This window comes from Anas platyrhynchos, chromosome W (assembly GCF_047663525.1).
Source record: "Anas platyrhynchos isolate ZD024472 breed Pekin duck chromosome W, IASCAAS_PekinDuck_T2T, whole genome shotgun sequence".
NCBI classification, from domain to species: domain Eukaryota; kingdom Metazoa; phylum Chordata; class Aves; order Anseriformes; family Anatidae; genus Anas; species Anas platyrhynchos.
Genome location: NC_092620.1, coordinates 11147030 through 11291208, shown reverse-complemented (window position 1 = coordinate 11291208; position 144179 = coordinate 11147030).

The following is a 144179-nucleotide window of genomic DNA, read 5'->3' as shown; positions in this document are numbered from 1 at the left end:
GGGCAAATCGTGCATGACAAATCCAGCGGCCTTCTATGATGGAGTGACTGCATCAGTTGACAAGGGAAAACTGACCAATGTCATCTACCTGGACTTCTGAAAGGCCTTTGAAATGGTCCCACATGACATCCTGATCTCTAAATTAGAGAGATATGGATTTGTTAGAAATGGTTCAGTATTCAAATTAGGATTAAATAAAAAATAGGATTTATTAAAAGAATATAAAAGAATAGAGGTAAGCAAACAGCGCTGGGTGCACCGGGAGTCTCCGCTCCACCAGGACGCACACCAGTTACATCAAGCAGCTGATTTTTATGCTCCTAGACTAATACATATTCATTACTACTTCTAAAAAAACAGGTTATTATAATTAGCTTCCGGGGTCCAGTCCCTCCTACTGGAGCATGCGCATCAGTCTCCTCTGGGGGTCTCTAGGGGTCTTTCATGCTGAAGGCTCGTAGTCTTCCTCTCCAAGTTTTTTTCTCGTCCTTCCCCTTTGTACTCCTTTGGCACCGTATGAAGTTTATAGAACATTTCCTGCAGGTCTTGTCTCCCAGCCGTCCTTCAGCTTCTTTTTTCTTCTTCTTAATCTCTTGGCCACCTGGCCAGATACCAGAGGCTTGCATAGTATCCCATAACAGTCACTAGTTGTTATCAGTTGTTCTGAAACCCCCAGACATCAAAGACTTCATACAAACACAAATAACTTTCTTATTGACACTTCACCAGTAAATAAAACATTCTTCACCAGCCATTCACAGGGACAGTCACACCGATAGCAGTGTTAAGTTAATCTCGAAGAAGACAAAAAAAAAGGCTGTAACTGTTAGAAATAGAAGTCTGGAATAACAAAAAGCAAACAGGTTCATAAATTTGAGGAGTATTTTCTGAAGACTTGATAAATTGACTAGAATGAGGGGGAGACTGGGACACACTGCATCTGTGGTTCAAGAATTAAATTGCCAGTGCAGGGCCCAGAGGCAGACAGGACTGTTCTTTATGGACATGAATTGTTAAAACATTCCTCACAGATTTGATGGGTGGACCATTCAGTGTATAAGAAATTGGCTTGAAGTTCGCACCCAGAGAGTGATGGTCAATGGCTCTATGTCCAGGTGGAGAATGTTGACAAGTGGTGTCCCTCAGGGGTCTGTCCTGGGACTGGTGCTTTTCAATATCTTAATCAATGACATAGACAGTGGGATTGAGTGCACCCTCAGCAAATTTTCAGATGACACCATGCTGAGTGGTGTAGTCATATAAAAGAAGGAAGGGATGCCATCCAAAGGAACATGGACAGGCTGGAGAAGTGGGCCCACATGAAGCTAATGAGGTTCAACAAGTCCAAGTTCAAGGTGCTGCACCTAGGTCAGGGCAATCCCAGACATGAGTACAGACTGGGAGAAGTCATTGAGACCAGCCCTGAAGAGAAGGATTTGGGAGTTCTAGTGGATGAAAAGCTCAACATGAGCCAGCAGTGGGCGCTTGCAGCCCAGAAGACCAACTGTGTACTGGGCTGCATCAACAGAGGAGTGGCCAGCAAGTTGAAGGAGGTGACTGTCCCCCTCTACTCTGCCCTTGTGAGGCCCTACCTGGAGTACTGTGTCCATGTCTGGGGTCCCCAGCACAAGAAGGAAATTAATCTGTTAGAACGGGTCAAGAGGAGGGCCACAAAGAAGATCAAGGGACTGGAGTACCTGTCCTATGAAGAAAGGCTGAGAGAGCTGGGAATGTTCAGCCTACAGAAGAGAAGGCTCTGGGATGAACTTGTTGCATCTGTTCAGTACTTAAAGGTGCCTTATAAAGAAGATGCAGAGTGGCTCTTTGCTCAATCAGATAATGACAGGACAAGGGGGAATGTTTTAAACTGAAAGAGGGGAGATTCAGATCAGTGGTTGGGAGGAAATTCTTCACTCAGAGGGTGGTGAGGCTCTGGAACTGGTTGCCCAGAGATGTTGTGGATGCCCCATCCCATAACCTGGATGCCCCAGGTTAGATGAGGCCCTGAGAAACCTGATCTAGTGGGTGGTGTCCCTGCCTATGGCAGGGGGGGTTGGAACTAGATGATCCTTAAGGTTTTTTCCAACCCGAGCCATTCTATGATTCATTCAATGATCTAGGTATAAATAATGACCTCTTAGTTTAGGTAAGAAAGAACCTATTTTACTAGTTTAAATAGACATTGCTTTACATCCCAAAGTCTTTGGCGTAGATTGGTATTAAGAAATTATTTGAGCATAGCAGCCCCATCTAGCATTGCTGCAAATAATTTATCAGGTAAGTCACTTTGATTCCCATGAGGAAATATGCAAGTCTATTTTTATTTCATATTCAGTAAGGTCTTTTGATGAATCTGTTTAAACACAGGAAATAATGCTAGCAATCTTTTTATTGTGAAAACTTCATTTATATAATTCATATGCTTGAAATCTGAAAGCATGCTGGGAAAATGTTTTTTGTTTCTTGGTAGTAGTATACAGAAATGCCATTAGGTTCAGTGTTTTTAGAAAAGCAAGAAAATGGTTATAAAATCCAGTTTGGGGGGTTGTCTTACCATTTAACAGCACTATGTAACAAACCAATAGCTAGAATGTCTCAAGATGAAATGGCTGCAATCCTAACCGTTCAATTTTACCACTTACTACCCTGTTGAAAGTACCTTTGGGAAGGGCATTGAAAAACTAATTCTCAGGTTATGACTGGGTAGATCACTTCTTTAGCACTCACAGAAACAGTTGAGTTTTAAAAATAGTGTTTATGCCCACGCAACCTTCTTAGCCTACAAAAGTGGCATTTAATATCCAATTTTACAGCCATGGATGAGAATTGGATCCTGAATCTGGGTAAATTATTTTCTTAGTTTCTGAAGCAATTATTTGGAGGTGTAGGATTACTCTTGATTTCAATTTTTGTTTTTAAAATTATTGCTACTTGGACACCCTGGAAAGATAGCTTTTCTGGAAAATAAATCTCTAACCTGCCATTCTCCTCACAGTGCAGTATCACATGACCAATATTTTAAACACTGGGAAAAAAATGAAATTCAAGCAGAAACCATAGAACCTAAAGACTACAACTGATTTGTTTCTCATTAGAGTGTCTTCAGAGCAGGGTTGATTATGCATGGTAATTCATTTGTAACCTGAACAGCAACTGTAAAATTGGTCCTGAAATCTCCTTGTGCAGCTGCATCAGGACCAAGGGTAACTGAAACTGGATGGCAAAAGAATCCTTCAATATATCAGAAAAAAAATTCCAAAGCTTTTTAAAAGAAGGAGAGAACTCAGTAATTTATGTCTTTTCCAAAAATACACAGAGGTTAAAAATAAGGACCATACAATCTTAGCAAAGACAACCCAAGTTTAAATGTTTTATGTCTATAGAGCTAAAGAATTCATAGAATCATAGAATGGTTTGAGTTGGAAGGGACATTAAAGATCATCTAGTTCCAACTCCCCTGCCACGGGGAGATACCTTCCACTAGATCAAGTTGCTTAAAAATTGTTTTTAAATGCAGTTTGGTGGAAACACCTTTTTCATCAAATACTTCGTAGTTTATGAAGCAGATTATGATGTGGTTGCTTGAAACAATAGGGAAGGGGATTTGATGGCCCTCAGGTCTTTCCAGTCCCAATCCTAAATAATTTTTTTTCTCTTTTTTATTGCAGTCCCGAAGATGGTGAAATTCATCCTGAAAACTGTAGACTATACATCCAGTTGCAGTGTTGCTTAGAAATGTACACAACAGAAATGCTTAAATCCATATGTCTGCTAGGATCACTGCAGTTTCATCGGAAAGGTATTGAATTGCAAAAATATGTAGATGCTGATTTAAACAAAAGAACAGTCTTCTGGGGCATATTTGGGTATTCATGAAAGACAAAGCACCAAAACATAAAATGAACTATGCCACTGAAGAAAGCTGTATTTCTATTTCATTATCATCATTCTTACAGAAGTGTGTCATATCAGGCATGTATCACTACTGTCCCCATAGTTTTGGTCTGATTTTTTTTTTTAAAGACTGGCCCCAGAACAAAAGTTTTCACTGTTAATAGATCAGTGACCCAAGCTATTTTAGTCATTAGAGTAACTACTGCAAAATGAAAGGTTTTGAAAAATTTCAATTCATGAATATCACAATGTTTTGTTTCAGGTCAGATTTCAACACTTACATGTTTACTTTGTTATGAGCTTTATAGGAGTTATAGCCAGAATGTCTTGTGTTCATGTTTTTCTTCACAGGAAAATCTTTCTAGCCAGACTGCAAGTTCTTGTTTTATAATAAACCTTATACATTACCTGTCATGCTGAAAGATCCTGTGATGCATTTTTTTTTTTTTTTACATCTAGTTATAGGATACAGCTAAAGCCAGTGTTACTATGAAAATAATTAGAGATTTATTACTGCTGAATTGAGCTTCTTAGTGATTTTCTCAAGTCAAAAAGAGATCTATAAAATTTAAAGAGGCAGAATTAACAGCCATCATATACCAGCTGCTAAAATTTTTTTCATTTTTTCATCATTTTTTTCATCATTTTTTAAAGACAGACTGTACTACATTTCCTTGCATTGGCTACATTTGTCAAGGCACCTTCTGTAATTGCAGAAAGTAGCTTGAGGTGACCTGAGCAACCCAGGTGTGTCTGTGTCCCCTTTGTCTCTGGATGGAATCTACATGATTAACCTGAACTAAATTTCTATTGCATGTCTAAAGTTGGATAAGATGAATTACAGCATTACAGTATGGGCCAACTGATTTCCTATCTAGCACTACTTTTGATATGCATCGTTTCCTCATCTCACCATAGAGAAAGTTATGGTATCTGTTCTGCCATTGCTAAATAGAGTAATTTTTATCCTGTATCAATGTAGAGATAACCACAGTAAGTTATCTCCAAGTTTCTGTGACATTCTTTGAGATAAACTCATACTAGGCAAAATTCAAATAATCACAGAAATTTAAATGCATTGAATTTTGGAACGTAGCCAACATAAAAACATTGTTCTTATATATGAAATATTTGGATAATTACAATGCCTAGAAGTATTGTAAAGGCATCATGCAATAAGGGAAATTCCAGTTACATGTTAAGTATTTTTTCATTGTGACAGTAGTCAAACATTGGAACAGGCACCCAAAGAAGCTGTGAAATCTCCATTCTTGGAGATATTCATAACTCAAATAGACAAGGCCCAGAGCAACATGATGCAAGTTGGCATCAGTTTCAGTAGGTTTCAGTAGGAAGTAAGACCAGATGGCCCTGCAGTCTATTTTATTCTGTGACATAGAATGTCTACCAAAACATAATATTTTTCAAGGAACAGAATCAACCATTTGTTTAATTTATTTACTTCTCAAGAATGGTACTGCAGTGTAGGCAAAGTGCATAAATTTATCTCTAGGAATGAAAAAGCCAATAATTTCATCATTATAAAATATGTTGTTCTAATTGCTAGTATACAGCTTTTTTACTTTTTTACCTTTTCAGTTTGTCACCAGCTTTTCACCATTTGAGTGGCAATACTAAAAAAAGCACCATTTGTTTCTCTTGTTTATGAATAGTACTACCCTTAGAAACAGTGAACATTTCCAATGTGTTAACTTTGCTTAATTCATAAATGCACACATCTGATGTTACTCCCTACATGTGATTTCTTGCTGTATCTTGAAACTCATTTTTGAAGGTAATATTTTCCATTTGGATGTAATATTTTCCATTTTCTAGTCCTCTCAACTGCTGGATAAGTGGTTTGTTGGGTTTTTAAATCTTCCTTAAGATTTCATCAATTTATGCTCTTATTTTAGAGCCAGCAGACATGAGATAACATGCAGGTTGTTCTCATCAACCTGAAGCTGAAAAATAACAATATGGGTACTGGTATCTTGACCAGACATTATCAAATAAACTACAGAACTGCTAAAGCTAAAGCAGTGATCTGATGCTGATGCTCTTTTCCCAAGATGATCCCAGTCAATGCTCCCTACTGGGAAATAATGCTCTTTTATGAAATACCACACTACAAAGTGAAAGGCTAAACTCTGGGTATTTTCATTGTCTTCTCAGCACTGTCCTTCTCAGCTCTCCTTATCTTTCTTTTCTACTGAACAAACATTCCTGTATTTATACTGTATAGTATATATCAAGCTTCCTGTACAAAAAAATCTTGAATATTTATAGTACTGCATATAAACTTGCTACTGTCATACAAACTCTACTACAAAAGCCATTGTTGTGGTTTAACCAGGAATGTAGCTAAGCAATATCCGCCCCTTATGACATACCGCCTACATCATGCTCAGGTTCCACACTTTCCAATACATCCCAATTAATCATCACCTTTCTTGTCCTTTGATATATACACACAGAAACCATTCCACACCTCTAAAATGCCTGTTGAGTTTGTTTAGTCCATGACTTTGGGCTCCACCTGTCATAACAGTCCTTCAGGGCAGGACAGATGGTGTGTGGTGTAAAACTGTTGCATGCTGAAGGCAGTTCTGAATCCATCGCAGCTGCTTTTGTCCAGTTCTATCACTGCTGCACTTTGTTCAGTTCCATCAAAATTCATTCATCATTATTTGAGAGATTCTTACTGTAAAACCATTAATATGGCATATAGCAATCATAGTAGTAATGACATACAGAATTACATGGCAATTAACATAAGACAATTCAAATCATGGGCTATTCTCATCCCAAATAAAATCCCCTTGAGGTAATCACTGGACTTCCCCATCACCAAGTACACTCAGGTCCTTGAGCAAAAGTAATCCCACAGATGGGTTTGCCTTTTCCTGAGGCAGGAATAGCCCAGACTGTCTTCCACAGTATGCTTCTTACGTGCACTACAGGAACTTTGTCCCCTTTGTCCTACAGTACATAACAGATTTGATTGGGCAGGTCCAGCTCGGTTGGCAGATCCCCTAGTATTGACTAACCAGGTGGCCTTTGCCAAATGCGTATCCCAATTTTTGAATGTTCCAGCACCCATTGCTTTCAGTGTAGTCTTTAACAATCCATTATATCACTCAATTTTCCCGGAGGCTGGTGCATGATAGGGGATGTGATACACCCACTCAATGCCATGTTCTTTGGCCCAGATGTCTATGAGGTTGTTTCAAAAAGAGTCCTGTTGTCTGACTCAGTTCTTTCTGGGGTGCCATGACACTATAAGAACTGCTTTTTAAGGCCCAGGATAGTGTTCTGGGCAGTGTCATGGGGCACAGGATACATTTCCAGCCATCTGGTGGTTGCTTCCACCATTGTAAGTACATGGTGAGTATGAGGGAGTATAATATAATCAACCTGCCAGGCCTCTCCATATTTATATTTCAGCCATCGTCCTCCATACCAAAGAGGCTTTGACCGTTTGGCTCGCTTGATTGCAGCACATGTTTCACAGTCATGAATAACCTGTGCTATAGTGTCCATGGTCAGGTCCACCCCTCGATCACGAGCCCATCTGTATGTTGCATCTCTACCTTGATGGCTTGAGGTGTCATGGGCCCATTGAGCTATAAATAATTCACCCTTATGTTGCCAGTCCAGGTCCACCTGAGCCACTTCAATCTTAGCAGCCTGATCCACCTGCTGGTTGTTTTGATGTTCTTCAGTGGTCTGATTCTTGGGCATGTGAGCATCTACATGGCGTACCTTTACAACCAGGTTCTCTACCTGGGTGCCAATATCTTGCCACAATGCAACTGCCTATCTCTGTTTGCCTCTGTGCTGCCAGTTGCTCTGCTTCCATTGCTGTAATTTCCCCCACAGGGCATTTGCTACCATCCATGAATCAGTGTAGAGATAGAGAACTTGCCACTTTTCTCGTTCAGTAATATCTAAAGCCAGCTGGATGGCTTTCACTTCTGCAAATTGGCTTGATTCAACTTCTCTTTCAGCAGCTTCTGCAACTCATTGTGTAGGACTCCATACAGCAGCCTTCCATCTCCGATGCTTCCCCACAATACGACAGGACCCATCAGTGAAAAGGGCATATTTCTTCTCATTCTCTGGTAGCTTGTTGTACAGTGGGGCTTCTTCAGCACGACCTACCTCCTCCTCTGATGATATCCCAAAATATTTGCCTTCTGGCCTGTCCACAATCACTTACAGTATTCCTGGGCGACTGGGGTTTCCTATTCGAGCCCCTTGAGTAATCATTGCAACCCACTTACTCCATATGGTATCAGCTGCATGATGTGTAGAGGGGACCCTTCCTTTGAACATCCAGACCAGTACTGGCATCGGGGTGCCAGGAGGAGCTGTGCTTCAGTACCAACCACTTCCAGTGCATCTCAAACTCCTTCATATGCTGCCAGTATCTCATTTTTGACTGGAATGTAGCGGGCTTCAGATGCTCTTTACATCTGGTCCAGTTCAGACTGGCCCAAGGGCTACTGCATGAATTATTTTCTCTTTAATTTGTTCAAAGGCTAGTCATTTCACAGGGTCCCATTTGAAATCATTCTTCTTATGGGTTACTTGATAGAGCAGGCTTACAATTGGACTGTAATTTGCAACATGCATTTTCCAAAAAAAACATGACACCTGGGAATGTTTGTGTTTCTTTTATGTTAGTTGGTAGAGATATAGCTGTTATTTTGTTGATCACATCCATTGGGATGTGACGGAGTCCATCTTGCCATTTTACTCCTAAAAACTGGATCACTTGTGCAGGTCATAGAGTCACAGAATCATAGAATCATAGAATCATAGAATATCCCGAGTTGGAAGAGACCCACATGGACCATCGAGTCCAACTCCTGGCACCGCACAGGTCTACCCAAAAGTTCAGACCATGTGACTGAGTGTACAGTCCAAAGACTTTTTAAATTAAGACAGGCTTGGTGCAGTGACTACTTCACTGGGGAGCCTGTTCCAGTGTGCGACAACCCTTTCAGTGAAGAACCTTTTCCTGATGTCTAGTCTAAACTTCCCCTGCCTCATCTTAACACCAATCTCACGGGTTCTATCATGGGTGGCTAAGGAGAATAAATTGGCGCCTGCCCCTCCACTCCCCCTCGTGAAGAAGCTGGAGACTGCGATGAGGTCTCCCCTCAGCCTCCTCTTCCCCAGGCTGAACAGGCCCAGTACCCTCAGCCGCTCCTCATACGTCTTCCCCTCTAGGCCCTTCACCATCTTTGTTGCCCTCCCCTGGACACTCTCCAACAGTTTAATGTCCTTCTTGTACTGTGGTGCCCAGAACAGCACACAGTACTCGAGGTGAGGCCGCATCAGTTCAGAGTAGAGCGGGACAATCACTTTCCTTGACTGACTAGCAGTGCCGTGCTTGATGCACCCCAGGATATGGTTGGCCTTCCTGGCTGCCAGGGCACACTGCTGGCTCATATTCAGCTTGCTATCAACCACAACCCCCAGATCCCTCTCTGCAGGGCTGCTCTCCAGCGTCTCATCGCCCAGTCTGTACATATAGCCAAGGTTTCCCCATCCCAGGTGCAGCACCCAGAACTTCCCCTTGTTAAACTTCATGCAGTTGGTGATCGCCCAGCTCTCCAATCTGTCCAGATCTCTCTGCAAGGCCTTTCCACCCTCAAGGAAGTCAACAACTCCTCCAGGTTTGGTGTCATCGGTAACTTTGCTCAGAACACCTTCTAGTCCTACATCCAAATCATTTATAAAAGCATTGAAGAGGACTGGCACTAAAATGGATCCTTGGGGGACACCACTGGTGACTGGACGCCAGCCTCATGTGGCCCCATTTACCATAACCCTTTGAGCCCTACCCATCAGCTAATTTCTCACCCATCGTATGATGTTTTTGTCAAGTTGTATGCTGGACATTTTGTCCAGTAGGATCCTATGGGAAACCGTGTCAAAAGTTTTGATGAAGTCCAAAAAGATTACATCTGCTGGTTTTTCTTTATCGACTAGATGGGTGTTCTTATGACAAATTTGTTAAACAGGACCTACCCCTAGTGAACTCATGTTGGCTGGGACCAATGACTGCATTGTCCCCCAGGTGCGCTTCAGTAACTTCATGGATCATCTTCTCCATAATTTTACCAGGCACTGACATGAGACTGACAGGCCTGTATTTGGTAGGGTCTTCTTTCTTACCCTTCTTGAAAATTGGTGCAACATTTTCCAGCTTCCAGTCTACTGGGACCTCTCCAGATTCTCAAGACTGTTGGAAAATAATTGAAAGAGGTCCTGCAATGACATCAGCCAGCTCTCTAAGCATCCTGGGATGAATCCCATCTGGACCCATGGACTTGTATGGATCCAGGTGGAGCAGCAAATCCCGCACACATTCAGGGTCGGTTGGGAGTTTATCATTCCCACCGTCATGGTCCTCCAGCTCAGGGTACCCGGGGTCCCAAAGCCCATCATCAGTGTTGAAGACGGAGGCAAAGAATGCATTAAACATCTCTGCTTTGCTTATGTCCTTGTCTGTGAGGTGACCTTCCCCATCAAGTAGCAGACCTATGTTTTCTTTGGTCCTCCTTTTTCTGTTTGCATGTCTAAAAAAAAAACCTTTTTTATTGTCTCCCACAGACCTGGCCAGCTTCAACTCTAATTGGGCTTTGGCCACATGCATTTTCTCCCTACAAATGTGTACAGTGTCCCTGTATTCCTTCCACATTGCCTGACCCTGCTTCTGAGAGACGGAGTTAGGAGAATCTTATCAAATAGAGACAGAGCACTGATGGTATTAAACTAGGATGCTACTTAGTGTCTTTGCTAACTATGGTGCATTGTGCAAGTTAACTAAAGCAAGAAACCTTGGACCCCTTACCAAGGTCAGTGTCCTAATAAGAGTGTGAGTCTATCTTAAGAAACTGGTAGAAACTGGTCCTGCAGATGGACAAGAGCCAAGGAGCAACTGAGTCTGTGCAAAGACAAGAGGTCAGCTAGCGGTGACGAGGAAGAGTCATCAGTCTTCATCCCCACGACCCCTGAAAACCACCACCAGGATATACTGTGCAAGCGCAGATGGGAGGAGTTTATGGAAATGACTCCTTGAAACTAATTTTAATATGAAGCAGGGACAGGTTATGAATATGTATAGGCGCATTGTGAAACTTCATGCATATATAACTCTTAACTCTTTGCTGCATACATGTATAACTATGGCAAGTTGCTGCGTCAGGTGCACACAGCTTTGGCGGGACTACCCCCGTGCTGCCCAGTGCTGAATAAACATAACTACTTTACAATCTTACTGATTGTGGAGTCCATTTTCCGCAAGTCACTTCCAGCAGCCGTACATTTTCTTTTTCTGCCTAAGTTCCAGTAGAAGGTTCCTGGTCAGCCAGGCCGGCCTTCTGCCCCACCTGCTTGACTTCCAATATATTCAAATTGCCTGATCGTGTGCTTTTAGGAAGCAGTGCTTAAAGGCTGACCAGCACTGATGTACGCCAATGCCTTCAAAAGCAGTTTCCCAGGGGACCTTGCTAACTAGTTCCCTGAGCAGCCTGAAGTCTGCTCTCCCCATATCCAGGGCTGAAGTTTTGGTGGCAGTTTTCCTTCTGTCAACAAAAATTTGTTAACTTAACCATTTCATGGTCACTATGACCAAGACGGCCGCTAGTTGCCACATCCCCCACAAGACCCTCTCTGTTCTCCAGCAACAGATCTAGGAGGGCACCTTTCCTAGTTGGCTCCCTTAGCACCTGAACCAAGAAATTATCATCTAGGTGCTTTGTGAACCTCCTGGACTTGCTCGTGTTGGCCATATGGTAATCCCAGTTGAAGTCTGGCAAGTAGAAATCTCCCATAAGGACAAGGGGCGTTGATCTCAAGGCATCTCTTAGTTCCACAAAGAATAATTCACTTATCGAGGAAGACTAAAGCCCACCTAGAGATGAGGCTTGCGAAAGAGATAAAGGATAATAAGTTTTTGTTTTGTTTTGTTTTGTTTTTTAAGTATGTAAACACTAAAAGGAAGACTCTGGATAATGTGGGTCCCTTGCTGAACAAGGAGGGTGTCCTGGTAACGGGAGATGCCGAGGAGGCAGAGATATTGAATGCTTTCTCTGCTTCAGTCTTTGCTTCAAGGACACTCCCCCACGACTCCTGGATCCTGGAGGGAGGAGAAAGGGTCTGGGAAATGGAGGGCTCCCCCCTGGTTGAGGAGGGAGTGGTTCGGTAACGTCTGAGTGGGATCAGGGAACACAAATCTATGGGCCCTGATGGGATGCATCCACGTGTGCTAAGGGAGCTGGCAGAGGCGATCACCGAACTGCTCTCTATCATCTTTGAAAGGTCCTGGAGAACGGGTGAGGTGCCTGAAGACTGGAGGATAGACAATGTCACTCCGGTCTTCAAGAAGGGCAGGAAGGAGGATCTGGGATACTACAGGCCAGTCAGTCTCACCTCTGTCCCTGGAAAGGTATTGGAGCAGCTCGTTCTGGATGCCATCTCCAAGTAATTGGAAGAGAAGAAGGTTATCAGGAGTAGTCAGCATGGATTCACCAAGGGGAAGTCGTGCTCGACCAACCTCGTTACCTTCTATGATGGCATCACCAGCTGAGTAGGTGGGGGGAGAGCAGAGCATGTCATCTTCCTTGACCTTAGCAAGGCTTTTGATACTGTCTCCCATGACATCCTACTAGCAAAGCTGAGAAAGTGTGGGATAGATGAGTGGACGGCAAGGTGGGTTGAGAACTGGCTGAGTGGCCGAGTTCAGAGGGTGGTGATCGGCGGAGCAGAATCTGGCTGGAGGCCTGTGACTAGCAGTGTTCCCCAGGGGTTGGTGCTGGGTCAGGTCTTGTTCAACATCTTCATCGACGACCTTGATGAGGGAATAGTGTCTGCCCCCAGCTCTCCCTGGGTAATATGGAGTAAAAGGTTATGATTTGTTTACTAAATGCGCTCCTGATTGACAGAATGCCCGCCATTGCAATCGCGAATAAAATAGCTTCACAGAAGATTCTGTCTGAAGAAAATTATTTGATATTTTTCTCACAACCTTATTGCAGGTTTTTGATACTTAAAGTGGTCTTATAAAAAAGAGCAACTTTTTGCTCAGTCAGATAAAGACAGGACAAGGGAGAATGGTTTTAAACTAATAGACGGGAGGTACAGATTAGAGGTTAGGAGAAAAGTCTTCACTCAGAGGGTGGTGAGGCTCTGGAACTGGTTGCCCAGAGAAAGTGTGGAAGTTGGGTTGGCCACTGGAGGTGTTCAAGACCAGGCTGGATGAGGCCCTAGGCAACCTGATCTAGTGGGTGGCATCCCTGCCTATGGCGGGGGCATTGGAGTTAAATGATCTTTAAGGTCCCTTCCAACCCAAGCTGTTCTGTGATTCTATGATTCTATGATTTATTCTAGAGAAAACTAAATTGCAGAACTAACATATTTATCTCAAATGTGATTATGTTATAAACTAGACATTTATGTTGTAAGCTTGATGGATTCTAGATAGAAGATGAACAAATATGTTCATCAAATATTGCTGATGACACCAAACTTGGAGGAGTTGTGGACTCGAATGAGGGTGGAAAGGCCTTGCAGAGGGATCTGGATAGGTTGGAGAGCTGGGCGATCACCAACCGCATGAAGTTCAATAAGAGCAAGTGCCGGGTCCTGCACCTGGGACGGGGAAACCCTGGCTGCACGTACAGACTGGGCGATGAGACGCTGGAGAGCAGCCTAGAAGAGAGGGATCTGGGGGTCGTGGTAGACAGCAAGTTGAATATGAGCCAGCAGTGTGCCCTGGCAGCCAGGAGGGCCAACCGTGTCCTGGGGTGCATCAAGCACGGCATCGCTAGTAGGTCAAGGGAGGTGATTGATACTCTGCGCTGGTGCGGCCTCACCTCGAGTACTGTGTGCAGTTCTGGGCACCACAGTATAAAAAGGACATGAAACTGTTGGAGAGTGTCCAGAGGAGGGCTACGAAGATGGTGAAAGGCCTGGAGGGGAAGACGTACGAGGAACGGCTGAGGGCACTGGGCCTGTTCAGCCTGGAGAAGAGGAGGCTCAGGGGAGACCTCATCGCAGTCTACAACTTCCTCGTAAGGGGGTGTCGAGAGGCAGGAGACCTTTTCTCCATTAACGCCAGCGACAGGACCCGCAGGAACGGGGTTAAGCTGAGGCAGGGGAAATTTAGGCTTGACATCAGGAGGGGGTTCTTCACAGAGAGGGTGGTTGCACACTGGAACAGGCTCCCCAGGGAAGTGGTCACTGCACCGAGCCTGTCTGAATTTAAGAAGAGATTGGACTGTGCACTTAGTCACATGGTCTGAACTTTTGGGTAGACCTGTGCGGTGTCAAGAGTTGGACTTGATGATCCTTAAGGGTCCCTTCCAACTCAGGATATTCTATGATTCTATGATTCTATGTAGAACTTTGGCTTAAAAGATCAGCAACAAAATTCAACTATCATAATAGTAGAAGCACGATTTTCTGATTCTGTAAACAATGAAATCAAAGTTATTTTATCTTTGAATTCAATGAAAACAGGATTGGCTTCTTTCTTTTTATTAACCTATTATTTATTTGTAGGAGTCTAACTATATCTAGTTTCCATGATTCCTACAAACCCTTTTTATGGTGAGACAAGATGGAATGACCCATTAAAACATCTTAAAGCCACTCTTAGTATGTATACTAACGTGGAAACGAATGTATACTAACTTAATAGAAAAAGAAAATTGTATGTTAGATGTTCAGAATCCTTATGCATATCCCTTAAATTAAATAGAAATTAAAGAGAGATTTTACCACTGTGTTTTTAGACTGACATGTATGACATTCATATTCTAATGTCTACCCCCTGTTAAGTCTAAATATAATGAAGCAACAGAGCCAATATTATTTGCAATGTTTCTTAAATAAAATAATGGTTTAGCAGAATACCGTCTTTATCTGAGCCAAACAATTTTCAGGTTGTACTGCTGTGGTGGTTTTACCTTCCTGGGCAGCTGAACTTTACCACAACCGCTTTCTCACTCCTCCTCCTCAGAAAAAGAGGGGGAGAAGAAAGTATGCTGGAAACAAAACAAAACAAAACAAAAAAAAAAAAAAAAAACCAAACACCTCACAGGTTGAGAAAAGGATAATTTAATTAAAGAGAAAAGGAAGAGAGAAAAAACAAACAACACACAACAAATAAGCAAAGGCCACACAGAAGCACAGATGAAAAGGAAAAAAAATATTCTCTGCTTCCCATCAACAAGTGATGTTTGGCCACATCCCAGAAGCAGGGCCTCAATATGTGTAGTGGTTGTTTGGGAGGACAGAAGTCTTCATAACGAGAGCACCCCCGCTCCTTCCCCTCCCCCACCTTTTATTGCTGAGTGTGACATCATATGGTGTGGGATATGTAATCATATAGAAAATGTAGGCTTAATTAGCAATATATATGGATAAATTGTGGGAAATGTAGAGAAAGTAGGTTTAATTAGAAATGTGGATAAGACTCATGAGAATCCAGGAAGGGAGTTCTGGAAGACAAGAGAAATGTGGAAGATGAGAGTCACCATGGAGCCTGAGGCATACATAAATAACAAGAGGAGATAAGAGCAAGGACTGCTACAAGGCTCAGAAAAGAGAAAAGTAATGAAGTGTGACTAGAACCTGGCATGGGAACAGGAGGTTGCGATAAGGTACCTACCAGCCTGATAAATACAAGGACCAAAGGACTGTAAAGGGAGGCTGGAGGGTTTTGTGAAAGGAAAATATCTGGAAGGAAAGTGTATAAAAGGAGCATAGTCAGATTGCAATAAAGACTCTTATTTGATCACAATAACAGTCCGTGCATTCAGTTGCCGCAATATGGTATGGAATATCCCTTTGGTTGGTTTAGGTCAGCTGCCCTGGTGATGTACCCTCCCCATCTCTTGCCCACACAGCGCCTACTGGCTCTTGGGGTGGGTTTGGAGGGAATCCAGATGCTGTACAAGCACTGCTCAGCAATAGACAAAACACTGGTGTGATAACAATGCTGTTCTATCTACAAGTGCAGAGCACAGCACTGTATGGGCCACTGCAAGGAAAGTTAACATCCCAACCAGACCCAGTACACCCTCCACCCCTTATTTCATAACATTCCTGTCACACTCAGGTTCCACATACTTTAGTATATAGGTATTCTCATCACCACTGTTCCCTGTCCGTTAACATTTTTATAGATAAGTACTTCTTTTCATTTTATAAGCCTCTTCCCAAAATGTTCATAAGAACTGTTGATGATTTAGGCTTCATCTGCCCAAGTGGACACTCAGGACAGGTGGAGCAGGATTTCTGGACGCTGCAGTAAGTTTACATGGCAAGGTTTTGGTAGCAGGGGGACATAGGACTGACTTCTGTGAGAAGAATCTAGAAGCTGCCCCATGCTGACCAGTTGCTCATCTGACCAGAGCTGAGCTAATAAGTGATGTTGTTTTGGTTTCTTTCCCTTGTTTCTTACTTCTCTAGCTTGTTAGTAATAAGCATTAAATTTTACCATCTCCCTATGCTGAGTCTGTTTTGCCTGTCACAATAATTACTGTGTGATCTCCTCATCCTTATCTCAACCCTTGAGCCCTTTTCATCATATTTTCTCCCCATTCCTCTTTGAGGAGGGGGAGTGAGAGTGTGGTTGTGGTGAATGTCGGCCACCCACCTGTGTAAAACCACCACAGACGCCAGCACCACCTTAGCTCGAGTCAGTGTTGCGCTTGCCCGGTTCCTTGTGAAGTTGACCAGTCATTGGTACTGCAGTGTCTTACAACAACATATAACTTAGATTATAGATTATTTCCCTCCCAGGGTTAAATCTCCTTGAGGCACGCACCTGATATCCCCATCCTTTTGCATCACCCACCAGGTATACCCAGGTCCTTGGGTGAAGACAATCCCATGAGTGGGTTTTCCTTTTCCCGAGGCAGGAGCAACCCACACCACCTTCCCCAGACAATTCCCTGCATGCACTATGAGGACTTTAGCTCCTCCCACAGTGTGCAGGGGTTTTGTTTCAGCAGGACCAGGATGCTTGTCAGATCCTCTGGTATTAATTAGCCAAGTGGCTTCTGGTAGGTTTATGTCCCAGTGTTTCCATGTCACAGCATCCAATGCTCATAACACAGTCTTTAATAGTTCATTGTACCTCTCAACCTTCCCAGAGGCTTGTGGGTGATAGGGGATGTGATATACCCACTCAGTTCTATGCCTCTTGGCCCAGGAGGTGACAAGATTGTTTCGGAAGTAACTCCCATTGTTGGACTTCATTCTCTCTGGTGTACCATGATGCCACAACACTTGCCTTTCCAGGACCAAGATAGTGTTTCGGGCAATGGCATGGTTTATGGGGTATGTTTCCAGCCACCCAGTAGTTGCTTCTACCATGGTGAGTATGTACCGTTTGTATGTGCCTTGGCGGGTTTGTGGGAAAAGTCCGATGTAGTCAATCTGCCAGGCCTCACCATATCGAAATCCCAGCCATCTCCCCCTATTCCAGGGAGACTTTACCCTTGTGGCTCACTTGTTCACAGCACAGGTCTCACACTCATGGGTAACCTGTGTGATGGCCTCAATGGTCAAGTCCACCCCTCGATCACGAGCCCATCTGTATGTGGCATCCCTCCCCAGATGTCCTGATGTTTCATGGGCCCATCGAGCTACAAACAGCTCACCCTTATGTCCCCAGTCCAGGTCCACCTAAGCCACTTCAATTTTTGAAGCTCAGTCTACCTCTTTGTTATTCTGATGTTCTTCAGTGGTGTGACTCTTGAGCATGTATCTACATGACGTGCATTTACAGCCAGGTTCTCCCCAGGAAGAAATATCTTGCCACAGTGTAGGAATACAAAACACTGGTGTGATACCAGTGCTGTTCTAGCTAGAAGTGCAGAGCACAGCACTGTATGGACCACTGCAGGGAAAGTTAACTCCATCCCAGCCAGACTGTGAGAAACTAAGTTGTGTTTTTGCAGTAGAGAACTAATTTTCTGTATTCCAAAGTAGCTGTGTAGTCATAATAAGAAGAAAGACTAAGTAGATAAGTGGACAGTAGAAGGCCTCACTGTTCCAAAATAAGGTGGAAACTTGAGAAAAACAGGATGAGCAGTGTGACAACAGTAAAACAAAGATCACAAGTTCTCAAAACAAAAGAAAGGGTGAAAAAAAAGGGGAAAAAAGAGAAATTAAAGGGTTGAAAAAAAATAAAAAAGAAAAATTGTACATATATGATACAGAGGAGAGTCGAATAGCTTGTGAACCAGTAGTACTCAGCCAATGAGGAAACAGGGGAGGTGATCAGGTGTTGGGTAATAGGGAAGAAAAGGTTATGATTTGTTTACTAAAATGCGCTCCTAATTGACAGGATGCCTGCCATTGCAATTGCGAATAAAATAGCTTCACAGAAGATCCTGTCTGAAGAAAATCATTGAGATTTTTCTCAAAAGACCCAGTACACCTTCATGTATTTTAAGATTACTTGTTGAGTACCACTTCATCTTTGGTAGCTTTAGAAGTCATCAACTCACATTCAGAAAAAAAATAATAATTAAACAGAATTACATTATAACAGTGTCATAGCTCCTTCTGTTTCTAAAATAACTTCCCATCTTTGAAATAAATCTAAGTTTATTTTTGCTACATAAGTCATACTTCTAAGCTCACTCTTATATCCTTCTTTAGGAATTTTCTGCAATTTCTCCCAGACTGAGAATCTTGACTATTTCTCCCCATGCACTCCATTCTGGAATTTGCAGTCACCAGCCTGTTTTCTTCTCAGCTGATGAATGAGGTTCATGACTTGACAAGATTTGACTATTTATCCTCCATTAAAACTGTATCATTAGAACACCTTCCCTAACAACTGATCAAAACATCTTTCTTTGTCTAGCAGTATTGGTACTTAGTGTATGGGGTTTACATGGAAAGGGATTGGTAGCAGGGGGGCTTCAGGGGTGGCCTATGTGAGAAGATTACAGAAGCTAACCCATGTTAGATAAGAGCCAGTTCCAGTCATCTCCAAAAGGGACCCACCGCTGGCAATAGCTGAGCCAATAAGACATGTTGTTTGCACCTCTGTGAAAGCATATTTAAGAAAGGAGAAAAAAAAACAAAACTGTGCACAGCAGCTGGGAGAGTGAGGTGTGAGAAACAGCCTTGCAGACAGCAAGGTCAGTGAAGAAGTAGGGGGAGGAGGGACTCCAGGTGCCAGAGCTGAAGTTTTCCTGAAGCCTGTGGAGAGCATCATTTTGGAGCATATTTCCATGCTGCAGCCTGTGAAGGAGCCCACAGTGGAGCAGGTGGATCTGGCCTGAAGGAGGCTGCAGCTCATGGAGAGCCCCTGCTGGAGCAAACTCCAGGCTGGACTTGTAACCCATGGAGAGGAGCCCACACAGGAGCAGGGGATCTAATGGGAGTTGCCGCCTGTGGGGGACGTGTGTTGGAGCAGTTTGGTCCTTACGGATGGACCCTTTGGTACTGACCCATATTTGGAGCAGTTCTTGAAGAAGCCTGAGCCTGTGGTAAGCCCATACAGTACCAGTTCGGGAGGTACTGCATCACGTGGGAGGGACCCCATGTTGGAGCAGGCGAAGAGAATGACCATGAAGGAGTGGCAGAAATAAAATGCTGTGGACTGACCACAACCCCCATTCCCCGTTCCACTTCTTGGGGGGGGAGGAGGACGTAGAAGAGGGTGGATGGGGGGAAGGTGTTTTTACTTTGCTTTTAGTTTCTCACTGCTCTAGCTTGTTAGTAATAGGTAATTACACTAATCTTCCTATGCTGAGTCTGTTTTGCCCGTCACGATAATTGGTGAGTGATCTCCCTGTCCTTATCTCAACCCTTGAGCCCTTTTCACCAAATTTTCTCCCCTTTTCCCTTTGAGGAGGGGGAGTGAGAGAGCAGTTGTGGTGGAGTTCAGCTGCCCACCTGAGTAAAACCACCACAGATCCCTCTCACTCACAGATGGATTCTGCCCCTTTATAGCTCAATGGTATTACAGTACAATGTGTACCATTTTCCATTAGAGCCTTATACCCCTCTGGGTGTGATGTAGGCCACTGAATTCACACATTACAGTCAACCCTGGTGTAGTGTGTTTGCGTGGCAAGGTTTTGGTAACAGGGGGTTGCAGGGGTGGGAAATAGATTCACCAATAACGTAGCATGCCCTCACTCTAGTCACGTTCAATGAGAACTATCATGGCTAAGAATAATGCAATTAAGTGCAATTTATTACAGCAAGAGATACACAGGTTCTTTGGATTGCTGGTGATAAATTCACTGTCTGCAAAAGCAAGCTAGCATGCATACAATACACAGGTACACAGCCTGGCTATTAAAGTGATAAAAGACACAAAGACTCTATAGAGATTTCTAAGTTTCCCAGGGAGGTGCTCAGTATAATCAAGTGTTCAAATCTTACCCCATGGCATCCAAATGGGGGGGAAGAGAGACTCAGCCCATCGATCGATCCCAGAAGTCACGATGGTGTCTTCCCTCACATTCCTTCTCTCTTAAGACAATTTATATTATTTTCTATCTTTTAGGTGGAGCTTGAGTGACTCTAGTCAAGCATGTCTTGGTTATGATTGGTGAAAAGTTTTCTTGCTTTCGTTTAAAGGTATAGGCTCTGAGAAATTCAGAGCACATACTCAGTGAGGGGTGGTCGCACCTTGGAGGCAGGTAGATTTTGGGATCAAGGTGTGTTTTAGTATTATAATGATATTATAATGAGCAAAAGTACACTAGAGTACAGCATTTTGTCAAAAACATGACAGGTCATTGGCTCAGGGTAGCAAAAGTGCAGCTTATTGGTCTTGGTGTGCACAAGAACAATAGACTCCCCATCTTGCACAGAGCCTAGCTGTGGTGTCTCCGCTCTGCTCTACACTCTGTACTGTTCCTTAGAATCAGAACACCATTTTCCCCCCGTGTGATAGCATCTAAGGTTGGAGGCCTAGGGAACACTTAGGTAGTGCAGCTGCATTCCACCCTGGAAGCTTCTTCAATGCTATACATTTTCTTTAAAATGTGAATATTAGTTTAATTTTCCTAGTCACCTTAGGCAATTACTACACATAATCCACCCTGTGACTATAGTCATTCAAGCTTCACAACATTTGGAATGTATTGGGTATATCACATACATTCTCGGGATGAGGATTATCAAGTGTATGTACATCATGTAGGGATGCTAAACGTTTAATCATAATCCAGAGTTTAACATACAAAGTACTTGTTAGTATAAAACACAGTACAGTGAGTATTAACAAAACAACATGGTGAAGCATCTTGTTGAAGATTCCTGTGGCAGTTGGCAACCGTCCAAACAAAGTGTCCCACCAGCAGTGTTTTTCATCTTTCTTTACTCTTTCCATCACTTGATGTATTTCTCCTATATCATTGTCGTGGTTTAACCCGGCCGGCAGCTAAACACCACGCAGCCGTTCGCTCACCCTCCCCCCTCCCTCTCTGGGACGGGGGAGAGAAATGGAAAGTGAAGCCCGTGAGTTGAGATAAAGACAGTTTAATAAGACAGGAAAATAATAATAATAATAATAATAATAATAATAATAATAATAATAATAATGATACAATAGTGATAATACGAAAGTAATAATAGTATGTACAAACAAGTGATGCACAATGCAATTGCTCACCACTCACTGACCGATGCCCAGCCTAACCCCGAGCAGTCCGGCCCCCTCCCCCCGGCTAGCCACCCCTATATATTGTTTAGCATGACGTCAGATGGTATGGAATACCCCTTTGGCTAGTTTGGGTCACCTGTCCTGGGTCTGTCCCCTCCCAGCTCTTACTGCACCCCCAGCCTGCCCATTGGCAGGACAGAGCAAAAGGCTGAGATGTCCTTGGCTTAGTATAAGCACTGCTCTGCAACAATTAAAGCATTGGGGTGTTATCAGCACTCTTCTCATCCTAAGCCAAAACACAGCATTCCACCAGCTACTAGGAAGAAAATTAATTCTGTTCTAACTGAAACCAGGACATCTATCCACGCCTTATTCCATACCATTTATGTCATGCTCAGGTTACACTCTTTTCCATACATTCTAATTAGTCACCTATAGTAATCATGGTAGTGATAACATACAGTATTATATAGTAATTAACATGGTACAATTCAGTTCATGGGCTATTCTCACCCAGTATGAAATCTCCTTAAGGTACACACCGGACCTCTCTGTTCTTTTGCATCACCCACCAAGTGTATCCAGGTCCCTGAGCAAAAACAATTCCACGAATAGGTTTGCCTTTTCCTGAGGCAGGAGTAGCCCAGACTGTTTTACCCAGCATATTTTTTACATGCACTACAGGAACTTTATCCCCATCTACAGTACGTAACAGGTTTGATTGGGCAGGTCCAGCTCAGTTGGCAGATCCCCTAGTATTGACTAACCAGGTGGCCTTTGCCAAATGCGTATCCCAATTTTTGAACGTCCCAGCGCCCATTGCTTTCAATGTAGTCTTTAACAGTCCATTGTATCGTTCAACTTTCCCGGAGGCTGGTGCATGATAGGGGATGTGATACACCCATTCAATACCATGTTCTTTGGCCCAAGTGTCGATAAGGTTGTTTCGGAAATGAGTTCCATTGTCTGATTCTATTCTTTCTGGGGTGCCATGTCGCCATAGGACTTGCTTTTCAAGGCCCAGGATGGTGTTCCGGGCGGTGGCATGAGGCACAGGATATGTTTCCAGCCATCCGGTGGTTGCTTCCACCATTGTAAGTACGTGGCGCTTGCCATTGCGAGTTTGAGGGAGTGTGATGTAATCAATCTGCCAGGCCTCTCCATATTTATATTTCAGCCATCGTCCTCCATACCAAAGAGGCTTTGACCGTTTGGCTCGCTTGATTGCAGCACATGTTTCACAGTCATGAATAACCTGTGCTATAGCGTCCATGGTCAAGTCCACCCCTCGATCACGAGCCCATCTGTATGTTGCGTCTCTACCTTGATGGCCTGAGGTGTCATGGGCCCATCGGGCTACAAATAATTCACCTTTATGCTGCCAATCCAGGTCCACCTGAGCTACTTCAATCTTAGCAGCCTGATCCACCTGCTGGTTGTTTTGATGTTCTTCAGTAGCCCGATTCTTGGGCACATGAGCATCTACGTGGCGTACTTTCACAGCCAGGTTCTCTACCCGAGCAGCAATATCTTGCCACAATGCAGCAGCCCAGATGGGTTTGCCCCTACGCTGCCAGCTGTTTTGCTTCCATTGCTGTAACCATCCCCACAGGGCATTTGCTACCATCCATGAATCGGTGTAGAGATAGAGAACTGGCCATTTTTCTCGTTCATCAATGTCTAAAGCCAGCTGAATGGCTTTCACTTCTGCAAACTGACTCGATTCACCTTCTCCCTCAGCAGCTTCTGCAAATCGTCGCGTAGGACTCCATACAGCAGCCTTCCATCTCCAATGCTTCCCCACAATACGACAGGACCCATCAGTGAACAGGGCATATTTCTTTTCATTCTCTGGTAACTGGTTGTACAGCGGGGCTTCTTCAGCACGACCCACCTCCTCCTCTGATGATATCCCAAAGTATTTGCCTTCTGGCCAGTCCATAATCACTTCCAATATTCCTGGGCGACTGGGGTTTCCTATTCGAGCCCGCTGAGTAATCAGTGCAACCCACTTGCTCCATGTAGCATCAGTTGCATGATGCGTAGAGGGGACCCTTCCCTTGAACATCCAGCCTAGTACCGGCAATCGGGGTGCTAGGAGGAGCTGCGCTTCAGTACCGACCACCTCCGAAGCAGATCAAACTCCTTCATATGCTGCCAATATCTCCTTTTCAGTTGGAGTATAGTGGGCCTCAGATCCTCTGTATCCCTAACTCCAAAACCCCAGAGGCCGACCTCGAGTTTCCCCAGGTTCTTTCTGCCAGAGGCTCCAGGTGGGGCCCTTCTCCCCGGCTGCAGTGTAGAGCACATTCTTTACATCTGGTCCTGTTCGAACTGGCCCAAGGGCTACTGCATGGACTATTTCCTGCTTGATTTGTTCAAAGGCTTGTCGTTGTTCAGGGCCCCATTCAAACTCATTCTTCTTACGGGTTACTTGGTAGAGTGGGTTTACAATCAGACTGTAATTTGGGATGTGCATTCTCCAAAACCCCACAACACCTAGGAAAGTCTGTGTTTCTTTTTTGTTAGTTGGTGGAGACATAGCTGTTATTTTGTTGATCACATCCATTGGGATTTGACGGCATCCATCTTGCCATTTTATTCCTAAAAACTGGATCTCTCGTGCAGGTCCTTTGACTTTATTTTGTTTTATGGCAAAACCGGCTTTCAGAAGGATTTGGACTATTTTCTTCCCTTTCTCGAAAACTTCCTCTGCTGTGTCACCCCACACAATAATGTCGTCGATGTACTGCAGGTGTTCAGGAGCTTCCCCCTGCTCCAGCGCAGACTGGATCAGTCCATGGCAAATGGTAGGGCTGTGTTTCTACCCCCTGGGGCATTCAATTCCAGGTGTATTGGATGCCCCTTCAAGTAAAAGCAATTGGTGGCTTGCACTCTGCTGCTAGAGGGATGGAGAAAAATGCATTAGCGATATCAATTGTGGTGTACCACTTGTCTGCCTTCGATTCAAGTTCATACTGGAGTTCTAGCATGTCTGGCCCTGCAGCACTCAGTGGTGGTGTGACTTCGTTCAGGCCACAATAGTCCACTGTTAGTCTCCACTCGCCTTTAGACTTTCACAGTGGCCATATGGGACTATTAAAGGGTGAGTGAGTCTTGCTGATCACTCCTTGGCTCTCCAATTGATGAATTAGCTTATGGATGGGAATCGGGGAGTCTTGGTTGGTGCAATATTGCTGCTGGTGCACAGTTGTGGTAGCGATTGTCACCTGCTGTTCTTCGACCCTCAGCAACCCCACAACAGAGGGGTCCTCTGAGAGACCAGGCAAGGTAGATAATTGTTTAATGCCCTCTGTCTCTAAGGCAGCTATACCAAAAGCCCACCGGAACCCTTTTGGGTCCTTGCAATATCCTCTTCTAAGGTAGTCTATGCCAAGGATACATGGAGCATCCGGGCCAGTCACAATGCGGTGCTTTTCCCACTCATTCCCAGTCAGACTCACTTCAGCCTCCAATACAGTCAACTGCTGAGATCCCCCTGTCACTCCACAAATATAGATGGGCTCTGATCCTTTATAGCTCGATGGCATTATAGTACATTGTGCACCGGTGTCTACTAAAGCCTTATACTTCTGTGCGTGTGACGTGCCAGGCCATCGAATCCACACAGTCCAATAAACTCGATTGTCCCTTTCCTCCCCCTGGCTGGAGGCAGGGCCCCCCTAATCCTGGTCAGAATCTTCTTCGTTTCTGTGTTTGAAGGACTGTCTGCTGGAAGTTGGAGCAGCAAACTTTTCAGAGAATCCCTTTTTCCTGATTGTTTTCTTTTGCAACTCACGTACCCGTGCCTCTAGGGTCGCGGTAGATTTTCCATCCCATTTTCTCATGTCCTCTCCATGGTCTCGTAAGTAAAACCACAGGGTGGCACGGGGTGAGTACCCACCATATCGTCTTCCTTGTGTGGGTGAACGCCTACCCCTGACAGCTGAGACACTGCTTTGTACAGGTACGGAGGAGAATAATCTCTCTTCAAGTTGGTGAACCTTTTCAGAAAGTTTCTCCCAAGTGTTCTCTTTTGGTCGTTGGACACTGGTTGGTTCAGGTTGGGGGGAAGATAGATTCTCTTTAAGTTGGTGGACCTCTTCAGAAAGTTTCTCCACAGCTGAGACGCAGGCCTGTAAGGAAGAGGAAAGACTTTCTTCGTACTGCCGGAGTTGTTTAGCCGCTTCATCCACTGTGGGTTCCTCATCCTCTTTCCAGGCCATTATTGCCAATGAGCTGGCATATGATGATGGTGCACTCCGTACAAACTTCCGCCACATGGGTCATGTACACTTGACTTCATCTGGGTCTTTGGATGTTTGTCCGAGGTCTGGGTCCTCATAAATCACCTCCCATATGGCTAATTCCCTCAGGTACTGGATTCCCTTCTCCATAGTGGTCCACTTGCCTGGTAGACATAAAAGTTCTTCCTTGAAGGGATACCTTTCCCTCACAGCTGAGAGGAGACGTCTCCAGAGGCTGGTGGATTGTGCTCCATCTGCAATTGCTTTGTCAATGCCGGCGTCTCGAGCAAGGGATCCCAGCCGCTTGGCTTCCCTGCCGTCTAATTCCACACAATTGGCTCCAGAGTCCCAGCACCGGAGCAGCCAGGTGACAAGCTGCTCACCTATACAGCGACCAAAATCTTTTCGCACATCTCGTGGCTCACGTTCGTTTAGGCTTCGGGTAGTTACTGTTGCTTTTTCGGCATCCTCATCTTCCTCCTCCTGAATCCTTGATGGCCCAGCGTCGTCGTCATCTTCGTCATCTCTATACCTAGTTTTGGCAGAAGCCTTACCTGGATTGGCAGAAGACTCTCTGCGTTCTAAACGACCTGAATCTCTATACCATTTTTTCACCTTCTCTACAGGGGCAGCTTGCACTGCTACAGCTCGTTTCTCTGACTTTGTTACAGGGTCTGCCACAGGGGTTGGAATACCCTCTGCAGGGGCAGCTTGCACTGCTACTGCTCGTTTCTCTGACTTTTTTACAGGGTCTGCCACAGGGATTGGAATACCCTCTGCAGGGTCAACTTGCACTGCTACAGCTCGTTTCTCTGACACAGCCACAGGAGTTGGAGCGGCTGCAGGAGCTGGAGCAGTTGCAGGAACCGGAGCTGGAGCGGCTGCAGGAGCTGGAGCTGGAGCAGTTGCAGGAGCTGGGACTGGAGCAGCGGCAGGAGCTGGGACTGGAGCGGCTGCAGGAGCTGGGACTGGAGCGGCTGCAGGAGCTGGAGCTGGAGCGGCTGCAGGAGCTGGGACTGGAGCGGCTGCAGGAGCTGGGACTGGAGCGGCTGCAGGAACCGGATCTGGAGCAGCTGCAGAATCCACCGTAGGGGTCACAGTGGCCGTTGGATTTGTCACAGGGCTTGGAGTGGCCGCAGGGTCTGTCACTAAGTTGATAGCAGTATCAATGGCAGCTCGATAGGCATGAGCCAGGCCCCAGCACGTTACAATGATTTGTGTTACTTTGGAACTGCCAGCATCATGACACCTTTTTTTCAAGCATTCTGCCAGTTTTTGAGGGTTTTGCCATTGTTCAGGGGTGAATTTCCAACACACTGGGGGTGCCAACTGCTCTAGATGCCTGCCCATATCCACCCATACTCCCTGCCACCCACAACTATACTGCCTCCGGGCAGATCTCCGGATGAGCTTCCTAAGTAGTTGTTTAACTTTAAGCAGAATCTGAAGTGCATTCATGAGGCAGAACAACAAGACTATGGTATTCTGAGTATCCCAAAAATATTCAATATCTTGGAGAGCTATTGTGACAAGCTCAGGGGATAGGAGGGTGGTGAAGGAGGAAGGCAGAGTGATCAAGGAGGATACAGGGGTAGTGAAGGATAAAGGGAGAGTAATCAAGTAAGAAAAAATATCTTCCCCTTTCCCCTCCACAGATTGACTCTCTAATGGAGAAAAACAATAGGTATAATTGCTAATAGTTCCCAAGATACTGTTTCCAAAGTACAGAGTCCACGATGTTACTGAGTATAAATACCAAGTTAGAGTCATGACCAGATATCTTATTGTCTCATAAACCATTGCTATAACGCTCAGTACCATAATGATCTGAAACCAGGGCCCAGAGAGGATAAACAACACGACAGAGAGCAAATACGGAAAATAATGTACTATAATACTCAATTTGGAAAACAGGCGCAGCAGAGTTGAGATTAAAGCAATCAGCATCATGACAAGTGACTATAAAGCAGGTCTAATCCTTACACCAATTTTAGTTTAACACACTCTGATCAGATCTGCCGTTATCTCAACCTTTCGGGCCCCACGTTGGGCGCCAAAAGGACTGTCGTGGTTTAACCCGGCCGGCAGCTAAACACCACGCAGCCGTTCGCTCACCCTCCCCCCTCCCTCTCTGGGACGGGGGAGAGAAATGGAAAGTGAAGCCCGTGAGTTGAGATAAAGACAGTTTAATAAGACAGGAAAATAATAATAACAACAATAATAATAACAATAATAATAATAATGATACAATAGTGATAATACGAAAGTAATAATAGTATGTACAAACAAGTGATGCACAATGCAATTGCTCACCACCCGCTGACCGATGCCCAGCCTAACTCCGAGCAGTCCGGCCCCCTCCCCCGGCTAGCCACCCCTATATATTGTTTAGCATGACGTCAGATGGTATGGAATACCCCTTTGGCTAGTTTGGGTCACCTGTCCTGGGTCTGTCCCCTCCCAGCTCTTACTGCACCCCCAGCCTGCCCATTGGCAGGACAGAGCAAAAGGCTGAGATGTCCTTGGCTTAGTATAAGCACTGCTCTGCAACAATTAAAGCATCGGGGTGTTATCAGCACTCTTCTCATCCTAAGCCAAAACACAGCATTCCACCAGCTACTAGGAAGAAAATTAATTCTGTTCTAACTGAAACCAGGACAATCATGATGGACAGTAATCAGTCTTTTGTCCATTTTCTCGAACTTGTTTCATTAACTGCTTCAAATCTTCATGTAATAGTAATTTCTTCACCAAGGTAAGGTTCATTCCAATAGGAGTAGGCAGCAGATCATGAAGCAGAATATAATTGGATATAAGAGGTGACAGGAGCTGAGTATCTAAAATCACATCCTAGAATTTTGGTAAAATTACAAACACAAACATTAGAGTGATTACAGTAGTATTATCTACATGTGTGACTATAGAATCACAATGGGTTCTCATGCAAACACGGCCTTTCCCAATATATACAAGTACAGATTCAGGGGTTTCATTGGGATATATCTCGAAGTGACAAATATTTTGTTCAGTGTCAAGAAAAATGTCTTGGGCTTCCAACGTGTTACTCTCAGAGATGAAGCCTTTTTGTTTGCACACAATACATGCATTCACATCAGTTGTTTGCCACTTTCCTCCCTTTTGATGCGCCCATACTTTATGCTCCTTAGGATAAAGCACAGTTCCATTATGATTGAGTCCTAATGCAATGATTGGATATACACTGTATACTGTGGCATTACTTATGATAAGTATAAGGGTGTTATAAATGGCTCAGGATTCAAATTAGGATTAAATAAAAAAATAGGATTTATTAGAAGAATATAAAGGAATAGAGGTAAGCAAACAGTGCTGGGTGCACCGGGAGTCTCTGCTCCACCAGGACGCACACCAGTTACATCAAGCAGCTGATTTTTATGCACCTAGACTAATACATATTCATTACTACTTCTAAAAAAATAGATTATTATAATTAGCTTCCGGGGTCCAGTTCCTCCTACTGGAGCATGCGCATCAGTCTCCTCTGGGGGTCTCTAGGGGTCTTTCATGCTGAAGGCTCGTAGTCTTCCTCTCACCCTTTGTACTCACTTGGCACTATTCCAAGTTTATGGAACACTCTCTGTACACTCTCCGCAGGTCTTGTCTCCCAACCTTCCTTCAGCTTCTTTTTTCTTCCTCTTAATCTCTTGGCCCCCTGGCCAGATACCAAGGATCCTCATAGCATCCCATAACAGTCACTAGTTGTTATCAGTTGTTCTGAAACTCCCAGACATCAAACACAAACAGCTTTCTTATTTGACGCTTCATGAGTAATTAAAACATTCTTCACCAGCCATTCACAGACACATCTATAGCAGTGTTAAGTTAATCTCGAAGAAGACAGGAAAAAAGGCTGTAACTGTTAGAAATAGAAGTCCGGAATAACAAAAGCAAACAGGTTCATAAATTTAAGGAGTGTTTTCTGAAGACGTGATAAATTGACTAGAATGAGGGGGAGACTGGGACACACTGCATCTGTGTTCCAGAATTAAATTGCCAGTGCAGGGCCCAGGCAGACAGGATTCAAACAGAATTGTTCTTTATGGACATGAATTGTTAACACATTCCTCACAATCCCTTATCTTCTTTTTAATATCAACAATTCGTGTCTCTTCTGTTGTTAACTGGATTTCATCATTTTATTCTTGGAGGGTCCAATTCTTAAGCATCATAGTTGACATATTCCCTTCCTTTTTTAATGAAGTTATTACCAATGTACTATTTATCACCCGGTGTATTAATAATGTAAGACAAGGTATCATACAAGGTATAAATAATAACGTTATTACACCACATCACAATAAAAATAACACTCTTTTAACCCATGGCCCACCAGGCAGCCATGAAAATAAATCCCATTCCATATCCTTCCAGGTTTGTGTTTGCTCGCTCACCTCCCCCCCCTCCTTCTCTGGGATGGGAGAGAGAAATGGGAAAGTGAAGCCTGTGAGTTGAGATAAAAACAAGAAGATAATAACAATAATAATAATAACAATAATGATGATAATAGTACTACTAGTAATAATGTGTACGAAACAAGTGATGCACAATGCAATTGCTCACCACCTGCTGTCCGATGCCCAACCTAACCCCGAGCAGTCCGGCCCTCCTCCCAGCCTGCCTGCTGGCAGGACAGTGAGAAGCTGAATTTGTCTTGGTCCTTGGCCTGGTGTAAGCACTGCTCTGTAACAATTAAAAACAATTAAAACATCAGCATATTATTAACATTCTTCTCATCCTAAACCAGAACATAACATTCTAACAGCTACTAGGAAGAAACACCCTTTTTATCAATCTTTAAACAGCAATTACTAAAGCTAAATTTTCCACAGACTTCTCCTTCTTGTGCTAGTAAATAATCCAAAGCTAGGCAATTTTGATACAAATTTTGATACAAAGCAGTTCTCATCATTTATAACTATTTCTATTACAGCTAATAACCTAATTATTCTATTAAGTATATATACTGGGGTCCTATAGTCCCACGATCTGTCTTCTGCCCACGTATCTGGATCATAATAGGCAAACACCTTCAGGGTCGATTCAGGCTTGTGTTACCGTTCGGCCTGTCAGGGTGATCCAGCTCCTGGAAAACGAATCACAATTTTATATAGTTTAAAAAAAAGGTTCTTATGTTATTTTCTCAGGACAACCTGACCTTAGTGTGGGAGAAGTCCAGTCGAGGCCCTCTCACTCGGCAGTCAATACCCATAGGGGTTGCCTCCCTCGGTAGACCATACACACCACAGTGGAGGGTCCTGCCCTGGTCTTGCCTTCTCCCTTTCCTCACTTCAAGCTTGTCCCCTTTATTTGGCATCCTTAATTCATGCAAAGCCTCGTTGCCAGAATATTAGTTCTTCCTTAGCTTGAGTTTCAGTTTCCCAGGAGCGGACTCAACCCTCCAAGTTTCAGTAGTTACTGGTCCTTTTATTCTGGATGCATGGGTCCCTTTCTGCAGTTCTCACAGCTGTTTCAGTAGTCAGTAAAACAAGGTACAGTCCCTCACAAGTCCCTCACATCGAGGGTTCAGTGATTCTTCCCTCCCGTGGCTGCTTGTTGAAACACTCTTTTTTATCTTCTGACAAGTTAAATAACAGTTATCTAATTTGCTTTGCCGTATGGCCCTTTCCAGGATCCTGTAGCAGGATTCATATGATAGCCTTTCAGGTTGATACAGATTTGACTACAGATACCAGGGTTTTGGCATTCATCACTATCTCCACAGTTTCCCAGCTGGACAGTCACATTCATTTATGTTGCATTCTTTCAGGGGCTCATCACCCCAGTCCTTGCAGTCTCTCTGCTGGTTACACACTTTATTGATATCTATGCATTCTCCACTTCTGCACTTGAATTTGCCAGGTCCAGAGCACTGAATAACATTGTTACAGTTTGCTTCATCAGTGCCATCCAGACAGTCTCTCACACCACTGCACTGCCTTACTCCCATGGACACAGTTCCCATCTTCACATCTGAACTGGTCCAGGAAGGGCAGTTAATTTCATCACTTCCATCCTTGCAATAAGGATCTCTGTCACATCACCACTTCTTGTGGATACATTCACCTGAGCCGCACTGCACCTCACTCACAGAACACTTCACCGGAGGTACAGGCTGGCGGCCACACTGCTCCAAAGATTAATCCGAGTGGTCGGAGCAGTCACCTTGACCATTGCAGACAAAGTTTTGGAAATACATTGTCCACTACTGCATGTGAACTCTGCTGCACTACAAGTCACATTGCCACAATTCTCTTCATCTTCTCCACTGTCACAGTCTCTTTCACCATCACATTTCCATGACACTGTTCTCATATGACACAGCTCAGCACTTTCGTCAGACCCATCTTCACAATCCAGATCCCTATCACACTGCCATCTGTTTGGCACACACTGACCACTGTTGCACACACAGTCAGATTCAGCACACATCTTCTTCACACAAGCACTCTCATCACTGCCATCTGAGCAGTCTTCACATTTTACTCTAGCACCGTCGGCAGCAGTGCACAGTCAGGCGAGGGCAAGCAGCAGGCAGAGTGCCCTGCACCGTCACCTGTGTCACTTATACTACTCCTATTACCCATGCTGTTAGTGTCAGTGGCATCCTCCTTGTACCGTTTCTGTCTTTGTCTCCCCCCTTCTCTTTTTGTCACTGGCCATTCACCACAAATGGATAAGACACATGATTACTAGTTAGGAAAGAGACTGTAACGTCTGCTATACGGCTGCAGGCAGTGCCAGCTGCAACCTTAGGTTTGTGAAAGAGCCTGCCGGTGGTCATTTGGCAGTGTAATCTGCGTCTCTGCACTCCTGCCCTGCAACAGAGCTAAGTCGTCATTAGCAATGGTTATAACACCAATCTGGGGACTAATAGTCTTTTTTTGCATTGCAAGATAAACCTTTTATAAAAAAAAATGCCAGAGTGAAGCAGCACAGCCGCTGCTGCCGCTGCCTCCATGGTTCCGTCAGACAGGCTGCAGGGTCCTGATGTCCGTCCCTCTGCTATGTGCCAACTCGCCTCACGGTGAGGATCAGCTACCGGTGTCCACTGACGCCTCTGGTCTCCCGTAGCAACTCGATCTCGGATGTCCCGCGTCGCACCGCAATTACTTCAATTTCCCCGTGTTTTGCAGCTTCTGTCAGGTCTATTCTGTGTCTCTCAGAGCCGTGCGTAGCTCTGCAGCGTCTCTCAGGGCTCCCTCCGTCCAGCAGTAGTCCCTCCGTAGTGTCTCGGGTCTCTCGGCGCCGCTCCGGTCTCTCGGCCTGTTCAGGTCTCAGCAAGTCCAGGTCTCTGCCTGTGCGGGCCTCATATGTTGCAGGAAGCATGTCATATCATGCTCCTGCCTTTTTCTCGTCACAGTCAAAACATTTAAGAGCAAAAATAGGATACACAAGATACACAAGATACACCGGGCCCATATATTAGGCACCACCAGTCAAAACTTGGATAAAACAGCACTTCTTTTCAGTCTGTCAAGCACTTCGTTCGTCTCTGCCCACTCCCCTTGCAGAGAGTACGGAACAACGGATCGCAACTCTGCACTCGCTTTGCAGCAACGCTGCGTCTCACTCACACAGCACCATCGCACACGGAGGCCTCCAGCACATCTCATTCATACCACAGGAATATAATTTAGAATGATAACCAACCAAATAAGTATTGTCTCTGACTGTGTTCTTCGTGAAGTGACTTGTAACACTTTGTTTCAAACCCTTACACTTACACAAATAATTTCAACACAAAATACATACATAAAAACACATACAATTATTAACACTCCAGTTAGTAGCCCTCCAGCAGCCAAAAACATACCGTTTGTCTGCAGTTTCAGGAGATTTTTGCTCCTGCGGTGAGCAGCTGAGAGTGGAGTCCCCTCCGAGCAAAAACACTCAGGGTGCACCTAGGGGCGTCCACGCTGCAGCCGATCCTGCAGCCGAGCAGAGTGTCTCCTGCCTGGCTCACCAAAATGACTCACAGAAAGCTCAGAAAGCTGACTCCACAATCAGTAAGATTGTAAAGTAGGTATGTTTACTCAGTTCCGTGCAGCACGGGGTGGGTAGTCCCACCAAAGTCGTGCACGCCTAATGTGGCAAATTGCTTTAGTAAAGAGTTACATATACATGAACATTCCTATACATATGCATAACCTGTCCCTTTGTGAACACTCCTCCTTATTTTAGACCCCTTGATTAAAGTCTGAACCATGAGGTTGTTTTTGATCTGGTTCTCGGGGCCCGAGAGGCTCCTGTTATCTGGAGATATAAGCGCAGCACAGCACAGTAGCACATATTCATTCTTAATCAATTGCTCTCTAATTTCTAATTCCAATGTTTCAGCTTGCTCTTTTCCAGATCCACAGGTATTCTACTATTAATGTTCAAAGCCTGACAGACCCCGTCCTCCGTGGATCAAAATACAGGGGGTCTTAAGGGTTCTTTTGGTCATTCTGTCAAATAATACTGGATCATTTTCAATTTACTCTTTAATTTTCTGGGGCCCCTATTGTTCCAATTTCTAATCATTATTCATAATGGACTTTTTGGTCATATATCTGGTAATTTGCTCCCTTTCTGGTCCTTGGTCTTCAATTTTATCTGACCCATCCGGGAATTTTACTAGTGGCAATTCCCACAGCCCTTGGTTGCCCAGTGAGAGTGTCTTGCAGGGGGTTTAGGACCTATCACCCACCCACGTATCCCTCTTCTCACCAGTCCAGCCCCCCCGACAGGAGATTAGAACGGTGAGAAAACAAAAAGACCTCCACGCTGACTTTAGAAGTCTCAGTTACACTCTCACACACAAAAACTGGCAACCGTACCTTTACCCAACCGGACGGTATCTTACGAATCAGTCGTCTTCGTCCAGAATCCAATCGGACGGTATCCACCAGCGTCTCTGCTGTCTTCGTCTGGGATCGAACCAGACGGTATCCAAACGACTGTCGTCTTCATCCGGTTCGATTCCGGACACCGGAATCCAACCGAACGGTATCCAAACGACTCTGTCGTCTTCATCCGGATCTTCGCGCGCAGAATTACGGGCAAAAAACAGCCAGCAACAAGGGAGCTCAAAAAAATCAAATTCTTTGCTTACCTTTATTCAGGTTCAGGATGGCATTAGTCCCGATCTGACTCAAACAGGAGCCACCAAATGGTGGGGCACCTCTCCTAGATTAAATCAGAATTCAGGAACTATAGCCATCCCGGACGAGCCCCCAAATTGTTATAAATGGCTCAGGATTCAAATTAGGATTAAATAAAAAAATAGGATTTATTAAAAGAATATAAAGGAATAGAGGTAAGCAAACAGCGCTGGGTGCGTCCTGGTGGAGCGGAGACTCCTGGTGCACCCAGCGCTGTTTGCTTACCTCTATTCCTTTATATTCTTTTAATAAATCCTATTTTTTTATTTAATCCTAATTTGAATCCTGAGCCATTTATAACAAGGGCAGTAATTTTATCATTTAATCATTTAATAATTATCTGCATAATAGGTAGAGTTGACTAATTGCCACCATGCTTGAAACTCCTTTTCAAATTCTGAAGCATTATCCCAAATCAGTTTTCGAATTTCAGTGGGTAAGGTTCCTCTTTCTCCAGCTCTAATAATAGCTGCTGCTACAGGCTGTATCCATAAATGCACTTGGATGCAGCTCAAGGCAAGGGAAGTATCACCTTGAGTTTTTCCAAGGGCATTTACAATTCATTGATTATCATTTTCATCAGTTTGTTCCCAATGGGGTAAAATGTCTAATAGAAGCCATTGACTTGCTCCTAAGGCTGATAAAGATGATTTTATTGGTCGTTCCAATTTCCTTAGTTCGTCTGTAGTAGCAGTTACTCTACTCAATAGGACCTCGGCATCAATGCTATTTAATATACCTAATCCTGTTCCCAATAACCCAGTTGCATCCTATGGCATGCACTGAGATTGTTTCAGAGAATGTCCATGTAACCCTGCTAACCAGATGGTGTAGGCAGTTCTCAGAAAGGCGGTACATTTTGAGTTGATTTCTGAGCTATTAATGCGCAGCACTAGCTCTACCCTTTATAGAGACCTTTATAGGGTTAAAGAGAACTTACCCTTTATAGGGTTAAAGAGAACTTGTTGTTGTCCCACATTTTTGATTATGTAAGGACCTGTGTTGAAGATGGAGGGAGTTAGACTAATGGGAGGCCAAGCTGGTACATTTTCAAATATCTTTTGGGGCAGAGGCTTCTTATCCTTTGCAGTTGACACAGATGTTGCTGTATCAATCATAAATTCAAATAGTAATTCTGTGCTTTTTTTTTTGCCTGTGTACTGCCCAAAGACAGTACACAGTTATAGGCTTGCTGAAAGAAAAATTGTGCCAGCAATCAGAATTTGGTTCAGTTATTTTGCTACAATCAGTACTATAAGTTTGTGGTCTGGATGAATCAGTATAAATTTTCTTCATTTCAGTCAGCCTATTGTAAGTAGACCCATTAGTTATTTGGCAACTGATTTGTATTGTCTGGCCTGAAGTGGCTTGAAGTTCAGCCATTTGAAGAGAATCATTCCAACTGCATTCATCTTTTGAAAATATTTTGTTTTCATGTAAAACTAAAGTAGAGGTCCTTTTTGTTTTGAGAAGTTCTAACACTTGCACTATATTGTGACAATGCATGGTTCCAAGGGTCATTATGAGGTGTCATGGTGATGATAGGTACATTTCTAGCTCCTTATTGCAATATGTCAAATGCAGTGGATGGAGTTAGGCCAGGTGGTGTAGTCAGATTGGGTTCAATCATATCTATTTTGAATCTGAATGACAGCCCTGTACAGTGTGGTTGTGACAGGCCCTAGCCTGTACAGTGCTGTTGTCACATACAAGTTATAATAGGAGGTTCCACCAGGGTAAAATTATACCAACAATCCCATTCATTGGTGCTACAGGACTTTGTTGTCATTGGGTTTCTAGATATTGTCATTAATATGGCCTTTTCATGAATTGAACCGTTGATCATTCTACACCCTACCTGAATTTCTTCTTCTGTCCTTCCTTTTAGGAGTAGAAGCCATCTGTTATCCTAGCTCCACTCATGACTTAGAAACACCTCAGCTTCATGCATAACCATGGTATGAACCAAAGGGATTGCATTAAGGTCAGGGTAAAGCATAGCATTATCAGTTCAAACTGCTGATTTGTGATTCTCCAGCTGTCCACATGCAGTTCTCTCAGGATTCCTGTGAACACAAAAGGAAATAAAATATGCTCAGCTGTATTTAACTGACAAGGTTAGAAGGAGGGTGAAATAACAGTGCTTGACTTCCCATGTGTAGGGATATTTGGGAGTAGTTAGTACCATTGCTACTGTTCCAATATGAGGCATTTTCACCAGCACAGGTTGTCTGGTGTAAAATCCTGTAGGATATTCACATGGTTTATAATAAACCTTTGGGGTGATTGTATTGGTAGATGCACAGAAGGCTTTCGCTATCTCTGCCATGTTTGGAACTGTGGCAGTCAAAGGTGTGGTGTTAGCATTTAACTGTCTGTAATCCACTGTAAAAGGCCACTGCCCGGTCGGTATCTTTACCGGCCACACCAGTGAACTGTAAGGTGGATGGGTCCTTTTAATAATGCCTCTTTCTTCCAATTCTGTTACCACCCCCTCAATCCCCATAAGTGTTGCTGCTGGCAACAGATGTTGCCAAACATCAATGATTTTAAAGGGGGGTAAGGGTATAGATGCTTGTAACAGACTCAGTCTCACTGTGCCTGAATCCCTTTGATGTGTCGCGAAACTCCACACAGTTCCATCAGGGAGTTTCCACATACGACCATGCAGTATGTCAAATCCTAAAATATTTGTATATGCAGCACCGACTAATACTTCTGCTCTGGTTAATTTCCGTTCCTCTGGCAGCCAGAGTGAAAATTTTGAGGTGGGTCATTCTTTTTCCACACCATTGATTCCTGTGAATTTAACCCTGCATTGACCAGGTGTTATTCTCAAGGTTTGTGCTTTCTCATGTGCTTACTGACATTTGGGCCCTGGTATCAATGAGAAAGTTTACCAATATTTTTCGGGGTCCAACCTGAAGGGAAATGGTAGGGTCAGAGTATTCATCAGAGAGCCATTGAATTGCTAATTATTGCAATTATTGCTAATAATTGCTAATAAATTTTTTCTCTTAAGACAATTTATATTATTTTCAATATTTTAGGTGGAGCTTGAGTGACTCTGGTCATGCTGTTGTGGTTTAACCTGGCCAGCAGCTAAGCACCATACAGTTATTCGCTCACCCTCCCCCCTTCCTCTCTGGGAAGGGGAACAGAATCAGAAAGAAATTAAAGCCTGTGGGTTGAGATAAAGGCAGTTTATTAGAACAGAAAAGAAAGGATAATAATAATAATAATAATAATAATAATAATAATAATAATAATAATAATAATAATAATAATAATAATAATGGTAATAGTACTACTACTGTGTACAAAACAAGTGGTTCCCCCCACTACTACTACTAATGTGTGCAAAACAAGGGCCGGTTCTCCCCACCCTGGCCAGCCACTTCCTGTTGTGTAATGACCACACAGACATGAGGGTTCTTTTAGGATCAGTAACTTCAACTTCTTTATTGATGACAATAACTTCAACTACTTTATTGAGGACATAACATCATCTCCTTTATTGATGACAGGCTCCCTTCTTATACCATTTTCTCTACAGCAGTACTTTTCCACTAACTATTCATTGGTCAACAACTTTGCCTGGCAACAGCAAACACCCAGCAACTTCCATGCCTTAACGGCTGGAGAACAAATAATTTGAGACTATTTTGAGACGTTTAGATGTAGAGCTTAGTGATATGGTTTAGTGGAGGACTTGTTAGTGTTAGGTCAGAGGTTGGACTCGATGATCTTGAGGTCTCTTCCAACCTAGAAATTCTGTGATTCTGTGAGACAGTAAGGCATCTCCTGAATCACTCTTCTTTGTTCCTTCTAAGCTCTTTATGTTCCTCATGGCCATTAATTGTTAAGCATAATGTCATATGGTATGGAATACTCCTTTGGCCAGTTTGGTTCAGCTGTCCTGGCTCTGTCCTGTGAGAAACAAAGTTTTATTTTTGCAATAGAATGTGTTTTTTTGCAGTGGAAAATTCCACTGACCTTGCATATTCAAAACTGATCATGCAGGTGTGACAGTAGCATAGAAGTGGGGAGTATGTTAAGCAGATAAGGGGAAGGTCCCACTGTTCCAAAATAAGGAGGATAGTTAAGAAAAACAGGATGAGCAGTGCAAAATCAGTAAAAACAAAAAATATGGGACCTCTAATCACGAGAAAAAAAAAAAGAAAAAAAATGAAAAGGAGAAATTAATGGTTGGTCAAATAAAATTGTACATATATGGTATAGTGGGAAGCCCACGCAGGATCAGTTTAGGAAGGACTGTACCCTCTGGGAGGAACCCTACATTGGAGCAGGAGAATCTGTTTTGCCTGTCACAATAATTGTTGAGTAATCTCCCTGTCCTTATCTCAATTTTTGAGCCCTTTTCATTGTATTTTCTCCCCTTTCCTTTTGAGGAGGGGGAGTGAGAGAGCAGTTGTGGTGGAGTTCGTCTGCCTAGCTGGGGAAAAACCACCATGACTGGTTTCATTTTTCTCCACCTGGCTGGATACAGGGCCCATCTATTCCTGGCCAATGTATTTGTTACTCAGTTCTTGTAAACGCAAATCAGAAGTCCCTTCATTAAGATCAGACATTCCACTCTGTGTAGGGAACTGCCAATTGGAAAGTGGAGTAGCAATTTTCCCAGAAGAATGCCTTTTTGCTTTTCATTGCAATTCATGTACCTGTGCCTCTAGGGTTGATGTAGGTTTCCCATCCCATTTCCTCATGTCCTCTCCATGGTCACACATGTAAAACTACAGGGTGGCTGTGGTGTGTGCCCACTATATCATCTCTTTTTAGCAGAGGAAGGCTTACTTGTATTATCTGAGATAGTGGTCCCTACAGCTGGGGAGAAGGAATATGAGTTGGTGGACTGTGGGAACAAAAATGTTGTTTTTGCACAGAGTTACATTGTTTAGAGGGAAGGAATTTGGTATTGAGATATGCTTGCAGTGATAAGAAAGCTTACCCATCAACCTTGTAAAATGCAGACAACCAAGACTCCTTGGTGCAATTAGACAGAAATCACGGTGTCAAGTCAAGTCAGATAAATGAAGAAACATTACCACTTCAAACAGCAAAAAAGTCAAAAGAAAATTGAAATTTAACAGGCCGGCAACTGAAAGCCATGTATTGTTTATGATGCATGGGATAGGTTGTGAACCTGGATTACCCAGTCAATAGGGAAACGGGAGGGTCCCGGTCGTGGAGAAAGAAAGTATACAAACTGTACTGTGTGACTAGTAGGTACACTCCTGCTTGTGGGACACTCGCCATTGCAATCATGAATAAAAATGCAACTTCACTGAGAACCTCGCCTGAGCATAAGTTATTGGCTACAGAATGTTTCTTACAATTTGGGGGCTCGTCCAGGATCCAGTCACCTACCAGGGAGCCCCAGCGCCACAGCAGCAGAAAGGCATGCCCCGCTGATTTCAGCAGTCCTGTGCATTGATGGTGGCGGTTCTGCGGAGAGCTGACAGAGGTGCACAGACCAAGGTAAAAAATATTAAATATTGCCTTGGGGGTCGGGTGAAACTCTGTGTAACATGTGATTAAGACGTACTTTTGTACGAAGAGAGTGTGGAGTTCTGATTCGCAGTTCCGTCTTCCCTGATACTAACAGTACTAACACTAACTGTGCATCCTCTTAGGTGAACTACCCCCCCTCCTTACCAGCAGAGAGGTTAGGAGTTTTAAGAAGGAGATGAAGTCTTTATTTGAGGACCCCAACAGGCTAGCTGAACTATTAGACCAGTACCTATGACCTAACTTATACTATTGGGGGAGGGAATTATGTCTATAAGTATGTTGTTTACAGGGGAAGAAAGGGGAATGATCAGGAGGAGAGCTGCTATACAAAAATGGGAAAGAGCTCATCCTCCAGGACCAGGGGTAATACTGGCAGAGCAGAAATACCCACTTGCCGATCCTGGCTGGAATACTAATAGTGTGCAACACAGAAATCATATGAGAGACTTGGGGTCAGAATGAGAAAGTACTTGGGGATGAATCCCTAGGACCCGGTATCCCAAGGGCTCTTGAAAGTTCATTTTGTGATTAAACCCTGACCAGATACACAGAAAAAGCTCCACAAGGTGGGGGGATGTAGTGAACAGTCACTGGGGGGCCCTCCTGAGGGAGGCCCTGAAGGTGTATGTCAGGAGGGGAGATGAGAAGGAAAAGCAGAGAGTGAAACTAATGGTATTGACAGTGTAGCAGGTAGTGAGGCAGAGGGTTGGAGAAAGAGGAAGAAAATCTTCAGGGGGAGTCAGGGCCAGGATGGAAAGGAGAGGAAGAGAGATGAAGGAATGGCAGGCAAGGAAAGCTACCTGTGTTGCGGCCTGAATCCTAGCAGGGACAGGCTTTGATAAGAAGTTTTAAGTGTGGCCAAGCTGGCCACTTCAAATAGGAATATCCGGAGTGGAAGAAGGAGGATAGAAGGAAAATGGGATCAAATATGGTATATTGATATGTTGTTTCAGCATCCTGGAGGGAAAAAGGTATGGAATTAATTTGGCCCTTGACTGAGACTTTGGTGAAAGTACAGGCTGCAGAAAGATGAAAAAAAGTGTTAAAAGGGTTATTGAAGGTGTTAAAGGTGTGGTACTTAGTGTTGGACAGAGCTGTTTGAATTTGAATGAGCAGGGAAAGAGGATGTAGGCATCATCTAAGTAACAGTCTACAAGTTTTGGTATGTTTGCTGTTGTGTTTGGTCAGTTTCCCAAGTATCAGTGAGGGGGCTGGGGTGGTGGGGGGCAGCCTGCTCCACCAGGGGCCTCTCCACAGGCTTTGGCTCCGGTGCCTGGAGTTCCTTCTTCCAACTCCTTCTGGGCTGACTTTGGTGTCTGCAGGGAGGTTTCTCACTCCTCACTCTCCTAGCTGCTGTTGAGCAGCAGGTTTTTATTTGTTTATTTTCATTTTCTTGGATGTGCTTTCACAGAGGCATGGACTGTGTTGCTCATGGCTTGGCTCTGGCCAGCTGAAACTGGCCCTTATCTGCCACAGGGAGGCTTCTGGATTTTTCTTGGGGGGTCTGCCATGCAGCCCCACCCCCCACCCCCCCCGGAACCTTGCCATCAAACCCAATACACTGGGGCAGCTAGGTCATTACTGGCCTGTAAAGTATCACGGATTAAATTAACTAATGAAACCCTAAATAGCGATGGGGGTAGAAGGGGCTGGAATAACAGTGCCACTTTTGGGGTACACCAAGCTGAGACTAGAGGATAAAATGATCACTGGGCAATTATTGCATGTACCCGAGGCAGGGACTAACTTGTTAGGAAGAGATTTGATGATGAAATTGGGTATTCAAATAGTAAATTGTTAGGCTGGAATAACAGTGTTATTAATAATAGAGTGCTCTCAGGCCCTGAGAGCAAAGATGTATTCACCTCTGACTGGAAAGACCCTGAAAGACGGCAGAAGCAACAATACAGATGGACAGTTTTACCTCAGGGGTTTACAGGGCCACCAATTTATTTGGGCAAGTTCTAGAACAGATTTTGGAGCAATTGCAACCTCCCAAGGAGGTGTTACTGTTACAATATGTGGATGATCTTTTATCGTTAGGACAGGAGAAAACAGTTGTGGAGGAAGCTACTAACAAGCTATTCAACTTTCTGGGAAAGAAGGGCATGGGCATATTGAAAAATAAATTACAATATTTAGAAAGAGAAGTCAGGTATTTAAGGCATCTAATGTCTGAGGGAAAACAAAGAATAAATCCAGAGAAGATCCAAGGAATTGTTAAAAATGAAGAAAGAACTAGAAAGGTTTTAAGGAATCAGGAGCCATGAAGTCTGAAGGAAAATGGATACTCCCTGATGGGAGAGAAATGCTGAATAAAGCACCAAAGAGGCAAATATTAACTGTTTTACATCAAGAAAGCCATTGGGAGGTGCAAGCAATGTGTGATGTTGTGCTAAGAAAGTATGTCTGTGTAGGAATATACACTTTAGTGAAGCAAATATGCAGAACATGTACCATATGTCAAAAGGTAAATAATAAGGTCATCCGTAACCCACCTAGAGGGGGATGGGAGCCAGGGATTCGACCTTTCCAAAGTATACAGACTTTACTGAGTTACCTAAAGTAGGGAGATTTAAGTACTTGTTTTTCCTAATTGGCCACCTGACTGGATGGGTGTAAGCTTTCCCCTCGGTGTCTGCCACTGCGAACACGGTGGCTAAGGTATCACTGGAACAAATAGTCCCTAGATATGGGATAATTGAAAACACTGATTCAGATCAAGGAAGTCATTTCACTTCACAAGTACTGCAAGGGGTAATGCAGGCCTTAGAGATTGAGTGGGATTTTCACATCCCCTGGCACCCCTCCTCTTCTGGGAAGGTGGAGAGAATGAACCAGACATTAATGAAGCAATTAACTAGATTAGTGTTAGAAACCCAACTTCTTTGGGTTACCTTTAGCACTCCTCCAGGTTCAAACAGCACCAAGAAAGGATATAGGAATTTCACCATATGAGATGCTGTTCGGATTACCCTATCTGGGCAGAAGGAATGAAATACAACAATTCAAAGAAAGAGAGAGTTTTCTTAAGAACTATGTTCTGGGCCTGTCCTCTTCCTTGTCATCTCTCAGGACCCGTGGGTTGTTGGCTCAAACCCCCACCACCATCAACCAGGAAACTGGGTCCTGATTTGGACCTGGAAAGAGTCATGGAGCAGATTATCTTGAGAGTCATCACGCAGCACTTGCAGGGCAAGCAGGCGATCAGGCCCAGTCAGCATTGGTTTATGAAAGGCAGGTCCTGCTTGACGAACCTGATCTCCTTCTATGACAAAGTGACGCACTTGGTGGATGAGGGAAAGGCTGTGGATGTGGTCTACCTTGACTTCAGCAAGGCTTTTGACACCATTTCCCACAGCATTCTCCTCAAGAAACTGGCTGCTCTTGACTTGGACTGGCGCACGCTTCATTGGGTTATAAACTGGCTGGATAGCCGGGCCCAAAGAGTTGTGGTGAATGGAGTCAAGTCCAGTTGGAGGCTGTCGTGGTTTAACCCGGCCGGCAGCTAAACACCACGCAGCCGTTCGCTCACCCTCCCCCCTCCCCTCTCTGGGACGGGGGAGAGAAATGGAAAGTGAAGCCCGTGAGTTGAGATAAACACAGTTTAATAAGACAGGAAAATAATAATAACAATAATAATAATAATAATAATAATAATAATAATAATAATAATACTATGGTGATAATAGGTAAGTAATAATAGTATGTACAAACAAGTGATGCACAATGCAATTGCTCACCACCCACTGACCGATGCCCAGCCTCACCCCGAGCAGTCCGGCCCCCTCCCCCCGGCTAACCACCCCTATATATTGTTTAGCATGACGTCAGATGGTATGGAATACCCCTTTGGCTAGTTTGGGTCACCTGTCCTGGGTCTGTCCCCTCCCAGCTCTTACTGCACCCCCAGCCTGCCTGTTGGCAGGACAGAGCAAAAGGCTGAGATGTCCTTGGCTTGGTATAAGCACTGCTCTGCAACAATTAAAACTTCGGGGTGTTATCAGCACTCTTCTCATCCTAAGCCAAAACACAGCATTCCACCAGCTACTAGGAAGAAAATTAATTCTCTTCTAACTGAAACCAGGACAGAGGTCGGTCACTAGTGGCGTTCCCCAGGGCTCGGTGCTGGGGCCGGTTCTCTTTAATATCTTCATCGATGATCTGGACAAGGACATTGAGTGCACCCTCAATAAGTTCGCAGATGACACCAAGCTAGGTGCGTGTGTCGATCTGCCCCAGGGTAGGAAGGCTCTGCAGGAGGATCTGGATAGGCTGGACCGATGGGCTGAGGTCAACTGCATGAAGTTCAACAAGGCCAAGTGCCAGGTCCTGCACCTGGGGCGCAATAACCCCAAGCAGAGCTACAGGCTGGGAGATGAGTGGTTGGAGAGCTGCCAGGCAGAGAAGGACCTGGGAGTGATGGTGGACAGTCAGCCAGCAGTGTGCTCAGGTGGCCAAGAAGGCCAACAGCATCCTGGCTTGCATAAGAAGCAGTGTGACCAGCAGGGCTAGGGAGGTGATCGTCCCCCTGTACTCGGCTCTGGTGAGGCCGCACCTCGAGTACTGTGTTCAGTTTTGGGCCCCTCGCTACAAGAAGGACATCGAGGTGCTCGAGCGAGTCCAGAGAAGGGCGACGAAGCTGGTGAGGGGCCTGGAGAACAAGTCCTATGAGGAGTGGCTGAGGGAGCTGGGCTTGTTCAGCCTGGAGAAGAGGAGGCTCAGGGGCGACCTTATCGCTCTCTACAGATACCAAAAGGAGGCTGTAGTGAGGTGGGGGTTGGTCTGTTCTCCCACGTGCCTGGTGACAGGACGAGGGTGAATGGGCTAAAGTTGCGCCAGGGGAGTTTTAGGTTGGATATTAGGAAGAACTTCTTTACCGAAAGGGTTGTTAGACATTGGAACAGGCTGCCCAGGGAAGTGGTGGAGTCACCATCCCTGGAAGTCTTTAAAAGTCGTTTAGATGTAGAGCTTAGGGATATGGTTTAGTGGGGACTGTTAGTTTTAGGTGAGAGGTTGGACTCGTTGATCTTGAGGTCTCTTCCAACCTAGACAATTCTGTGATTCTGTGATTCTGTGATTCTGTGAATCAAAACACCGGCCTGAACGGGAAGGACTATTCCAAGTACTACTAACCACTGAAACAGACATAAGAACTGCCAAAAAAGGTTGAACTCACTATACTCCAGTGAAAGCACCCGTCGACCCCAGTACCTGGGAAGTTGTTTCTACAGAAGACTTTTTGAAAGTTAAAATCAAAAAGAAAAATCTTATAATAGACTCTGAGCAGGATAAAACCTTAGAATTGTAAACTAACCTTTTATTTTCACAGGTAACCAATGAGTGTGACTTGCGATTGAGAGAAAAGATTGGCCTATAGCGAATTGAAGTGCTCCCAAGGGGTTTTTGTTCTAGTAGTACATATATATTATTCTTTGTATTGATAATTATTTGGAAAACTAATGGAGACCCAGCAGCCAGACTGAGAATAGCTGTATGGAAACGATCTTCTATTGCCACCAAAGATAGGGAGAAATTCAAGGAGAAAACAGGAGGCCCTCTTCGAAATATGGCAGTTCTCACAGTTAAAGAAATAAAAGATCTTAGGCAAACATTTGATACTGAAACAGGGTATGGGGATGTGAATGCCTGGACAGAATGGGTCAAATATACTGTCTAGAGTCTCAACCGTAGCTACTGCTATGCTTGTGCCTCAGGACGACCGATTGCCCAGATAGTGCCCTTCCCATTGGGATGGACCAAGGACTCCCAGGGGATGTGATGTATGATTGCATTATACCAAGAAAAGATTGCCTGGGGAAATGAGGCCTGTAAGTCTCTCTTTTTGCTATTCCCTTCCTTGCATGATAGTGAGAGGAGGCTGAAAGAATTTTAGTAGATAAGATAGGCTAATGAGCGTGTGAAAGGAAGACAAAAGGATTTCAGTAGATAAGATAGGATAATGGGTATGTGCAAGGAAGCCAAAATAATTTTAGTAAATAAGACAGGCTAAGGGACATGTACTACATCTTCCGCTACTTATCATGCAAAGAAACTGAGGCAGGAAATTTTGGGATTCCTCAGGAAAACAGTTCCTGGTAGAAAACATGAAACACATTTCAAGAACCAACTGAAACTGAATCTGCAGTTTAAGCAGAAGCTGAGAAGCTTATGAGTCTGCGCTGAGACAAGAGGTCAACCAGCGGTGACAAGAAAGACTCACTCATCTTCATCCCCACGACCCTCGGCAACCACTACCAGAAAACACTGTGCAAGTGTGGATAGGAGGAATCTATGAAAATGACTCCCTGGAACTAATTTTAATACAAAGTGGGGATAGGTCATGCGTATTTATAGGCGTCTCGAGAAACTTCATGAATATGCAACTCTTCATCACATATAACCAAGGCAAGTGCCGCGCTGGGGTCTGCACGACTTTGGTGGGACTACCTCCTTGCCGCCCAGTGCTGAATAAACATACCTACTTTACAAACTTACTGATTGTGGAGTTTGCTTTCCACACATCAATAGCAATATCAGGGTTCCCCCTGTATTCTCCACAGCTATAGGTAACCATACAGCTTGCCTATCATGGCAGGGTGTGAGTGCTACCTGGCATCTGGGAGAATTTGTCTTGTGCACAAGGACCTTTGCTACTGAGAAAACAATGCTACCAAGAAAACAATGCTACCGAGGACTTGATGGGAAACTGCTCAAGACTTGAGATCCCCAGGGCAGATCTCTGGTGGTACTGTGGAGGAAAGATCTTACGGTCCACCCTACCATCTAATTGGGGAGGCACTTGTGCACATGTTCAATTATCTATACCCTTCACCCCGGCATTTGAAAGAGAAACATCACATGTATTCAGAAGAAGTAAAAGAAACTTAGGAGTATCGTTTGACTATAGAGTCTACATAGATTCTATTGGGGTGCCTAGAGGAGTTCCCGATAAAAATAAAGCCAGGAATCAAATTGATGCAGGGTTTGAGTCACTGTTCTGGTGGGTAGCAATCAATAAGAATGTGGATTGGATTGATTATATCTATTATAATCAGCAGAGATTCATCAATTATACCAAGGATGTGATGAGAGGAATCTCTGAACAACTAGATGCCATCAGCAAAATGGCTTAGGAAAACAGAATATCTTTAGATATGATGCTCACAGAGAAAGGAGGTGTGTGTGTGATACTCAGCAACCATTGTTGCACTTTTATACTCAACAATACTGCCCTGGATGGCACAGTAACTAGAGCATTGCAAGGGCTTACCACACTTGCCAGTGAATTTGCAAAAAAATCGGGAACAGACACTTCCATCACCAGATGTTTGGAATCTTGGTTTTGTAAATGGAAAGGGATGGTAATGTTGGTTGTTGCATTATCCCCTGTGTAAGAGGACTAGTACAGTGGTTAACAGAAACAGCACTATCAAAACAAATGACCATGGAGGGGACAGGCTAGCAGAACAGCTCAAACAAAAAACAATGTATGGGAGGGTTCCGCTGGCATACGCAGGACCCACAAACAAGGACTCCAGGAGTTGGAGGGGCAGCCAGAGCCCCCCCTGATGGGCAGCACTCAGTGCCTGCCTCTCCAAGGAATGTGGTTACAAAGTTTGTTAAAGATAAAAATAGTATGCCTGGTAGTTTTTCTCTGTGTTTTAATTTGTGTTAATTGTGCTTTCTTACTTTCTGTTAATTGTAAAAAATAATTTAATTAAAAGAATCTCATACTTAAAGTTGCTGGAACTAGGCACACAGAAGCTGGAAAGAAGCTCGTACTGAAAGTTGCTGGAAATAGGCTCACCAGAGCTGGAACGAAGCTTGTACTGAAAGATTCTGGAAATACGCGCACCAGAGCTGGAAAGAAGCTTGTAGTGAAAGTCACTGGAAATAGGCGGACAGAAACTGGAAAGAAGCTGATAGTGAAAGTCGCTGAATGTTAGAGGACGCACGGCCAAAAGCACGACAGACACCAGCAGAGTCGGATCATGCTGCTCCATTTTATTGCCCGAATAGCCTAACTTTTACAGTGAACTTAACAGGGATGGACAATGTTTCACACGAGATTATTGGTCAAAAGCACTCAGACAAACAACTAGAAGAAAACAACCCCACCTGCAAGAAAACAACTCCCCTTGTGATTAGCAGTCAAGAAAACAACCCCCTTGTGATTAGCAGTCACATAGACCTTGTCCTTGAAGCCAGCTGCTGGTAACTATATTTTTCTGAATTCCTCAATTGGGCGATGTGGGAATCATTGTCGTGGGAGCTTCTCATAGTTATTCTGGTAGCTTGGTTTGCTCAGCTACAGCAGGCCATGAGATTTTCTAAGGCCTACTCCTGGTTGCTTAAGGCAAGCTCAGATCGAACAACTGTTCCACGGACTCATGTCCAGGCCCTGTATGCCAATTCCCAACAGCTGAAGAGAAGCACACAGGAGCTCGAAAGAAGCTCGTACTGAAACCCGCTTGAAATAGGTGCACTGGAGCTGGAAAGAAGCTCGTAGTGAAAGTTGCTGGAAAGAGGTGCACCTGAGGTGAAAGGTAGCTCAAGCTGAGAAAAGCTGACCCGTGCATACAACTGCCCCTCACTGGCCAAAGGTAAGCAGTTGCGCGCTGTGGCGTATCATATGTCCTTAGAAACAAAAAATGTCCTGGTAATCTTACAGCTTATTCCCTTTATTATGAATCAGACAGTTTATGATCCTGAAACATGGGTCCAAATTGAGGCCAAGATGTGTGACTCTGCTACTAAAACGACGAGGTTGAGTCAGGATTGCTCGGCACCTGTCGAGCAGTCTCTGAGGCCTTAAAGAGCCATGTGGGACCAAAATCTGAAACGTGTGGTTTGCCAGACAGTGAGGGAGCTGCAGGCTCGTTTACTGATCCTCCTGCTATGCCATCTGCCCCTCCGCTGTTACAGCCAATGCAGGCCTTTGCTGTTACGCCCCCTGGTGAACTGAACGTTCCTTTTGATCCAGGCCCTAAAGGCCCTGAAAAGGAGCCAGATGTGTTTCCCTTCGATCTGAGAGGAATAGGATACATAGGGCCCAAAGGTCGAGTTTCTTAGCAACTTAAAGTGAGTCGTGTTCCCACAACTAGCCCTGGAACTCTCTGGTGTTTGTAATCAAGAAAAGGAATGGAAAATGGAGACTGTTTTATGATCTGAGAAAAATTAATGAAGTCATGGAAGATATGGGAGCACTTCAACCAGGATTACCATCTCCAACTATGCTCCCCCAGTCATGGACAATAATAGTAATAGACTTAAAGGATTGTTTGTTAAATACTTGCCACAATTTGGAAAACTTTGCTATGTTTATGTTTCAATTGATACCTTTTCTGATTGTATTGCTGCATCTGTTCATGCAGGAGAAAAGGCAAAGGATGTGTGTAAACATCTTCTGTCAGCTTTTGCGAAATTAGGAGTTCCAAAAATGATTAAATGGGCCAGGATATGGGGCCCATGCAACCCACTTTTTTTTTCAACAGTGGGGTATTCAACATCTGATGGGTATACCTCATTCTCCTCACGGGTCAAACAATTATTGAACAGGCCCACAGTACCCTAAAAGCTATGCTTCTAAAACAAAAAAAGGGGGAATAGGTGTGTGACCCCAGGAAAAGATAGCTAAAGCATGCTATGTTCTTAAATTTTTAAATCGATGGACAGAGGAAGGTCCTTGCATCTGTCCATGCAGGAGAAAAGGAGACAGACAGATCTGGGAGACAGATCTGGGAGAAACTCAGTTAAAGAAAGGGCACAAGACATGGTAAAAAATTAAAGCACCAATCATTGGGAAGGGCCCTAATAACTTGGGGCCCAGGTTGTGCCTGTGTTTTAACAGGAACCGGTCCTAGATGGGTGTCAGATCAATGGGTCCGTCCCGCTGTCTCATCATCTGCATTAACATGATCATAACACTCTACTCCGCGGTTTGGATTCCCGCTCAAACAAAAAGCAATGTATGGGAGGGTTCCGCTGGCATACGCAGGATCCACAAACAAGGACTCCAGGAGTTGGAGGGGCAGCCAGAGCCCCCCCGGATGGGCAGCACTCAGTGCCTGCCTCTCCAAGGAATGTGGTTACAAAGTTTGTTAAAGATAAAAATAGTATGCCTGGTAGTTTTCCTCTGTGTTTTAATTTGTGTTAATCATGCTTTTTTATGTTAATAAAGAAGCAGGAGATGTGTGAGTATGACCATGAGGATCGACAAGCCACATGGTTGGTGATAACATTGGACTCTTAATGATGAGGCCATCAGGAAAGTAAAGAGTTTAGAGGGAAAAAGAAAAGAGAGAGTCAGGAGAAGCCTTGCTGTCTCGAGTTGCTTGTCCTCCAGCTGTTAAGGCATAAAAGTTGCTGGGTGTTTGATGAAGCTCGTACTGAAAGTCGCTGGAAATAGGCGCACCAGATCTGGGAAGAAGCTCGTAGTGAAAGTAGCAGGAAATAGGCGCACTGAAGCTGGAAAGAAGCTCTTACTGAACGTTGCTGGAAATAGGTGCACTGGAGCTGTAAAGTAGATCGTACTGCAAGGTGCTGTAAATAAGCACACCAGAGTTGGAAAGAAGCTCGAACTGAAAGTCGCTGGAAATACGTGCATTGGAGCTAGAAAGAAGCTCATAATGAGAGTCCCTGGAAATAAGGGCATGGAAGCTGGAAAGAAGCTTGTACTGAAAGTCACTAGAAATAGGCACAAACGAGCTGGAAAGAAACTCGTAGTGAAAGTCATGGAAACAGGCTCACCGATGCTGGAAAGAAGCTTGTAGTGAAAGTCGCTGGAAATAGGCGCACAGAACCTGGAAATAAGCTGATATTTATAGTCACTGAAAATAGGTGCACCAGAGATGGAAAGAAGGTCATAGTGAAAGTTACTGGAAACAGGCGCACCAGAGCTGGAAAGAAGCTCACAATGACAGTCCCTGGAAATAAGGGCATGGAAGCTGGAAAGAAGCTTGTACTGAAAGTCACTGGAAATAGGCGCACCAGAGCTGGAAAGAAGCTCGTACTAAAATTAGCTGGAAACAGGCACACTGGAGCTGGAAAGAATCTCGTAGTGAAAGTCACTGGAAATAGGCGCACCGGACATGGAAAGAAGTTTATACTGAAAATTGCTGGAAATAGGCGCACCTGTCGCGTTAAAGGGGTGTAGCTGATTAACCGTTACGGGCCCGGTTGGATTCAGAGTACTGGACCAGTCGGACATTCACCAAAAACGTATTAACCGTCTGGGGGTCCGTTCAGACATTCACCAAAACGTATTAACCACCTGGGGGTCCGTTCAGACATTCACCAAAAATACATTAACCGTCTGGGGGTCTGGTTGGATTCAGAACACTGAACTATCACGGATAACCACCCTCACCCTAGTTGCATTTAATGAGAGCTATCACAATGCAATCAAGTATGGTTTATTACAGCAACAGATAATCAGGTTCTTTTCGATTGCCGGCGATAGTGACTGTCTGCAAAAGCAAGCTAGTATGCATGAAATACATAGGTGTTATAGGTGTTGTAGGTGTTATAGGTGCGCAGCCTAGAAATAAACGCGTTAAAGATTATAAGCAAGTATTCAGATCTCACCCAAAGGCATCCCAATGGGGGGGAGGAAGAGAGGCTCAGGCCGTCGACTGATCCCAGGAGTCAGGAGGTCCTAAGGATGTTGGATTTCCTCGGGATGGTATCTCCCCTGACGATGGTATCTTCCCTAACATCCCCTCTATCTTGGGCCAATTTATATTATTTTCTATCTTCTAGGTGGAGCTTGAGTGGCTCTAGTCAAGCATATCTTAGTTATGATTGGTGTAAAGTTTTTCCGTCTCCGTTTAAAGTAATAGGCTCCGAGAAATTCAGAGCGCATGCTCAGTGAGGGGTGGTCGCACCTTGGAGGCGGGTAGCTTTTGGGATGGAGGTGTGTTTTGGTATTATAACGATATTATAATGAGCAAAAAGTACACTAGGGTACAGCATTTGTCAAAACATGACAGGTCTTTGGCTCAGGGTGGCAAAAAGTGCAGCTTTGTGCACAAGAACAATCGAGGCCCCACCTGATTACAGAGCCTAGCCGTGGTGTCTCCACTCCACTCCACGCTCCGTGGTGTTCCTTAGAGCTAGCACACCAAGTTTCCCCAGCGCGATAGCATCTAAGGTTGGGAGCCTAGGGAACGCTCAGGTAATGCAGTTATGCCCTACCCTGAAAGCCTCTTCAATGCTTTACCTTTTCCTTAAAAGTGTGAATGTTAGTTTTATTTTCCTAGTTACTTCAGGCATTTACACCACAGCACCAGACATGGAAAGAAGCTCGCACTGAAATTCACTGGAAGTAGGCGAATGGAAGCAGGAAAGAAGCTCGTACTGAATGTCCCGGGAAAATATACGCACCAGAGCTGAAAAGAAGATCGTAGTGATAGGCGCTGGAAATAGGCGCACCGGAGCTAGAAAGATGCTTGTAGTGAAAGTCGCAGGAAATAGGCACACCGGAGCTGTAAAGAAGTTAGTACTGAAAGTTGCTGGAAACAGGCTCACCGGAAATGGAATGAAACACGTACTGAAATTTTCTGAAAATAGGCTTACCGGAGCTGGAAGAATCTTGCACTCAAAGTTGCTGGAAATAAGTGCATTGGAGCTGGAAAGAAGCTCATGCTGAAAGTCGCTGGAAATAGGCATGTCAGGGCTGGAAAGGAGCTCGTAGTGAAAGGCACTGGAAATAGGCGCGTCAGAGCTGGAACGAAGCTTCTACGTAAAGTCGTTGGAAATAGGTGCACCAGAACTGGAAAAAACTCACACTGAAAGTTGAAGTAAATAGGTGCACCAGTATTGGAGGAAAGCTCATATTCATAGTGGCTGGAAATAGGTGCACTGGAGCTGGAGAGAAGCTCGTACTGAAAGTTGCTGGAAAGAGGCTCATGGAAGCGGGAAAGAAGCTCGTACTGAAATGTTGCAGGAAGAATGGCTGAAAGCACGACAGACACCAGTATGGTCAGATCATGCTCCCTTTTATTACCCGAATAGCCTGACTTTTATAGTGAACTTAACAGGGGCGGATAGTGTCTCACACATGATTATTGGTCAAAAGCACTCAGACAAACAACTGCATGAAAACAACCCCACTTGCAAGAAAACAACCCCCTTGTGATTAGCAGTCACGTACATGTAGATCCTGTCCTTGAAGCCAGCTGCTGGTAACAATATTTTTCTAAATTCCTCAATTGGGCGATGTGGGAACACTGTCATGGGAGCTTCTCATAGTTGTCCTGGTACCTTGGTTTGCTCAGCTGCAGCAAGCCATGGGATCTTTGCTGTTTCAAAAAGCCCTCAACATTTCCCCCTTTTTCTTTTTGAGCAAACCAAGCCCAATGCAACAGTTTTGCAAGTAAACTTTTAACCACATTTATTACAATACAACACGCAATGATGATTAACACCACAACAAACAGAATCATTAATCCCTCTTTAATTAATCCCAGTAACTACCTATGCGTCTTTTCAAACAAATCAGTGAGCCATTGATCGAAAGGATTGATATCATATTGAATCTTTCTCGTGTGCTCTTTCAGGAAAGTAATGGATTTGTGAATTGACTCACTTTGATCAGAAAGTTTCATACAGCACATTCCCTCAAAGTCCTCACACCCATGCCCTTGAGCCAAGAGCAAGAAGTCAATAGTAGCTCAACCCTCTAAGAGCGCACGTCACAGACTATTTTGATCTGGTAACATCTCCTCAAGTATCTCTGTCGTGGCATGGGCTTGCTTCTCAGCCCAGCATACCAATGTTTCTAAGATGTTAAGTGCGGCTGCAGAGGTCACTCCTGGCACTAAAACTGGCAATGCCGCTCTAGTTGCAACACTAAGCAATTCAACATTATCATTGCAACCCGCTGTGAGCAATGCCCATTTATGTCTGGTGATCTCACCCAACTGCGACAAGCTAGGAGCAAATATAGTGAGTTTATCTAAGTAACATGGACCTCCAAAAGCATTTGCAGGGATACCTTGCCAGGCCCTATCCCTGCAAATCAGAAAAAACATCAGGAGGTAAGGCCATAGCTATATGATCGTTCCAAGTGCTATAGCTGTTACCCCTTGTCTCCGTGCCATAAACCCCTAAACCCTGCCTAGCAGTGTCATTTTAATCACAGGTGTTATTTGTATTTCTGTACCCGTATGGCCCTTCCCAAGTTCCTGTAGCAGGATCTTGGTAATTCATTCTTATTTGTGGTAACACATTTGGTGCTGCTCTATTTATTGTTTGAAAATGAATACTCGCAGGAGGGTCTTCTTGGTTACTAGTCAAACATAAGTGATTCAAGACACCCAATGCCTCGGACAATCGCTCGTTGATGTTCTTGATCTCTTTTAATTTCACTATTCCTTTAAAACCTGATGTGATCGTTCAACCATCACTTGCCCGTGGGAGAATATGGAACACTCGTTTTTGGCTGAATCTGTAGGAAAATCCATTCCAGAACTCGAAAATGCTGCCCTATCATTCCACCTTTGCCATCACCTGTGTCACTTATACTACTCCTATTACCCGTGCTATTAGTGTCAGTGGCATCCTCCTGATACTGTTTATGTCTTTGTCTCCCCTTACTCTCCCCCTTTTCTTTTTGCCACTGACCAAGCACCGCAAATGGATGAGACACATGATTGCTAATTAGGAAAGAGAGTGCAACGTCTGCTATACATCTGCAAGCAGTGCCGGCTGCAAACTTAGAAGCTATTTGTGAAAGAGCCTGCCGGTGGTCATTTGTTAGTGTAATCTGCTGCTCTGCAATCCTGCCCCGCAATAAAGGTAGTAATATAGCTAAGTCGTCATTAGTAATCCCTACAGTGTGGCAACCCCACTGAATGTTATCCAGGAACATTTGTACATTTATCAAATTATGTAACACCATAGTTATATCACCTATCTGGGGACGAATAGTAGAGTCTGATATTTGCCATCCCAAGTATAGCCATGGCTGTTTCTGCTGAACCTTCCGTGGGGCTATCTTCAACCCTTTTGCTTCCAAAGTATCCCAAATAAACTTTAAATCTGAGTCCTGGAAGCATTCTGGCCTACCAAACCCAATGTTATCCATATAATGGTAAATAATTACGTCACACCACGCTGTCTGAATTGGTTGTAATGCCCAGGCCACATACAATTGACATAATGTAGGGGAATTCCTCATCACCTGCGGAAGCACTAGCCATTCATAGCGCTTTTCCAGGGCCTGTTTGTTAATGGAGGGTACCGTAAAAGGAAATCTCTGACAGTCCTCTGCCACCACATCTGGTTGCCTGGACTGACCGATAAATTTAGCATATGGTTCCCCAGGGGCCTGTTTTACAGATGCGAATGGAGGTGCTTTCTTTTCCACTGGGAGACTAAAAGCCGTCAGTGCGAGCTGCAGAGCTGTTTGGTGAAAAAATCTGAAAAGTCGCACCAGAAAAAAATAAGTTGCACCAGAAAAAAAAAGTCGCACCAGAGCTGGAAAGAAGCTTGAACTTAAAGTCACTGGAAATAGGTGCACCGGAGCTGTAAATAAGATGGTGTTGTAAGTTTCTGGAAATAGTCGAACCAGCGCTGGAAAGAAGCTCATACTGAAAGTTTTTACAAATAGTCACACATGAGCTGGAAAGAAGCTCATACTGAAAGTGGCTGGAAATAGGCGCACCAGATGCAGAAAAATCTCATAACGAAAGTATTTGGGAATAAACGCACGAGATCTGGAAAGAAGCTCATACTAAATGTCACTGGAAATAGATGCATCGGAGCTGAAAAGAAGGTCGTAGTGATATTCCCGGGAAATAGCTTGAAATAAACGCACGGAAGCCAGAAAGAAGCTCGTACAGAAAGTCACTGGAAATAGGCACACCGGAGCTGGAAAGAAGCTCTTGCTGAAAGTCACTGGAAATAGTCACACCGGAGCTGGAAACCAGCTCATACTGAAACTAGCTTGAAATATGCGCACGGAAGCCAGAAAGAAGCTCGTACTGAAAGTCAAAGGAAATAGGCATACTGGAGATGGAAAGAAGTTCGCACTCAAATTTGCTGGAAATAAGCGCACCGGAGCTGGAAAGAAGCTCGTTGTCGAAGTCACTGGAAGTAAGTGAACCAGATCTTAAAAGAAGCTTGTTGTGAAACTTGATGGAAATAGGCACACTGGAGCTGAAAAGAAGCTCGCACTAAAAGGTGCTGGCAATAGGCGAATGGGTACTGGAAAGAAGCTCATACTGAAAGTCGCAGGAAATAGGTGCATTGGAGATGGAAATAAGCTTGTAGAGAAAGTCGCTGGAAACAGGCGCACCTGAGCTGGAAAGAAGCTCATCCTGAGAATCGCTGGAAGTTGGCACTCCAGAGCTGGAAAGAAGGTCGTACTGAAAGTCAATGGAAATAGGCGCTCCAGAGCTGGAGAGAAGCTCCTACTGAGAGTCTCTGGAAATATCTGCACTTGAGCTGGAAAGAAGCTCGTCCTGAGAGTCACTGGAAATAGGTGCACTGGAGCTGGAAAAAGCTTATATTGAAGCTTTTTGGAAATATTTGCACAGGATCAATAAGCTTGACCTGAAAGTAGCTGGAAATACGCGTGTTGGAGCTGGAAAGAAGCTCGTACTTAAAGTCACTGGAAATAGGCACTCCGGAGCTGGAAAGAAGCTCGTAGTGAAAGTCGCTGGAAATAGGCGCACCGGAGCTAGAAAATCTTGTACTGAAAGTTTCTGGAAATAGGCACACCAGAGCTCGGAAAAATCTTGCACTCAAAGGTGCTGGCAATAGGCGCATGGGAACTGGAAAGAAGCTCGTACTGAAAGTCACCGGAAACAGGTGACAGGAAGCTGGAAAGAAGCTCGTATTGAAAGTCGCTGGAAATTGGCACTCCGGAGCTGAAAAGAAGCTCATACTGAAACTAGCTTGAAATAAGCACAGGGAAGCCAGAATGAAGCTCGTAGTGAACGTCGCAGGAAATACGCGCACCGGAAATAGGTGTCGCTGGAAATAGGTGAACCAGAGTTAGAAAGAAGCTGCTACTGAAAGTCGCTGGAAATAGTCGCAGCGGATTTTGAAACAAGCTCATACTGGAAGTCGCTCGAAATAGGTATTCCAGAGCTGGAAAGAAGCTGAAACTATCTTGAAATAAGCGCATGGAAGCCAGAAAGAAGCTCATACTTAAAGTTGCTCGATATAAGAACACCGGAGCTGGAAAGAAGCTCGCACTCAAAGGTGCTGGCAATAGGCACATGGGAACTGGAATGAAGCTCGTACTGAAAGTCCGAATAGATGCATTGGATCTAAAAAGAATCTCGTAGTTTAAGTCCCTGGAAATAGGCACACCGGAGCTGGAAAAAAGCTCATTGTGAAAGTCACTGGAAATAGGCTCAACGGAGCTGGAAAGAAGCTCGTACTGAATGTCATTGGAAATACGCGCTCCGGAGCTGATAATAAGCTCTTACTGAAAGACGCTGGTAATAGGCACACTTGAGGTGGAAAGAAGGTCATAGTGAAAGTTGCAGGAAATCGGCTCAGTGGAGCTGGAAAGAAGGTCGTATTGAAAATCACTGGAAATAGGCGCACTGGAGCTAGACTGAAGCGCGTAATGAAAGTAGATGGAAATAGGCTCACCGGAGATGGAAAGAAGGTCGTAGTGAAAGTCTATGGAAATAGGCGCCTTGAAGCTGTAAAGAAGCTCGTACTAAAAGTCGCTGAATATACGCGCACTGGAGCTTTAAAAAGTTCGTACTGAAAGTTGCTGGAAATAGATGCATGAGAGCTGTAAAGAAGCTCATGGTGAAAGTCACTGGAAATAGGTGCACCAGAGATGGAAAGAAGCTCGTTCTTAAAGTCGCTGGAAATAGGTGAACCAGAGTTAGAAAGAAGCTGCTAGTGAAAGTCCCTGGAAACAGTCGCAGCGGAGTTCGAAAGCATCTTGTACTGGAAGTCGATGGAAATAAGTGTTCCGGATCTGGAAAGCAGCTCATGCTGAAACTATCTTGAAATAAGCGCACGGAAGTCAGAAAGAAGCTCATGATTAAAGTTGATGGATATAGGCACACTGGAGCTGGAAAGAAGCTCGTACTGAAAGTCGCAGGAAATTTGTGCACCAGACCTGGAAGAAGCTCATACTGAAAGTGTTTAGAAATTGGCGCACCAGAAGTGGAAAACAGCTTGCAATGAAAATCACTGGAAATAGGTGCACTGGAGCTAGAGAGAAGCGTGTACTGAAAGTAGATAGAAATAGGCTCGCCACAGATGGAAAGAAGCTCGTACTGAAAGATGTTGGAAACAGGCGAACCAGAGCTTGAAAGAAGTTGTCATGGTTTAACCCGGCCGGCAGCTAAACACCACGCAGCCGTTCGCTCACCCTCCCCACTCCCTCTCTGGGACGGGGGAGAGAAATGGAAAGTGAAGCCCGTGAGTTGAGATAAAGACAGTTTAATAAGACAGGAAAATAATAATAACAAAAAAAATAATAACAACAACAATAATAATAATAATAACAATAATAATAATAATAATAATAATAATAATAATAATAATAACAATAACAATAATACAATGGTGATAATAGGTAAGTAATAATAGTATGTACAAACAAGTGATGCACAATGCAATTGCTCACCACCCGCTGACCGATGCCCAGCCTCACCCCGAGCAGTCCAGCCCCCTCCCCCCGGCTAGCCACCCCTATATATTGTTTAGCATGACGTCAGATGGTATGGAATACCCCTTTGGCTAGTTTGGGTCACCTGTCCTGGGTCTGTCCCCTCCCAGCTCTTACTGCACCCCCAGCCTGCCCGTTGGCAGGACAGAGCAAAAGGCTGAGATGTCCTTGGCTTGGTATAAGCACTGCTCTGCAACAATTAAAACATCGGCATGTTATCAGCACTCTTCTCATCCTAAGCCAAAACACAGCATTCCACCAGCTACTAGGAAGAAAATTAATTCTGTTCTAACTGAAACCAGGACATCTATCCACCCCTTATTCCATACCATTTATGTCATGCTCAGGTTACACTCTTTTCCATACATTCTAATTAGTCACCTATAGTAGTCAAGGTAGTGATAACATACAGTATTATATAGTAATTAACATGGTACAATTCAGTTCATGGGCTATTCTCACCCAGTATTAAATCTCCTTGAGGTACACACCGGACCTCTCCGTTCTTTTGCATCACCCACCAAGTGTATCCAGGTCCCTGAGCGAAAGCAATTCCATGAATAGGTTTGCCTTTTCCTGAGGCAGGAGTAGCCCAGACTGTCTTACCCAGCATATTTCTTACACGCACTACAGGGACTTTATCCCCATCTACAGTACGTAACAGGTTTGATTGGGCAGGTCCAGCTCGGTTGGCAGATCCCCTAGTATTGACTAACCAGGTGGCCTTTGCCAAATGCGTATCCCAATTTTTTAATGTCCCAGCGCCCATTGTTTTCAAAGTAGTCTTTAACAGTCCATTGTATCGTTCAACTTTCCCGGAGGCTGGTGCATGATAGGGGATGTGATACACCCACTCAATACCATGCTCTTTGGCCCAAGTGTCTATAAGGTTGTTTCGGAAATGAGTCCCATTGTCTGACTCTATTCTTTCTGGGGTGCCATGTCGCCATAGGACTTGCTTTTCAAGGCCCAGGATAGTGTTCCGGCCGGTGGCATGAGGCACAGGATATGTTTCCAGCCGTCCGGTGGTTGCTTCCACCATGGTAAGTACATGGCGCTTGCCATTACGAGTTTGAGGGAGTGTGATGTAATCAATCTGCCAGGCCTCTCCATGTTTATATTTCAGCCATCGTCCTCCATACCAAAGAGGCTTTGACCGTTTGGCTTGCTTGATTGCAGCACACGTTTCACAGTCATGAATAACCTGTGCTATAGCGTCCATGGTCAGGTCCACCCCTCGATCACGAGCCCATCTGTATGTTGCATCTCTACCTTGATGGCCTGAGGTGTCATGGGCCCATCGGGCTATAAACAATTCACCTTTATGCTGCCAATCCAGGTCCACCTGAGCTACTTCAGTCTTAGCAGCTTGATCCACCTGCTGGTTGTTTTGATGTTCTTCAGTAGCCCGATTCTTGGGCACATGAGCATCTACGTGGCGTACCTTTACAGCCAGGTTCTCTACCCGAGCAGCAATATCTTGCCACAATGCAGCAGCCCAGATGGGTTTGCCCCTGCGCTGCCATTTGTTTTGCTTCCATTGCTGTAACCATCCCCACAGGGCATTTGCTACCATCCATGAATCGGTGTAGAGATAGAGAACTGGCCATTTTTCTCGTTCAGCAATATCTAAAGCCAGCTGAATGGCCTTCACTTCTGCAAACTGACTCGATTCACCTTCTCCTTCAGCAGATTCTGCAACTCATCGTGTAGGACTCCATACAGCAGCCTTCCATCTCCGATGCTTCCCCACAATACGACAGGACCCATCAGTGAACAGGGCATATTTCTTCTCATTCTCTGGTAACTGGTTGTACAGTGGGGCTTCTTCAGCACAACCCACCTCCTCTGATGATGATATCCCAAAGTATTTGCCTTCTGGCCAGTCCATAATCACTTCCAATATTCCTGGGCGACTGGGGTTTCCTATTCGAGCCCGCTGAGTAATCAGAGCAACCCACTTGCTCCATGTAGCATCAGTTGCATGATGCGTAGAGGAGACCCTTCCTTTGAACATCCAGCCCAGTACCGGCCATCGGGGTGCTAGGAGGAGCTGCGCTTCAGTACCGACCACCTCCGAAGCAGATCGAACTCCTTCGTATGCTGCCAATATCTCCTTTTCAGTTGGAGTATAGCGGGCCTCGGATCCTCTGTATCCCCGACTCCAAAACCCCAGGGGCCGACCTCGAGTTTCCCCAGGTTCTTTCTGCCAGAGGCTCCAGGTGGGGCCGTTCTCCCCGGCTGCAGTGTAGAGCACATTCTTTACATCTGGTCCTGTTCGAACTGGCCCAAGGGCTACTGCATGGACTATTTCCTTCTTGATTTGTTCAAAGGCTTGTCGTTGTTCAGGGCCCCATTCAAACTCATTCTTCTTACGGGTTACTTGGTAGAGCGGGTTTACAATCAGACTGTAATTTGGGATGTGCATTCTCCAAAACCCCACAACACCTAGGAAAGTCTGTGTTTCTTTTTTGCTAGTTGGTGGAGACATAGCTGTTATTTTGTTGATCACATCCATTGGGATTTGACGACGTCCATCTTGCCATTTTATTCCTAAAAACTGGATCTCTCGTGCAGGTCCTTTGACTTTATTTTGTTTTATGGCAAAACCGGCTTTCAGAAGGATTTGGACTATTTTCTTCCCTTTCTCAAAAACTTCCTCTGCTGTGTCACCCCACACAATAATGTCATCGATGTACTGCAGGTGTTCAGGAGCTCTAGTGCAGACTGGATCAGTCCATGGCAAATGGTAGGGCTGTGTTTCCACCCCTGGGGCAGTCGATTCCAAGTATATTGGACTCCCCTCCAAGTGAAGGCAAATTGTGGCCTGCACTCTGCTGCTAGAGGGATGGAGAAAAATGCATTAGCGATATCAGTTGTGGCGTACCACTTGTCTGCCTTCGATTCAAGTTCGTACTGAAGTTCCAGCATGTCCGGCACTGCAGCACTCAATGGTGGCGTGACTTCGTTCAGGCCGCGATAGTCCACTGTTAGTCTCCACTCACCATTAGACTTTCGCACTGGCCATATGGGGCTACTGAAAGGTGAATGAGTCTTGCTGATCACTCCTTGGCTCTCCAATTGACGAATTTGCTGATGGATAGGAATCAGTGAGTCTCGATTAGTGCAATATTGCCGCTGGTGCACAGTTGTGGTAGCGATTGGCACTTGCTGTTCTTTGACCTTCAGCAACCCCACAACAGAGGGGTCCTCTGAGAGACCAGGCAAGGTAGATAATTGTTTAATGCCCTCTGTCTCTAAGGCAGCTATACCAAAAGCCCACCGGAACCCTTTTGGGTCCTTGCAATATCCTCTTCTAAGATAGTCTTTGCCAAGGATACATGGAGCATCCGGGCCAGTCACAATGCGGTGCTTTTCCCACTCATTCCCAGTCAGACTCACTTCAGCCTCCAATACAGTCAACTGCTGAGATCCCCCTGTCACTCCACAAATACAGATGGGCTCTGTCCCTTTATAGCTCGATGGCATTATAGTACATTGTGCACCGGTGTCTACTAGAGCCTTATACTTCTGTGCGTCTGACGTGCCAGGCCATCAAATCCACACAGTCCAATAAACTCGATTGTCCCTTTCCTCCCCCTGGCTGGAGGCAGGGCCCCCTAATCCTGGTCAGAATCTTCTTCGTTTCTGTGTTTGAAGGACTGTCTGCTGGAAGTTGGAGCAGCAAACTTGTCAGAGACTTTTTATCGTCTTCCTTGTGTGGATGAACGCCTACCCCTGATAGCTGAGACACTGCTTTGTACAGGTGCGGAGGAGAATAATCTCTCTTCAAGTTGGTGAAACTTTTCAGAAAGTTTCTCCACAGTGTTCTCTTTTGGTCGGTGGACACTGGTTGGTTCAGGTGGGGAGGAAGATAGGTTCTCTTTAAGTTGGTGGACCTCTTCAGAAAGTTTCTCCACAGCTGAGACGCAGGCCTATAAGGAAGAGGAGAGACTTTCTTCGTACTGCTGGAGTTGTTTAGCCACTTCATCCACTGTGGGTTCCTCATCCTCTTTCCAGGCCATTATTGCCAATGAGCTGGCATATGATGATGGTGCACTCCGTACAAACTTCCGCCACATGGGTCGTGTACACCTTACTTCATCTGCATCTTTGGATGTTTGTCTGAGGTCTGGATCCTCATAAATCACTTCCCGTACAGCTAATTCTCTCAGGTACTGGATTCCCTTCTCCATAGTGGTCCACTTGCCTGGTAGACATAAAAGTTCTTCCTTGAAGGCATACCTTTCCCTCACAGCTGAGAGGAGACGCCTCCAGAGGCTGTGAGATTGTGCTCCATCTGCAATTGCTTTGTCAATGCCTGCGTCTCTAGCAAGGGATCCCAGTCGCTTGGCTTCCCTGCCATCTAATTCCACACAATTGGCTCCAGAGTCCCAGCACCGGAGCAGCCAGGTGACAAGCTGCTCACCTATACAGCGACCAAAATCTTTTCGCACATCTCGTAACTCACACTCGTTTAGGCTTCGGGCAGTTACTGCTGATTTTTCGGCATCCTCATCTTCCTCCTCCTGAATCCCGATGGCCCAGCGTCATCGTCGTCTCTATACCTAGATTTGGCAGAAGACTCTCTGCGTTCTAAACGACCTGAATCTCTATACCATTTTTTCACCTTCTCTACAGGGGCAACTTGCACTGCTACAGCTCGTTTCTCTGACCCCGTTACAGGGTCTGCCACAGGGGTTGGAATACCCTCTGCAGGGTCAACTTGCACTGCTACAACTCGTTTCTCTGACACAGCCACAGGAGCTGGAGCGGCTGCAGTAACCGGAGCTGGAGCGGCTGCAGGAACTGGAACTGGAGCGGCTTCAGGAACTGGAGCTGGAGCAGTTGCAGTAGCTGGGACTGGAGCAGCTGCAGGAGCTGGGACTGGAGAGGCTGCAGGAGCTGGGACTGGAGCGGCTGCAGAAGTTGGGACTGGAGCAGCTGCAGAGTCCACCATAGGGGTCACAGTGGCCGTTGGATCTGTCACAGGGCTTGGAGTGGCCGCAGGGTCTGTCACTAAGTTGATAGCAGTATCAATGGCAGCTCGATAGGCATGAGCCAGGCCCCAGCATGTTACAATGATTTGTGTTACTTTGGAACTGCCAGAATCATGACACCTTTTTTTCAAGCATTCTGCCAGTTTTTGAGGATTGTGCAGTTGTTCAGGGGTGAATTTCCAAAACACTGGGGGTGCCAACTGCTCTAGATGCCTGCCCATATCCTCCCATACTCCCTGCCACCCACAACTATACTGCCTCCAAGCAGATCTCCAGATGAGCTTCCTAAGTAGTTGTTTAACTTTAAGCAGAATCTGAAGTGCATTCAGGAGGCAGAACAACAAGACTATGGTGGTCTGAGTATCCCAAGGATATTCAATATCTTGGAGAGCTATTGTAACAAGCTCGGAGGATAAGAGGGTGGTGAAGGAGGAAAGGGAGAGCGATCAAGGAGGATACAGGGGTGGTGAAGGAGAAAGGGAGAGTGATCAAGTAAGAAAAAATATCTTCCCCTTTCCCCTCTACAGACTGACTCCCTAATGAAAAAAGGCAACAGATATAATTGCTAATAGTTTCCAAAATACAGTTTCCAAAGTATATAGTCGAAGATGTTACTGAGTACAAATACCAGGTTAGAGTCATGGCCAGATATTTCATCATCTCATAAGCCACTGATACAACACACAGTACCAAAATGGTCTGAAACCAGGGCCCGGAAAGGATAAACAACATGACAGAGAGCACATACGGAAAATAACGTGCTATAATACTCAATTTGGAAAACAGGCGCAGCAGAGTTGAGATTAAAGCAATCAGCATTATGACAAGTGACTATTAAGCAGGTCTAATACTTACACCAATTTTAGTTTAACACACTCTGCTCAGAACTGCCATTATCTCAACCTTTCGGGCCCCACGTTGGGCGCCAAAATGGCTGTCGTGGTTTAACCCGGCCGGCAGCTAAACACCACGCAGCCGTTCGCTCACCCTCCCCCCTCCCCTCTCTGGGACGGGGGAGAGAAATGGAAAGTGAAGCCCGTGAGTTGAAATAAAGACAGTTTAATAAGACAGGAAAATATTAATAACAATAACAATAACAATAACAATAATACAATGGTGATAAGAGTACTACTAATAATAGTATGTACAAACAAGTGATGCACAATGCAATTGCTCACCACCCGCTGACCGATGCCCAGCCTCACCCCGAGCAGTCCGGCCCCCTCCCCCCAGCTAGCCACCCCTATATATTGTTTAGCATGAGGTCAGATGGTATGGAATACCCCTTTGGCTAGTTTGGGTCACCTGTCCTGGGTCTGTCCCCTCCCAGCTCTTACTGCACCCCCAGCCTGCCAGTTGTCAGGACAGAGCAAGAAGCTGAGATGTCCTTGGCTTGGTGTAAGCACTGCTCTGCAACAATTAAAACTTCGGGGTGTTATCAGCACTCTTCTCATCCTAATCCAAAACATAGCATTCCACCAGCTACTAGGAAGAAAATTAACTCTGTCCTAACTGAAACCAGGACATTCAGTAAGAGCTTCTTTCTACCTCTTTTGTGCGTATTTCCAAACACTTTCACTATGTGCTTCTTTCCACCTTCGGTGTTCCTATTTCCAGCGACTTTCAGAACGAGCTTATTTCCAGGTCCAGTGTGTCTATTTCGAAAGAGTTTCAATATGATCTTTTTCCAGCTCCAGTGCGACTATTTCCAGAGACTCTCAGTATGAGCTTCTTTCCAGGTCTGGTGTGCTTATTTCCAGTGACTTTCAGGACGAGCTTCTTTCCAGCTCCGGTTAGCCTATTTCCTTCAAATTTCAGTGTGAGCTTTTTCCACCTCTGCTGCGCCTATTTCTAGCGAATTCTAGTACGAGCTTCTTTCCTGCTCCGGTGAGCATATTTCCAGTGACTTTCAGTATTTGTTTATTCTACCTCTGATGTGCCTATTTCCAGCAACTTTCAGTACGACCGCCAAACCAGGATGAGGAGACTGATGAGGAGTTCTACAGGCAGCTGGCAGAAGTTGCGAAATCTTCAGCGCTTGTACTCGTGGGGGACTTCAACTTCCCTGACATATCCTGGAAGCACAACACAGCCCAGAGAAAGCAGTCTAGGAGGTCTCTGGAGAGCGTGGAAGATAGCTTCCTGACGCAGATTTTTAGTGAGCCTACCAGGGGTGGTGCCCCGCTAGACCTTCCCTGGTGGTCAGAAGCTGTCTTGGGCAGAGTGACCACGAAACGGTGGAGTTCTCTATTCTTGGCGAGGCCAGAAAAGGGACCAGTAAAACCGCTGTATTGGACTTTGGGAGGGCTGACTTTGAGCTGCTCAGGACACTGGTTGGTAGAGTCCCTTGGGAGGTGGTTCTGAAGGGCAGAGGAGTCCAGGAAGGCTGGGTGCTCTTCAAGAAGGAAATCTTAATGGCGCAGGAGCGGTCTGTCCCCACGTGCCCAAAGACGAGCTGGCGGGGAAGAAGACCGGCCTGGCTCAACAGAGAGTTGCAGCTTGAGCTTATGAGAAAAAAGAGGGTTTACAATCTTTGGAAAAAAGGGCGGGCCACTGAGGAGGACTATAAGGATGTTGCGAGGCTGTGCAGGGACAAAATTAGGAAGGCCAAAGCTCATCTGGAGCTCAATCTGGCTACTGCCATTAAAGACAACAAAAAATCTTTTTACAAATACATCAACGCAAAACGGAGGACTAAGGAGAATCTCCATCCTTTACTAGATGCGGGGGGAAACCTTATTACAAAAGATGAGGAAAAGGCGGAGGTGCTTAATGCCTTCTTTGCCTCAGTCTTTAGCGGCAATACCGGTTGTTCTCTGGATACCCAGTACCCTGAGCTGGCGGAAGGGGATGGGGAGCAGGATGTGGCCCTCACTATCCACAAAGAAATGGTTGGTGACCTGCTACGGCACTTGGATGTGCGCAAGTCGATGGGGCCGGATGGGATCCACCCAAGGGTACTGAGAGAACTGGCAGAGGACCTGGCCAAGCTGCTTACCATCATTTATCAACAGTCCTGGCTATCGGGGGAGGTCCCAGTTGACTGGCGGCTAGCAAACGTGACGCCCATCTACAAGAAGGGCCAGAGGGCAGACCCAGGGGACTATAGGCCTGTCAGTTTGACCTCAGTGCCAAGGAAGCTCATGGAGCAGATTATCTTGAGAGTCATCACACAGCACTTGCAGGGCAAGCAGGCGATCAGGCCCAGTCAGCATGGGTTTATGAAAGGCAGGTCCTGCTTGACGAACCTGATCTTCTTCTATGACAAAGTGACGCACTTGGTGGATGAGGGAAAGGCTGTGGATGTGGTCTACCTTGATTTCAGTAAGGCTTTTGACACCATTTCCCACAACATTCTCCTCAAGAAACTGGCTGCTCTTGGCTTGGACTGGCGTACGCTTCGTTGGGTTAGAAACTGGCTAGATAGCCAGGCCCAAAGAGTTATGGTGAATGGAGTCAAATCCAGTTGGAGGCCGGTCACTAGTGGCGTTCCCCAGGGGTCGGTGCTGGGGCCGGTCCTCTTTAATATCTTCATCGATGATCTGGACAAGGACATTGAGTGCACCCTCAGTAAGTTCGCAGATGACACCAAGTTAGGTGCGTGTGGCGATCTGCCCCAGGGTAGGAAGGCTCTGCAGGAGAATCTGGATAGGCTGGACTGATGGGCTGAGGTCAACTGCATGAAGTTCAAGGCCAAGTGCCAGGTCCTGCACCTAGGGCGCAATAACCACAGGCAGAGCTACAGGCATGGAGATGAGTGGTTGGAAAGCTGCCTGGCGGAGAAGGACCTGGGATTATTGGTTCATATTCAGTTGGCTGAATATGACCAACAGTGTGCTCAGGTGGCCAAGAAGGCCAACAGCATCCTGGCTTGTATAAGAAGCAGTGTGGCCAGCAAGGCTAGGGAGGTGATTGTACCCCTGTACTCAGCTCTGGTGAGGCTGCATCTCGAGTACTGTGTTCAGTTTTGGGCCCCTCACTACAAGAAGGACATCGAGGTGCTTGAGTGAGTCCAGAGAAGGGCGATGAAGCTGGTGAGGGGCCTGGAGAACAAGTCCTACGAGGAGCAGCTGAGGGAGCTGGGATTGTTCATCCTGGAGAAAAGGAGGCTCAGGGGCGACCTTATTGCTCTCTACAGGTACCTTAAAGGAGGCTGTAGTGAGGTGGGGGTTGGCCTGTTCTCCCATGTGCCTGGTGACAGGACGAGGGGGAATGGGCTGAAGTTGCGCCAGGGGAGTTTTAGGTTGGATGTTAGGAAGAACTTCTTTACCAAAAGGGTTGTTAGACATTGGAACGGGCTGCCCAGGGAAGTGGTGGAGTCAGAATCGTTGGAGGTCTTTAAAAGTCGTTTAGATGTAGAGCTTAGGGATATGGTTTAGTGGAAGACTGTTAGTGTTAGGTCAGAGGTTGGACTCGATGATCTTGAGGTCTCTTCCAACCTAGAAATTCTGTGATTCTGTGAGCTTCTTTCCAGCTTCCTGGCTCCTGTTTCCTGTGTCTTCAGTACGTGCTTCTTCTACACATCTCGTAGCTTACGCTCGTTTAGGCTTCGGGTAGTTACTTCTGATTTTTCGGCATCCTCATCTTCCTCCTCCTGAATCCTTGATCGCCCAGCATCGTCGTTGTCTCCGTCGTCTCTATACCTAGATTTGGCAGAAGACTCTCTGCGTTCTAAACGACCTGAATCTCTATACCATTTTTTCACCTTCTCTACAGGGGCAGCTTGCACTGCTACAGCTCGTTTCTCTGACCTTGTTACAGGGTCTGCCACAGAGGTTGGAATACCCTGTGCAGGGGCAGCTTGCACTGCTACTGCTCGTTTCTCTGACCTTTTTACAGGGTCTGACACAGAGGTTGGAATACCCTCTGCAGGGGCAGCTTGCACTGCTACAGCTCATTTCTCTGACCTTGTTACAGGGTCTGCCACAGGGGTTGGAATACCCTCTGCAGGGTCAACTTGCACTGCTACAGCTCTTTTCTCTGACACAGCCACAGGAGCTGGAGCGGCTGCAGGAGCTGGAGCAGCCACAGGAACCAGAGCTGGAGCGGCTGCAGGAACCGGAGTTGGAGCAGTTGCAGGAGCTGGGACTGGAGCAGCTGCAGAGTCCACCGTAGGGGTCACAGTGGCCGTTGGATCTGTCACAGGGCTTGGAGTGGCCGCAGGGTCTGTCACTAAGTTGATAGCAGTATCAATGGCAGCTCGATAGGCATGAGCCAGGCCCCAGCATGTTACAATGATCTGTGTTACTTTGGGTCACCTGTCCTGGGTCTGTCCCCTCCCAGCTCTTACTGCACCCCCAGCCTGCCTGTTGGCAGGACAGAGCAAAAGGCTGAGATGTCCTTGGCTTGCTATAAGCACTGCTCTGCAACAATTAAAACATTGGGGTGTTATCAGCACTCTTCTCATCCTAAGCCAAAACACAGCATTCCACCAGCTACTAGGAAGAAAATTAATTCTGTTCTAACTGAAACCAAGACAGAAGTTCATAATGAAAGTTGCTGGAATTAGGCGTACCGGACCATGAAAGAAGATTGGAGTGAAAGTCACTGGGAATAGGCACACTGACGCTGGAAATAAGCTCATACTAAAAGTCACTGGAAATAGGCGCAGAGGAGCTAGAAAGAAGCTCATACTGAATGCTGCTCGTAATAGGCACACCAAAGTTGGAATGCAGGTCATACTGTAACACGCTTATAATAGGCACACCGGAGGTGGAAAGAAGCTCGTAATGCAAGTCACTGGAAATATGCAAACGAGAAGTGATAAGAAGCTCATATCGAAAGCCACAGGAAACAAGTCCACCGGAGCTGGAAAGAAGCTTGTACTGAAATTCGCTGGAAATTAGCGCTCAGGAGCTGGAAATAAGCTCGTAGTAAAAGCTTTCCAGCTTCCTGGCTCCTGTTTCCTGTGTCTTCAGTATGTGCTTCTTTCCTGTTCCCATGCTCCTATTGCCAGTACCTTTAAGTACGAGCTTCTTTCCAGATCCAGTGTGCCTATTTCCAACGACTTTCACAAAGAGCTTCTCTATAGCTCCAGTGCGTCTATTTACAGGGACTTTCAGTACGAGCTTTTTTCCAGCTCCAGTGTGAATATTTCCAGAAACATTCTGTACAAACTTCTTACTAGCTCATATGCGCTTATTTCCAGTGACTTTCACTATGACCTTCTTTACAGCTGCGGTGAGCCTATTTCCAGCGACTACCACTACGAGCTACCTTTCACCTCTGGTGTACCCATTTCCAGCAACTCAATACAAGCTTCTTTCCTGCTCCACTGTGAATATTTACAGAAACTTTTACTACGAGTTTCTTTCCACCTCCGGTGTGCCTATTTCCACTCTCAGTACGAGCTTTTTTTCCAGCTCCGGTGTGAATATTTACAGAAACATTCAGTACGAACTTCTTTCCAGCTCCGGTGAGAATATTTCCAGTGATTTTCAGTACGAGCTTCTTTCCAGCTCTGGTGTGAATATTTCCAGAATCTTTTAGTACGAGCTTCTTTACAGCTCCGGTGCGGTTATTTCCAGCAACTTTCACTATGACCTTCTTTTCAACTCTGATGCGTCTATTTGCAGCGACTTTCAGTACGATCTACTTTCGAGCTCCGGTGCGCCTATTTCCAGTGACTTTCAGTACGAACTTCTTTCCAGCTCAGGTGCACCTATTTCTAGTGACTCACTACGAGCTTCATTCCACCTTGGGTGTACCTATTTCCAGAAACGTACACTATGAGCATCTATTTCCAGGTCCGGTGTGCCTATTTTCAGCGACTTTCAGAAAGAGCTTCTTTGTGGCTTCCGTGCGCATATTTCAAGCTTGTTTCTGCATGAGATCTTTTCCAGCTCCAGTGCGCCTATTTCCAGTGACTTTCAGTACAAGTTTCTTTCTGGCTTCTGTGCACGTATTTCAATCTATTTTCAGTAAGAGCTTCTTTCCAGCTCCGGTGCGCTTATTTCCAGTGACTTTCACTACGACCTTCTTTCTGGCATCCGTGCTCTTATTTTAAACTACTTTCAGTTAGAGCTTCTCTCAAGCTCTAGTGTGACCTTCAGTATTAGCTTCTTTCCAGCTTCAGTGCGCCTATTTCCAGAGACTTTTAGTTCAAGCTTCTTTCTAGCTCCGGTGAGCCTATTTCCATAAACATTCAGTGGAAGCATATTTCCAGCTTCAGTGCGCCTATTTCCAGCGACTTTCAGTACAAGCTTCTTTCCAGATTCCTGGCGCCTGTTTCCTGTAACTTTCAGTACGAGCTTCTTTCCAGTTCCCATGCGCCAATTGCAAGCACCTTTGAGTGCGAGTTTCTTTCCAGCTCCAGCGAGAATATTTCTGGAAACATGCAATACGAGCTTTTTACTAGCTCCGGTGCGCTTATTTCCAGTGACTTTCACTACAACCTTCTTTGCAGCATCTATTTCAGACACTTTCAGTACGAGCTTATTTCCAGCTCCAACAAGTGTATTTCCAGCTACTTTCAGGACAAGCTTCTTTCCAGATCCTGTGCTTCTATTTCCAAAGAGTTTCAATATGATCTTTATACTGCTCCGGTGCACCTATTTCCAGCGACTCTCAGGACGAGTTTCTTTCCACCTCCTGTACGCCTCTTTCCAGCAACTTTCATGATGAGCTTCTTTCTACATCTCGTGCGTATATTTCCAGTGACTTTCACCAGGAGCTTCTCTGCAGCTCCAGTGTGCCTATTTCCTGAGACTTCCACTAAGAGCTTATCTCTAGCTCCGGTGTGCCTATTTCCAGAGACTTTCAGTACGAGCTTCTTTCCACTTTTGTTTTGCCTATTTCCGGTGACTTTCAGTAAGAGCTACTTACTAGCTCCAGTGCGCCTATTTCCGGTCACTTTCAGTACGAGCTTTTTCCAGCGACTGCGCGTATTTCCAGAGACTTTTAGTACAAGCTTCTTTCCAGCTCCGGAGCGCCTATTTCCAGCGACTTTCTGTACGAGCTTCTTAACAGCTTCTGTTCGCCTATTTCCAGGGACTTTCACTATGAGCTTCTTTCTGGCTTCCGTGTGTGTATTTCAAGCTAGTTTCAGTATGAGCTGCTTTCCAGCTCCGGTGCTCCTATTTCCAGTGACTTTCATTACGACCTTCTTTACACCTGCAGTGAGCCTATTTCCAGAGACGTTCACTAGCAGCTTCTTTACAGCTCTTGTTGAACTTTTTCCAGCGCCTTCCACTACGAGCTACTTTTCACCTCTGGTGTGCCCATTCCCAGTGACTTTCACTACAAGCTTCTTTCCAGGTCCGGTGTGAATATTTACAGAAACGTTCACTACGAGCTTCTTTCCAGCTCCAACACGCATATTTTCAGCGACTTTCAATAAGAGCTTCTTTTCAGCTCCGGTTTGCCTATTTCCTGAGACTTTCACTACGAGCTTATTTCTGGTTTCTGTGCACTTATTTCAAGGCAGTTTCAGTATGAGCTGCTTTTCAGGTCCTCAGTGCCTATTTCCAGCGACTTTCAGCATGAGCTTCTACCCAGTTCCAGTGTTAATATTTACAGAAACTTTCAGTATGAGCTTCTTTCCAGCTCCAGTGTGCCTATTTCCAGAGACTTTTACTACGAGCTTATTTCCAGCTCCTGAGCGCTAATTTCCAGCGAATTTCAGTACAAGCTTCTTTCCAGCTCCGGTGGACTTGTTTCCTGTGGCTTTCGATATGAGCTTCTTATCACTTCTCGTTTGCATATTTCCAGTGACTTGCATTACGAGCTTCTTTCCACCTCCGGTGTGCCTATTATAAGCGTGTTACAGTATGACCTGCATTCCAACTTTGGTGTGCCTATTACGAGCAGCATTCAGTATGAGCTTCTTTCTAGCTCCTCTGCGCCTATTTCCAGTGACTTTTAGTATGAGCTTATTTCCAGCGTCAGTGTGCCTATTCCCAGTGACTTTCACTCCAATCTTCTTTCATGGTCCGGTACGCCTAATTCCAGCAACTTTCATTATGAACTTCTGTCTTGGTTTCAGTTAGAACAGAATTAATTTTCTTCCTAGTAGCTGGTGGAATGCTGTGTTTTGGCTTAGGATGAGAAGAGTGCTGATAACACCCCAATGTTTTAATTGTTGCAGAGCAGTGCTTATAGCAAGCCAAGGACATCTCAGCCTTTTGCTCTGTCCTGCCAACAGGCAGGCTGGGGGTGCAGTAAGAGCTGGGAGGGGACAGACCCAGGACAGGTGACCCAAAGTAACACAGATCATTGTAACATGCTGGGGCCTGGCTCATGCCTATCGAGCTGCCATTGATACTGCTATCAACTTAGTGACAGACCCTGCGGCCACTCCAAGCCCTGTGACAGATCCAACGGCCACTGTGACCCCTACGGTGGACTCTGCAGCTGCTCCAGTCCCAGCTCCTGCAACTGCTCCAACTCCGGTTCCTGCAGCCGCTCCAGCTCTGGTTCCTGTGGCTGCTCCAGCTCCTGCAGCCGCTCCAGCTCCTGTGGCTGTGTCAGAGAAAAGAGCTGTAGCAGTGCAAGTTGACCCTGCAGAGGGTATTCCAACCCCTGTGGCAGACCCTGTAACAAGGTCAGAGAAATGAGCTGTAGCAGTGCAAGCTGCCCCTGCAGAGGGTATTCCAACCTCTGTGTCAGACCCTGTAAAAAGGTCAGAGAAACGAGCAGTAGCAGTGCAAGCTGCCCCTGCACAGGGTATTCCAACCTCTGTGGCAGACCCTGTAACAAGGTCAGAGAAACGAGCTGTAGCAGTGCAAGCTGCCCCTGTAGAGAAGGTGAAAAAATGGTATAGAGATTCAGGTCGTTTAGAACGCAGAGAGTCTTCTGCCAAATCTAGGTATAGAGACGACGGAGACAACGACGATGCTGGGCGATCAAGGATTCAGGAGGAGGAAGATGAGGATGCCGAAAAATCAGAAGTAACTACCCGAAGCCTAAACGAGCGTAAGCTACGAGATGTGTAGAAGAAGCACGTACTGAAGACACAGGAAACAGGAGCCAGGAAGCTGGAAAGAAGCTCACAGAATCACAGAATTTCTAGGTTGGAAGAGACCTCAAGATCATCGAGTCCAACCTCTGACCTAACACTAACAGTCTTCCACTAAACCATATCCCTAAGCTCTACATCTAAACGACTTTTAAAGACCTCCAACGATTCTGACTCCACCACTTCCCTGGGCAGCCCGTTCCAATGTCTAACAACCCTTTTGGTAAAGAAGTTCTTCCTAACATCCAACCTAAAACTCCCCTGGCGCAACTTCAGCCCATTCCCCCTCGTCCTGTCACCAGGCACATGGGAGAACAGGCCAACCCCCACCTCACTACAGCCTCCTTTAAGGTACCTGTAGAGAGCAATAAGGTCGCCCCTGAGCCTCCTTTTCTCCAGGATGAACAATCCCAGCTCCCTCAGCTGCTCCTCGTAGGACTTGTTCTCCAGGCCCCTCACCAGCTTCATCGCCCTTCTCTGGACTCACTCAAGCACCTCGATGTCCTTCTTGTAGTGAGGGGCCCAAAACTGAACACAGTACTCGAGATGCAGCCTCACCAGAGCTGAGTACAGGGGTACAATCACCTCCCTAGCCTTGCTGGCCACACTGCTTCTTATACAAGCCAGGATGCTGTTGGCCTTCTTGGCCACCTGAGCACACTGTTGGTCATATTCAGCCAACTGAATATGAACCAATAATCCCAGGTCCTTCTCCGCCAGGCAGCTTTCCAACCACTCATCTCCATGCCTGTAGCTCTGCCTGTGGTTATTGCGCCCTAGGTGCAGGACCTGGCACTTGGCCTTGAACTTCATGCAGTTGACCTCAGCCCATCAGTCCAGCCTATCCAGATTCTCCTGCAGAGCCTTCCTACCCTGGGGCAGATAGCCACACGCACCTAACTTGGTGTCATCTGCGAACTTACTGAGGGTGCACTCAATGTCCTTGTCCAGATCATCGATGAAGATATTAAAGAGGACCGGCCCCAGCACCGACCCCTGGGGAACGCCACTAGTGACCGGCCTCCAACTGGATTTGACTCCATTCACCATAACTCTTTGGGCCTGGCTATCTAGCCAGTTTCTAACCCAACGAAGCGTACGCCAGTCCAAGCCAAGAGCAGCCAGTTTCTTGAGGAGAATGTTGTGGGAAATGGTGTCAAAAGCCTTACTGAAATCAAGGTAGACCACATCCACAGCCTTTCCCTCATCCACCAAGTGCGTCACTTTGTCATAGAAGAAGATCAGGTTCGTCAAGCAGGACCTGCCTTTCATAAACCCATGCTGACTGGGCCTGATCGCCTGCTTGCCCTGCAAGTGCTGTGTGATGACTCTCAAGATAATCTGCTCCATGAGCTTCCTTGGCACTGAGGTCAAACTGACAGGCCTATAGTCCCCCGGGTCTGCCCTCTGGCCCTTCTTGTAGATGGGCGTCACGTTTGCTAGCCGCCAGTCAACTGGGACCTCCCCCGATAGCCAGGACTGTTGATAAATGATGGTAAGCAGCTTGGCCAGGTCCTCTGCCAGTTCTCTCAGTACCCTTGGGTGGATCCCATCCGGCCCCATCGACTTGCGCACATCCAAGTGCCGTAGCAGGTCACCAACCATTTCTTTGTGGATAGTGAGGGCCACATCCTGCTCCCCATCCCCTTCCGCCAGCTCAGGGTACTGGGTATCCAGAGAACAACCGGTATTGCCGCTAAAGACTGAGGCAAAGAAGGCATTAAGCACCTCCGCCTTTTCCTCATCTTTTGTAATAAGGTTTCCCCCCGCATCTAGTAAAGGATGGAGATTCTCCTTAGTCCTCCGTTTTGCGTTGATGTATTTGTAAAAAGATTTTTTGTTGTCTTTAATGGCAGTAGCCAGATTGAGCTCCAGATGAGCTTTGGCCTTCCTAATTTTGTCCCTGCACAGCCTCGCAACATCCTTATAGTCCTCCTCAGTGGCCCGCCCTTTTTTCCAAAGATTGTAAACCCTCTTTTTTCTCATAAGCTCAAGCTGCAACTCTCTGTTGAGCCAGGCCGGTCTTCTTCCCCGCCAGCTCGTCTTTGGGCACGTGGGGACAGACCGCTCCTGCGCCATTAAGATTTCCTTCTTGAAGAGCACCCAGCCTTCCTGGACTCCTCTGCCCTTCAGAACCACCTCCCAAGGGACTCTACCAACCAGTGTCCTGAGCAGCTCAAAGTCAGCCCTCCCAAAGTCCAATACAGCGGTTTTACTGGTCCCTTTTCTGGCCTCGCCAAGAATAGAGAACTCCACCGTTTCGTGGTCACTCTGCCCAAGACAGCTTCTGACCACCAGGGAAGGTCTAGCGGGGCACCACCCCTGGTAGGCTCACTAAAAATCTGCGTCAGGAAGCTATCTTCCACGCTCTCCAGAGACCTCCTAGACTGCTTTCTCTGGGCTGTGTTGTGCTTCCAGGATATGTCAGGGAAGTTGAAGTCCCCCACGAGTACAAGCGCTGAAGATTTCGCAACTTCTGCCAGCTGCCTGTAGAACTCCTCATCAGTCTCCTCATCCTGGTTTGGCGGTCGTACTGAAAGTTGCTGGAAATAGGCACATCAGAGGTAGAATAAACAAATACTGAAAGTCACTGGAAATATGCTCACCGGAGCAGGAAAGAAGCTCGTACTAGAATTCGCTAGAAATAGGCGCAGCAGAGGTGGAAAAAGCTCACACTGAAATTTGAAGGAAATAGGCTAACCGGAGCTGGAAAGAAGCTCGTCCTGAAAGTCACTGGAAATAAGCGCACCAGACCTGGAAAGAAGCTCATACTGAGAGTCTCTGGAAATAGTCGCACTGGAGCTGGAAAAAGATCATATTGAAACTCTTTCGAAATAGACACACTGGACCTGGAAATAAGCTCGTTCTGAAAGTCGCTGGAAATAGGAACACCGAAGGTGGAAAGAAGCACATAGTGAAAGTGTTTGGAAATACGCACAAAAGAGGTAGAAAGAAGCTCTTACTGAATGTCCTGGTTTCAGTTAGGACAGAGTTAATTTTCTTCCTAGTAGCTGGTGGAATGCTATGTTTTGGATTAGGATGAGAAGAGTGCTGATAACACCCCGAAGTTTTAATTGTTGCAGAGCAGTGCTTACACCAAGCCAAGGACATCTCAGCTTCTTGCTCTGTCCTGACAACTGGCAGGCTGGGGGTGCAGTAAGAGCTGGGAGGGGACAGACCCAGGACAGGTGACCCAAACTAGCCAAAGGGGTATTCCATACCATCTGACCTCATGCTAAACAATATATAGGGGTGGCTAGCTGGGGGGAGGGGGCCGGACTGCTCGGGGTGAGGCTGGGCATCGGTCAGCGGGTGGTGAGCAATTGCATTGTGCATCACTTGTTTGTACATACTATTATTAGTAGTACTCTTATCACCATTGTATTATTGTTATTGTTATTGTTATTGTTATTAATATTTTCCTGTCTTATTAAACTGTCTTTATTTCAACTCACGGGCTTCACTTTCCATTTCTCTCCCCCGTCCCAGAGAGGGGAGGGGGGAGGGTGAGCGAACGGCTGCGTGGTGTTTAGCTGCCGGCCGGGTTAAACCACGACAGCCATTTTGGCGCCCAACGTGGGGCCCGAAAGGTTGAGATAATGGCAGTTCTGAGCAGAGTGTGTTAAACTAAAATTGGTGTAAGTATTAGACCTGCTTAATAGTCACTTGTCATAATGCTGATTGCTTTAATCTCAACTCTGCTGCGCCTGTTTTCCAAATTGAGTATTATAGCACGTTATTTTCCGTATGTGCTCTCTGTCATGTTGTTTATCCTTTCCGGGCCCTGGTTTCAGACCATTTTGGTACTGTGTGTTGTATCAGTGGCTTATGAGATGATGAAATATCTGGCCATGACTCTAACCTGGTATTTGTACTCAGTAACATCTTCGACTATATACTTTGGAAACTGTATTTTGGAAACTATTAGCAATTATATCTGTTGCCTTTTTTCATTAGGGAGTCAGTCTGTAGAGGGGAAAGGGGAAGATATTTTTTCTTACTTGATCACTCTCCCTTTCTCCTTCACCACCCCTGTATCCTCCTTGATCGCTCTCCCTTTCCTCCTTCACCACCCTCTTATCCTCCGAGCTTGTTACAATAGCTCTCCAAGATATTGAATATCCTTGGGATACTCAGACCACCATAGTCTTGTTGTTCTGCCTCCTGAATGCACTTCAGATTCTGCTTAAAGTTAAACAACTACTTAGGAAGCTCATCTGGAGATCTGCTTGGAGGCAGTATAGTTGTGGGTGGCAGGGAGTATGGGAGGATATGGGCAGGCATCTAGAGCAGTTGGCACCCCCAGTGTTTTGGAAATTCACCCCTGAACAACTGCACAATCCTCAAAAACTGGCAGAATGCTTGAAAAAAAGGTGTCATGATTCTGGCAGTTCCAAAGTAACACAAATCATTGTAACATGCTGGGGCCTGGCTCATGCCTATCGAGCTGCCATTGATACTGCTATCAACTTAGTGACAGACCCTGCGGCCACTCCAAGCCCTGTGACAGATCCAACGGCCACTGTGACCCCTATGGTGGACTCTGCAGCTGCTCCAGTCCCAACTTCTGCAGCCGCTCCAGTCCCAGCTCCTGCAGCCTCTCCAGTCCCAGCTCCTGCAGCTGCTCCAGTCCCAGCTACTGCAACTGCTCCAGCTCCAGTTCCTGAAGCCGCTCCAGTTCCAGTTCCTGCAGCCGCTCCAGCTCCGGTTACTGCAGCCGCTCCAGCTCCTGTGGCTGTGTCAGAGAAACGAGTTGTAGCAGTGCAAGTTGACCCTGCAGAGGGTATTCCAACCCCTGTGGCAGACCCTGTAACGGGGTCAGAGAAACGAGCTGTAGCAGTGCAAGTTGCCCCTGTAGAGAAGGTGAAAAAATGGTATAGAGATTCAGGTCGTTTAGAACGCAGAGAGTCTTCTGCCAAATCTAGGTATAGAGACGACGATGACGCTGGGCCATCGGGATTCAGGAGGAGGAAGATGAGGATGCCGAAAAATCAGCAGTAACTGCCCGAAGCCTAAACGAGTGTGAGTTACGAGATGTGCGAAAAGATTTTGGTCGCTGTATAGGTGAGCAGCTTGTCACCTGGCTGCTCCGGTGCTGGGACTCTGGAGCCAATTGTGTGGAATTAGATGGCAGGGAAGCCAAGCGACTGGGATCCCTTGCTAGAGACGCAGGCATTGACAAAGCAATTGCAGATGGAGCACAATCTCACAGCCTCTGGAGGCGTCTCCTCTCAGCTGTGAGGGAAAGGTATGCCTTCAAGGAAGAACTTTTATGTCTACCAGGCAAGTGGACCACTATGGAGAAGGGAATCCAGTACCTGAGAGAATTAGCTGTACGGGAAGTGATTTATGAGGATCCAGACCTCAGACAAACATCCAAAGATGCAGATGAAGTAAGGTGTACACGACCCATGTGGCGGAAGTTTGTACGGAGTGCACCATCATCATATGCCAGCTCATTGGCAATAATGGCCTGGAAAGAGGATGAGGAACCCACAGTGGATGAAGTGGCTAAACAACTCCAGCAGTACGAAGAAAGTCTCTCCTCTTCCTTATAGGCCTGCGTCTCAGCTGTGGAGAAACTTTCTGAAGAGGTCCACCAACTTAAAGAGAACCTATCTTCCTCCCCACCTGAACCAACCAGTGTCCACCGACCAAAAGAGAACACTGTGGAGAAACTTTCTGAAAAGTTTCACCAACTTGAAGAGAGATTATTCTCCTCCGCACCTGTACAAAGCAGTGTCTCAGCTATCAGGGGTAGGCGTTCATCCACACAAGGAAGACGATAAAAAGTCTCTGACAAGTTTGCTGCTCCAACTTCCAGCAGACAGTCCTTCAAACACAGAAACGAAGAAGATTCTGACCAGGATTAGGGGGCCCTGCCTCCAGCCAGGGGGAGGAAAGGGACAATCGAGTTTATTGGACTGTGTGGATTTGATGGCCTGGCACGTCAGACGCACAGAAGTATAAGGCTCTAGTAGACACCGGTGCACAATGTACTATAATGCCATCGAGCTATAAAGGGACAGAGCCCATCTGTATTTGTGGAGTGACAGGGGGATCTCAGCAGTTGACTGTATTGGAGGCTGAAGTGAGTCTGACTGGGAATGAGTGGGAAAAGCACCGCATTGTGACTGGCCCGGATGCTCCATGTATCCTTGGCAAAGACTATCTTAGAAGAGGATATTGCAAGGACCCAAAAGGGTTCCGGTGGGCTTTTGGTATAGCTGCCTTAGAGACAGAGGGCATTAAACAATTATCTACCTTGCCTGGTCTCTCAGAGGACCCCTCTGTTGTGGGGTTGCTGAAGGTCAAAGAACAGCAAGTGCCAATCGCTACCACAACTGTGCACCAGCGGCAATATTGCACTAATCGAGACTCACTGATTCCTATCCATCAGCAAATTCGTCAATTGGAGAGCCAAGGAGTGATCAGCAAGACTCATTCACCTTTCAGTAGCCCCATATGGCCAGTGCGAAAGTCTAATGGTGAGTGGAGACTAACAGTGGACTATCGCGGCCTGAACGAAGTCACGCCACCATTGAGTGCTGCAGTGCCGGACATGCTGGAACTTCAGTACGAACTTGAATCGAAGGCAGACAAGTGGTACGCCACAACTGATATCGCTAATGCATTTTTCTCCATCCCTCTAGCAGCAGAGTGCAGGCCACAATTTGCCTTCACTTGGAGGGGAGTCCAATATACTTGGAATCGACTGCCCCAGGGGTGGAAACACAGCCCTACCATTTGCCATGGACTGATCCAGTCTGCACTAGAGCTCCTGAACACCTGCAGTACATCGATGACATTATTGTGTGGGGTGACACAGCAGAGGAAGTTTTTGAGAAAGGGAAGAAAATAGTCCAAATCCTTCTGAAAGCCGGTTTTGCCATAAAACAAAATAAAGTCAAAGGACCTGCACGAGAGATCCAGTTTTTAGGAATAAAATGGCAAGATGGACGTCGTCAAATCCCAATGGATGTGATCAACAAAATAACAGCTATGTCTCCACCAACTAGCAAAAAAGAAACACAGACTTTCCTAGGTGTTGTGGGGTTTTGGAGAATGCACATCCCAAATTACAGTCTGATTGTAAACCCGCTCTACCAAGTAACCCGTAAGAAGAATGAGTTTGAATGGGGCCCTGAACAACGACAAGCCTTTGAACAAATCAAGAAGGAAATAGTCCATGCAGTAGCCCTTGGGCCAGTTCGAACAGGACCAGATGTAAAGAATGTGCTCTACACTGCAGCCGGGGAGAACGGCCCCACCTGGAGCCTCTGGCAGAAAGAACCTGGGGAAACTCGAGGTCGGCCCCTGGGGTTTTGGAGTCGGGGATACAGAGGATCCGAGGCCCGCTATACTCCAACTGAAAAGGAGATATTGGCAGCATACGAAGGAGTTCGATCTGCTTCGGAGGTGGTCGGTACTGAAGCGCAGCTCCTCCTAGCACCCCGATGGCCGGTACTGGGCTGGATGTTCAAAGGAAGGGTCTCCTCTACGCATCATGCAACTGATGCTACATGGAGCAAGTGGGTTGCTCTGATTACTCAGCGGGCTCGAATAGGAAACCCCAGTTGCCCAGGAATATTGGAAGTGATTATGGACTGGCCAGAAGGCAAATACTTTGGGATATCATCATCAGAGGAGGTGGGTTGTGCTGAAGAAGCCCCACTGTACAACCAGTTACCAGAGAATGAGAAGAAATATGCCCTGTTCACTGATGGGTCCTGTCGTATTGTGGGGAAGCATCGGAGATGGAAGGCTGCTGTATGGAGTCCTACACGATGAGTTGCAGAATCTGCTGAAGGAGAAGGTGAATCGAGTCAGTTTGCAGAAGTGAAGGCCATTCAGCTGGCTTTAGATATTGCTGAACGAGAAAAATGGCCAGTTCTCTATCTCTACACCGATTCATGGATGGTAGCAAATGCCCTGTGGGGATGGTTACAGCAATGGAAGCAAAACAAATGGCAGTGCAGGGGCAAACCCATCTGGGCTGCTGCATTGTGGCAAGATATTGCTGCTCGGGTAGAGAACCTGGCTGTAAAGGTACGCCACGTAGATGCTCATGTGCCCAAGAATCGGGCTACTGAAGAACATCAAAACAACCAGCAGGTGGATCAAGCTGCTAAGACTGAAGTAGCTCAGGTGGACCTGGATTGGCAGCATAAAGGTGAATTATTTATAGCCCGATGGGCCCATGACACCTCAGGCCATCAAGGTAGAGATGCAACATACAGATGGGCTCGTGATCGAGGGGTGGACCTGACCATGGACGCTATAGCACAGGTTATTCATGACTGTGAAACGTGTGCTGCAATCAAGCAAGCCAAACGGTCAAAGCCTCTTTGGTATGGAGGACGATGGCTGAAATATAAACATGGAGAGGCCTGGCAGATTGATTACATCACACTCCCTCAAACTCGTAATGGCAAGCGCCATGTACTTACCATGGTGGAAGCAACCACCGGACGGCTGGAAACATATCCTGTGCCTCATGCCACCGGCCGGAACACTATCCTGGGCCTTGAAAAGCAAGTCCTATGGCGACATGGCACCCCAGAAAGAATAGAGTCAGACAATGGGACTCATTTCCGAAACAACCTTATAGACACTTGGGCCAAAGAGCATGGTATTGAGTGGGTGTATCACATCCCCTATCATGCACCAGCCTCCGGGAAAGTTGAACGATACAATGGACTGTTAAAGACTACTTTGAAAACAATGGGCGCTGGGACATTAAAAAATTGGGATACGCATTTGGCAAAGGCCACCTGGTTAGTCAATACTAGGGGATCTGCCAACCGAGCTGGACCTGCCCAATCAAACCTGTTACGTACTGTAGATGGGGATAAAGTCCCTGTAGTGCGTGTAAGAAATATGCTGGGTAAGACAGTCTGGGCTACTCCTGCCTCAGGAAAAGGCAAACCTATTTGTGGAATTGTTTTCGCTCAGGGACCTGGATACACTTGGTGGGTGATGCAAAAGAACGGAGAGGTCCGGTGTGTACCTCAAGGGGATTTAATACTGGGTGAGAATAGCCCATGAACTGAATTGTACCATGTTAATTACTATATAATACTGTATGTTATCAGTACCATGACTACGATATACCCTACATGAAAATGGTGACTAATTAGAATGTATAGAAAAGAGTGTAACCTGAGCGTGACATAAATGGTATGGAATAAGGGGTGGATAGATGTCCTGGTTTCAGTTAGAACAGAATTTTCTTCCTAGTAGCTGGTGGAATGCTGTGTTTTGGCTTAGGATGAGAAGAGTGCTGATAACACCCCGAAGTTTTAATTGTTGCAGAGCAGTGCTTATACTAAGCCAAGGACATCTCAGCTTCTTGCTCTGTCCTGACAACGGGCAGGCTGGGGGTGCAGTAAGAGCTGGGAGGGGACAGACCCAGGACAGGTGACCCAAACTAGCCAAAGGGGTATTCCATACCATCTGACCTCATGCTAAACAATATATAGGGGTGGCTAGCCGGGGGAGGGGGCCGGACTGCTCAGGGTTAGGCTGGGCATTGGTCAGCGGGTGGTGAGCAATTGCATTGTGCATCACCTGTTTGTACATATTAGTAGTAGTAGTAGTATTATCATCATTGTATTATTATTATAAAAGCATCGCATTGTGACTGGCCCGGATGCTCCATGTATCCTTGGCACAGACTGTCTTAGAAGAGGATATTTCAATGACCCAAAAGGGTTCCGGTGGGCTTTTCGTATAGCTGCCTTAGAGACAGAGGGCATTAAACAATTATCTAAATAAGCGCATTGGAGCTGGAAAGAAGCTCGTACTGAATGTCACTGGAAATATTCACTCCGGAGCTGTAAAGATGGTCGTAATGAAAGTCTCTGGAAAAAGACGCACCGGAGTTGGAAAGAAGCTCTTACTGAAAGTCACTGGAAATAGGCACACTGGAGCTGGAATGAAGCTCATAGTGATAGTCACTGGAAATAGGTGCAGTACAGGGGGACAGAAGCTCGCACTGAAATACACTGGAAATAGGCGCACTGGAGCTGGAGAGAAAATCGTACTTAAAGTTGCTGCATATAGGGTCACCAGAGCTGGAAAGAAGCTCGTAGTGAAATTTTCTATAAATAGGAGCTCCGGAGCTGGAAAGCAACCCATACTGAAAGTTGCTGGAAATGGGAGAACTAGAGCTGTAAAGAAGCTCTCACTGAAATTAGCTTAAATTAAGCGCACCAAAGCCGGAAAGCTCGTACTGAAATTATCTGGATGTAAGCACACCGGTGCTGGAAAGAAGCTCTTACTGAAAGTCGCTGGAAATAGGCGCGATGGAGCTGGAAATGACCTCATACTGAATGTCGCTGGAAATACGCATAACGGAGCTGGAAAGAAGCTGCTAGTGAAAGTCACTGGAAATAAGCGCACTGGAACTGGAAAGAAATTCATCCTGAGAGTTGCTGGAAATAGTCACAATAGAGGTGGAAAGAAGCTCGCCCTGAGTGTTGTTGGAATTAGGCACACCATATCTGGAAAAAGCTCAAATTGAAACCCTTTGGAAATAAACGCACCGGACATGGAAAGAAGCTTGTACTGAAAGTCACTGGAAACAGGCACACCAAAGGTAGAAAGAATATCATAGTGAAAGTTTTTGGAAATAGGCACACCAGAGGTGGAAAGAAGCTCGTAGTCGAAGTCGCTGGAAAAAGTTCAACCAGAACTGTAAAGAAGCTGCTAGTGAAAGTCGCTGGAAATAGGCTCACTGAAGCTGTAAAGAAGGTCATAATGAAAGTCTCTGGAAATAGGCGCACTGGAGCTGGAAAGAATCTCGTACTGAAAGTTGCTTGGAATAGGCACACTGGAGGTGGAAAGAAGAACGTAGTCAAAGTCACTGGAAATAGGCACACCGGAGGTGGAAAGAAGCTTGTACTGAAAATCGCTGGTCATAGGCACACGGGAGGTGAAAACTAGCTCATAGTGGAAGTCGCTGGAAACAGTTCAACCAGAGCTGTAAAGAAGCAGCTAGTGAAAGTCGCAGGAAATAGGCGCACTGGAGCTAGAGAGAAGCTCATACTGAAATTTGCTGGAAATATGCTCACCGGAACTGGAATGAAGCTCGTACTAAAAGTCGCTGGAAATAGGCGCAGCACAGGTGTGAAAAGCTCATACTGAAAGTGGCTGGAAATAGGTTCTCTGGAGCTGGAAAGAAGCTCGTAGATAGAGTCGTTGGAAATAGGCACACCACAGCTGTAAAGAAGTTCGTAATGAAAGTCTCTTGAAATAGGAGCACCGGAGCTGGAAAGAAGCTCGTGCTAAAAGTCGCTGGATACAGGTGCACTGGAGCTGGAGAGAAACTCTTACTGAAAGTTGCTGGATATAGGCACACCGGAGCTGGAAAGAAGCTCGTACTGAAAGTCGCTGGATACAGGTGCACTGGAGCTGGAGAGAAACTCTTACTGAAAGTTGCTGGATATAGGCACACCGGAGCTGGAAAGAAGCTCGTACTGAAAGTCGCTGGAAATAGGCACACCGGAGGTGGAAAGTAGCTCGAAGTGGATGTCGCTGGAAATAGGCGCACTGGAGCTGGAAATAAGCTCATAGTGGAAGTGGCAGGAAATAAATGTTCCAAAGAAGTTTGTAGTGAAACTCACTGGAAATATTCTCACCGGAGGTGGAAAGAAGCTTGTACTGAAAGTCGCTAGAAATACACGTGTTGGAGCTGAAAAGAAGCTTGTAGTGAAAGTCGCTGGAAATAAGCACACCAGAGCTAGTAAGAAGCTCATATTGAATGTCTGTGGAAATATTCACACTGGACCTGGAAAGAAGCTCGCACTCAAAGGTGCTGCCAATTAGCGCATGTGAACTGGAAAGAAGCTCGTACTGAAAGTCACTGGATAAAGGTGCACGAGAGGTGGAAAGAAGCTCATATTGAAAGTCGCTGAAAATAGGAACACGGGAGGTGGAAAGATCATACTGAAAGTAACTGGATATAGAGGCACCAGAGCTGGAAAGAAACTTGTGCTGAAAGTCGCTTGCAATAGGCACACCGGAGGTGGAAAGAAGTTCTTATTGAAAGTCGCTGGAAATAGGCGCACTGGAGTTGGTAAAAGACCATATTGAAACTCTTTGTAAATAGAATCCCTGGATCTGGAAAGAAGCTTGTCCTGAAAGTAGCTAGAAATAGGCACACCGGAGCTGGAAAGAAGCTCGTGCTGAAAGTCACTGGAAAAAGACGCACGGGAGGTGGAAAGAAGCTCGTAGTCAAAGTCACTGGAAATAGGCACACCGGAGGTGGAAAGAAGCTTGTACTGAAAGTCACTGGAAACAGTTCAACCAGAGCTTTAAAGAAGCGGCTAGTGAAAGTCACTGGAAATAGGCTTACCGCAGCTGTAAAGAAGGGCAGAATGAAAGTCGCTGTAAAATGGCGCTCCAGAGCTGAAAAGAAGCTTGTACTGAAAGTCGTAGGAAATAGGCGTACTGGAGCTAGAGAGAAGCTCATACTGAAATTTGCTGGAAATATGCTCACCGGAACTGGAATGAAGCTCGTACTAAAAGTTGCTGGAAATAGGCACAGCAGAGGTGTGAAAAGCTCATACTGAAATTTGCTGAAAATAGTCTCACTGGAGCTGGAAATAAGCTCGTAGTGAATGTCGCTGGTAATAGGCACACCGGAGGTGGAAAGTAGCTCGAAGTGGATGTCGCTGGAAATAGGTGCACCGGAGCTGGAAAGATGCTCATAGTGGAAGTGGCAGGAAATAAATGTTCCAAAGAAGTTCGTAGTGAAACTCACTGGAAATTTTCTCACCGGAGCTGGAAAGAAGCTTGTCCTGAAAGTCACTGGAAATACATGTGTTGGAGCTGGAAAGAAGCTCATAATGAAATTTGCTGGAAATATGCGCACAAGAGCTGGAAAGAAAATCGTCCTGAGAGTCGATGGAAACAGGCACACTGGAAGTCGAAAAAAGCTCGTACTGAAAGTGGCTGAAATAGATGTTGCAAAGAAGGTCGTAGTGAAAGTCACTGGAAATAATGTCGCTGGAAATAGGCACACCAGAAGTGGAAAGTAGCTCATAGTGGATGTCGCTGGAAACAGTTCAACCAGAACTGTAAAGAAGCGGCTAGTGAAAGTCCCTCGAAATAGGCTCACCGCAGCTGAAAAGAAGCTCGTACTAAATGTCGCTGGAAATAGGCACTCCGGAGCTGGAAAGAAGCTCTTACTGAAAGTCTCTGGAAATAGGCGCGTTGGAGCTGGAAAGAAGATTGTAGTGAAAGTCGCTGTAAATAGGCACATCAGAGGTGGAAAAAGCTCATACAGAAAGTCACTGGAAATAAGCACACTGAAGCTGAATATAAGCCCGTACAGGAAGTCGCAGGAAATATATGTTGCAAAGAAGTTTTTGTGAAAGTCACTGGAAATAGGCACTCCAGAGGTGGAAAGTAGCTTGTAGTAGAAGTAGCTGGAAATAGGCACACCAGAGCTGGAAAGAAGCTCGTACTGAAAGTCGCTGGAAATAGGCACACCGGAGGTGGAAAGAAGGTCTTATTGAAAGTTCCTGGAAATGGGCACACCGGAGGTGAAAGGTAGCTCGTAGTGGAAGTCGCTGGAAATAGTCTCACCACAGCTATAAAGATGTTTGTAGTGAAAGTCACTGGAAATAAGCGCACCGGAGCTAGAAAGAAGCTCATATTGAATGTTTCCGGAAATATTCACACTGGAGCTAGAAAGAAGCTTGCTCTCAAAGGTGCTGGCAATAGGTGCATGGGAACTGGAAAGAAGCTTGTACTGAAAGTCACAGGAAACAGGCGCCAGGAAGCTGGAAAGAAGCTTGTAGAGAAAGTCGCTGCAAATCGGTGCACCAGAGGTGGAAAAAGCTCATACTGAAAGTCGCTGGAAATAGGCTCACTGTAGTTGGAGAGAAGCTCGTATTGAAAGTCGCTACAAATAGGCACACTGGAGCTGGAAAGAAGCTCGCACTCAAAGGTGCTGTCAATAGGCGCATGGCAACTGGAAAGAAGCTCGTAGTGAAAGTCGCTGGAAATTGGCACTCCGGAGCTAGAAAGAAGCTCATACTGAAACTAGCTTGAAATAAGCGCACTGAAGCCAGAAAGAAGCACTTAGTGAAAGTCTCAGGAAATAGGCACACCGGAGCTGGATAGAAGCTTGTACTAAAAGTCACAGGAAATAGGCGGCTGGAAGCTGGAAAGAGGCTTGTACTAAAAATCACTGGAAATATGTGCACCACAGCTGGAAATAAGCTCGTACTGAAAGTTGCACGAAAGAGGCACACTGGAGCTGGAAAGAAGATCGTACTGAAAGTCACTGGAAAAAGGCGCACGAGAGGTGGAAAGAAGCTCGTAGTGAATGTCGCTGGAAATATATGCATCAGATCTGAAAAGATGGTCAGAGTGAAAGTCCCTGGAAAAAAGCACACCGGAGCTGGAATGAAGCTCTTACTGGGAGTCGAATGTCGCTGGAAGTAGGTGCAACAGAAATGTAAAAAGCTCATACTTAATATCTTTGCAACTAGGAGCACCAGAGCTGTAAAGAAGCTTGTGCTGAAAGGCACTGGAAATAAGAGCACTGGAGCTGGAAAGAAGCTTGTACTGAAAGTCACTGGAAACAGGCACAACAGAGGTGGAAAGAAGACCTTCCTGAAAGTTGCTGGAAATAAGTGCACTGGACCTGGAAATAAGCTCGTATTGGAAGTTGTGGAAAATAGGCACTCCAGAGCTGGAGAGAAGCTCGTACTGAAAGTGTCTGGAAATAGTTGCAGCGGAGCTGGAAAGAAGCTTGTCCTAAAAGTCACTAGAAATAGGCGCACCGGAGCTGGAAAGAAACTCGTCCTGAGAGTCTCTGGAAATCGGCGCACCTGAGCTATAAAAAACTCATATTGAAACTCTTTGGAAATAGACACTCTGGATCTGTAAAGTAGCTCGTAATGAAAGTCACTGGAAATGCGCACACCGGAGCTGGAAAGAAGCTCGTACTGAAAGACGCTGTAAATAAGCACACCGGAGCAGGAAAGAAGGTCATACAGAGATTTGCCGGAAAGAGGCTCACCAGAGCTGGAAAGAAGCTCATACTGAAAGTCAGTGGAAATAGGCAGAACAGAGGTGGAAAAAGCTCATACTGGAAGTCATTTGACATAGCCGTACCAGAGCTGGAAAGAACCTTGCACTCAAATTTGCTGGAAATACACGCACCGGAGCAGGAAAAAGCTCATATTGAAACTCTTTGGAAATAGCCTCACCGGAGCTGGAAATAAGCTTGTTGTGTAAGTTTCTGGAAATAGTCACACCAGAGCTGGAACGAAGCTCGTACTGAAAGTCGCTGGAAACAGGCACAACAGAGGTGTAAGGAAGCTCTACCTGAAAGTCGCTGGAAATAAGCGTACTGGACCTGGAAAGAAGCTTGTTCAGAAAGTCACTGGAAATAGGACCTCCGGAGCTGGAGAGAAGCTCATACTGAGAGTTGCTGGAAATAGTCACACCGGAGGTGGAAAGAAGGATGTACTGAAAGTCGCTGGAAATAGCCACTCCGGAGCTGGAAAACATCTCATACTGAAACTAGCTTGAAATAGGCTCATGGAAGACAGAAAGAAGCTCGTACTGAGAGTCAATGGAAATAGTCGCACTGGAGCTGGAATGAAGCTCGCACTCAAAGGTGCTGACAATAGGCGCATGGCAACTGGAAAGAAGCTCGTAGTGAAAGTCGCTGGAAATTGGCACTCCGGAGCTAGAAAGAAGCTCATACTGAAGCTAGCTTGAAATAAGCGCACCGAAGCCAGAAAGAAGTACTTAGTGGAAGTCGCAGGAAATATGCACTCCAGAGCTGGATAGAAGCTCGTACCCAAAGTCACTGGAAATATGCACACCAGAGCTGGAAATAAGATTGTACTAAAAGTCGCTGGAAATTGGTGCTCCGGAGCAGAAAAGAAGCTCTTATTGAAAGTCTCTGGAAATAGGTGCGTTGGAGCTGGAAAGAAGCTCATAGTGAAAGTCGCAGGAAATAGGCACAATATAGCTAGAGAGAAGCTCATATTGAATGTCGCTGGAAATATGCTCAGCAGAACTGGAAAGAAGATTGTGCTAAAAGTCGCTGGAAATAGGTGCACCAGATGTGGGAAAAGCTCATACTGAAATTTGCTGGAAATAGGCACACTGGAGCTGGAAAGAAGCTCGTGGTGAAATTCACTGCAAATAGACACACGAGAGGTGGAAAGAAGCTCATCCTGAAAGTCTTTGCAAATAGGCGCACCAGAGCTGGAAAGAAGTTCATGCTGAAATTCGCTGGAGATAGGCGCACCGGAGCTGGAAAGAAGCTCGTACTGAAAGGAGCTGGAAATTTGTGCACCAGACCTGGAAAAAGCTCATACTGAAAGTTTTTAGAAATAGGCACACCAGAAGTGGAAAGCAGCTTGCAATGAATGTTGCTGGAAATATGCGTACCGGACCAGGAAAGAAGCTCATTGTGAAAGTCTGTAAAGAAGCTCGTACTAAAAGTCGCTGGATATACGCGCACAGGAGTTTTAAAAAGCTCGTACTGAAAGTCCCCGGAAATAGATGCATGAGAGCTGTAAAGAAGCTCGTGGTGAAAGTTACTGGAAATAGGTGCACCAGAGATGGAAAGAAGCTCGTTCTTAAAGTCGCTGGAAATAGGTGAACCAGAGTTAGAAAGAAGCTGCTAGTGAAAGTCCCTGGAAACAGTCGCAGCCGTGTTCGAAAGCATCGCGTACTGGCAGTCGATGTAAATAGGTGTTCCGGAGCTGGAAAGCAGCTCATGCTGAAACTGTCTTGAAATAAGCGCACTGGCGCTGGAAGAAGGTCATACTAAAAGTCGCTGGAAATAGGCGCAGAGGAGCTAGAAAGAAACTCATATTGAATGTTGCTGGAAATAGGCACACCAAAGTTGGAATGCAGGTCATACTGTAACACGCTTATAATAGGCACACCAGAGGTGGAAAGAAGCTCGTAATGCAAGTCACTGGAAATATGCAAACGAGAAATGGTAAGAAGCTCGTAGAGGACGTCGCTGGAAAAAGATGATCCAGAGCTCTTAAGAAGCTCATATCGAAAGCCACAGGAAACAGGTCCACCAGAGCTGGAAAGAAGCTTGTACTGAAATTTGCTGGAAATAGGCGCACCGGAGCTGGAAAGAAGCTCATAATGAAAGTCTCTGTAAATAGGCGGACGGGAGCTGGAAAGAAGCTTGCACTGAAAGTCGCTGGAAATAGGCGCACCGGAGCTGGGTAGAAGCTCGTACTGAAAGTCGCTGGAAATTGGCGCTCAGGAGCTGAAAAGAAGCTCGTGGTGAAAGTCACTGGAAAAAGGCGCACAAGAGGTAGAAAGAAGCTCATACTGAAAGTCGCTGGAAATATTCACACTGGAGCTGGAAAGAAGCTCGTACTAATAGTCGCTGGAAATAGGCACACTGGAGGTGGAAAGTTGTTAGAGGACGCACGGCTGAAAGCATGACAGACACCAGTTGAGTCAGATCATGCTGCTCCATTTTATTGCCCGAATAGCCTAACTTTTATAGTGAACTTAACAGGGGCGTACAGTGTTTCACACACGATTATTGGTCAAAAGCACTCAGACAAACAGCTACAAGAAAACAACCCCACCTGCAAGAAAAGAACCCCCCCTTGTGATTAGCAGTCAAGAAAACAACCCCCTTGTGATTAGCAGTCACGTAGAACTTGTCTTGAAGCCAGCTGCTGGTAACAATATTTTTCTGAATTCCTCAATTGGGCGATGTGGGAATCATTGCCGTGGGAGCTTCTCATAGTTGCCCTGGTAGCTCGGTTTGCTCAGCTACAGCAGGCCATGAGATTTTCTAAGGCCTACTCCTGGTTGCTTAGAACGAGCTCAGATCGAACAACTGTTCCACGGACTCATGTCCACGCCCTTTGTGCCAATTCCCAACAATTCCCCCTTTTTCTTTTAGTACGAGCAGTACTTGGCCGAAAGTGTTTTCCATCACACATCGAATACATGACATAACACAACTACCATTATGTGACATAACACAACTTAAACCTAATAACACTACAATTACTAGAATCACTTAAACCTAATAACACTACAATTACTATAATCGCTTAATGGTACCCCGACAAGGTATGTATCAAAAGGTGTGCTAGGGCTGGCTAGACTTGCACAGAAGGTGGTGGTATTCAGTTCCCTAGCTAGAGATACCCAGACATTCTCCTTAGAATTGAAGGCTGTCCTTGGCAGTCCTTGAGGTGTCGCAGCCCATGTCATTGTCAAAATGATTATCAGGAACCTCTTCATGGTCGTCTTCGGCGTGTGCAGGTTCTATGGTTGCTTTAGTCCATTTTGCTAACACTACCATTACTATAATCAAGAGCATGAAAACACTTTGCAATAGACCCTTTAACCACATTTATCACAATATCACATGCAATGATGAGTGACACCACAGCAAACAGAATCCTTAATCCCTCTTTGACTAATCCCAGTAACCATCTATGCATTGTTTCAAACAAATCAGTGAACCATTGATTGAAAGGATTGATACCATATTGAATCTTTCTCATGTGCTCTTTCAGGAAAGTAATGAATTTGTGAATTGACTCATTATGATCAAAAAGGTTTAAACAGTACATTCCCTTAAATTTCTCCAAGCAGCTACTTCAAACAATGACTCCGTACTTGTGAAACATGATTTTGCTCGACCAATCGCAACTAGTCCTGCTAGTTGCTTACAATTGACTCCCCGTTTTTCTAAAAAGCACTGTAATAAATCTAGGGCTACTTTGTCCTCCATTTTCCTATGATTTTTGCCGGTACTAATTTCCTATGATTTCAGCCTGCACTATGGCAATATCCTGCACTATGGCAATATCCCGGGAACCTTCCTTCCTGCACTATGGCAATATCCTGCACTATGGCAACCTGCACTATGGCAATTAACCTGCACTATGGCAACCTGCACTATGGCAATAACCTGCACTATGGCAATAACCTGCACTATGGCAACCTGCACTACGGCAATAACCTGCACTATGGCAAAAGCGCGCTCTCACTAAGACAGTACACAGAACACTCGCACACACACAGCACAATCACACACCCAGAGGCCTCTGGCACATCTCAATCTCAATCATACCACAATATCATTCACAAGAATATAATTTAGAATGATAAGCAAACAAACAAGTATTGTCTCTCATTGTGTTCCTCGTGAAGTGACTTGCAACACTTTGTTTTAAAACCTTACCCTTACACAAATACTTTCAACACAAAATACCTGGACATTTAAGAATAACACATACAATTATTAACACTCCGGTTAGTATCCCTCCAGCAGCCGAAAACATACTGTTTGTCTGCAGCTTCAGGAGATCTTTTCTCCTGCGGTGAGCAGCTGAGAGTGGAGTACCCTCCGAGCAAAATGCTCAGGGTGCACCTAGGGGCGTCCACTCCGCAGCCGATCCCCGCAGCCGAGCAGTTGTTACGTGCAGCCGCAGATGCCACTCCAAGCACTAAAATTGCCAATGCCGCTCTAGCTGCAACCCCACACAATTCAACATTATCATTGCTATCCGGTGCAAGCAATGCCCATTTATGTCTGGTGATCTCACCCAACTGCGACAAGCTAGGAGCAAATACAATGAGTTTATCTAAGTAACATGGACATCTAGTAGCATTTGCAGGGATACCTTGCCAGGCCCTATCCCCACAAATCAGAAAAACATCAAGAGGTAAGGCCAAAGCTGTACAATTGTTCCAAACACTATAGTTGTTACCCCTTGTCTCCGTGCCATAAACCCCTAAACCCTGCTTAGCAGTGTCATTGTAATCACAAGCGTTGTTTGTATTTTTGTACCCGTATGGCCCTTTCTAGGTTCCTGTAGCAGGATTCATCTGATAGCCACGGCTACATTCACATTTGTAGCCACCTTTCAGGTTGATACAGATTTGACTACAGATACCAGGGTTTTGACATTCATCAATATCTCCACAGTTTCTCTTGTCTACAAACTCAAACCCAGCTGGAGAGTCACATTCATTTATGTTGCATTCCTTCAGGGGCTCATCACCCCAGTCGTTGCAGTCTCTGTTGGTTACACACTTTATTGATATCTATGCATTCTCCACTTCTGCACTTGAATTTGCCAGGTCCAGAGCACTGAATAACATCGTTACAGTTTGCTTCATCAGTGCCATCCAGACAGTCTCTCACACCACTGCACTGCCTACTCCTATGGACACAGTTCCCATCTTCACATCTGAACTGGTCTGGCCTCCAGGTCTAAGAAGGGCAGTTAATTTCATCACTTCCATCCTTGCAATCAGGATCTCTATCACAGTCTTTTTCACCATCACATTTCCAGGACACTGGGATACACTGGGTTGACTGAGAACCACAGCTGATTTCATTTACCTGGCATGTTCTCATATGACACAGCTCAGCAGTGCACAGGCAGGCGGGGGCGAACAGCAGGCAGAGTGCCCCGCAGCGCGGCAGCGCCCACTGCCACCCCGCACCGTCACCTGTGTCACTTATATCACTCCTATTACCCATGCTGTTAGTGTCAGTGGCATCCTCCTGGTACTGTTTCTGTCTTTGTCGCCCCTTACTCTCCCCCTTTTCTTTTTGCCACTGACCATTCACCACAAATGGATGGGACACATGATTACTAGCTAGGAAAGAGAGTGTAACGTCTGCTATACGGCTGCAGGCAGTGCCAGCTGCAGCCTTAGGTTTGTGAAAGAGCCTGCCGGTGGTCATTTGGCAGTGTAATCTGCGTCTCTGCACTCCTGCCCCACAATAGAGGTAAATCGTCATTAGTAATAGTTATAACACTGATCTGGGGACGAATAGTCTTTTTTGCATTGCAAGATAAACCTCTTATAAAAAGAATGCTAGAGAGAAGCAGCACAGCCGCTGCTGCCGCTGCCTCCATGGTTACGTCAGACAGGCTGCAGGGTCCTGATGTCCGTCCCTCTGCTCTGTGCCGACTCGCCACACGGTGAGGGTCGGCTGCCGTTGTCCACTGACGCCTCTGGTCTCCCGTAACAACTCGATCTCGGATGTCCCGCATCGCACCGCGATTATTTCAATGTCCCGCGTTTCCCCGCGGATCTTTTTCCACGCTCCCCACGGTTTCTTTTCCCCGTGTCTCACCGTGAGTCCTTTGTCCGGGTCGGTGCTTGGAGTTTCTCAATGCCTCTCAGGTGTTCCGGCTTCTGTCAGGTCTCTCTGTGTCTCTCAGAGCCGTCCGTGGCTCTGCAGCGTCTCTCAGGGCTCTCTCCATCCGGCGGTAGTCCCTCCGTGTGCCTCGGGTCTCCCGGCGCCGCGCCGATGTGCCGGCGCCGCTCCGATGTCCCTCGGCACCCCTCCGGGCTCGGCACCGCTCCGGGCTCCCGGCGCCGCTCCGATGTCCTGGCGCTGCTCCGATGATGTGTTGGTCTCGCCGATCCGATGTGTCGGTCTCGGCGTCGCTCCGATGTCCCGGCGCTGCCACTCTGATGTCCCGGCGCCGCTGCTCTCCCTGGTCTCCCGCTGCTGTGCTGCGATGTCCTGTTCAGGTCCTGTTCAGGTCTCAGCCTGTTCGGGCGCCATTTTCCACTGGAGGTGGAAAGAAGCTCTTACTGAACGTTGCGGGAAATAGGCACACCAGAGGTGCAAAGTAGCACGTATTGGAAGATGCTGGAAAAATTCAACCAGAGCTGGAAAGAATCTCGTACTGAAAGTCGCTGGAAATAGACGCTCCAGAGCTGGAAAGAAGGTCGTAATGAAAGTCACTAGAGATGAGCACACCAGAGCTCTAAAGAAGCTCGTAATGAATGTCGCTGGAAATAAATGTTGCAAAGAAGGTCGTAGTGAAAGTCACTGGAAATAAGCGCACTGGAGCTAGTAAGAAGCTCGTACTGAAAGTTTCTGAAAATATTCACACTGGAGGTGGAAAGAAGCTCGTACTGAAAGTCGCGGGAAATAGGCACACCAGAGTGGAAAGTAGCACGTAGTGGAAGTTTCTGGAAAAATTCAACCAGAGCTGTAAAGTAGCTTGTACTGAAAGTTGCTGGAAATAGGTGCTCCGGAGCTGGAAAGAAACTCGTACTGAAAGTCGCTGGAAATGCGAGCGTTGGAGCTGGAAAGAAGCTCGTACTGAAAGTCGCAGGAAATTTGTGCACCAGACCTGGAAAAAGCTCATACTGAAAGTTTTTAGAAATAGGTGCACCAGAAGTGGAAAGAAGCTCGTACTGAAATTCGCTGGAAATAGGTGCACTAGAGGTGGAAAAAGCTCATACGGAAAGTCATTGGAAATATGCTCACCGGAGCTGGTAAAAAGCTGATACTGAAAGTCGCTGGAAATAGGCACACCGGAGCTGGAAAGAAGCTGCTAGTGAAAGTCGCTGGAAATTGTCGCAGCGGAGTTCAAAAGAATCTCATACTGGAAGTCACTGGTAATAGGTGTCCGGAGCTGGAAAGCAGCTCATGTTGAAACTATCTTGAAATAAGTGCACAGAAGCCAGAAAGAAGCTCATATTGAAAGACACTGGAAATAGGAGTACCGGAGCTAGTAAGAAGCTCGTACTGAATTTTTCTGGGAATATTCACACCGTAGCTGGAAAGAAGCTCATACTGGAAGTCACTGGAAATAGGCACAACGGAGCTGGAAAAAGATCATATTGAAACTCTTTGGAAATATAAGCACCAGATCTGGAAAGAAGCTCGTACTGAAAGTCGCTGGAAATACGAGCGCCAGAGCTGGATAGAAGCTCATACGGAAAATCACTGGAAATAGGCACACTGGATCTGGAAAGAAGCTGGTACTCAAAGCACACTTCATCATTAGTGACTTTAAGAGGACTGTCCTAGTACTGAGCCCTGTGGGATGCCACTAGTGACCGGCCTCCAACTGGATTTGACACCATTCACCACGACTCTTTGGGCCCGGCTATCCAGCCAGTTTCTAACCCAACGAAGTGTACGCCAGTCCAAGCCACGAGCAGCCAGTTTCTTGAGGAGAATCTTGAAGAGCATCGGAGCTGAAAAGATGGTCGTAGTGAAAGTCCCTGGAAAAAGGCGTACCGGAGCTGGAAAGAAGCTTGTACTGAAAGTCGATGGAAATAGGCACAACAGAGGTGGAAAAAGCTCATACTGAAAGTCTTTTTTAATAGGTGTACTGGAGCTGGAGAGAAGCTCGTACTGAAAATCATGGAAATAGGCGCAACAGAGGTGGAAAGAAGCTTGTACTGAAAGTCGCTGCAAATAGGTGCATCGGAGGTCAAATGAAGCTCGTAGTGAAAGTCTCTGGAAAAAGGCACAACAGAGTTGTGAAGAAGCTGCTTTTGAAAGTTGCTGGAAATAGGCGCACCTATACTGGAAAAAGCTCATATTGAAACTCTTTGAAAATAGACGCACTGGATCTGGAAAGAAGCTCGTACTGAAAGTCACTGGAAATACGAGCGCCAGAGCTGGAAAGAAGCTCGTACTGAATGTCACTGGAAATAGGTGCACTGGAGCTGAAAAGAAGCTCGTCTTGAGACTCGCTGGAAATAGGTGCACTGGAGTTGGAAAAAGCTCATATTGAAACTCTTTGGAAATAGACACACAGGATTTGTAAAGAAGCTCATACTGAAAGATGGAAATACGCACACTGGAGGTGGAAAGAAGCTTGTAGTGAAAATCGCTGGAAATAGACACACCGAGCTTGAAAGAAGGCCGTACTGAAAGTCTCTGGAAAAAGGCGCACCAGAGCTGATAAGAAGCTCATACTGCAAGTCGCTGTAAATAGGCACACGGGAGCTGGAATGAAGGTAGTACTGGAAGTCGAATGTCGCTGGAAGTAGGCGCAACAGAAGTGTAATAAGCTCATACTGAAAATCTTTGTAATTAGGCGCACTAGAGCTGGAAAGTAGCTTGCACTTAATGTCGCTGGAAAAAGCACACAGGAGCTGGAAACAAGCTCGTACTGAAAGTCACTGGACATAGGTGCATCGGAGTGCAAAGAAACTCGTAGTGAAAGATTCTGGAAAAAGGCACACTGGAGGTGGAAAGAAGCTTGTACTGAAAGTCACTTGAAATAGGCACAACAGAGGTGGAAAAAGCTCATGCTGAAAGTCTTTTTTAATTGGTTTACCGGAGCTGGAGAGAAGCTCATACTGAAAGTTGTGGAAATAGGCACAACAGAGGTGGAAAGAAGCTTGTACTAAAAGTAGCTGGAAATAGGCACGACGGAGCTGGAAAGAAGCTCGTTCTGAAAGTCATTGTAAATAGGTGCATCTGAGGTCAAAAAAGCTGGTAGTGAAAGTCTCTGGAAAAAGGCACACCAGAGGTGGAAGGAATCTCATAGTGAAAGTCGATGGAAATATGCACACCAGAGGTGGAAAGAAGCTTGTAGTGAAAGTCACTGGAAATATGCACACCAGAGTTGTAAAGAAGCTGCTTGTGAAAGGCGCTGGAAATAGGCACACTGGAGCTGGAAAGAAGCTCGTACTCAAATCTCATCCTCATCCACATCATCATTAGAGATATTAAAGAGGACTGGCCCCAGTACTGAGCCCTGGGGGACGCCACTAGTGACCGGCCTCCAACTGGATTTGACACCATTCACCACAACTCTTTGGGCCCAGCTCTCCAGCCAGTTTCTAACCCAACGAAGTGTACGCCAGTCCAAGCCACAAGCAGCCAGTTTCTTGAGGAGAATCTTGAGGAGCATCAGAGCTGAAAAGATGGTCGTAGTGAAAGTCCCTGGAAAAAGGCGTACCGGAGCTGGAAAGAAGCTGGTATAGAAAGTCGCTGGACATAGGTGCATTGGAGCTCAAAAGAAGCTCATACTGAAAGTCGCTGGAATAAAGCGCACCGGAGCTGGAGAAAATTTCTTAATGAGAGTCGCTGCAAATAGGTGCAATGAGCTGGAAAGAAGCTCGTCCTGAGAGTCGCTGGAAATAGGTGCGTTAGAGCTAAAAAAAGCTCATATTGAAACACTTTGGAAATTTAAGCACTGGATCCTGAAAGCAGCTCGTACTGAAAGTCGCTGGAAATAGGCGCACTGAAGGTGGAAAGAAGCTCGTTGTGAAAGTAGCTGGAAATAGCTGAACCAGAGCTGTAAAGAAGCTCGTAGTGAAAGTCTCATGAAAAAGTTGCAACGCAGCTGGAAAGAAGCTCGTACTGAAAGTCGCTGGAAATAGGCACAACAGAGGTGGAAAAAGCTCATATTGACACCCTTTGGAAATAGGCATACCGGAGCTGGAAAGAAGCTTGTACTGAAAGTCGCTGGAAATAAGCGCCTCTGCTGGAAAGAAGCTCATAGTGAAAGTCGCTGGAAATAGGCACAACAGAGGTGGAAAAAGCTCATACTGAAAGTCTTTGGTAATAGGCGCACTGGAGCTGGAGAGAAGATAGTACTGAAAGTCGCTGGAAAAAGGCACAACAGAGTTGGAAAAAGCTTGTCCTGAAATAAGCTGGAAATAATCTCACCGGAGCTGGAAAGAAACTTGTACTCAAAGACGCTAGAAAAAGTTGCATCGGAGCTCAAAGGAAGCTCGAATTAAAAGTCTCTGGAAAAGGTGCACCAGAGGTATAAAGAAACTCGTAGTGAAAGTTGCTGGAAATATGCAAACGAGAGTTGGAAAGAAGCTCGTAGTGAAAGTATCTGGAAAAAGGCACACCAGAGTTGTAAAGAATCTGCTAGTGAATGTCGCTGGAAATTGGCGCACCAAAGCTGGAAAAAGCTCATATTAAAATGCTTTGAAAATAGACGCACCAGACATGGAAAGAAGCTCGTACTGAAAGTCACTGCAAATAGGTGCACTGGAGCTGGAAGAACCTCGTCCTGAAAGTCACTGGAAATAAGCTCACTGGAGCTGGAAAGAAGCTCATACTGAAAGTCGCTGCAAATAGGTGCATGAGAGCTCAAAAGAAGCTCGTAGTGAAAGTCTGGAAATAGGCACATTGGAGCAGGAAAGAAGCTTGTCCTGAGAGTCACTGGAAATATTCATACCGGTGGTTGAAAGAAGCTCGCAGTGAAAGTCGCTGGAAATAGGCACACTGGAGCTGGAAAGAAGCTCGTCCTGAGAGTCTCTGGACATACGCGCACCGGAGCTGGAAAGGAGCACGTAGTTAAATTCGCTGGAAATAGTTGAACCAGAGCTGTAAAGAAGCTCGTAGTGGAAGTCGCTGGAAATATTCACACTGGAGCTGGAAAGAAGCTCGTAATGTACGTCTCTGGAAAAAGGCAGACCTGAGCTGACAAGAAGCTCGTACTGCAAGTCTCTGGAAAAAGGCGCGGCGGCGCTGGAAATAAGCTCGTAGTGAAAATTGCTGAAAATATTCACACCAGAGCTGGAAAGAAGGTAGTTGCAAAAGTCGCTGGAAATAATGGAACCAAAGCTGTAAAGAAGCTAGTAGTGAAAGTCGCTGGAAATAGGCTCACTGGAGCTGGAAGAAGCTCGTAATGAACGTTTCTGGAAATGGGCGCACCGAGTTCAAAAGAAGGTCGTACTGAAAGTCTCTAGAAATAGATGCATCGGAGCTGGAGAGAAGCTTGTACTGACAGTCCCTGGAAAAAGGTGCGCTGGAGCTGACAAGAACCTTATATTGCAAGTCGCTGTAAATAGGCGCACCAGAGCTGGAAAGAAGCTTACACTGAAAGTCGCTGGAGAAAGCGCACCAGAACTGGAAAGAAGCTCGTGGTAAAAGTCACTGTAAATAAGCGCACTGGAGCTGGAAATAAACTCGTACTGAAAGTTTCTGAAAATAGTCACATCAGAGCTGGAAAGAAGCTCATTCTGAAAGTCACTGGAAATAGATGCATTGGAGCTGGAGAGATGTTCGTACTGAAAGTTGCTGGAAATAGGTGCATCGGAGGTCAAAAGAAGCTCATAGTGAGTCTCTGCAAAAAGGCGCACCAGAAGTGGAAATAAGCTCGTAGTGAAAGTCACTGGAAATAGGCACACTAGAGGTGGAAATAAGCTCGTAGTGAAAGTCACTGGAAATAGGCACACTAGAGGTGGAAAGAAGCTCGTAGTGAAAGTCACTGTAAATATGCACAGCAGAGCTGTAAGGAAGCTCATCCTGAGAGTCGCTGGAAATAGGCACACCGGAGCTGGAAAGCAGCTTGTACTGAAAATCACTGGAAACTGGTGTGCAGGAGCTGGAAAGAAGCAAGTACTAAAAGTTACTGGAAATAGGTGCAATGTAGCTGGAAAGAAGCTCATACTGAAAGTTGATGGAAATAGGTGCACCGGATCTGGAAAGAAGCTCCTTGTGAAAGAGAACTGGAAATAAGTGCACTGGAGCTGGAAAGAAGCTTTCACAGAATCTTGCTGAAAATATGCAAACCGAAGCTAGATAGAAGCTCGTACTGAAAGTCACTGGAAAAAGGCACACCAGAGCTGGAAATGCGCTCTTACTGAAAGTTGCTGGAAATAGGCGCAATGTAGCTGGAAAGAAACTTGTACTGAAAGTCGCTGGAAATAGACAGAGGAGCTGGAAAGAAGCTCGCATTGAAAGTCGCTGGAAATAAGCACAGTGGAACTGGAAAGAAGATTGTACGGAGAGTCGCTAGAAATAAGCACAGTAGAGCTGGAAAAAATCTCATACTGAAAGTCCCCGGAAATAAGCGCAGTGGAGGTGGAAAGAAGCTCCTAGTGAAAGTCACTGGAAATAGGCACACCGTAGCCAAAAAGAAGCTCGTACTGAAATTCGCTGGAAGTAAGCACAGCGGAGCTGGAAAGAAGCTCATACTTAAAGTCGCTGCAAATAAGAGCACCGTAAATGGAAAAACACTCATATTGAAAGTCGTTGGAAATAAGCTTACGGAAGGTGGAAAGAAGCTTACACAGAATCTTGCTGGAAATAGACAAACCGCAGCTGGATAGAACCTCGTACTGAAAGGCACTGGAAATAGGTACACAGGAGCTGGAAAGAAGCTCGTACTGAGGGTCACTGGAAATAAGCGCAACTTGACCTGGCAATAAACTCATACTGAAAGTTGCTGGAAATAGGTGCACCGTAGCTGGAAAGAAGCTTGAACTGAAAGTCATTGGAAAAAGGCACACGAGAAATGGAAATACGCTCTTACTGAAAGTTGCTGGAAATAGGCGCACCAGAGCTGGAAAGAGGTGCACCAGAGCTGGAAAGAAGCTCACACAGAATCTTGTTGGAAATATGAGAACCGCAGCTGGATAGAAGGTTGTACGGAAAGTCGATGGAAATAGGCAAACAGGAGCTGGAAAGAAGCTCGTACTGAAAGTCCCTGGAAATAGGAGCACTAGAGCTGGAAAGAAGCTCGTACAGAAAGTTGCTGGAAATAGGTACACTGGAGCTGGAAAGAAGCTCGTGCTGAAAGTCACTGCAAATAAGCGCAGCGGAGCTGGAAAGAAGCTCACACTGAATCTTGCTGGAAATTGCTGAACTGAAGCTGGAAAGAAGTTCATACTGAAAGTCGCTGGAAATACGCGAACCGTAGCTGGAAAGAAGATCGTACTGAAAGTCTCTGGAAATAAGCGCAACGGAGCTGGAAAGAAGCTTGTACTCAAAGGCACTGCAAGTAAGCGCACCGGAGCTTGAAAGCAGCTTGTACTGAAAATCACTGGAAATTGGTGCGCAGGAGCTGGAAAGAAGCTCGTACTGAAAGTTTCTGGAAATTGGTGCACCGGATCTGGAAAGAAGCTCTTTGTGAAAGTGACTGGAAATAAGCACAGTGGAGCTGGAAAAAAGCTCGTACTGAAAGTTGCTGCAAATAAGCGCACGGAAAGTGGAAAGAAACTCGCACAGAATCTTGCTCGAAATTGGCGAACCACATCTGGAAAGAAGCATGTAGTGAAAGTCGCTGGAAATAGGCACACAGGAGCTGGGAGAAATGCGTTCTGACTCGCTGGAAAGAAGCGCACAGGAGGTGGAAAGAAGCCCGTGGTGCTCTGGACTTCAGAGAATTACAGCTCCAAAGAGATTTAAAGGGAGAAATGCTGGTCATACCTTGCAATGTATCCTGAAGAGCTTTAATTTGCTCCGTCAGCCTCTGATTACAGTTTTTCAGGTGGTAGTTTTCTAGCTCAAGCTCTCTCAGCTTAAATGTTACCCATTCTTTGATCTTGGCAGCTTCCTCTTGAACAATTTTGACTTCCTCGGTCCTCAGCTGTTTCTGTTTTGCTAGCTGAGTCTCCAGTCTGTTAATCGTCTTGTTTTCTTTGTAGTGTACCCATCAGCTCCTTCAGTGAAGGTCGATTTTTGCAAGCTGCTGCTGCACCTCACATTGGTGAAGCATCCCAAGTGGATTTATTGCTGCCTGGCAGCGGCACAGATGCTGGCAGCATAGCTTTATCAAGATTTTCTGGCGTGGGGGGTGGGGAAGGCAGCCCCCACTCCCCATCAGCACTCTGCTCCGATAGTCCCTCAGTTATTTCTGCCGCTGATTGATTTATTGGAGAGGTCATACCCCGAACCGGGGTGGGTGCAGGAACCGATGATAAAGATCGTGTCAGCCGCGTTCTTGAGGTCTCAGGTTTCATACTCGGCAGTCTGTCAGTCCCAGACAGTACTGAGAAAGCTTGTGCCACTGCCATAGCCGGCTGTCCTTCGGTTTTTATACCGCACAGCGCGTTAAGCACTGCAAGCCAGGTCATACATAAATATTTATCGAACTTTCCGCTTGTGATGGTGGTATCCTGTAAATGATCTCCTACGAGCCGCCACTCATCTGGGCTAAAAATTAGAAGGATTTTGTTTAGAAAACCCTCCTTCTGGGCCCAGTGTACCAAGGATTTGATCTTTTTTACATTGCAAGATACGCCTCTCTTAGAGAGAATGATAGAGAGAAGCTGCACAGCCGCTTCCTCCATGGTTACGTCAGACAGGCTGCAGGGTCGTGATCTCCGCCCTTCTGCTATGTGCTAACTTGCCACATGGTGAGGGTCGTATGCCGTTGTCCACTGACGCCTCTGGTCTCCCGTAGCAACTCGATCCCGGATGTCCTGCATCTCACCGCGATTACTTCACTTTCCCGTGTCTCACCGCGATTCCGTATCAATCAAACAATCTCTGCGTCTCAACGCAATCTCTATCAATCAATCTCCGCGTCTCACCACAACCTCTATCAATCTCCACGTCTTACAGCGATTTCTCCCCGTGTCTCACTGCAATTTTTTCCTGTGTCTCACCGCGATTTGTCCCCACATCTCATCGCGATTTGTCCCCGCGTCTCACTGCGATTTCTGTGTCCAGGTCAGTGCTTGGAGTTTCTCAGTGTCTCTCAGGTGTTTCAGCTTCTGTCAGGTCTCTCCATGTCTCTCAGGGCTGTCCGTGTCTCTGAAGCGTCTCTCAGGGCTGTCCGTGTCTCTGAAGTCTCTCAGCTTCTCTCAGCATCTGTCAGGTCTCTCAGCGTCTCTCAGCCTGTTCGGGTCTCAGCCTGTTCAGGTCTCAGCCTGTTCAGGCACCATATGTTGCAGGAAGAACGTCCGAAAGAATGACAGACACTAGTATGATCAGATCATGCTCTCCCTTTATTACCTGAATAGCTTAGCTTTTATAGTAAACTTAACAGGGGCAGATAGTGTCTCACACAAGATTATTGGTCAAAAGCACTCAGACAAACAACCACAAGAAAACAATCCCACCTGCAAGAAAACAACCCCCTTGTGATTAGCAGTCACGTAGAACTTGTCTTGAAGCCAGCTGCTGGTAACAATATTTTTCAAAATTCCTCAATTGGGCGATGTGGGAACACTGTCATGGGAACTTCTCATAGTTGCCCTGGTAGCATGGTTTGCTCAGCTGCAGCAAGCCATGGGATCTTTGCTGTTACAAAAAATCCCTCAACAGTACTGAAAATTGCTTCAAATAAGCACACCAGAGCTGGAAAGAAGCTCATATTGAAAGTCGATGGAAATAAGCGCATGGAAGGTGGAAAGAAGCTCGCACAAAATCTTGCTGGAAATAGACGAACCGGATCTGGAAAGAAGCTCGTAATGAAAGTCTCTGGAAATAGACACACAGGAGCTGGAAAGAAGCTTGTACTGAAACTCACTGGAAATAAGCGCATGGAAGCTGGAAAGTAGGTCGTACTGAAAGTCGCTGGAAATAGGCGTACCATAGCTGGAAATTAGCTTGTACTGAAAGACAGTGGAAATAAGCGCACGGAGATGTAAAGAAGCTCGCACTGAATCTCACTGGAAATAGGCTCACAGGAGCTGGTAAGAGTATCCCACTTAAAGAAGCTGGAAATAGGCACACCAGAGCTGGAAAGAAGCTCGTAATGGAAGTCTCTGGAAATAGACACACAGGAGCTGCTAAGAAGCTTGCACTGAAAGTCACTGGAAATAGAAACACAGAGACTCTAAAGAAGGTCGTACTGAAAGTCACTGGAAATAGGAACACTGGAACTGTAAAGAAGGTCGTACTGAAAGTCGCTGGAAATAGGAACACTGGAACTGTAAAGAAGGTCGCACTGAAAGTCACTGGAAATAGGAACACTGGAACTGTAAAGAAGGTCGCACTGAAAGTCACTGGAAATAGGAACACTGGAACTGTAAAGAAGGTCGTACTGAAAGTCGCTGGAAATAGGAACACTGGAACTGTAAAGAAGGTCGTACTGAAAGTCACTGGAAATAGGAACACTGGAACTGTAAAGAAGGTCGCACTGAAAGTCACTGGAAATAGGAACACTGGAACTGTAAAGAAGGTCGCACTGAAAGTCACTGGAAATAGGAACACTGGAACTGTAAAGAAGCTCGTACTGAAAGGCACTGGAAATAAGTGCACCGGAGCTGGAAACAAGCTCATACTGAAAGGCACTGGAAATAAGTGCACCGGAGCTGGAAACAAGATCATACTGAAAGGCACTGGAAATAAGTGCACCGGAGCTGGAAGCAAGCTTGTACTGAAAGGCGCTGGAAATAGGTGTGCAGGGGCTGGAAAGAAGCTCGTACTAAAAGTCGCTGGAAATAGGCGCAGCGTAGTGGGAAAGAAGCTCGTAGTAAAAGTCACTCAAATAGGCGCACCAGATCTGGAAATAAGCTTGTACTGAACGTCACTGGAAATAAGCGCACTGGAGCTGCAAAGAAGCTCGTACTGAAAGTCGCTGGAAATAAGCACACAGGAGGTGGAAATACGCTCTTACAGAAAGTTGCTGGAAATAGGTGCAATGTAGCTGGAAAGAAGCTTGCACTAAATTTTGCTGGATATAGGCAGAGAGGAGCTGGAAATAAGCTCGTAAGGAATGTCACTCGTAATAAGTGCACTGTAGCTGGAAGGACGCTCGTATTGAAAGTCACTGGAAAAAGGCACACCAGAGCTAGCAATACGCACTTACAGAAAGTTGCTGGAAATAGGCACAGTGGGAATGGAAGGAAACTCATACTGAAAGTGGCTGGAAAAAGACGCAGTGGAGCTGGACAGAAGCTCGTATTGAACGTCGCTGGAAATAAGCACATGGAAGGTGGAAAGAAACTCGTAGAGAATCTTGCTGGAAATTGGCGAACCGCAGCTGGAAAGAAACTCGTACTGAAAGTCATGGAAAAAGGCACACCAGAGCTGGAAATATGCTTCTATTGAAAGTTGCTGGAAATAGGCGCAGAGGGGATGGAAAGAACCTTGTACTGAATGTAGCTGGAAATAGACACACAGGAGCTGGAAAGCAGCTTTTACTGAAAGTCCCTGGAAATTGGTACACAGGAGCTGGAAAGAGGCTTGTACTGAAAGACGCTGGAAATAAGCGCACTCGAGCTAGAAAGCAGTTGTACTGAAAGTTGCTGGAAATTGGTGCACAGGATCTGGAAAGAAACTCGTACTGAATGTCGCTGGAAATAGGCGCAGCGTAGCGGGAAAGAAGCTCCTTCTGAAAGTCACTCAAATAGGCGCATCAGAGCTGGAAATGCGCTCTTTCTGAAAGTCACTGGAAATAAGCGCACTGGAGCTGGAAAGACGCTCGTACTGAAAGAAGCTGGAAATAGGCGAACCTTAGCTAGAAAGAAGCTCGAACTAAACATCGCTGGAAAAAGGTGCACCGGATCTGGAAGGAAGCTCCTTGTGAAAGTCACTGGAAACAAGCGCACGGGAATTGGAAAGAAGCTCATACTCAAAGTTACTGGAAATAAGCGCACGGAAGGTGGAAAGAAACTCATAGAGAATCTTGCTGGAAATTGGCGAACTGCAGCTGGAAAGAAGCTCGTACTGAAAGTCTCTGGAAATAGGCGCACCACAGCAGGAAAGAATCTCGTAGTGAAAGTCGCTGGAAAAAGGCACACCAGAGCTGGAAATAAGTTCGTACTGAAACTCACTGGAAATAGGCGCACCGTAGCTTGAAAGATGCTCGTACTGAAAGTCGCTGGAAGTAGGTGAACAGTAGCCAGAAAGAAGTTTGTTCTGAAAGTCACAGGAAATAGGTGCACAGGAGGTGGAAAGAAGCTCGTGCTGAATGTTGCTAGAAAAGTGAACACTGGAGCTGGAAAGAAGCTCTTACTGAAAGTCAATGGAAATAGGCACACAGGAGGTGGAAACAGGCTCGTACTGAAAGAAGCTGGAAATACGCGGAGCGGAGCTGGAAAGAAGGTCCTGGTGAAAGTCACTGGATATAGTCATACAGGAGTTGGAAGAAGCTCGTAGCGAAAGTCTCTGGAAATAGTTGCACTGGAGCTAGAAAGAAGCTTGTACTGAAAGTAACTGGACGTAAGCGCAGAGGAGCTGGAAGGAAGCTCGTGATGAAAGTCGCTGGAAGGAGGCACATGGAAGCTGGAAAGAATCTCGTACTGAAAGTCCCTGGAAATAGTCATACAGGATCTGGAAAGAATCTCGTACTGAAAGTCGCTGGAAATAGGCGCACTGGAGCTGGAAAGAAGCTTGTACTGAAAGTCGCTGGAAATAGGCGCACCGGAGCTGGAAAGAAGCTCGTACTGAAAGCTGCTGGAAATAGGCGCACTAGAGCTGGAAAAAAGCTCGTACTGAAAGTAGCTGGAAATAGGCACACCGGAGCTGGAAAGAAGCTCATATTCATAGTCACTGGAAATATGTGCACTGGAGCTAGAAAGAAGCTCGTAGTGAAGGTTGCTGGAAATAGGCGCACCGGAGATGTAAAGAAGCTTGTATTGTGTTGTGGTTTAACCATGCCAGCAGCTAAACACCACACAGCCGTTCACTCAACCTCCCCCCTCCCTCTCTGGGATGGGGGAGAGAAATGGGAAAGTGAAGCCTGTGAGTTGAGATAAAGACAGTTTATTAAGACAGGAAAATAATAATAACAGTAATAATAATAACAATAATGAAGATAGTAGTACTACTAATAATAATGTGTACAAATGAAGTGATGCACAATGCTATTGCTCATCACTCGCTGACTGATGCCCAGCCTAACCCCAAGCAGTCCAGCCCTCTTCCCCCCAGCTAGCCACCCCTATGTACTGTTTAGCATGACGTCAGATGGTATGGAATACCCCTTTGGCCAGTTTGGGTCAGCTGTTCTGGGTCTGTCCCCTCCCAGCTCTTGCTGCACCCCCAGCCTGCCCGTTGGCAGGACAGAGTGAGAAGCTGAAACGTCCTTGGCTTGGTATAAGCACTGCTCTGCAACAATTAAAACATCAGCATGTTATCAGCACTCTTCTCATCCTAAGCCAAAACATAGAACCCTACCAGCTACTAGGAAGAAAATTAACTCTGTCCTAACTGAAACCAGGACAATGGGTCAAGCCATTGTAGAGCACACACATCGCACCTTGAAAGCACTGCTAAGTAAACAAAAAGGGGGAGACTCCCAGGAAACACCACAGAACGGGTTGGCACTTTACTTCTTGTTATCCTTTATCTCTTTCGCAAGCCTCATCTCTAGGTGGGCTTTAGCCTTCCTCGTCGTATCCCTGCAGGCGCTGACAACACATCTATACTCCTCCCAAGAGGACAGGACCTTTTTCTACTTTTCATAGACCACCCTCTTCCTTTTGACCACAGAATCACAGAATTTCTAGGTTGGAAGAGACCTCAAGATCATTGAGTCCAACCTCTGATCTAACACTAACAAGTCCTCCACTAAACCATATCACTAAGTTCAACATCTAAATGTCTTTTAAAGACTTCCAGGCATGGTGACTCAACCACTTCCCTGGGCAGCCCGTTCCAATGCCTAACAACCCTTTCAGTAAAGAAGTTCTTCCTAACATCCAACTTAAAACAGCCCTGGCGCAACTTTAGCCCATTCCCCCTGGTCCTGTCACCAGGCGTGTGGGAGAACAGAACAACCCCCACCTCACTACAGCCTCCTTTAATGTTCTTATAAAGAGCGATAAGGTTGCCCTTGAGCCTTCTCTTCTTCAGGCTGAGCAAACCCAGCTCCTTCAGCCGCTCCTCGTAGGCCTTGTTCTCCAGACCCCTCACCAGCTTCGTCGCCCTTCTGTGGACTCGCTCGAGCACCTCGATGTCCTTCTTGTAGCGAGGGGCCCAAAACTGAACACAGTACTCGAGGTGCGGCCTCACCAGAGCCAAGTACAGGGGGACAATCACTTCCCTAGACCTGCTCTCCACACTGCTTCTTATACAAGCCAGGATGCTGTTGGCCTTCTTGGCCACCTGAGCACACTGCTGGCTCATATTCAGCTGACTATCAACCATCACTCCCAGGTCCTTCTCTGCCTGGCAGCTTTCCAACCACTCATCTCCCAGCCTGTAGCTCTGCTTGGGGTTGTTGCGCCCCAGGTGCAGGACCTGGCACTTGGCCTTGTTGAACTTCATACAGCTGACCTCAGCCCATCGGTCCAGCCTATCCAGATCCTCCTGCAGAGCCTTTCTACCCTGGGGCAGATCGACACACGCACCTAACTTGGTGTCATCTGCAAACTTACTGAGGGTGCACTCGATGCCCTCATCCAGATCATTGATAAAGATATTAAAGAGAACTGGCCCCAGTACTGAGCCCTGGGGAACGCCACTAGTGACCGGGCTCCAACTGGATTTGACTCCATTCACCATGACTCTTTGGGCCCGGCTATCCAGCCAGTTTTTAACCCAACGAAGCGTGCGCCAGTCCAAGCCACAAGCAGCCAGTTTCTTGAGGAGAATGTTGTGGGAAACAGTGTCAAAAAGCCTTACTGAAGTCAAGGTAGACCACATCCACAGACTTTCCCTCATCCACCCAGTGCGTCACTTTGTCATAGAAGGAGATCAGGTTTGTCAAGCAGGACCTGCCTTTCATAAACCCATGCTGACTGGGCCTGATCTCCTGCTTGCCCTGCAAGTGCCGCGTGAGGACACTCAATCTGCTCCATGATCTTCCATGGCACTGAGGTCAAACTGACAGGCCTATAGTTCCCCGGGTCTGCCCTCCGGCCCTTCTTGTAGATGGGTGTCACGTTTGCTAGCCGCCAGTCGACTGGGACCTCCCCCGATAGCCAGGACTGTTGATAAATGATGGAAAGTGGCTTGGCCAGCTCCTCTGCCAGTTCTTTCAGTATCCTCGGGTGGATCCCATCTGGCCCCATCGACTTGTGTACATCCAAAAGTGCCGTAGCAGGTCGCCAACCATTTCCTCATGGATAGTGAGGGCCACATTCTGCTCCCCATCACCTATCATTACCCTTTCCTCACGAAGATTTACGGCACATAATAAAACATTCGAAAAGCATGAATTCCGCGCTGTCACAGGTGCCACAATCAGAGCAGGCCTTAGTAATGGTAAAAAATTTAAATATGCGTCTGTGGGAGGGACCGCAACCTCTAATAACTTGGGGTCGAGGGTATGCTTGTGTCTCCACAGGTCACGGACCAAGATGGGTACCAGCATAGGGGGTAAGGCCACGGTTGGCCTCCTCCTCACAATCGCCGCTGTCATCAGTTATTGCCAGCCCTGGGTCTCCATCCAACCACGCTGCAACATCTGGGTCACCCTTGCCAACATGACAGGACAAGAAGCGATGCGCCTGTCCCTGGCTAATGTTAACGACCCGTTTACGACATGTCTGGTGGGGAACCCGGCAGATAACAAAGACTGGACTGTCTACTTGCCGTAAGCGCCCCTAGAGCCACAGGAATTAGATATCCTGGGATGTGTAACAGCAACAGCATGTGTAAGATTTAAGTGCTCAGGCAAAAACCAAATCATGAAACAAATGGTCAACGTCACACTTGCTCCTTATTGCAATGCATCTCTTTGGTGTAATTACACAAAACTATAATAGCATCATTCCTTGCGCCAGGAGCCACTCTGCTCGGCAGTGGGATCGACTGTGGTACGGACGCCACTAGGTGCACCCTGAGCATTTTCCTCGGAGGGGTCTCCACTCTCAGCCGCTCACCACAGGAGTAGACAAGGACCTCCTGAAGCCGCGGACAAATGATTTTAAGTGATATTTTATTGTGGAATGAATGAGAAGTGCAAGAGGCCTCTTTGTGTGACTGTGTGATTGTGCTGTGCGAGTGAGAAGCAGCATCGCTGCGAAGCAACATCCCTAGCGCTTAGTGGCTTGTCGACTGATGTAGATTCTAGTAGGCACGCTACTTTACAATCATAATTCTGCATGTGATTTGCACCCTGCTGCTTATTGTACCTTGCAATGTCTGCAGTGCTTGATAGAAAAACCTATAGAAAGCGTTTGTTTGATTTAAAATAAAAAAGGGGGAATTGTGGGAAAGGAATTAGCAGGTGGCTTCATGCTGTTTCACACGTCCCTGAATTAAAGATAATGAGGAAACAAGTGGTAGAAACAAAAACTTGAGCAAGGTTAAGATAAATTGGCTACAGTTTTAAAGATGAGCTTTGGGCAGTGGCCAATTGCTGGCTGGCTCGAGGCACGTGTCTGAGGGTCTCTAACCAATTGTATGACAGATTTGGGTGCGTGGACAGCGCGTGGGGCTACGGGGAAAGTATATGTAGTAGTGAAAAAGGGCAATAAACGTCTCCTGTTCAAGAGCCATCAGGAGTCCGTGTCTTTCATCTCTTCACAGTAGGATGTTTCTTTCATTAGTACTTTCATCCTGGTGAACAAGAAAGTAAAATGCCTAGTGGATCACTGTGTGGTTTGGTAGCACCTGAATGAGGTGTGACATCATGTTCTGCCACCTTAAGAGTCAATACCTGTCCTTGCAGGCATTTATTTGCTTTCTGAAGAGGTTTAGAGTCTGTATTACAACACCAACACAACTGTATTTAAAACATCAAATTAAATTATTAATTTGTTATGCATGTGTAAGTAATCACTCATTCCACAATCTGTCCAAAAAGGCAGCACTTCATGCATCTGAGATGTTTCAAATAAAGATAGGTGATATGTGGAAATTCTTATACTTGTAGTTTCAAAAGTCTGTTTTTAAAGAGTCATAGTTGTATGGAAGATTCAGAGAAAAGTTTTAGAATTTTCAGGTTTTAAATACCTGGAAGGTGTATCTTAAACTTACAGACATCTCCATTATGAATTCTTAAGCTGAAAGGAAAATTTCATCTTCCTATAGCATGCATGGATAGAACCATATTTCTCAATGAATATTTCTTGTGCTTCTTTCATTTTATCCAGAAGGGTGTGGATGAGGGGAGCAAAACAACATTCCAAAATTAAAGGCTCAGAAGACCTTAAACTGACCTCTTAAGTTGAGATAATAACAAAGGAACATTGAAGGCCTGCCCTCACAAACTCAGGAAATGCAATGCCAAACAATTCTGTACAGTATAGTGAAGCCAAAATCTTGGACCTTATTTTAGCTCTATTCTAACAGATACACTTGGTTCTCAGGAGATGCATGTGCTCATGAGCAACATTCAGCCCAAGATTGTAATCAAAACAAAAAAACGCACACAAAAAACCCTCCTGCATGCCCACAAGTGGAGCTCTCCTTGCTGCAGAGCTGCTGGACGCTGGGGACATGGGGAAGCAAAGGCTATTGTACAGCTGGAGCAGGAGGTACGCAGTGCATGGCACTCCGGGGTTTCTCTTTTCTCACTTGGGAAAAAACAGCAGGAATAGATTACGATGGAGTAGAAGTGGCGGTCCTAGGAATATATGTGCTTTGCCAGTGTCTACAGCAACTCCAGCAAGCCTGAGTGGAGTCCCATCACTAAAAGTAAATGGGTTTACATCAGGTGTGAATGTTGATACTAGATTATACACAGTGAAGTAGAAAATAGGAGCCCATGTTAGATCTAAGTTCAAATAGCTGTGAGGATTAAACCCTAGTTCCTTTAAAATGGAGATCCTTCTTAACCCAGTCCTGGGACTGGGCATTATGGGACAGGAGGTCTAAGGCTACACTCAGCACAACTATGACAACTAGAAGGTCCTCTCTGGGAGCAAGAGACACTGGTGGGTGGCTGTGGCTGTTCTCTGAACTGCAGGGCACATCCTGAGGAAAAGTTCAGAATACTAAATCCCATTCTTATCGCTCTCAGATGCAGAGATGTCTGAAATACTCCTGGACTGGGTTTATCTGCAGAGGACTCCGTTTATATGCCATCTCTTCACTGTTTTCCTTTGAGGTTCATAGACTTGTGATGAGTCCTCGTAGGAAAGTGTTAACTGCAAAAGCATGTTTGTACTGACATAAATGTGTCTGTTTAAGGTTGTAATGAGGGAAATATTCTTACTCAAACCTGTTATTTTCTTAGGAAGCTTGTATTCTGACAAAGTGCTGCCAGTACAAGGAAAAAAGTACAATGGAAATGTTTGGCTACTCTTCTGTAATTTATGCAGCATGCAAAATGCTTTTATTGTAAGAAATTACTTTTCTTCCTATAATATAATGGCAAAAAAAAAAAAAAAGTTAAGTCAACAGAAAAAATAGGAGTGCTGCAAATGAACTGTTTAGTCTTTTGCCTTGTCAGTCCAAGTGGAATATTATGCTCTACACTTTGTAATTAGGTTGCTGTTTATTTACTTGCAGGTTTTTTTTAAGTTTTGAGTGAAGAACAATGTTTTGATAGTGGTTTGAAAGGGAGAAAAGAATATAAGTAGTATGAACCTTCTAAGTAATCAAATGTGAATTCTTAAGCAAAAAAATGCACACATGTAGAAAGCAGATGTCAGAAATTAGTTTTATATTTCATATTGCAATTAAAAGGTGTCAAAATGACAAATATAGTATGGAGGGCTCCAGGATATCTTCAACATGATTCAACTGAAATGTTGCAATTACTTCATTGTACTTCATCACTGGAAATTTATCATGAAGCTTGTGAGATGGAGCAAGAGAAAGGTCTGCATTCATAGAATCATAGAATTGTTAGAAATGGCTCAGTCTTCAAAATAAGATTAAATAAAAAAATATGATTTATTAAAAGAGTAGAGGTAAGCAGTCTGTACTCATGTCTGGGATTGCCCCGATCCAGGTGCAGCACCTTGCACTTGGACTTGTTGAACCTCATGCGGTTCACATGGGCCCACTTATCCAGCCTGTCCAGGTCCCTTTGGATGGCCAATAGTATCTTGTAGCCCTCTATTCCAATGTTCCAGCTGTGTGATTTGTCCCACCACATTTCTGTGAGAACAGTCACGTCATATTTTTCTAATTGTACCATGGCTTCCAACTCCTCCTGCTTGTTTCCCATGCTGCATGCATTGATGTAGAGGTACTTCAGTTGTGCTATGGGCCATGTCACCTTTTTAGAGGAGTCCTTCCTAATTCCTATGGGACGATTCACAGGTGTTTCCTGTCTGTTTTTTAAATTACTGACATTCAGTGGTTGTTTTGAGTCACGTACAGGTACATCCCCTTCCCCCGCTAAATCTAGTTTAAAGCCCTGCTAATGAGTCTGGCCAGCTTGCTGCCCAAAACACTCTTGCCCCACTTGGTCATATGTGTTCACGAGGACTAAGAAATACTTTAGCCACCCCTTTCCTTGGCAATTCAGTGAAGTCTATTTGCCGGTACTTTCCAGGTGCTTGCCCCTCAATAATGTTTTTTATTATTATTATTACTAATTGAATTTTATTTATTTTTTTATTATATTTTATTATTATTTATATAACATATTTCATACCTTTCTGTGAATGACCTAACAGTCCCTACCATATTATAACAGTCCCTACTCCACTGCCTCAGTAGTCGAGGTCGGCCGCCTCTGAGCCGGCACAGCTACAGCCGCAGCGCCTGATCACGAATTACAGGGGAATCTCAGGCCCTTTCTTTGCAAGGGGTGGCCCAGGACAGCAGCATGACCAGGCAGCATCTGCCAGCTCTCCGGAGAGAGGCTGACAGGGAATGGGCGTTGCCAGGGCAATGGCAACTGCGCCCATGCCCTCTGCCTAGAAAAAGCCTCCAGGAGGACAGGGACACATCACTGCCCACTGCAAGCTGGGAGGGGCAAGCAGGGAGGGGCCAGCAGCTCGTGCAGTGCACATGGGTGTGCAGCTGGTGTGGCAGGGCACAGGAGCTCTGCACCAACTCTTGACAGATTGTGAGATTACACACCTACCATGGTGTCCATTAGGCAGAGAGCTCACTCCAAAAAAGCTGTGGTGACCCAGACAGAGGAAATGACCAGAGACGTGGCTGTTCAGGCCTCTGCCTGCAGGGAGTGCCTGAGCCTGCCGCTGCTGGGAGGGCAGTGGGGAGATGACCTGTTCTCAGGTGGAAGGGCTGCTCACCATGGTGGCTGAGCTCAAGGAAGAGGTGGAGAGTCTAAGGAGCATCAGGGCGTGTGAGCAGGAGATTGACTGGTTGAGTAACTCCCTGGTGTGACAGAGGGAAGGGCGCCGGGGGAATGCCCCCCAGAGGGTGGTGGAGCCCCTGCCCTGTCACTATCGGGCACAGGGAGGGGACCAAAAAGACAAGGAGAGTTGGAAGTGAGTCCCACTTCGGTGTCGCAGGCAACCCCTCTCCCTACCTACCTTGCTTCCCCAGGTACCCCTCCGTAAGAGGTTTGAGACCCTGGATCTTGAAGGAGAGTTAGGTGAGGATGTGGTGGAAGGCTCGCCTATGAGGTCACATCAGAAGAGGCAGCTGACACCATGCCTCAAGACTGACTCTGAAAAGAAAGAATGGCAATTGTAGTAGGAGATTCCCTTCTGAGAGGAACAGAGGGCCCGATATGCAGAGTTGACCCTCATCAAGAGGAAGTCTGTAGTCTACCTGTAGCCCAGATCAGGGATATCACCAGGACACTCCCCGACCTGGTGTGCTCCACAGACTACTACCCACTGCTGATCTTCCAGATAGGTGGGGAGGAAGCTGCATCCCGTAGTCTGAGGGGAATGAAGAAAGACTTCAAGGCCTTGGGATGGTTGGTGAAAGAGTCTGGAGCACAAGTCATTTTCTCTTCCCTCCTTCCATTCTGGGGTGATGACATGGGACAGAATAGAAGGATCCGATCCATAAATGATTGGCTACGTGACTGTTGCTACAGGCAGGGCTTTGGATTCTTTGATAATGGCTGACACCAGTCCTGACAGTAATACATGGGAAATGTTTATCTTACAGGGGCAAAAGGGTTCTGGGACAGGAATTAGCAGGGCTCATTTGGAAAGCTTTAAACTAGATCCGAAGGGAGATGGGGTTGTAGCTGGGCTTGCACCGGTGGGGCAGCACCCTAGCAGTGATGAAGACCAGGAGACCTCCCACTCCCCTAGGGTGAAATCAGCGTGCTCAGCTCGCTTCCCGAAGTGCCTGTACACCAATGCACGCAGCTTGGGGACTAAGCAGGAGGAGGGACTAAGCAGGAGGAGGGACTAAGCAGGAGGCCCAATCCGTGTTTGGTCAGGAGACTATGATCTAGTGGCAATTACTGAGACATGGTGGGACAGCTCACATGACTGGAATGTGGTCATGGATGGGTATGTGTGGTGGTTTTACCATGCTAGGCAGCTAAACACCACAACTGCTCTTTCACTCCCCCTCCTTAGATGAGGAGGTGTCTGGGCATTGTCCAAATCACTATAAATCATCTCCAGCACAGCTAATTCCCGCAGATGCTAGAGACCTTTATCCATAGTGGTCCACTTGCCTACTTGATATACAATATCTTCCTTATGGGGATACCTTTCTTTCACAGCTGCCAGGAGTCGCCTCCAGAGGCTGAGAACCTGTGTCCCTCTCCCAATTCCTTTGTCAATTACCCTTTCTCTAGAGAGGGATCCCAGCTGCTTGGCTTCGTTGCCTTCTAGTTGTTGGCTATTGGCCCCAGCATCCCAGCATCGAAGCAGCCAGGTGAGGATGTGTTCACCTGGGCGTCGGCCATAATCCTTTCATATTTCTCACAACTCACTCAGATAGGGATCGAGTGGTTTCTGATTCCTTTATGATTTCCATCTCTTCTTCCTGCTGTTTTTGTGATGGCTCTGCTTAAAGAGGTGCCTGCCTTTTCCCCTTCTCCCTCCTTCTTAGGAGAGGCTTCTTCCCTTACTAAATGAGCTGACTTCTGTTTCCATTGTTTTGACTTGACTATGGGGGCGACTGATACCGTGGTCGGTTGGTCCTCTGGGTCAGCCACAGCATGTGTTACCTGGTCATCAGACTCAGAGACTTCCTCCCTCTCTTCAAGGTGCTGGATGATGTTAAACAGTGTTTGATAGGCGTAAGTCAGGACCCAGCACAATGCTGCAAGCTGTCGTTCTCCGGCATTATCAGGGTCAGGACATACGACTCTCAAACATCCTATCAGGTTTTTAGGATTTTGCACTCGTTCAGGGGTGAAGTTCAAAACTGTTGGAGGAGACACCCGTGACAGGTACTTGCCTATATCCTCCCACACACCTTGCCACCTGCCACAAGACTGTTTCGAGACAGATTCCCAGGTAAGCTTTCTAAACAATAGACTAATCTTAGAGAGAAGAGGAAACCCGTTATTCAGAATTAGAAATAGCAATACATGGGTTACACATGGATATTCAAAATACTCAAAAACTGTTGTAATCAGCCCACTGTGAAAGAAGGAGGAGGTACCATTCCTGATATTATTCATAAACTGACATCCAGATGAGGAAAGGAAGGCAGTGTAGTTCTGAATATTCTCTAAAAGATAGTTTCCATGAGACCCAAATGATAACAGTACAGAGCCTAAATGTCAGATTAAACTCTAGGCCACTGCTTGGCAGCACAGCGAATTCAAAGAAACGAACACAGATTGTAGCACACTCTTGGATCGGATATAGAGGAGAAAGGCGAACATGACACGGATTGCATGACATATGATCAAACAAGCCAATATTAACATGACACTGAACATGGTGACTAGCAAGTAAGTGTGTTAGTTGTACGCGTTTTAATCAATTCTATTGTTATCTCAACCCTTTGAGCCCAACGTTAGGCGCCAAAAAGGACTGTGGTGGTTTTACCGTGCTAGGCAGCTAAACCCCACAACCGCTCTCTCACTCCCCCTCCTTAGATGAGGAGGGGAAGAAGTAAAGCAAAGAAGAACTCACGGGTTGAGATAAGGATAATTTAATTAAAGGAAAAAAATAATAATGATAATTAAGGAAAGATTATTATGAACTAAACAATCTAACTAAAAGGAAAAAAAAGGGAAAGGGGAAAAGGGAGGGGGAAAGGGAAAAAAAAGAAAACAAAACCAAAACCAAAAACAAATAAAAGCTATGTGGAAGTGCAGAGGAAAGAAATTACTCTCTACTTCCCACAAATGAGCAATGCTTGACCACGTCCCTGAAGCAGGGCCTCAACGCACGTAGCCGGTGTTCGGGAGGAGGACCAACGTTTTCACAATGAGAGCCCACCCCTCCCCTCTTCTTCCTGTTTCCATCTTTTATTGCTGAGTGTGACAACATATGGTATGGAATATCCCTTTGGTTGGTTTAGGTCAGCTGCCCTGGTGATGTTTCTTTTCTCACATTTTGCCCACCCCCTAGGAGGGTTAGAGAGAGTCCTGATGCTGTGCCAGCACTGCTCAGCAGTAGACACAACATTGGTGTGATAACACCAGCTGTTCTAGCTACAAGTGCGGAGCACGGCACTGTATGGGCTGCTGCCGGGAAAGTTAACATCCCAGCCAGACACAGTACATTATGTCCTGCTCAGGAAAGACAGGCCAGCAAGGTGAGGTGGTGGAGTTGGTCTTTATGTGAAAGAGCAAACAGATTGTATTGAGTACTGTCCAGGGGTGGATGAGGAGCAAGTTGAGAGTCTGTGGGTGAGAATTAAGGGGCAGGCTGGCATGGGGGATACTGTTGTGGGTGTCTATTACAGGCCACCAGATCAAGATGAGGAAGTTGATGAGGCCTTCTACAGGCAGCTGATAGCAGCCTCGTGAACACAGGCCCTGGTTATTGTGGGGGATTTCAACTACCCTGACATTTGCTGGAAATTTTTGAGAAATAAAGTTCTGTTTTTGCAGTGGAAAATTCCACTAACCTTGCATATTCAAAAGTGATTGTGCAGGCATAACAGTGGCATAGCAGTGGGGAGTATTTTAAGCAGATAAGGGGACAATGGAAGGTCCCACTGTCCAAAATAAGGAGGATGGCTAGAAAACCAGAGGACAAGCAGTGCAAAATCAGTAAAAATAAAAAATCACTACACTGCACCCTCAAGGGTAGGAGGGAGTCTCTGAATGTGATGACCAGATAACACATACTGTGGCTAACCCAAAGGACCAACCGTCTTTAGTATCAGTCACCCCCATGGTCAAGGCAAAACAATGGAAGCAGAAGTCAGCTCGTTTAGTAAGGGAAGAAGCTCCTCCTAATAATTTCTTGTAGGGAGAAGTGGAAGAGGCAGGCAACTTTAAAGCAGAGCCACAACAAAGAAAGCAGGAAGAAGAGACAGAAATCGTAATGAATTAGAAACCACTCAATCCCTATTCCTGAGTGAGTTGTGAGTTAGACGAAGGGATTTCAGTTGCCACCCAGATGAGCACATCCTCACCTGGCTGCTTCGATGCTGGGACACTAGGGCTGGTAGCCAGGAACTAGAAGGCAAGGAAGCCAAGCAGTTGGGAACCCTCTCTAGAGAAAGGGTCGGTCATTGACAGAGAAATTGGGAGAGAGGCATAGGTTCTCAGCCTCTGGAGGCAACTCCTCTCAGGTGTTCTAAGAATTAAAGTTGTGTTTTTGCAGTAGAAAATTCCACTAACTTTGCATATTCAAAAGTGATTGCACAGGCATAACAGTGGGGGGTATGTTAAGCAGATAAGGGGACAGTGGAAAGTCCCACTGTTCTAAAATAAGAAGGATGGCTAAGAAAAACAAGAAAAGCAGTGCAAAACCAGTAAAAATTAAAAATCACGGGCACTCTAGACACGAGAGAAGAAGAATTAAAATATATATATAATTAATAAAATAATATTATGTTTATTTATGTTATTAATTATTAATTTTATTAATTACCAACTAATGGAATGATAAATGGTAATATGGTCAAATAAATTTGTAAATGTGTGGTATAGTGTAGTGGGTTTACATGGCAAGGTTTTGGTAGTGGGGGGCCCATAGGAGTAGCTTCTGCGAGAAGAATCCAGAAGCTGCCCCATGTTAGAAAAGGGCCCTGCTGCTGACCAGAGCCAGGCCAATAAGCAAAGATGTTTGCGCCTCTGTGAAAGGATATTTAAGAAAGGGAAAAAAATCTGCTGCGCAACAGCAGCTGGGAGAGCAAGGAGTAAGAAACTGCCTTGCAGACACCAAGGTCATTGAAGAAGGAGGGGGAGAGGTGCTCCAGGCACCGGAGCAGAAGTTCCCCTGTGGCCTGTGATGAGGACCATGGTGAAGCAGGTTTTCCCCCTGCAGCCCATGATGTACCACAGTGGAGCATGTCTCCATGCTGCAGCCCGTGGAGGACACCATGGTGGAGTAGGTGGATTTGACCTGAAGGAGGTTACGGCCTGTGGAGGACCCCTGCCAGAGCAGATTCCGTTCTGGACCCATAGCCTGTGGAGAGGAGACCACGCAGGAGCAAGTGACCTGGCAGGAGCTGCTGCCCGTGGGGGACCCATGTTGGAGTAGTGTGCTCCTGATGGATGGATCCCATGGTACGGACCCATATCTGGAGCAGTTCTTGAAGGGAAGCCCACGCAAGATCAGTTCTGGAAGGAAGTCAGTCCCGTGGGAGGGACCCCACGTTGGAGCAGGGGAAGAGAATGACCGAGAAGGAGCGGCAGAGACAAAGTGCTATAGACTGACCACAACCCCCATTCCCCCGTGTAACTCAATGAGAGGAGGTGGAAGAGGGTGGATGGGGGCAAAGGTGTTTTTGTGGCGTAATGACCACATGGACACCAGGGTTCTTTTAGGATCAGTAACTGCTACTACTTTATTGATTACATAACTTCATCTCTCATATTGAGGGCATAACTTCATTATCCTTGTTGCCTCCCATCTTGAGGACAGGCTCCCTTCTTATACTATTTGCCCCACAGCAGTCCTTTTCCACTCACTATTCATTGGTCAACAACTTTGCCCAGCAAAAGCAAACACCCAGCAGCTTCCATGCCTTAACAGCTGGAGAACAAGCAACCCAAGGCAGCAAGGCGTCTCCTGAATCACCCTTCTTTGTTCCCTCTAAACTCTTTACATTCCTGATGGCGTCGTCGTTAAGAGTCCAATGTTATCACCAACCGTGGGGCTTGTGGACCCCCATGGCCACACTCCCACATGTTTTTGCTTTCTTTCCTTTGTTTCTCACTTCTCTAGCTTGTTAGTAATAGGCAATCAATCTTACTGTCTCCCTACTCTGAGTCTGTTTTTCCTGTCACGATAATTGTTGAGTGATGTCCCTGTCCTTATCTCAGCTCTTGAGCCCTTTGCATCATATTGTCTCTCCCTTTCCCTTTGAGGAGGGGGAGTCAGAGAGCGGTTTTGCTGGAGCTCAGCTGCCCAGCTGGGTAAAAGCACCACGCTTGCAAAGATCAAGGCTTTTCACACTGAAAACAACTAGGATTATACTGTGTGTGTTGCCAAGGATATTGAACAGGCATTTCCATTGTTGTTGTAAGAGTTTGTCATTTATTTATGAAGTCATTACTTGTGCTTGGTAGGTAAGAAATGAGTAGATACTTCCAGCTACTTTTCCTTGAAAATACTACTCAAATTGAAGTAGTTCACTGAAGAAGTACTTTCCATCCCTCCTGTGATTAGGGAGTATGCTAAATCTCACGAGTAGGGATTAAGTTTTTAAAATGACTAAGTCCAGATACCTTGAGGTTAGGAACTCTAATAGCCATGACGATAGCCCTGTCCTGCTCCTTTTTTTCCTTTTTCCTTTTTTCTTTTTTCTTTTTTCTTTTTTCTTTTTTTTTTCTTTTTTCCTTTTTCTTTTTTTCCTTTTTTCTTTTTCTTTTTTTTTTTCTTTTTTCTTTTTTCTTTTTTTTTTTTTTTAAAGTAGCAGAAATGCGGGAAGATTGGAACAATACCGATGTTAGCACAGGACAATGGGATGATCCTGTAGGTCAGGTGAAGAGCAGTAGGACTAGATGGAATGGCATGAAGCTGCGATAGGGGAGGTTCGGATTGGATGTTAGGAAAAGGTTTTACACCAGGAGGGTGGTTGGTTGGGCAATGGAACAGGCTCCCCAGGGAAGTGGTTGAGACAGGGAACAAGATAAAGGATGTTGATTCTGTAGGTTTTAGCCAGCACAATTGTATGTCAAGGACCCCAAAGATAAGGGGGTAAAAGACTGTCTGCATAGATAAGGGAAGCAGGAATAACTGGCTTGACTGCTGAAGAAAGGTAGGATCAGGAGTTTAGCAGCGAGGAAGACTTCTGGCCTTCATCAAAAGACCACCAGAGTATGGACGACCACCCAAGGACTCCAGTATGCATGCGAATATGGGCGGGAACTTATGTTAATGAGTCTTCGGAGACTTGATGAATATAAAAGAGACTTATGGGAAACAAAATGAATATGTATTTGTTCCACTAATATAAGCACACTGCCAGTAACCCTTAGTGTGTGTTTGTTAGGTGGAGCGATCCCCCCCACACCCAGCAAGAATAAATCTTACTATCTCCCTATGCTGAGTCTGTTTTGCCCGTTGCAATAATTGTTGAGCGATCTCATCCTTATCTCAAACTTCGAGCCCTTTTTGTCATATTTTCCCTCTTCCCTTTGAGGATGGGGAGTGAGAGAGCGGCCATGGTGGAGCTTGGCTGCCCACCCGAGTAAAACCACCACATATAGTAACAAGCAAGAAGTAGTTTGTGAACCTATAGTACTCACACAATGAGGAAACAGGGGAGTAATCAAGCGTTGGGTAATAGGGAATATAAGGTTATGACATACTTTTGCTGTGCACTGCTACTTGCAGGACGCTTGTCATTGCAATCGTGAATAAAAATGTTACTTCACTGAGATCCTCACTTGAGCTCGTGTTATTGGCTGCAGATTGTTTCTCACAAATCGGGAGCTCACCTGGGTTCCAGTCACCTTCTGGGGAGCCCCATTACCACTGCAGCAGGAAGGCATGCCCCGCTGATTTCAGCAGTCCTGTGCCTTGGTGATGGTGGTTCTGCAGAGAGCTGACAAGGGAACCAAGACTGGTTAAGAAGGCAGGATCGGCGAAGAATTAGGGAAGAAAGGAAGGTAGGCACTCCAGTTTCGAGAACTGACCCGGTACTCTGTGCACAGACCAAGGTAAGAAATATTAAGTATTGCCTTGGGGGTTGGGCAAGGCTCTTGTGTGACATGTGATTGGGACGTACTTTTGTACGAAGCGAGTGTGGAGTCCCGATCCGCGGTTCTGTAGCTCCATGCAAGGCATGGCCAGAGACAGACAAAGCGAAAGTTAAAAGTGAGAAAGGAAGAGTCTTAGGGAAATCTGGTGTACGGTACCCCCTTGCACGGTAAAGTGCTTGGCAGTATGCCAGGGAATCTGGTTAACCCACAGGTGTACAGTACTCCGTGCATGGTAAAGTGCTCAGCAGTACATCCCAATTTTCTAAACTGGAACATTAATGAGTGGTACCCTGCAGGAGATAAATTTCTGTAGCAGCACACTGACAAGGGCTAGGAAAATTGGGAAATAAGGGTTCCAGGGACAGGGAGATATCCCTGGGGCAGCGCCTACTGACAGTCCTTCAGTAAGAATGATAAGAAATTGGAAAAATAATCCCAAAATTAGAGGAAATGATAAAAAGAATATGATTAAATACTGTGTATCAGCCTGGACAAAAGAACCAATTAAGGAAACAGCAGTATTTTGGCCAAAATAGAGGTCTGATGAAAATTCAGACTTTAAATTTATGTGTAAACAATAAGACTCCTTTTTCAGAGGAGGAATCAAGTTATGCTCCCTATAATCCTAATATTGCACCAGTGGCAGCAGCAGCCGCTCCAGGAAGGGAGACAGGGACTGCAATTAGCACTGTCCCTAGAGAAGGAGTTCACTCTAGGCTCTGGCAAGAAATAGAACAAGGTAGAAAAGAGAGTGTGAATTTTGCCTTCCCTGATACTAACAATACTAACGCTCCTGTGTATCCTCTTATGTCAACTCCCCCCCCCCCCCCCCCCCCGCCACCCCTCCTTATCAGCAGAGAGGTTAGGAGTTTTAAGAAGGAAATGAAGTCTTCAACTGAAGACCCTACATGACTAGCAGAACAGTTAGATCAGTTTCAGAATTTTGTCAAGGTGTTTGAAGTCCAACAACAAAGGATGAATCCATTAGTGAATTTCTGTAAAGACTTAGGGACAGAACAAGGAAGTAATCAGGGATAAATCCTGAGGAACCAGTATCACAAGGGCTCTTGAAAGTTCATTTTGTGATTAAAGCCTGGCCAGATACACTGAAAAGCTCCAGAAGGTAGAAAGATGGAGTGAACCATCACTGGAGGCCCTCCTGTGGGAGGCCCAGAAGGTGTATGGAGGGAGGGGAGATGAGAAGGAAAAGCAGAGCGCGAAACTAATGGTCTTCACAGTGGACCATGTAGTGAGGTAGAGGGTTGGAGAAAGAGGAAGAAAAACTTTCAGGGGGAGTCAGGCCCGGGATGGAAAGGAGAGGAAGAGAGACAAAGGAATGGCAGGCAAGGAAAGCTACCTGCTGTTGCAGCCTAAATCCTAGCGGTGATAGGCTTTGAGAAGATGTTTTAAGTGTGGCTAGGCCGGCCTCTTCAAATAGGAGTATCCAGAGTGGAAGAAGGAGGAGAGATTGCTGTCATAAATTCAGAATAAGGGAGTCAGGGCTTCTCAGAAAGCTAGTCTTATGAGAGCCCCTGATAAATGAAAAAGGGCTCAAGGGTTGAGATAAGTACAGGGAGATCACTCTACAATTATCGTCACGAGCAAAACAGACTTAGCATGGGGAGATTAATAAAATTTATAACCTATTGCTGACGGGATGGAGCAGCGAGAAACAAAGAAACAAGCTGGGGGCACATTCCCCCATCCACTCTCTTCTACCTCCTCCCTACCCTGAGTGGTGCAGGTGGAGCAGGGTTTAGGGGCTGCAGTCGGTCCGTGGTATTTCGTTTCCTCCACTCCTTCACAGTCGCTCTCTCACCTGCTTCTGTGTGGGGTCCCTCCCGCAGGGTGTCTTCCTTCCTGGACTGGTCCTGCACAGGCTTCTCTGTGGGCAGCAGCATTTCGTGAGTTGCTCCAGGTGTCGGTCCATGCCTCAGAGTCCATTCGTCGGGAGCAGCTTGCTCCAGCTTGGGACCCACATGGGTGGCAGCTCACACCTGATCACCTGCTCCTGCGTGGGCTCCTCTCCACGGGTTACAGCTCCAGCCCAGGGTCTGGTCCTGTGGCTCTCCATAGGCCACAACCTACTTCAGGCCACATCCACCTGCTCCACCGCAGGCTCCTCCACGTTATTGTCTGCACATTGTGTCTCACAGTGTCAAAGAAAGGTATCCCTGTGTGAGGAATGTGTTAACAATTCGTGTCCATAAAGAACAATTCTGTTTGAATCCTGTCTGCCTCTGGGCCCCGCACTGGCAATTTAGTTCTTGAACCACAGATGCAGTGTGTCCCAGTCTCCCCCTCATTCTAGTCAATTTATCACGTCTTCAGAAAACACTCCTTAAATTTATGAACCTGTTTGCTTTTGTTATTCCGGACTTCTATTTCTAACAGTTACAGCCTTTTTTCCTGTCTTCTTCGAGATTAACTTAACACTGCTATAGATGTGTCTGTGAATGGCTGGGGAAGAATGTTTTAATTACTCGTGAAGCGTCAAATAAGAAAGCTGTTTGTGTTTGATGTCTGGGAGTTTCAGAACAACTGATAACAACTAGTGACTAACATAACATAGTGTTATGGGATACTATGAGGATCCTTGGTATCTGGCCAGGGGGCCAAGAGATTAAGAGGAAGAAAAAAGAAGCTGAAGGACGGTTTGGAGACAAGAACTGCAGAAAGTGTTCCATAAACTTGGAATGGTGCCAAGTGAGTACAAAGGGGGAGAGGAAGACTACGAGCCTTCAGCATGAAAGACCCCTAGAGATCCCCAGAGGAGACTGATGCGCATGCTCCAGTAGGAGGGACTGGACCCCGGAAGCTAATTATAATAATCTATTTTTTTAGAAGTAGTAATGAATATGTATTAGTCTAGGTGCATAAAAATCAGCTGCTTGATGTAACTGGTGTGCGTCCTGGTGGAGCGGAGACTCCCGGTGCACCCAGCGCTGTTTGCTTACCTCTATTCCTTTATATTCTTTTAATAAATCCTATTTTTTATTTAATCCTAATTTGAATCCTGAGCCATTTATAACACCTGCAAGGAAAATATTGTCTATCAGTTAGGCAAGTGGACCACCATGGAGAAAGTTCTCCAGAACCTGAAGGAATTAGCCATGCTGGAGACGGTTTACAGTGATTTGGACAATGACCAGACACCTAAAGATCCTGATGAAGTCCAGTGCATGCCATCCATGTGGCGGAAGTTTGTACAGGGTGCATCATCATCACACACCAGCACAGTGGCAGCAATAAATTGGGATGAGGGGATGGGGCCAACAGTGGATGCTGTGTCCAACCATCTTCAGCAATATGAAGAAAATCTCTGCTCTACTACAGGCCCACATCTCAGCTGTGGAAAAACTGTCCCAACAGGTTCACCGCCATGAAGAACATATATATTGCTCCTCAGCCAGAGGGAGCAATATTTCAGCCATTAAGAGTCAGCATTTTCCTGCTCGAGGGAGACACACAGCACGTGGCACTGTGTGGTTTTATCTGCGTGACCACAGGGAAGACATGAGGAAGTGGGATGCTGTCCTGATTTCAGTTAGAACAGAATTTTCTTCCTAGTAGCTGGTGGAATGCTGTGTTTTGGCTTGGGATGAGAAGAGTGCTGATAACACCCCAATGTTTTAATTGTTGCAGAGCAGTGCTTATACCAAGCCAAGGACATCTCAGCCTTTTGCTGCCAGCCGGGTTAAACCACGACAGTCTTTTTGGCACCCAACGTGGGGCCCGAACGGTTGAGATAACGGTAGATCTGACCAGAGTGTGTTAAACTAAAATTGGTGTATTAGACCTGCTTAATAGTCACTTGTCATAATGCTGATTGCTTTAATCTCAACTCTGCTGCGCCTGTTTTCCAAATTGAGTATTATAGTACATTATTTTCCATATTTGCTCTCTGTTGTGGTTTAACCCGGCCGGCAGCTAAACACCACGTAGCCGTTCGCTCACCCTCCCCCTCCCTCTCTGGGACGGGGGAGAGAAATGGAAAGTGAAGCCCGTGAGTTGAGATAAAGTCAGTTTAATAAGACAGGAAAATAATAATAACAACAACAACAATAATAATAATAATAATAATAATAATAATAATAATAATAATAATAATAATAATAATACAATGGTGATAAGAGTACTACTACTAATAATATGTACAAACAAGTGATGCACAATGCAATTGCTCACCACCCGCTGACCGATGCCCAGCCTAACCCTGAGCAGTCCAGCCCCCTCCCCCGGCTAGCCACCCCTATATATTGTTTACTATGACGTCAGATGGTATGGAATACCCCTTTGGCTAGTTTGGGTCACCTGTCCTGGGTCTGTCCCCTCCCAGCTCTTACTGCACCCCCAGCCTGCCTGTTGGCAGGACGGAGCAAAAAGCTGAGATGTCCTTGACTTGGTATAAGCACTGCTCTGCAACAATTAAAGCATCGGGGTGTTATCAGCACTCTTCTCATCCTAAGCCAAAACACAGCATTCCACCAGCTACTAGGAAGAAAATTCTGTTCTAACTGAAACCAGGACATCTATCCACCCCTTATTCCATACCATTTATGTCACGCTCAGGTTACACTCTTTTCTATACATTCTAATTAGTCACCATTTTCATGTAGGGTATATCGTAGTCATGGTACTGATAACATACAGTATTATATGGTAATTAACATGGTACAATTCAATTCATGGACTATTCTCACCCAGTATTAAATCCCCTTGAGGTGCACACCGGACCTCTCCGTTCTTTTGCATCACCCACCAAGTGTATCCAGGTCCCTGAGCAAAAGCAATTCCATGAATGGGTTTGCCTTTTCCTGAGGCAGGAGTAGCCCAGACTGTTTTACCCAGCATATTTCTTACATGCACTACAGGGACTTTATCCCCATCTACAGTACGTAACAGGTTTGATTGGGCAGGTCCAGCTCGGTTGGCAGATCCCCTAGTATTGACTAACCAGGTGGCCTTTGCCAAATGCGTATCCCAGTTTTTGAATGTCCCAGCGCCCATTGCTTTCAATGTAGTCTTTAGCAGTCCATTGTATCGTTCAACTTTCCCGGAGGCTGGTGCATGATAGGGGATGTGATATACCCACTCAATACCATGTTCTTTGGCCCAAGTGTCGATAAGGTTGTTTCGGAAGTGAGTCCCATTGTCTGACTCTATTCTTTCTGGGGTGCCATGTTGCCATAGGACTTGCTTTTAAAGGCCCAGGATAGTGTTCCGGGCAGTGGCATGAGGCACAGGATATGTTTCCAGCCATCCGGTGGTTGCTTCCACCATTGTAAGTACGTGGCGCTTGCCATTGCGAGTTTGAGAGAGTGTGATGTAATCAATCTGCCAGGCCTCTCCATATTTATATTTCAGCCATCGTCCTCCATACCAAAGAGGCTTTGACCGTTTGGCTTGCTTGATTGCAGCACACGTTTCACAGTCATGAATAACCTGTGCTATGGCGTCCATGGTCAGGTCTACCCCTCGATCACGAGCCCATCTGTATGTTGCATTTCTACCTTGATGGCCTGAGGTGTCATAGGCCCATCGGGCTATAAACAATTCACCTTTATGTTGCCAATCCAGGTCCACCTGAGCTACTTCAGTCTTAGCAGCCTGATCCACCTGCTGGTTGTTTTGATGTTCTTCAGTAGCCCGATTCTTGGGCACATGAGCATCTACGTGGCGTACCTTTACAGCCAGGTTCTCTACCCGAGCAGCAATATCTTGCCACAATGCAGCAGCCCAGATGGGTTTGCCCCTGCGCTGCCATTTGTTTTGCTTCCATTGCTGTAACCATCCCCACAGGGCATTTGCTACCATCCATGAATCGGTGTAGAGACAGAGAACTGGCCACTTTTCTCGTTCAGCAGTGTCTAAAGCCAGCTGAATGGCCTTCACTTCTGCAAACTGACTCGATTCACCTTCTCCTTCAGCAGCTTCTGCAACTCATTGTGTAGGGCTCCATACAGCAGCCTTCCATCTCCGATGCTTCCCCACAATACGACAGGACCCATCAGTGAACAGGGCATATTTCTTCTCATTCTCTGGTAACTGGTTGTACAGTGGGGCTTCTTCAGCACGGCCCACCTCCTCCTCTGATGATATCCCAAAATATTTGCCTTCTGGCCAGTCCATAATCACTTCCAAGATTCCTGGGCAACTGGGGTTTCCTATTCAAGCTCGCTGAGTAATCAGTGCAACCCACTTGCTCCATGTAGCATCAGTTGCATGATGCGTAGAGGAGACCCTTCCCTTGAACATCCAGCCTAGTACCGGCCATCGGGGTGCCAGGAGGAGCTGCGCTTCAGTACCGACCACCTCCGAAGCAGATCGAACTCCTTCGTATGCTGCCAATATCTCCTTTTCAGTTGGAGTATAGCGGGCCTCGGATCCTCTGTATCCCCGACTCCAAAACCCCAGGGGCCGACCTCGAGTTTCCCCAGGTTCTTTCTGCCAGAGGCTCCAGGTGGGGCCGTTCTCCCTGGCTGCAGTGTAGAGCACATTCTTTACATCTGGTCCTGTTCGAACTGGCCCAAGGGCTACTGCATGGACTATTTCCTTCTTGATTTGTTCAAAGGCTTGTCGTTGTTCAGGGCCCCATTCAAACTCATTCTTCTTACGGGTTACTTGGTAGAGCGGGTTTACAATCAGACTGTAATTTGGGATGTGCATTCTCCAAAACCCCACAACACCTAGGAAAGTCTGTGTTTCTTTTTTGTTAGTTGGTGGAGACATAGCTGTTATTTTGTTGATCACATCCATTGGGATTTGATGACGTCCATCTTGCCATTTTATTCCTAAAAACTGGATCTCTCATGCAGGTCCTTTGACTTTATTTTGTTTTATGGCAAAACCGGCTTTCAGAAGGATTTGGACTATTTTCTTCCCTTTCTCAAAAACTTCCTCTGCTGTGTCACCCCACACAATAATGTCATCGATGTACTGCAGGTGTTCAGGAGCTCTAGCGCAGACTGGATCAGTCCATGGCAAATGGTAGGGCTGTGTTTCCACCCCTGGGGCAGCCGATTCCAAGTATATTGGACTCCCCTCCAAGTGAAGGCAAATTGTGGCCTGCACTCTGCTGCTAGAGGGATGGAGAAAAATGCATTAGCGATATCAATTGTGGCGTACCACTTGTCTGCCTTCGATTCAAGTTCGTACTGAAGTTCCAGCATGTCCGGCACTGCAGCACTCAATGGTGGCGTGACTTCGTTCAGGCCGCGATAGTCCACTGTTAGTCTCCACTCGCCATTAGACTTTTGCACTGGCCATATGGGACTATTGAAAGGTGAATGAGTCTTGCTGATCACTCCTTGGCTCTCCAATTGACGAATTAGCTTATGGATGGGAATCAGGGAGTCTCGGTTAGTGCGATATTGCTGCCGGTGCACAGTTGTGGTAGCGATTGGCACTTGCTGTTCTTCGACCCTCAGCAACCCCACAACAGAGGGGTCCTCTGAGAGACCAGGCAAGGTAGATAATTGTTTAATGCCCTCTGTCTCTAAGGCAGCTATACCAAAAGCCCACCGGAACCCTTTTGGGTCCTTGCAATATCCTCTTCTAAGATAGTCTTTGCCAAGGATACATGGAGCATCCGGGCCAGTCACAATGCGGTGCTTTTCCCACTCATTCCCAGTCAGACTCACTTCAGCCTCCAATACAGTCAACTGCTGAGATCCCCCTGTCACTCCACAAATATAGATGGGCTCTGGTCCTTTATAGCTCGATGGCATTATAGTACATTGTGCACCGGTGTCTACTAAAGCCTTATACTTCTGTGCGTCTGACGTGCCAGGCCATCGAATCCACACAGTCCAATAAACTCGATTGTCCCTTTCCTCCCCCTGGCTGGAGGCAGGGCCCCCCTAATCCTGGTCAGAATCTTCTTCGTTTCTGTGTTTGAAGGACTGTCTTCTGGAAGTTGGAGCAGCAAACTTTTCAGAGAATCCCTTTTTTCCTGATTGTTTTCTTTTGCAACTCACGTACCCGTGCCTCTAGGGTCGCGGTAGATTTTCCATCCCATTTTCTCATGTCCTCTCCATGGTCTCGTAAGTAAAACCACAGGGTGGCACGGGGTGAGTACCCACCATATCGTCTTCCTTGTGTGGATGAACACCTACCCCTGATAGCTGAGACACTGCTTTGTACAGGTGCGGAGGAGAGTAATCTCTCTTCACGTTGGTGAACCTTTTCAGAAAGTTTCTCCACAGCTGAGATGCAGGCCTGTAAGGAAGAGGAGAGACTTTCTTCGTACTGCTGGAGTTGTTTAGCCACTTCATCCACTGTGGGTTCCTCATCCTCTTTCCAGGCCATTATTGCCAATGAGCTGGCATATGATGATGGTGCACTCCGTACAAACTTCCGCCACATGGGTCGTGTACACCTGACTTCATCTGGATCTTTGGATGTTTGTCTGAGGTCTGGATCCTCATAAATCACTTCCCGTATGGCTAATTCCCTCAGGTACTGGATTCCCTTCTCCATAGTGGCCCACTTTCCTGGTAGACAGAAAAGTTCTTCCTTGAAGGCATACCTTTCCCTCACAGCTGAGAGGAGATGCCTCCAGAGGCTGGTGGATTGTGCTCCATCTGCAATTGCTTTGTCAATGCCGGCGTCTCTAGCAAGGGATCCCAGTCGCTTGGCTTCCCTGCCATCTAATTCCACACAATTGGCTCCAAAGTCCCAGCACCGGAGCAGCCAGGTGACAAGCTGCTCACCTATACAACAACCAAAATCTTTTCGCACATCTCGTAGCTCGCCCTCGTATAGGCTTCGGGTAGTTACTGTTGCGAAGCACGGACGAAAGCACGACAGACACCAGCAGAGTCAGATCATGCTTCACCATTTTATTGTCCGAATAGCCCAACTTTTATAGTGAATTTTACAGGGGTGGACAGTGTTTCACACAAGATTATTGGTCAAAAGCACTCAGACAAACCGTTAAGAAAATAACACCACCTTTTGATTAGAAGTTAGGAAAACAACCCCCTTTGTGCTTAACGGTCACGTAGACCTAGTCCTTGAGGCCAGCTGCTGATAACAATATTTTCTGAGTTCCTTAATTGGGTGATGTGGGAGTCATTGCCGTGGGAGCTTCTCACAGTTACTCTGGCAGCTTGGTTTGCTCAGCTACAGCAGGCCCTGAGATTTCTAAGGCCTACCCCTGGTTGCTTAAAGCAAGCTTAGATGGAACAATTATGCCAATTCCCAACAATTCCCCCGTTTTCTTTTTGTACAAGCAGTACTTGGTTTTACAGCAGATGTCAAATACATAACATAACACAACTATACAACTTAACCCTAATAACACAATTACTGTAAGCACTTAATGGTAACACAATTTAATAGTAAGCAACACAACTTAATAGTAACACACTTAAACCTAATCACTTGATGGTGATCAAAGGCTGTTCTTGACAGTCCTTGAGGTGTCACAGCCCACATCATTGTCAGAATGATTATCAGGAACCTCTTCATGGTCGTCTTCAGCGTGTGCAGATTCTAAAACTGCTTCAGTCCACTTTACAGTGATCCACTGGGTACCTGTTCCCGGCACCACTTCAAAATCCCTATAACATTTTCCAAGAAACCCTTTAACCACATTTATCACAATACTACGTGTAATGATGATTGACACCACAATGAACAGAATCCTTAATGCCCCTTTGACTAATCCCAGTAACCATCTATGCATTGTTTCAAACAAATCAGTGAACCATTGATTGAAAGGATTGATATCATATTGAATCTTTCTAATAAATCCATTTTTCTATGATTTTTGCCGGCACCAATTACCTATGCTTTTAGCCTGCACTGTGGTTATATCCCGGGATCCTGCACCATGGCAACAATAACCTGGACTATTGTTATATTCCGGAATCCTGCACTATGGCAACGATAACCTGGACTATGGCTATATGCGCTCTCACTCACACAGTACACAGTACAATCACACATACAGAGCACAATCGTACACCCAGAGGCCTCTGGCACATCTCACTCTCAATCATACCACAACCTCAATCATACCACAAGAATATAATTTAGAATGATAAGCAAACAAACAAGTATTGTCTCTCATTGTGTTCCTCATGAAGTGACTTGCAACACTTTGTTTTAAAACCTTACCCTTACACAAATACTTTCAACACAAAATACCTGGACATTTAAGAATAACACATACAATTATTAACACTCCAGTTAGTATCCCTCCAGCAGCTGAAAACCTACTGTTTGTCTGCAGCTACAGGAGATCTTTGTCTGCTCCTGCGGTGAGCAGCTGAGAGTGGAGTCCCCTCCGAACAAAAACGCTCAGGGTGCACCTAGGGGCGTCCACTCCGCAGCCGATCCCCGCAGCCGAGCAGTTGTTACGTGCGGCCACAGATGCCACTCCAAGCACTAAAATTGCCAATGCCGCTCTAGCTGCAACCCCACACAATTCAACATTATCATTGCTATCCGGTGCAAGCAATGCCCACTTATGTCTGGTGATTTCATGCAACTGCAACAAGCTAGAAGCAAATACAATGAGTTTATCTAAGTAACATGGACTTCTGATAGCATTTGCAGTGATACCTTGCCAGGCCCTATCCCCACAAATCAGAAAAACATCAGGAGGTAAGGCCAAAGCTGTACAATTGTTCCAAACACTGTAGTTGTTACCCCTTGTCTCCATGCTATGAACCCCTAAACCCTGCTTAGCAGCGTCATTGTAATCACAGGTGTTATTTGTATTTTTGTACCGGTATGGCCTTTTCCAGGTTCCTGTAGCAGGAATCATCTGATATCCAGGGCTACATTCACATTTGTAGCCACCTTTCAGGTTGATACATATTTGACTACAGATACCAGGGTTTTGACATTCATCAATATCTCCACAGTTTCTCTTGTCTACAAACTCAAACCCAGCTGGAGAGTCACATTCATTTATGTTGCATTCCTTCAGGGGCTCATCACTCCAGTCCTTGCAGCCTCTCTGCTGGTTACACACTTTATTGATATCTATGCATTCTCCACTTCTGCACTTGAATTTGCCAGGTCCAGAGCACTGAATAACATCGTTACAGTTTGCTTCATCAGTGCCATCCAGACAGTCTCTCACACCACTGCACTGCCTATTCCCATGGACACAGTTCCCATCTTCACATCTGAACTGGTCTGGCCTACAAATCTGAGAAGGGCAGTTAATTTCATCACTTCCATCCTTGCAATAAGGATCTCTGTCACAGTCTTTTTCACCTGAGCCGCACTGCACCTCACTCACAGAACACTTCACCAGAGGTGCAGGCTGGCGGCCACACTGCTCCAAAGATTCATCCGAGTGGTCGGAGCAGTTATCTTGACCATTGCAGATAAAGCTTTTGGAAATACATTGCCCACTACTGCATGTAAATTCTGCTGCACTACAAGTCACAATGCCACAATTCTCTTTATCTTCTGCACTGTCACAGTCCTTTTCACCATCACATTTCCAGGACACTGGGATACACTGGACTGACTGAGGACCACAGCTAATGTCATTTACCCGACATGTTCTTATATGACACAGATTAGCACTCTCATCAGACCCATTTTCACAGTCCGGATCCCCATCACACGGCCATCTATTTGGCACACACTGACCACTGCTGCACACAAAGTCAGATTCAGCACACGTCTTCTTCACACAAGCACTCTCATCACTGCCATCTGAGCAGTCTTCATATTTTACTCTAGCACCTGTGTCACTTATACTATTCCTATTACCCATGCCGTCAGTGTCAGTGGCATCCTCCTGGTACCGTTTCTGTCTTTGCCGCCCCTTACTCTCCCCCTTTTCTTTTTGCCACTGGCCATTCACCACAAATGGATGAGACACATGATTACTAGTTAGGAAAGAGCGTGTAACATCTGCTATACGGCTGCAGGCGATCTGCTGGTTTTGGTAATACTCTAGCTGCCTCTCTGCCAGGTCCACGCGCTGCAGCAGGTTCTCAATGAAGTGCTGGAGCCTGGCTTTTCCCTGCAATTCTTTTTCTGCCTCCTCCTCGAACTCGCTGAGGCGCTGCTTCAAGGCTGTGATCATCTCCACTGCCACGTCCACCTGACTGCTGAGCACCCGCTCCCTCCGCTGCACCTCCTGCTTCTTCTGCGAGAGCTGCACGAAGGCCTCCCGCACCTTCAGTAGCTCTGCCGTCTTCTGGGCCAGCTCCCTGGTCAGCCTGTCGAGCCGCTTCTCCATCGTCTTGTCCACGGCCTCCACCATCCTGCTGAACTTCGCCCTGACATGCGTGCCGCGGCCGAACCGACCGCGCTCCCCGCAGCGCGGGCAGCGGAACGGCAGCGCCGGGCCGGCCACGGGCAGCGGCTCCGGCCACGGGAAGCCGCCCTGCTCCGCGGCGTCCTGCTGCATCCTCCACCTCGGCGGGGCGGGCTTGTGAAACTTCGGGCACAGGGACCGGGACCGGCCCCAGCCGAGAGGTGGCCGCCCGCGGCCGCGCTGCCCCGGCCGGTGCCGGCGCCGGGGCCGGGGCCGGGAGCGGAGCGGCCGCGGGAGGCGTTTGCGACTCTTCCCGCTGTTCCGGCCGTTTCCTGGCACGTTGTGTCGACATGCTGCTTCCTTGTGATTGTTCGACTGACAATTTGAGCACCATACTGCCCCAGCTTTGCAGTATCGTCTCACGTGTCCAAAAGCACCACAACGATAACATCGGCAGCGGTGTGGTAATTGGTTACTAGGGGGTGGTACTTGACCACCGGCGGTTTGCAAAGGAGCAAGAGCTGCAAGGACCTGACTCTGTGTAGACTGAACATGCTCTTTCACAGCCTGTGCCTGTTCTCGCATGCTGTCACCTAATTGCTTTACTGCTTCTACTAAGATAGCCTGTGGGCCTACTGGTACCTGAGCCATTCTTTCCAACCCTTCCTCGATTGTCCATGTCCCGGGTAAGGAAGCTAATATAGTGCGGGTAGAGGGGTTGCTATTCTGAATTGCGCACTGTTTTAATATCATGCCCTTGAGGTAATCGGGCACCCCTGCTGCCTGTATGGTGTTTGCTACGCGATCAATAAAAAGCCCAAATGGTTCCTCTCTACCCTGTTTGATTCCCATGTAGGAAGGTATTCCCTCTGGCCCCTTTATCCGATCCAATGCTCTTCTGGCCGTTCTCATTGATTCCTTGGCTTTATCAGGTCCCAGCAATGCCTGTGCTTCTGTCCTAAAATACGGTCCTATCCCCATCAACTCTTCCAGTGTGACCCCATGTAAAGGGTCTCCCGGTGCTCTTATCACTGCGACTGCTTCTTGACAAGCAGCGTGCCAATGGGCATTAAATAAGAGCTGCTGATGTTGGGTCAAAATTAACTTCATTATGTTGCGTATGTCTCCTGGAAGCAAAATATTTGTTCCCCAAATGTAGTCCAGCATGTGTCTCGTAGGTTCACCTTTCAGACCTGAGTCATTTACTGTGGACCGCAGCTGAGTTAACAATTTCCAGTCCAAATTCACTAGATTAACCGTAACATTACCCTGGGCGTCCGGTGGTGAGTATATTACCGGGAAGGCCTCTGGAATCAATTGTGCAGCTATCTCGTGTTCACCCTCACGTAGGGCCTCATTTGCTATTTGGTTCCACATCCTCTGCCTCTGTTGAACACCGTCTGTAAACGGGCTTGTGTTTTTTCTGTCTGGTTTTTGCTCTCTTATTTCCTCGTCCATCTGAGGGTTAACACTACCAGCTCTTCCTGGCAATCCCAGTCGCTCTGTAGCGGCAGCAGCGACTCTCTGCTCAGCCTGATGTATAGCTAAGGCGTTAGTGACTGCTTTCCAAGGCTTTGATAATTTTTTAGCAGTCTTATTGTCATTAATAACTTCATCAAACAATTTGTCCCCAAATTTGCGCCACTCTGCTTGTTCAAAAACTGTATCCGGATTGATAAAACAACCCTTTGTTACTCCATATGCTAATAATCCTGGTAAATCCTTTTTGCAGTCTATACCCTGCGTGCTGCGGTTTTCTAAAAAGCATTTGAGCAAATCATATGCCTCCATGCCTTTATTTATGCTGTTGCAGCCTTTGCGAGACACATGACTGACAGGGACCCTCTATAGGTGCTCTCGGGTGCGGGGATTCCGCGTTTACGTCCCGTTACGTCCCATTCACCTGTCAGACTGCGGGTGCGGGGATTATCGTCCCTTTCACCTCCACCGCGATTACTTCAGTGTCCCGCAATTACTTCAATTTCCTGCGCGGTTCCGTTTCCCGCGTCTCTCACCGGGAGTACCGCGTTTTCCGTGTCTCTCACCGGGAGTAGCGCGTCTCACCGTGAGTCCTGTGTACAGCGTGTGCGGCTCGGTGTCTGGTCAGCTGCAGCTCCGGTCCGATGTCCGCTCTGAAGTTCCGGCGGCACTCCGATGTCCCGCGCCGCTCCGATGTCTCAGTCTCGGCGCTGTGACCCCGGCGCTGGTCCCCGGCGGCACTGGTCCCGGCGCCGCTGGTCCCAACGCCGCTGGTCTCCTGCTCTACCTGCGTTCGGATGTGCCGGCGCCACTGGTGTCCCGCTGCGCTGGTGTCCCGATGCGCTGCGATGTTTGCCCCGGCGCCGCTGCGATGTCCGTGCTCGGCTGCGATGTCTGCTCCGGTGCTGCGATGTCCGTGCTCGGCTGCGATGTCTGTTCAGGTCCTGTTCAGGTCTCCTGCTGCGATGTCCTGTTCAGGCCCTGTTCAGGTCTCAGCCTGTTCGGGCGCCATTTGTTGCGAAGCACGGACGAAAGCACGACAGACACCAGCAGAGTCAGATCATGCTTCACCATTTTATTGTCCGAATAGCCCAACTTTTATAGTGAATTTTACAGGGGTGGACAGTGTTTCACACAAGATTATTGGTCAAAAGCACTCAGACAAACCGTTAAGAAAATAACACCACCTTTTGATTAGAAGTTAGGAAAACAACCCCCTTTGTGCTTAACGGTCACGTAGACCTAGTCCTTGAGGCCAGCTGCTGATAACAATATTTTCTGAGTTCCTTAATTGGGTGATGTGGGAGTCATTGCCGTGGGAGCTTCTCACAGTTACTCTGGCAGCTTGGTTTGCTCAGCTACAGCAGGCCCTGAGATTTCTAAGGCCTACCCCTGGTTGCTTAAAGCAAGCTTAGCTGGAACAATTATGCCAATTCCCAACAAGTTACTGTTGATTTTTCAGCATCCTCATCTTCCTCCTCCTGAATCCTTGATGGCCCAGCGTCGTCGTCGTCGTCGTCTCTATACCTAGATTGGGCAGAAGACTCTCTGCGTTCTAAACGACCTGAATCTCTATACCATTTTTTCACCTTCTCTACAGGGGCAGCTTGCACTGCTACAGCTCGTTTCTCTGACCTTGTTACAGGGTCTGCCACAGAGATTGTAATACCCTCTGCAGGGTCAACTTGCACTGCTACAGCTCGTTTCTCTGACCTTGTTACAGGGTCTGCCACAGAGGTTGGAATACCCTCTGCAGGGTCAACTTGCACTGCTACCGCTCATTTCTCTGACCCAGCCACAGGAGCTGGAGCAGCTGCAGGAACCGGAGCTGGAGCGGCTGCAGGAACTGGAGTTGGAGCAGTTGCAGGAGCTGGGACTGGATCAGCTGCAGGAGCTGGGACTGGATCGGCTGCAGGAGCTGGGACTGGATCGGCTGCAGGAGCTGGAACTGGATCGGCTGCAGGAGCTGGGACTGGAGCAGCTGCAGGAACTGGGACTGGAGCGGCTGCAGAGTCCACCGTAGGGGTCACAGTGGCCGTTGGATCTGTCACAGGGCTTGGAGTGGCCGCAGGGTTTGTCACTAAGTTGATAGCAGTATCCATGGCAGCTCGATAGGCATGAGCCAGGCCCCAGCACGTTATGATGATTTGTGTTACTTTGGAACTGCCAGAATCATGACACCTTTTTTTCAAGCATTCTGCCAGGTTTTTTTAGGATTGTGCAGTTGTTCAGGGGTGAATTTCCAAAACACTGGGGTGCCAACTGCTCTAGATGCCTGCCCATATCCTCCCATACTCCCTGCCACCCACAACTATACTGCCTCCAAGCAGATCTCCAGATGAGCTTCCTAAGTAGTTGTTTAACTTTAAGCAGAATCTGAAGTGCATTCAGGAGGCAGAACAACAAGACTATGCTGGTCTGAGTATCCCAAGGATATTCAATATCTTGGAGAGCTATTGTAACAAGCTCGGAGGATAAGAGGGTGGTGAAGGAGGAAGGGAGAGTAATCAAGTAAGAAAAAATATCTTCCCCTTTCCCCTCCACAGATTGACTCCCTAATGGAAAAAAACAATAGGTATAATTGCTAATAGTTTCCAAGATACAGTTTCCAAAGTACAGAGTCGACGATGTTACTGAGTACAAATAACAAGTTAGGGTCATGACCAGATATCTCATCGTCTCATAAGCCATTGCTACAACACACAGTACCATAATGATCTGAAACCAGGGCCCGGAGAGGATAAACAACACGACAGATGGCAAACCTACCTCGACCCTAGCAGCTCAGGTACATGAACTGCAAGGAAATAGAGCAGCCAAAAGGGGGTCTCCTAGGAAAATTACTGTGTACCAACGCACAGTGTACCCTAATGCCATCAGGCTACCAAGGAGCAAAGCTCATCTGTATCTCTGGAGTGACATGGGGATCTGTTGAGGGATTTTTTGAAAGAGCAAAGATCCCATGGCTTGCTGCAGCTGAGCAAACCAAGCTACCAGGGCAACTATGAGAAGTTCCCATGACAGTGTTCCCACATCGCCCAATTGAGGAATTTAGAAAAATATTGTTACCAGCAGCTGGCTTCAAGGACAAGGTCTACGTGACTGCTAATCACAAGGGGGTTGTTTTCTTGCAGGTGGGGTTGTTTTCTTGTGGTTGTTTGTCTGAGTGCTTTTGACCAATAATCTTGTGTGAGACACTATCTGCCTCTGTTTAGTTCACTATAAAAGCTAGGCTATTCGGGCAATAAAATCAAGCATGATCTGACCATACTGGTGTCTGTCGTGCTTTCGGCCGTGCTTCCTGCAACAGGGATCCCAACACTTGCCTGTATTGGAGGCTGACACGAGCCTAGCTGGGAACGAGTGGCAAAAGCATCCCATCGTGTCTGGCCCAGAGGCTCTGTGCATCCTTCGCATAGACTCCCTCAAGAGGGGGTACTTCAAGGGCCCAAAAGTGTACCGGTGGGCTTTTGACATAGCTGCTTTGAGCACAGAGCAGATTAGGCAGCTGTCTACCCTGCCTGATCTCTCAGAAAAAGGACTGTGGTGGTTTTAACTTGCTGGGCAGATGAACTCCACCACAACCGCTCTCTTAGTCCCCCTCCTTAGAAGAAGAGAGGGGGAAGAAAACGTGCTGGAGAGAAAAACAAGGCTCATGGGCCGAGATAAGGATAATTTAATTAAAGGGAAAAGGAAGAAGGAAAACAAACAAACAAAAAAGAACAACAACAAGCAAAGGCCATGTAGAAGCACAGAGAGAGAAAAAAAAATACTCTCTATTTCCCATCAACGAGCTATTTCCCATCAACTAGCCACATCCTGGGAAGCAGGGCCTCAATACGTGGAGCGGTTGTTCGTGAGGACAGACATCTTCATAACAAGAGCCTCCCCCTCCTTCCCCTTTACCACTTTTTATTGCTGAGTTTGACATCATATGGTTTGGAATATCCCTTTGGTCAGTTTAGGTCAGCTGCCCTGGTGATGTCCCCTCCCCATCTGTTGCCCACCCCCAGCCTGCTGTCCCTTGAGGGGGGTTTTGAGGGAGTCTGGAAGCTGTGCTCAGCAATAGACAAAACACTGGTGTGATACCAATGCTGTTCTAGCTACAAGTGCAGAGCACAACACTTATGGGCTGCTGCAGGGAAAGTTAACTCCATTCCAGCCAGACCCAGTTGTGGTGCAATTGCCCAAAGTAACTAGGAAAATAAAACTAATATTCACATTTTAAAGAAAATGTACAGCATTGAAGAGGCTTTCAGGGTAGGGCATAGCTGCATTACCTGAGCGTTCCCTAGGCTTCCAACCTTAGATGCTATCGCGCTGGGGGAACCTGGTGTGCTAGCTCTAAGGAACAGTACAGAGCACAGAGTGGAGTGGAGACACCATGGCTAGGCTCTGTGACCAGGTGGGGACCCGATTGTTCTTGCGCATACAGAGACCGATAATCACAGAATCACAGAATCACAGAACTGTAGGGGTTGGAAGGGACCTCGAAAGATCATCGGGTCCAACCCCCCTGCCAAAGCAGGTTCCTCAGAGCAGGCTGCCCAGGTAGGCGTCCAGACAGGCCTTGAATATCTCCAGAGAAGGAGACTCCACAACCTCCCTAGGCAACCTGTTCCAATGCTCCGTCACCCTCACCGTGAAGAAGCTCTTTCACATGTTGGTGCAGAACTTCCTGTGCTCTAACTTGCAGCCTTTGCCCCTTGTCCTATCCCAAACCACTGAGAAGAGGTTGGCTACATCCTTCTGTCCCCCACCCCTCAGGTATTTATATACACTGAGGAGATCCCCTCTCAGTCTTCTCTTCTCCAGGCTGAACAGACCCAGGTCTCTTAGCCTTTCTTCATAGGGAAGATGCTCGAGGCCCTGTATCATCTTTGTGGCCCTGCACTGGATTCTTTCCAGGAGATCCCTGTCTTTCTTGTACCGGGGAGCCCAGAACTGGATACAGTACTCCAGGTGAGGCCTGACCTCAGGCCAGAGTAGAGGGGGAGGATCACCTCCCTTGACCTGCTGGCCACACTCCTTTTAATGCACGCCAGGATCCCATTAGCCCTCTTGGACACAAGGGCACAGTGCTGGCTCATGGTCAACCTGTCGTCCACCAGAACCCCCAGGTCCTTCTCCTCAGAGCTCCTCTCCAGCAGGTCGTCCCCCAGCCTGTACTGATACTTCGGGTTGTTCCTTCCCAGGTGCAGGACTCTACACTTGCTCTTGTTAAACCTCATTTGGTTTCTTCCTGCCCATCTCTCCACCCGGTCCAGGTCTCGCTGAATGGCAGCACAGCCTTCTGGCGTTTCAGCCACTCCTCCCAGCTTTGTGTCATCAGCGTACTTGCTGAGGGCAGACACTATTCCCTCATCAAGGTCGTCGATGAAGATGTTGAACAAGACTGGACACAACACCGACCCCTGGGGAACACCGCTAGACACAGGCCTCCAGCCAGACTCTGCTCTTCCGATCACCACCCTCTGAGCTCGGCCAGTCAGGCAGTTCTCAACCCACCTTTCCGTCCACTCCTCTATCCCACACTTTCTCAGCTTTGCTAGTAGGTTGTCATGGGAGACAGTATCGAAAGCCTTGCTAAAGTCAAGATAGATGACATCCACCGCTCTCCCCCCATCTACCCAGCTGGTGATGCCATCATAGAAGGTAACGAGGTTGGTCGAGCACGACTTCCCCTTGGTGAATCCATGCTGACTACTCCTCATAACCTTCTTCTCTTCCAATTGCTTGGAGATGGCATCCAGAACAAGCTGCTCCAATACCTTTCCAGGGACAGAGGTGAGACTGACTGGCCTGTAGTTTCCCGGATCCTCCTTTCTGCCCTTCTTAAAGACCGGAGTGACATTGTCTATCCTCCAGTCTTCAGGCACCTCACCCGTTCTCCAGGACCTTTCAAAGATGATAGAGAGCGGTTCGGCGATCACGTCTGCCAGCTCCCTTAGCACACGCGGATGCATCCCATCAGGACCCATGGATTTGTGTGCGTTGAGCCCACTCAGACGCTCCCGAACCACTCCCTCGTCAACCAGGGGGGTGCCCTCCATTTCCCAGACCCTTTGTCCTATTGCCAGGTGCGAGGAGTCCCGGGGGGAGTGTCCTTGAAGCAAAGACTGAAGCAAAGAAAGCATTCAGTATCTCTGCCTTCTCAGCGTCTCCCGTGACCAGGACACCTCCTCATTCAGCAAGGGACCCACATTATCCCTAGTCTTCCTCTTGCTGTTTACATACTTGAAAAAAACCTTCTTATTATCCTTTATCTCTTTCGCAAGCCTCATCTCTAGGTGGGCTTTAGCCTTCCTCGTCGCGTCCCTGCAGGCGCTGACAACACATCTATACTCCTCCCAAGAGGACAGGCCCTTTTTCCACATTTCATAGACCATCCTCTTCCTTTTGATCTTATTGATGAGCTCCTTGCTCTTCCATGCGAGTTTCCTGACCTCCTTCCCCGATTTCCTGTTCCTCGGGATGCACCGACCCTGAGCATGGAAGAAGTGCTGCTTAAATGTAGCCCAGCTCTCACAAGCACCTTTGCCTTCTAGGAACCTATCCCATGAGATACTCCCAAGCAGGTCCCGGAAGAGTTCGAAGTTGGCTCTTTGGAAGTCCAGGGTAGCAATCCTGCTTTTAGCCTTACTTCCTTTGCCTAGTTCCATCTGGAACTCCACCATCTCATGGTCGCTGCATCCCAAGCTGCCCCCAACCTTCACATCCCTAACAAGGCCATCCCTGTTGGTAAGAACGAGGTCCAGGAGCACACAATGCCTTGTCAGCTCCTCCACCACCTGCGTCAGAAAATTGTCCTCAATGCATTGTAGGAACCGTTTGGACGGGAGAACTTTTCACCAATCATAACT